The 121,896-nt window shown below is 40.6% G+C and overlaps 1 protein-coding gene, 1 long non-coding RNA gene and 4 other non-coding genes across 9 annotated transcripts; 3 read left to right on the top strand and 3 right to left on the bottom strand.

Annotated features, from left to right (window-relative positions):
- Window positions 1-1,768: 1,768 nt before the first annotated feature.
- Window positions 1,769-1,872, bottom strand: LOC115933891 (small nucleolar RNA U13). Its single transcript, XR_004069734.1, has one exon. It is a non-coding gene; the product is annotated as a small nucleolar RNA U13 (small nucleolar RNA).
- An 11,747-nt stretch (window positions 1,873-13,619) lies between these two features.
- LOC115933897 (small nucleolar RNA U13) lies at window positions 13,620-13,722 on the top strand. Its single transcript, XR_004069738.1, has one exon. It is a non-coding gene; the product is annotated as a small nucleolar RNA U13 (small nucleolar RNA).
- Window positions 13,723-22,642: 8,920 nt separating this feature from the next.
- TRNAG-GCC (transfer RNA glycine (anticodon GCC)) lies at window positions 22,643-22,713 on the top strand. Its single transcript has one exon. It is a non-coding gene; the product is annotated as a tRNA-Gly (tRNA).
- Window positions 22,714-23,019: 306 nt separating this feature from the next.
- TRNAA-CGC (transfer RNA alanine (anticodon CGC)) lies at window positions 23,020-23,091 on the bottom strand. The gene has a single exon. It is a non-coding gene; the product is annotated as a tRNA-Ala (tRNA).
- Window positions 23,092-33,177: 10,086 nt separating this feature from the next.
- Window positions 33,178-63,474, bottom strand: LOC129532081 (uncharacterized). Its single transcript, XR_008677709.2, has 3 exons — window positions 62,997-63,474; window positions 60,296-60,396; window positions 33,178-33,424 (listed from the first exon to the last, which is right to left on the bottom strand). It is a non-coding gene; the product is annotated as an uncharacterized lncRNA (long non-coding RNA).
- Window positions 63,475-87,519: 24,045 nt separating this feature from the next.
- On the top strand, window positions 87,520-98,686 carry NR4A2 (nuclear receptor subfamily 4 group A member 2). Of its 4 annotated transcripts, none has more exons than XM_055380192.2 (8): window positions 87,520-90,629; window positions 92,318-92,441; window positions 93,105-93,792; window positions 94,582-94,711; window positions 95,101-95,264; window positions 96,197-96,399; window positions 96,790-96,968; window positions 97,118-98,686. In XM_055380192.2, exons 3-8 carry the CDS (start codon window positions 93,118-93,120, stop codon window positions 97,372-97,374), a joined length of 1,608 nt encoding a protein of 535 aa, XP_055236167.1. In that variant the 5' UTR covers window positions 87,520-90,629; window positions 92,318-92,441; window positions 93,105-93,117; the 3' UTR covers window positions 97,375-98,686. The 4 variants fall into 4 exon arrangements, with proteins under 4 accessions (XP_055236167.1, XP_063550918.1, XP_018878284.1 ...); XM_063694848.1 differs by having other exon boundaries at window positions 92,927-93,792; window positions 95,101-95,189; XM_019022739.4 differs by having other exon boundaries at window positions 92,927-93,792.
- The last annotated feature ends 23,210 nt before the right edge of the window (window positions 98,687-121,896 follow it).

Below are 121,896 nucleotides of genomic sequence, written 5' to 3'. Positions count from 1 at the left end.
ATTTTAATGGAAAGGTATATGCTGATTTATTCTGCTTACTGCCTATTCAACAACCTACAAAGACAGTTTCCAATCTGTATTATAGATAACATTACTTTGAATATCTTTGTTTCCTTGTCCAGTTGATTCTTTTTTTTTTTTTTTTTTTAATTGATCATTCTTGGGTGTTTCTCGCAGAGGGGGATTTGGCAGGGTCATAGGACAATAGTGGAGGGAAGGTCAGCAGACAAACATGTGAACAAGGGTCTCTGGTTTTCCTAGGCAGAGGACCCTGCGGCCTTCCGCAGTGTTTGTGTCCCTGGGTGCTTGAGATTAGGGAGTGGTGATGACTCTTAACGAGCATGCTGCCTTCAAGCATCTGTTTAACAAAGCACATCTTGCACCGCCCTTAATCCATTTAACCCTGAGTGGACACAGCACGTGTTTCAGAGAGCACAGGGTTGGGGGTAAGGTCACAGATCAACAGGATCCCAAGGCAGAAGAATTTTTCTTAGTACAGAACAAAATGAAAAGTCTCCCATGTCTACCTCTTTCTACACAGACACGGCAACCATCCGATTTCTCAATCTTTTCCCCACCTTTCCCCCCTTTCTATTCCACAAAACCGCCATTGTCATCATGGCCCGTTCTCAATGAGCTGTTGGGTACACCTCCCAGACGGGGTGGTGGCCGGGCAGAGGGGCTCCTCACTTCCCAGTAGGGGCGGCCGGGCAGAGGTGCCCCTCACCTCCCGGACGGGGCGGCTGGCCGGGCGGGGGGCTGACCCCCCCACCTCCCTCCCGGAAGGGGCGGCTGGCCGGGCGAGGGGCTGACCCCCCCACCTCCTTCCCGGACGGGGCGGCTGGCCGGGGAGAGGGGCTCCTCACTTCCCAGTAGGGGCGGCAGGGCAGAGGCGCCCCTCACCTCCCGGATGGGGCGGCTGGCCGGGCCGGGGGCTGACCCTCCCACCTCCCTCCCGGAAGGGGCGGCTGGCCTGGCGGGGGCTGACCCCCACCACCCTCCCGGACGGGGTGGCTGCCGGGCGGAGGGGCTCCTCACTTCTCAGACGGGGCGGCTGCTGGGCGGAGGGGCTCCTCACTTCTCAGACGGGGCGGCCGGGCAGAGACGTTCCTCACCTCCCAGACGGGGTCGCGGCCGGGTAGAGGCGCTCCTCACTTCCTAGATGGGATGGCGGCCGGGCAGAGACGCTCCTCACTTTCCAGACTGGGCAGCCAGGCAGAGGGGCTCCTCACATCCCAGACGATGGGCGGCCAGGCAGAGACGCTCCTCACTTCCCAGACGGGGTGGCGGCCGGGCAGAGGCTGCAATCTCGGCACTTTGGGAGGCCAAGGCAGGCGGCTGAGAGGTGGAGGTTGTAGCGAGCCGAGATCACGCCACTGCACTCCAGCCTGGGCACCATTGAGCACGGAGTGAACCAGACTCCGTCTGCAATCCCGGCACCTCGGGAGGCCGAGGCTGGCGGATCACTCGTGGTTAGGAGCTGGAGACCAGCCCGGCCAACACAGCGAAACCCCGTCTCCACCAAAAAAATACGAAAACCAGTCAGGCGTGGCGGCGCGTGCCTGCAATCGCAGGCACTGGGCAGGCTGAGGCAGGAGAATCAGGGAGGGAGGCTGCAGTCAGCAGAGATGGCAGGAGTACAGTCCAGCTTCGGCTAGGCATCAGAGGGAGACCATGGAAAGAGAGGGAGAGGGAGACCCTGGGGAGAGGGAGCGGGAGAGGGAGGGAGAGGGGGAGGGGGAGGGAGAGCCAGTTGATTCTTTTTTAACATCAGATGGGTAATGTGCCAACATCATGACAAGGTTTGAGGGAGGGGCATCACATACAAGAGCATAAAAACCCAATCATCACACTTATGAACTATAAAAAGATAACTTGTCAAATTGATTCTTAAGGATATATCCTTTAAGTGAAATTAAGTCAAAGTTGACGAACATTTTAAATACTTTTCTCACTCTGTCATCCTGGTTAGAGTGCAGTGGCCCAATAATAGCTAACTATAAACTCAAACTCCTGTACTCAAGCAATCCTCCCACCTCCGCCTCCCAAGTAGCTGGGACCACAGGCATGCACCACCATGCCTAGCTAATTTTTTATTGCTGTTGTAGAGATGGGTTGCCCAGGCTGGTCTTGAACTCCTGGGCTTAAGCCTTCCTCCCTCTTCAGCCTACCAAAGTGCTGGGATTACAGGCATGAGCCCCTGCACCTGACTTAAATACTTTTTAACACTTTTTAGCATTCTTAAGGAAAATCAGGAGAAGGGGATACCAGAGCTGGGTATTGAAGGATAAGCAGAAGAGAAGCAGAAAGAAAAGTGAGGGGAAAACATCAACAGGAAGAAGTTCATTGCCTTCAAGTTGATCTTACATCATACTCTAAGGCAAGACATATTTTGGGTTAGTAGATTATAAAGATGAGTAGTTTCAAAAGAGAACTTTGGGGATAATCTAAGATAAAAGACTGAAGGATAAGAGTTGGGGATTTTTTTTTTTCATTCAACTCTTTAGCAGACTGTAAAGAGCTGGAGCACCTAAAATGTTAACACGCACATTTTCATGATCCACATACCAGACAGAATTTTCAAGTAAGCCAAACAACTATTACCTTTTATCCTACTCTTCCAATATCTACTCAACCTCTTTCTGCCCCCAGGAAAAGTACAGAACTGCAGGCTACTTAATGCAAAGTTGTCATTGTTTTTAATTTAGTGTATGGAAAAATAACCTGCAATGATTATATAAAAACTTATTCCTAGGAGTAAAGGGTACGTACACAGATTTCAACTCTGTAAAAACAGTTTGGGGACAGAGGATCTGCATTCTAATGAGCACCTCAGCTAATTCAGATGTAGGTAGTCTTCAGACTACACCATATTGAACAACCTATTCTAGATCTTTGCTACTCAAAGGGTGGTTCCTGTATTAGTGATAAAAGCTTCACCTGGGAACTTACTTGAAATGTAGAATCTCAGACCTTACCACAGACCTACTATATAGAATCTGCAGTTTAAGAAGTTTCCTGGTGATTTGCATGCACATTAATTGTGAATAAACTCTATTCTGTAGGCTGTCAATAAAGAATCTGTGAGTAGATTCAACAAGGTAAAAACATTCCATGAAAAATACAGGTCCCATCCATTTGTTTTTTGGAGCATTATTTGGGCTTCACTGCTTTTATAGTGAATATGCAGCAAGGAGCCTTGTATCTCAAATTCTTTCTAGCATCCTGTGACATATAAAACTCATTCACTAACATTCCAGGAGATGTAATGAGAAAAAAATGAGATCTAAATGATGTCTTAGAAGTTCTCTAGGTATCTCCTTCTTATATATCAATTTCTATTTTCAATGTGTAAATGACTTTATAGGAGGTTGCAGCAAAAAAGATTTAAACAGCTCAAAGTATGATCAATAGATGCTAAATGATATGAAATTAGTTTTGTTTTTATATCATGTTAGTTTCTATTGACCAACCTTTTAAATTGTAAAATTATGCAGCTGAAACTAAAATAGGAGAAATTATGGCACTTTATTTAACATTATCTAGTTGATATTTTAAGAGATGCAAAATAGGTAGAAATACAACTGATGGGCCATGAGCGGTGACTTATGCCTGTAATCCTGGCACTTTGGGAGGTCAAGGCGAGCTGATCATGAGGTCAGGAGATTGAGACCATCCTGGCTAACAGAGTGAAACCCTGTCTCTACTAAAAATACAAAAAATTAGCCAGGCCTGGTGGCACACACCTGTAGTCCCAGCCACTAGGGAGGCTGAGGCAGGAGAATCGCTTGAACCCGGGAGGCAGAGGTTGCAGTGAGTCGAGATCACGCCACTGCACTCCACAGAGTGAGACTCTGCCTCAAAAAGAAAAAAAAAAGGAAAGAAATAAATCTGATAGAGATATGTATTTCATTGTATTAGTCTCTTAAAAGAATCTGACTAGAGATAACCACCTTGCAATGAAATCTGAGCAATTGTTAGGATGCCAAATATTTCATTAAGTAGTTAAATAATTTTTTCAGATAGGTATAGTAGGATTTGGAATAAACCCAGAGGGAAAAATACATTTTGGACCAAGTGACATTCGTGTATTCTACAATTTTCTGTATTCCAAATATACTTAGAGAGCTAAGTTTCAAAGTTTGTTAGACCTTAAAAATGCTGTGTAACTTTAGTCAGCATCACCTTTCATGTTAAATAAGACAATGGTTTTGGTTAAGAAAAACAGTATTAGCCATAGAGCACTTACAAGTTTTTGATTGGTACCGAAAATTATATGTTTTGATAATCACTTCACTATAAAAACACTTAGGTGAAAATTTAAGGAGATGGTAGAAGACCAATCTCCTCTACTTGTAAATGCAAACTCAACCACATTCTGTCTCTTCAATCTTGTTCTTGTTGATGATAAGGAGGATGATGATTATGAAAGAAAACAAAAGAGGCTAAGAAAAGAAGAAAACCAGAAGAGAAAATATGGGAAGTGGAAGAGATCCCAATGAGACCTATCAGTAAGGAGGCTTTATGCCATTCAGACAGATAAATGTAAAGCCACCAGAAACAACATCAACAACAAAAGAAGAACTGGAATGTTGAAGCTTTTCTCCTTAAAACTAAAAATAAATGCCATTTCTTTATAAAACTAAGCTTCATTATTAGTGATCATACTTCACAGTTGTTGGAGCTTAGAAAACAGTACCCCGGGCTGGGCGTGGTGGCTCACGCCTGTAATCCCAGCACTTTGGGAGGCCCAGGTGGGCAGATCACCTGAGGCTGGGAGTTCAAGACCAGCCTGACCAACATGGAGAACCCTCGTCTCTACTAAAAATACAAAATTAGCCGGGCGTGGTGGCACATGCCTGTAATCTCAGCTACTTGGGAGGCTGAGGCAGGAGAATCTCTTGAACCCGGGAGGCAGAGGTTGCGATAAGCCAAGATTGCACCATTGCACTCCAGCCTGGGCAACAAGAGTGAAACTCCATCTCAAAAAATAAAAAAGAAGGAAAGAAAACAGTACCCCAAAATATGGCATGTTGACATGCTGAACTGAAGAAGCCGCCGGGCCTCCCTGACCTCCCCCTACTTCACACCCCACAGTCTCTCCCTAAGCCTTTATCCGCCTACAATCCAGATCCATCTAAAGGAATAATTGTTTTTTCTTTCTCTCTCTGTAAGGCCAAGAATGAACCCACACCTGAACAGAACCTTTCACAAGACAATGTACAAATTAATCTGTTCTCTGATCCACTCATTCTCCCTAATAATGCCCTCAACAGAATTCCCCTTCTTCCCCCTCCCATAACATACACCAGGATGGTATGAAAGCTTCGGAATCACGGTGCTTGGGTAATCACTGTGATTCTCCCCTTGTATACATGTTAAATAAATCTGAATGCCTTTTATCCTATTAATCTGCTTTATGTCAGTGATTTCCAGTGAACCTTCAGAGGGCCCAGGGGAAACTTTCACCTTGGCCCCACACAGTCCATTTGGCTGGTCAGGGAGAATGGGTAGAAGTCCCTTGGTTGCTATCGCATAATTCATGGTATATTATTTCTCAAACTTGCAACATTTATACATACCACTCACTATTTTTGGTCCTTTTTTTATTATTAATGTAACATTTTTCTTTTACTCTCTCTCTTTTTTTTTTTTTTTTTTTGAGACGTCGTCTATTTCTGTCGCCCAGGCCGGAGTGTAGTAACGCGATCTTGGCTCACTGCAACCTCCGCCTCCCAGGTTCAAGCAATTCTCCTGTCTCAGACAAGTAGCTGGGATTACAGGTGTCCACCACCATGTCCGGCTAATTTTTGTGGGTTTTTTTTTTTCTTCCTTTTGAGACGGAGTCTTGCTCTGTCACTTAGGCTAGAGTGCAGTGGCTCAATCTCCGCGCACTGCAACCTCTTCCTCCCGAGTTCAAGCAATTCTCCTGCCTCAGCCTCCCGAGTGGCTGGGACTACAGGCACGTGCCACCATGCCCAGCTATTTTTTGTATTTTTAGTAGAGATGGGGTTTCACCATATTGGCCAGGCTGGTCTCGAACTCCTGACCTCGTGATCCGCCCACCTCGGCCTCCCAAAGTATTCAGATTAGAGGCGTGAGCCATGGCACCCAGCCTAATGTAACATTTTTCTTCAAATCAATTTACTTGTTATTCTTTATTTTTATTTTTAGAGATGGGGTCTCTGTTGCCCAGGCTGAAGAGTAGTGATACAATCACAGCTCACTGCAACCTGGAACTCCTGGGCTCAAGCAATCCTCCTACCTCAGCCTCCCAAGTAGCTGAGACTACAGGCATGTGCCAATATGCCTGATTAGGAAATCAACTTACTTTTGATAAAATATAACTTTTTCCTAGGAAAAAGTTTCCATGAATTACCCATGGAATTATATTCCATGTAATAATATATTACATATATTTGAATATATGTAAAATAAAGAAAAATTGTAAAACGCCCATATGCCACCAAAAGCATCTCACGAACTAACAGTGTTTGGAAAATCCAAACATAATAGGTGCTCAATAAATATGTGGTAAATTAAGGAATAAATTGACTTATTTTTAGTAGCTTGTTCAGGAACTGGAACACACAAGATACAAATAAGAAATCATTGCCTATTAAGACTTTGCCTCTCCTGACATATGTTTAATTGTAATAATCAAAGTCTCAGGGTTTACCTAATGATTGCTATTAATCAAATAAAATTTGGTAACATTTCAGTGATCCTTTTTTATTGATCACTCACCTTGCAAAGAATGAGATCAAAGAAAAAGCAGAAAGTGGTCCCAAACAGATTCTTCTGAATAAAATTGATCAAATCACTCTTCAACAAATACCTATAATATGAGAGACACTGTGTTAGCTTCTGAAAATGCAAAGATAAATAATCCTTAATCCTGAACTAAACTGCTGTAGTTCAGTTTAGTTTAATTTAATAAGGAAACCAGACAGTTAAACAAATAAATGCAATGCAGAGTGGTAAGTATGACAGGTATGTTTCAGTGCCACAGGATTACAAAGGAATAAGTGACCAAAAGTGCCTGAGTAAAGCCAAGGTGAGGTTTTTAAATTTAAATTTAAATTTAAATGATTCTTGAGTGCTATTAAGGTTACAGGACCTGGATGTTAGCTGCTACCTGACTCTGCTGAAACCTTCACCACTCTTCCTCACCAATATTTTCTAACCTTTTATTTGTTTTGTTTTTTATCCACAGCACTTATCATGATTTAGCATACTATATATTTTGTCTTATTTATTGTGTCTATTGCCAATCACCCCATATTAGAATGTGAGTGTCACAAGGGCAGGGATATCTGTCTGTTTTGTTCACTGATGTATCATCAGTGTCTGAAAGAGTGACACATAAAAGTTCTAAATGAAATATTTAAAAGGTAGACAAAGCTCACACCTATAATCCTAGCACTTTGGGAGGCCAAGGTGGGAGCATTGCTTGAGCCCAGGAGTTTGAGGCCAGCCTGGGCAACATAGTGAAACCCTGTCTCCATTAAAAGAAAAGAAAAGAAAAAAAAAAACTAGCTGGGCATGATGACTCATGTCTGTAGTCCTAGCTTCTCAGGAGGCTGAGGCAAGGGGATACCTGGAGCCTGAGAAGTCAAGGTTACAATGATCTGTGATCCCACCACTGCACTCTGGCCTGAGCGACAAGGTGAGATGTGGTCTCAAAAAAGAAAAGAAATATTTAAAAATAACCTAAATAGTTAACGAAAAGTAAAGAGTTTGGATTAGACTTCCCTTCCTCTACTCTTCCACAGTTTAATAAAAACACATGCTGTCTGCAATTGCAAAATTGTGGAACCAACCCAAATGCCTGTCAACCAACGAGACTGTGGTATATACATATATATATATATATGTATATACAACCAAAGAACTGTGGTATATACATATATGATAGAATATTACTCAAGATAAAAAGAAATGAATTAAGTGTATTTGCAGAGACCTGGATGAGACTGGAGGCTATTTTTTATTTTATTTTATTTATTTTTTTGGAGACAGACTTTAGCTATTGTTGCCCAGGCTGGAATGCAATGGCACAATCTTGGCTCACCGCAACTTCCATCTCCTGAGTTCAAGTGATTCTCCTGCCTCAGCCTCCTGAGTAGCTGGGATTATAGGCATGTGCCACCACACCCGGCTAATTTTGTATTTTTATTAGAGACGGGGTTTTTCCACGTTGGTCAGGCTGGTCTCAAACTCCCGACCTCAGGTAATCCACCTGTCTCGGCCTCCCAAAGTGCTGGGATTATAGGCATGAGCCACAGTGCCTGGCCCTGGAGGCTATTATTCAAAGTGAAGTAACTCAGGAATGGAAAACCAAACATTGTATGTTCTCACTGATATGTGGGAGCTAAGCTATGAGGACACAAAGGCATAAGAATGATACAACGGCTGGGCGCGGTGGCTCATGCCTGTAATCCCAGCACTTTGGAAGGCCGAGGCGGGTGGATCACGAGGTCAAGAGATCGAGACCATCCTGGCCAACATGGTGAAACCCCGTCTCTACTAAAAATACGAAAAAATAGCCGGGCGTGGTGGCGGGCGCGTGTAATCCCAGCTACTCGGGAGGCTGAGGCAGGAGAATGGCGTGAACCCGGGAGGCGGAGCTTGCAGTGAGCAGTGATGGCGCCACTGCACTCTAGCCTGGGCCACTGAGCAAGACTTTGTCTCAAAAAAAAAAAAAAAAAAAAAGATACAATGGACTTGGGGGATTTGGGGGAAAAGGGTGGGAGGGAGTGAGGGATAAAAGACTACAAATATGGTGCAGTGTATACTGCTCAGGTGATGGGTGCACCAGAATCTCAGAAATCACCACTAAAGAACTTATGTAACCCCAATAACCTATGGAAAAAAAATGTTGTCATTATATTGTCTGAAAGAGGAAATAGGAGCCCATTAACTCATCATATAATTTCTGAATCTAGTTAGATATTATATGACATTTTATATCCTTATTTAACAATAGATATTAAAGGTCTATTTATCCCTTTTAGAGCTGTTATTGTTATTTAGAATATTTATGGAATAATTGATGACATCTCCATTTGAAAAATGTAAATGGGAATGATATAATAATCATTGAAAAACCAAGTTTTTGTTAAAGTAATGCTAGTCCCAATAACATTTGAAAATATATTTAGAACTCATCCACTTTGAATGTAAAAAGTTTATTTCTTTTTTAATAACATTCACTAATATTAATAATATGCTGGAAAAGCCGTTGAAGTGTCACAGAGTTACAGAGCTAGAAAGTAACTTAGATTATTTGGTTCGCATCTTTTCCATAAAGCATGTAAATATCTAAGCTACTCAGGATTCAAATATTTCTTAGTACAAAAACACATTTAGATATATCTATAAGAAGCATTATGAATCCTTTCAGATAACAGACCTAATCTTTAAATTTTAATGTGAACGTTTGACCTCACATTGATTCTCTCCCCTTGTGCTTCACATCAATTATCACAGAACTGTTGGGTTTAACCTGCAGTTTATATACAATTTAAAGAATGGAGAAACATAGGTTGATAGTCACTTATATGTTATTTATGTTCAACAACAATACTCTGCTTTAAAACATCAATTCTGAAAGCAATATTCTAATTTCACTTAGAATATTGAAATAAGAATACATTGATGACATTTGTTCTTTATTTATATTCCAATTTTTAAATGGAAGAGTGAGAATAACATCAAGACCCTATTCTTTAATAATAAGGAAAATCAAACTTTGTCCCCAAGTGATATGTGCATTTGCATCAACTCTTCTTAATTTAACCTTAAAGTTATTTAAGCAGAAGTGACTGAATTTTTGAAGCAAACTAAATTCAATTGAATATTTCTGCTTACTCATTAATTATATTGAGCATATAAATCACTTTATCCGTATTTTCCACACTCCCATGGAAAAAGATTCAGGAATTATTTATTTATTTATTTGAGACAGAGTTTTGCTCTTATTGCCCAGGCTGGAGGTCAATGGCACGATCTTGGCTCACCACAACCTCCGCCTCCTGGGTTCAAGCGATTCTCCTGCCTCAGCCTCCCAAGTAGCTGGGACTACAGGCATGCGCCACCACGCCTGGCTAATTTTGTATTTGTAGTAGAGACAGGGTCTCACCTTGTTGGCCAGGCTGGTCTTGGACTCCCGACCTTAGGTGATCTGCCCACCTCTGCCTCCCAAAGTGCTGGGATTACAGGTGTGAGCCACCAGGCCAGGCCTTATTTATTTTTATTTATATTTATTTATTTATTTTTTGTGGTGGAGTCTCACTCTGTCACACCCAGGCTGGAGTCCAGTGGCATGATCTCGGATCACTGCAACCTCTGCCTCCTGGGTTCAAGTGATTCTCCTGCCTCAGCCTCCCACGTAGCTGGGACTACAGGCACGAACCACCACACCTGGCTAATTTTTTTGTATTTTTAGTAGAGACGGGATTTCGCCATGTTTGCCAGGCTGGTCTCAAACTCCTGACCTCAGGTGATCCACCTGCCTCGGCCTCCCAAAGTGCTGGAATTGCAGGCATGAGCCACCTCACCTGGCTGATTATTACTTTCAATATCACCCCCACCAAGATAGCTCTAAAAAGAATAAGCAAAGGTTATGGAATATTGATGAAATAAAGAGTTGCCATTTTTACGAGCTCAGAGAAAATATATTTTGGCTCTATGCAGTTTCTTCTCTCAGTTTTATAATTACTTGTCCTCTTAACACGTTGCTCATCTTTCCCCCAACCCCACCCACCCTCAGACAGTGTCTTGCTCTGTCACCCAGGCTGGAGTGTAGTGGCATGATTACAGCTTACTGCAGCCTCAACCTCCAGGGCTCATGTGATCCTCCTGCCTCAGCCTCCCAAGTAGCTGGGACTACAGGCACACACCATCATGCCAGACTAATTTTTGTATTTTTTGTAGAGACGGGGTTTCACTATGTTGCCCAGGCTGGTCTCAAACTCCTGAGTTTAATTGATCCACCTGTCTCAGCCTCTCAGAGTGCTGAGATTACAAGCATGAGCCACTCACTGCTCCTGGCGTCATAGTTTTAAAAGGTATAATTTTCTGCTTACTGTTTTTTCTTTAGGATAATCCAAAGCCAAATGTTGCTCATCTTTATACTAGTTAGAAGAAGGTTTTACAATATTGGTTCTCATTTGTTACGTATAGCTAATATTTATTGAGCTAATTTTATTATGTGCCAGACATTGTGGAAGAGCTTTATGTGCATTAGCCCATTTAATTCTCACAGCAACCCTATGAGATACATACAGTTGTATGCCCTTTTTACCAAGAAGAAAACTGAGACAGAGGGGCTAAATGCCCCCACCAAAATTACAGAACTAATAAAAGATGGAGATGGAATTGAAACCTTGGCAGTCTGACCAAATCCTGTATTTTTTTTTTTTTACAGACGAAGTCTCACTCTGTGCCAGGCTGTTGTGCAGTGGCAAGATCTCGGCTCACTGCAACCTCCGCCTCCCGGGTTCAAGCAATTCTCCTGCCTCAACCTTCCAAGTAGCTGGGACTACAGGCATGCACCACCATGCCAGGCTAATTTTTTTGTATTCTTAGTAGAGATAGGGTTTCACCATGTTGGCCAGGCTAGTCTCGAACTCCTGACCTCAAATGATCCACCCACCTTAGCCTCCCAAAGTGCTGTGATTACAGGCGTGAGCCACCACTCCTGGCCAAATCCTATACTCCTAAGGATTGTACAATGCAGCAAGTTTTTCATACAGTTGTCTGCAGATATTTTTAAAGGCTGACTAATAAATCCTACGTCTTTGTGACTCAATACTACTAAGAGAAGCTTTGCATGGTTTCAGTGTTTTCAAATGACGTGGCCAAGCACTTTTGCTCCGGATGGTAAACTGAAACAAAGAAGCGACTTCATATCTGAATGAGGTTGGTTTTCCTGGCTAGGCATATATTCCTAAAGCCCATGAAAGATTATGTAGGAAGAATTCTTATCAATGATTCAAACATTTTAAATGCTATTTTTATAATTTGTATTGATTCTGTAATACAGGATCTTAAATTCAGATAATGACCATTATTTTTTGGAATTCCTTACCCTTCTGAAGAACAACTTTAGGTTTAATGACCCTTAAGGTCATAGCAGAAAGCATTTTATTAGTTCAATGTCTTTCAGCTACTTGGTGCTAACGGAAAAACTGCTAGAAATTCTCATTGCTGCTTTGTTTAATATACAGAATTTATATTCTGTATATTAGATTCTGTATATACAGATTACAATCCCAGCACTTTGGGAGGCTGAGGCAGGTGGATCATATGAGGTCAGGAGTTTAAGACAAGCCTGGCCAAGGTTTAGTAAAACCCTGTCTCTACTAAAAATACAAAAATTAGCTGGGCAGGGTGGTGGGTGCCTGTAATCCCAGCTACTTGGGAGGCTGAGGGAGGAGAATTTCTTGAATTCAGGAGGTGGAGGTTGCAGTGAGCCAAGATCACACCATCGCACTCCAGCCTGGGTGACAAGAGTGAAACTCCATCTCAAAAAAATTTAAAAATAAAAAAAGAGAGAGAGAGAACTTATGTGACTGGAAAGTTATACAAATGAAGTACACAGACAATTTGTTATGGAGCCTAGACAAGTTGTTAAGAACATAAGCTCTAGAGTCAGAATTCCAGCCTTCTACTTACTTTTTGAAGGATTTTTAAATAAGCTACTTCCCCCCTTGTTTTTTCATCTGTTAACTAGAAGTGTTCTAGTTTATGGTAATTATTTTGCTGTTCAAGTTAGACAACATCTAGTTTCTTATAAACACTATATGTAGTATTATTTATTTTCACCAACCCTATTATTTTTCTCCCACAACATAGAATTTGTCTTAGAAGTGGGGAAAATAATCACGTTAAAGTGGAAGTAATTTGTCTATGTTAGACATTCTGTTAATTGACCAAATGGAGTGTTCCTTTTACCAGTGCAATATCCTTTTGTGGCAAATGCTGTATATATATATAATTGAGGAAAGGGGAAAAGTGAAGAGGTCTCCAAGTAACTAATAGCAGTATTTACCTTTTAAGCACAAAATCTAGATAAGGTGGTCATTAATCCTAAGGAGCAAAACAGAGTCAAATGGTATATGACTTTGTAATGCAGCACTTTGCCATACATGAGTAAAACTAAAAAATAAAGACAAATGTGTTAATGGTTCAACCAAAGTTAAACCTGGAAGCTCCTATCAGGGTATCTTATTTAGGTGAGACGGGAGGGTTGTTTGAGTCTAGGAGTTCAAGATCAACCTAGGCAACACAGCAAGACCCCATCTCTAGAAAAAATAGGGTAATCTTTTTTAAATAGAGCAAATCAGAAAATTCACAAAGCTAAGATGACTAGTAAATATATTATGTGCCAAAACACATATATAGATTTTGCAATGATATTTATAGGATTGAATGTGAAAATAAAAGTATGTTATTGCCTCTCTGAGGTTTTGTGTCCTCCTTGCTTTGTGTTACGCCTGTGTCTGCAACTTTTCACAATCATTAAATACATTTAATGCTTCTAGCTCCTAAAATAGTCATGAAAATAGAACTACAAACCTTTAGACTAGGAATTATTCTAGAAACTCATTCAGATCCTTCTGTAGTTTATAAGCATGATGACTGAGTATTCTCCCGCATGTGTGAGACGTGCTGCCCTTAAACTTTGTTATGGTGTCGCACACTGCCAGTCTGAAATGGAAGAAAAATAAATAAAAGCAAAAAGCTAATTTTTAAAAAGTGGCTGTCAATTACTTTTATCATCCATAAGCCTTCCTTTTTTCTTCTTTTTGAGATGGGATATTGCTCTGTTGCCTAGGCTGGGGTGCAGTGGCACAATCATAGCACACTGTAGCCTCAAATTCCTGGGTTCAAGGGATCCTCTGCCTCAACACAACTGGCTAATTTTTTTATTAGCTGGTGTCTCACTGTGTTGACCCAGGCTGGTGTCAAACTCCTGGCCTCAAGGGATCCTCCTGCCTCAACCTCCCAAAATGTTGGGATTACAGGCATGAACCACCATACCTGGTCCAGGATGTTAACTTTGGAGAACAGTTTATTTATGGAATATAGGTCCTCTCTCCTAACTATGCTGAATTGTTCCTTGACTTTCTAGGTTTTTTTGTTTTTGTTTTTTAAAGATGGAATCTCCCTCTGTCATTCAGTTTGGAGTACAGTGGTGAAATCATAGCTCGCAGCAACCTCAAGCTCCCAGGCTCAAGTGATCTTCCCACCTCAGCCTCCTGAGTAGCTAGGACTACAGGCATGCACCACCATGCCTGGCTAATTTTTTTTATTTTTTGTGGAGTTGGGGGTCTGCCTATGTTGGCCAGGCTGGTCTTGAACACCTGGCCCTGAAAGATCCTCCCACCTCAGCTTCCCAAAGAACTGGGATTATGATGTCAGCCACCACACTCAGCAGACTTTCTACTATTATTGTTGTATTTAGCTTTGTGTTGCTTAAATTGTCAAGAACTAATATTAAGAATGAAGTTAATGGTATTAATGCACAAATATACTGATCTCTGCCAAGTCAAAAATGTAAGACTATAGTATCCTAACTGCTGAGTTACTTCTTGATAACCTAATGCATTAGTTTGCTAGAGCTGCCAATAACAAGTATCACCAATTGTGTGGCTTAGAAATTTATTGTCTCAGTTTTGGACGCCACAGATCCAAGATCAAGGTGTTGGCAGAAATGATTTTTCTGTGGGCAGAGAGGGAAAATCTGCTGCATATCTCTTTCCGGCTTCTGGTGGTTTTTGTCTTAGTTTATAGAAGCATTACCTGAACCACGGCCTTCATCTTCAGATGGTATGCGTGTCTCTCTGTCCAAACTTTCCCTTTCATAAGGACACCAGTCCTATTGGATTAGGGTCCACCATAATGACCTCATCTTTACTTGATCACCTGCAAAGACCTTGTTTCCAAATAAGCTCACATTTCGAGGGGTTAGGACTTCAACATGCAAATTTTTGACTTCAACATGCATATTTTTGGGCAACAAAATTTAACTCATAACACAATAGCCTACCTGGCCTCACCCAAACTTCACCCAGCAGCCAAGATCCTTCAGGAACTGGCTGCATTTGCCTTTCTTGCCTTTTTTTTTTTTTTTTTTTTTTTTTTTACCAGGTGCAGTGGGGCAATCACAGCTCACTGCAGCCTCAACCTTCCAGGCTCAAGAGATTCTCCCACCTCAGCCTCCCCTGTAGCTGGGACTACAGAGGTGCACACCACCATGCCTGGCTAGTTTTTTTATTTTTTGTAGAGATGATGGGCAGGGGGTGGTCTCCCTATGTTGCCTAGACTGGTATCAAACTCCTGGGCTCAAGCCATGCATCCAACTCGGCCTCCCAAAATGCTGGGATCACAGGCCAGAGCCACTGCACCTAGCCTGTAGTCAGCATTTCTAACCAGTTCCCAGGTGATGCTTTCAAGACCTCTTTTAGCACTACATGTTTTCAGCTTAATCAAACTTTTTTATTTTCTCCTAAACTGCAAACTTTCCATATTTCAAAACAACACAAAAAGTTCTCAGACTATTAATGCGGAGAAGAATCTTGGTAATTTAGAACACTACCTTTGGCCAGGCTCAGTGTCTAACGCCTGTAATCCTAGCAGTTTGGGAGGCCAAGGTGGGCAGATTACTGGAGCCCAGGAGTTCAAGACCCGCCTGGGCAACATAGCAAAACCCCATGTCTACAAAAAATACAAAAATTAGCCGGTGTGGTGGCGCATGCCTGTAGTCTCAGCTCCTCGGGAGGCTGAGGTGGGAGGATCATCTGAGCCTGGGGACCTCAAGGCAACAGTGAGCCGTGATTGCGCCACTACACTCTAGCCTGGATGACAGAGCAAGACCCTGTCTCAAAAAAAAAAAAAAAAAAAAAAATTACAGCATGGAGACAGCAGAGGATTAAATAAGTGCAAGGATTCACTAACGTTTGGGAGCAAAACAGTAATATAATAAATGCAATGATTAAGAAAACTAGACATTTTTGGAGAGTAATTTTGCAATATTTAAAATGTACTCACCCTTGGATTTAGCAATTTTTCTCCCAGGAATTTATCTTGCAGGTGTTCTCATACATGAACAAAATGGCATTCATTCAAGGCATTCACTGTAGCATTGTTCCTACTAGCAAAAGATTAGAAACAGTCTAAATGTCCTCTGGCTCAGGTAATTATGGTACCTCACTGTCTTCATGCATCTTACAATTACAGCTAGGTTCTTTATTTCCATGCTTTGATTCTAATCCTTAGGAAACTTGGCCTTGGGGTACTGCTTGTTATTGTGAGATAGAAAAAATAATGTTTTAATTCCTAGTCCATAAAAGACAGTTTAAAAAATGAACATAGAGCCACTAAAAAGATAAAGTTAGCTCTATGTGTTCTAAGAAGGATAATTTTCCAAGATACATATTTCTGGGGGGAGAAAAGGATATGAGCATAACAGTATGTATAGTATGTACCATTTGTGCTTAAAAATAAATTGCATGTCTCTCAAAAAAGAGATTTAAAAAAATTTTTTAATAAAAGTTGCAATGTTTATATCCACATAGAAATATTTGTGAAGAGAAATACAGGACACTGATAACAATGGTTTCCTCTAGGAAAGGAAACCTGGGATCTGTTGCTGAGGCTGGAGTGCAGTGGTGCAATCTCAGCTCACTGCAACCTCCGCCTCCCGGGTTCAAGAGATTCTCCTGCCTCAGCTTTCCGAGTAGCTGGGATTACAGGCATGAGCCACCATGCCCGGCTAATTTTTGTATTTTTTAGTAGAGACGGGGTTTCACCATGTTAGCAAGGCTGGTCTCAAACTCGTGACCTCAGGTGATCCGCCCGTTTTGGCCTCCCAAAGTGCTGGGATTACAGGCTGAGCCACTGTGCCAGGCCAGGCATACTTTTCAATGAATACTCTCTCATACCTTTTGAATTTTGCACCATACATGTGGGTTTCTTATGAAAAAACATATATTTTAAAAGACCCAAATAACTTGGGAAGAAGAAGAAGAAAGAGCTTTAGGAAGGGAAGTGAAAGCTATTTCTGCCAAGCGGCACAGCTCTGAAGTAGTTGAATAAATGCTTCACCCAGAGATGAGAGTCAAGAGAAAGGTAAAGAATTCCCACTCACATTTCCTCCACCATGAGGACTCTGTATGGATTTAAAATTAATTCAGTTTTGGAATAAAGAAATGACTGAATTTTCCAAAATTAAGGAAGGAAGAAAGAAAAGGAGGGAGAGAGAGAAGAAGTAGGGGAGGGAAAGGAAAAAATGCAATTGGTAGCAGCATGCAGGATGGCAGAGGAAATCTGAGGTTTCCTGGGTAGCCCAGGGAGTGAGCTGATAATTGTCTGCACTGTGTAGGAGAGATTGGCATGAGGCGGGAGAATAAGAGTCAATGCCATTTTAAAAGGAGAAATCAGACTTGTTGACTAATTGGACATGCTTGAGAACTAGGAATGAGCATATCGTGAGCAGGATGATTTTGCAGTGACAGCTTTCCAGGAAAAATTGCTGCATTCTCAACATCTGCATGCATCTGAGAATTACACCTGGATTCTTCACTTCCATGCCTTGATTTTAATCCTTAGGAAAGTAGGCCTTAGGGTACTACTTGTGATTCTAAAATGGAATAAGTAATGATTTAATTCCCAGCCAGTAAAGGGCAATCCAAATGACTGGCTCCACCATTTCCCTAGGGCTAGTTTGTAACCTGGGACAGAAATAAGCTGTGTGTATTAAATCAATACAATCACTCACAGGTGAAAAAAAAAAAAAAAAGAAAAAGAAAGGCATTGCTTTGGTGACTTTGTATTATATGAACTATTTCTGTTTCTGAACTGTTTACTTTCTTCAGATGATATAAGCCTGGCCACTTTTCTATGATGAGCTAACACCAGCTAGGAACTTGGTACCTTGAGCAAGTGCTCCAAGGTACTATGATGCAACTTACAACCCCTGCCTGTCGCACTGGGTGTCACAATGGCCAGGGTTGCCTAAAAGAGAAGATTGTGTAACACTTCACAGTGCTCAAGTGCTTTCCTTCTCTCTACCAGCTTCAATGGGAGCTTCTTATCTGAGCATGGGAACAGAGCAGACCAGGGGAAGTGTTAGTGTGTACCACCCAGAAGGCACTGTTGGTCATCCTCTGATCTCTTCAAGCTTGACCACGCGGATAATGAAATCACTGCCTACTACAGCATTCCCGATGTGAAACAGGATTACTACACAGTATATCTATGAAACACTGTGACATATGTGTTTGTCATGTTTTATTATTCAGAATTAGCAAAAGAAGTGGGGCTCTGCCTGCCTCCACAGATGCCACTGTCCTGCTTCTCCAACTTTGGCTCCTCAATTCTTGTCATTCCCTAAGGCTGCGTCCTCAGCACTCTTTTCTCTGTGTGATATTCTCCATTTCCACATTTTTGCATTTCACCCATCAGGTGATTGACTTCCAAATCCACTTCTGTAGCCTTGATTTCTCCTGGGGTTGATCTAACCACCTAGCAGGCACCTCTTCCTACTTACTTCAAAGTCAGAATTTCCAAAAATGAGTGCTTTACACCACCCCTTTCCTTCCAGTATTTTCTCTTCCTTACTTTTCTACACTACACCCCAAGTCTATCAAGCACGTAAGGTAGATTCCTAGAGTAATTTTTCTTCCTCCTTCTGTCTTGCCATGCACCTCATGCTAGAGCTGTGGCCTTGGTTCAGGACCTCGTCACCTCTCTACTCCTATTCTAACTACCTCTTGAATGGATTTCTCTATTTTTAGTTTCTCCTATTTCTATTTCTCTGTCACACTGTTGCCTGAATATTCCTTCAAATGCTCCGAACCTTCTGTGCAACAGAGTTTACCTTATTCCAACAAGCTGGGAATGTGTCCTAAAAATTTTCTCATGGTTTTTGTTGTCTCCTTGTAGCGTTATCATCATCGACAAATTTCTCTTAATGTAAATGTTTCTTTTTTTTTTTTTGGAGACGGAGTCTCACTCTGTTCCCTAGGCTGGAGTGCAATGGCACAATCTTGGCTCATCGCAATCTCTGCCTCCTGGGTTCAAGGGATTCTCCTGCCTCAGCCTCCTGAATAGTGGGATTACAGCCGCACCACCATGCCCAGCTTTTTTTTTTTTTTTTTTTTTTTGGTATTTTTAATAGAGACGGGGTTTCACACATTGGCCAGGCTGGTCTTGAACTTCTGACCCCAGGTGATCCACTCACCTCGGCCTCCCAAAGTGCTGGGATTATAGGGATGAGGCACCACGCTTGGCCTAAACTTTTCTTAAACTTTAATATTATTAGTCTATATCACATCCTGGGTAATGAGTTCTCTAAGTTTACCATGTTTGGGGTAAAAGTGTTTCTCAATTTGTGTTAAGATTCTAGCAAAATACTGCTCAAACTAAGTTTAAAGGCTAATTTTGTTGTTGTTGTATGTTTTTTTACAGACATGGTCTTGCTCTGTTGCAAAGGCTGGAGTGCAGTGGCACAGTATAGCTCACTGCAGCCAGCCTCAAACTCCCAGGCTCAAGCAACCCTCCAACCTTAGTCTCCCAAGTAGCTGGAACTACAGGTGTGTACCACCACACCTGGGTAATTTTTTTTTTAATTTTTAATTTTTATTTTTTGTAGAGACAAGGTCTCACTATGTTGCCCAGGCTGGTGTCAAACTCCTGGCCTCAGCTGATCCTTCTGTCTCGGCCTCTCAAAGTGCTAGGATTACTGGTGTGAGTTACTACACTTAGCCCACCACTTATTGTTTAAGGGCAATTTACTGACTCGTATAAACACAAAATCCAGAATTTTTTCTAGTCAGGCATGGCTGCTTCTAGTGGCTCAATATCATATTAGGAATATGTTTGTCTCTTTCTTCTGGACAACCCAAACTATACACTCAACCTGTTTGAACAACCCAGCAAAAAGACAGTTTTTACTTAAAACTTCTGCAAGAGAGTTTCGGCAAGGACTTTTCATTGTCCCAGATTTAGTCACATACCCATCTCTAAAAAAGTGCAGTGCCAAGAGAAAATATTTGACGAGACCTGTTTTACACACCTGCTATTGTGACAGAGAAATACAGAAAAAGAGGCAAGTTAACCTAACACAAATCTCAAAGTATTGATTATCTATAGAACAGAAGGTTTCTTGTACCAGAAGGAGTTGGGTGGACTGCTGGATGCACATGCGTGCAGGCACACACACACACACACACACACACACCCTTTGAATGCTTTTGGCTACATGTAACAAAATCCTCAACTCAAACGTACTTAAACAATAGAGTTCTTTAATTTACCTAACCAAAAGTCTACATAAAAAAATGTCAGGATGGTGTAGAGCCTTTTTCTATTTTCCTGCTGGATCACCCTCTGTCTTCCTTCAAGTCATAGGATGGTTGGGGCAGCTCCAAGCATTACACCCTCATACAAGGAGAAAGGGTAAGAGAGATCTTCCGTATCATCTTTCCCAGAAACTCGTAGCTGACTATTCTTGCCCTCATTGGCAGGGATTCAGTGAAAAGCACACCTCAGATCAATTTGGAAAGAAAAATGAGATAATTGGCTTAGGGCACCACATTTGTCCCTTGGGCTAGGTAAACTAGAATGGACTTTTAGCAAGAAAAAGTAAGTAAATAAAAAGGCCTTTAGGTAGGCCCCAAGTAATGTTTTACATAAGACTTTTTTCCTTGTGTTCTGAGATTTTTTTTTTTTTTTTTTGAGACAGGGGCTCACTTTGTCGCCCAGGCTGGAGTGCAGTGGCACGATCTTGGCTCTCTGCAGCTTCGACCTCAGGCCTTCCACTTGAGCATCACCATTGGCTGGTGAGGCCTCATTTTTATTGCCCTGCTCCCTCAGTTCCACCAGCTCATTTTTAAACTCCCTATTTATTTGCCTTTGTTTGTTAGGTTACACGTTCAAAATAAAAACTTTGAGAAGCCCTGAACTAAATAATCTAAGATTCTTTAGATTTCTGAAGTTAGGATTCAAAATTAAAAACAATATTTAAGAATCTCGGGGGCCAGGCACAGTGGCTCACCCCTGTAATCCCAACACTTTGGGAGACAGAGCAGGGAGGATTGCTTGAGCTCAAGACTTTGAAGCCAGCCTGGCTAACATAGTGAGACACCTCTCCCTTCTCTCCAATAAATAAATAAATAAATAAATAAATAAATAAATAAGCCATGCATGTTGGTGCACACATGTAGTCCCCGCCATGAAAGTGAGGCCTTACCAGCCAATGGCCCTGAAGCACCTCTGGAAAGGTACATCACTTCAGAATGGGATTTTAAAACCCCATTTCTCCCCCATTTCTTTCATTTTAAAGAATAAACTAAAGTTAGAAGAAGTAAAATGAGTTGACCTTGTTCTTCCACAGGTTATTTAGGATTATAGTCTGATTCTCTAATTCCCTAATCCCTTCATATCTTTTATGTCTTTATAATTCTGTATTTGTCTTCAGATTTTGCTCTTTACCCACACACTAAGAAGTCCTTAAAGATGAATCTTAATGGAGAAGTCATTACCTTATTTCAGTAGCCTTTTATGATCTTTCTCTAACACCATTCGATTATTCTTAATATATAATGTCCTAAACTACATGCAGCATTTGAGTTTCAATACACAGTGATCTATTCTGTTGTAGGCTGAACGGGCAGTGCTAAGCACTCCAACACTGAACATAATATTGTGTGTTCCAATCTTGCCTCTACGAGCCTCAGCTTCCTACCTCATGGGGTTGAAGTCCATGTGTAGTGTACTTAACATAGCCTGGTACACAGTTACTGCTATGTGTTAGCTGTTATTTTCTCATAACTTTTCCCCAAATTCTTCTTGACCAAAGATTCTGGAAATTGTTAGGTATTTCCCTCCCAGAGATAAAAGCCAATGTTGCCTATATCCACAGCCTTTTATCTCGTATTTAGAATCATTTCCATAAATTCATTTCCTTCACTTTATTTTTTTCCCCTCCTATATCTTTTGTTGTATCATTCACAATTTCACTTTCCTTGGAAACTAAGGGTGAAGGATCAGAACTCATACTATTAGAGTTAAAAGGGGTCTTAAATGAAGGAAGGGGCAGCTTAGAGAATTCAGGTCACTTGGCTTGAATCATCAATATTTCAAGTTCCCTATGCAAATCACATAGTTCCAATTTACCAATTTCCAAATCATAAATTTGGGTCAGTGTTCAAATTTCTGTTCCCTGTTTCTTTGCCTCTGTTCCCAATTTCTAACAAATCTCCATTATGTATTTGTCTGAATAGGTAAAATAATAAAAGAAAAAAATGGCAGGGGGTTGGAGGGAGAGTTGTTATAAATTATCTAAGTGTCTGAAGATAGGCTAGGTGATTGTGTAACCCTGTGCATACATAACAAAATCTTCATTTGCCTCCTTCACCAAAGAGTTTCAGAAGAATCTCATAAAGTTCTAAAGAAGTTAGTATAATGAAAATTTTTGTAAATGTTAATGTTTTTCTAATATTTTATGATAACTATGTGATTAAAAATTTAATTGCTTTCTCTGTTTTTGAATACGCAAATACATGATTGTTTAGAATTACCAGGGTGTAAATGTCTTCTAGTAAGAAGTAGAAAAGCATTTCTTCTATAAGCATTGGTGGTTCAGTGGTAGAATTCTCGCCTGCCACGCGGGAGGCCCGGGTTCGATTCCCGGCCAATGCAAGTTTTGACTTCTAGTTTTTTCTGTGGGTATCATACACAGGAGCCTCAAAGTTCAATAACAGGGCCTTTAAACACTGGACTCATGCAAATAAAGAAATATTAATGAAAGCCAATTCCCTTTTTCACTTTTACTTCGAGCAGTCAAGAAGGTGGTTTCCCTGAGCTTCGCTGATTTTTTTCAGCCCTCCTTTTATATTGTTTTTGGGCGGCCTAGATGTGAGCAAAATGTATGTACAAGTAATGGGGTAAGTGTTCTAAGATACAACAGGAAAGGAGAAAAAAAGAAAAAGCAAGCGTTGGCTGATTTGGAGATGCCGGGGATTGAACCCGGGACCTCACACATGCGAAGCGCGCGCTCTACCACTGAGCTACATCCCCCAGCCGAAAGCTCTTTTCTGGTGCCCATACTCATTCAGTCTGCTAGCTCTAGTCAAATTACTGTATTAAGATCTTTATTTTTAAGAATTTATATTGGTGAGTGCTTCTGAAATATGTTTCTTCTTTTCCCATACCCACCCTAAGTTGTTTCCACTGTGCATTCAGACCTCGCGCAACGAGCTGGCAACGAAACGCTCAGCTGGGACCAATGAAGCCTCACTCCAGAGCACTTCCGCTGGACGTCGGGAGCCTGGGATCCTGGAGGGATCCGGTGCCCTGCGCGGCCACAGCGGCGGGACTCCCCGGTGCCCAATGCCTGCCGGAGCTGGCACCTCCCCAGGCTTATTGCGCAGGCAGCGCAGATCCAGGAGGCCGTGGTGTGTCCGGCCTCTGGCTTTGCTGCCGGGTAGAACCCCAGTCCAAACCTCGAGCCCGGGCCCAGCGCTCGGGCCGCGCCGCGAGCGTCGCCTCTGGTGCTCATGGAGACTGGTTCATGGAGCAGAAAGGTGGAGACCTTCTCTTTGCACACGAAAATGTTATGGATTTACCTGAACACTCTTCACCCCCGAAAATAAATGCACATCTCAGGAAAACCACGTGTTCACGCCAAATCCCCATACCTTGCTTATGTAAGGGTTACAGCCAGATGACCCCTTGCAGATAAAAATGATTTGCAGCTTGCTCTTCATTTTCATGAGGCTCAAACTGAAAGAAAGAATATGGCACCACCACCCTCCCTGTAGTTTAGTCATATATAAGCTATGATAAGATCGGGGCAGGGGACTTGCTCCAGGTAGATTTTTTTTTTCTCCTTTTGATATTCACACACTGGGCCAGTCTTAACGCATTGGTAAGTGGTGATCGTAGTGTAAGTCATTGAACATCTCCTTTAATGTCCTCTGAACCCTCTCTAACCACTAATGGTACCCAAGCTCCAAATTAAAAGACCTACCCTGAGTCCTGTTCCCTCTGAAATTGCCTCTCCAGTTGGCTGAGTGCTAGGTAAATCGATGTGCTGACTTGCAGTATAGTCAGATGAGGTGTGTTTGACTTTTTCGGGTGTAGTTTAAGCTGATACCACCCCAGCCTGGTGAAAGCTGAGTGGTGGAAGCCTCAGACACTCCGATGGGAGCAGGGTAGAGATCTGGTGTCGAGGTAGCTGGGTCACCGTCACTTCCAGCTGACCTGTAAGGCTGGCCCCAACAGGTAGCACCGTGAAGGGTTAGAATTTCCACTCCTTCAGTTGCAGAGCACTCCCGATAAATGACCATTTGGTCAGCAAGCCGAGAGCCAGAGCAGAAAACAGAGATTTCAAAATCACTCTGAGCAAACCACAAGTTTCACAATCAACTTCTGAATTAAAAATAAATAAACCATTGTGTTTGCTTACAGTAATTTAAACAAATAATGGCTCATAATTGAATTTTGGTTTAAACTAGAACAGGACACAGGCTGATCTAATTCAAATATAATACGGAATGTCCAAGAGGACAGTCATTGAGGAGTTCTGCTCTACGAAGCCTGAACATTTCCACATCACCCTCTGCATTCCACCCTCAGGCACTAGAACATGAGCATCTTCAATTGATTCTGAATCAGGAAATGGGGACACAGTCATTTCTCCACCCAATGCAAATTTAAACTATACTATTCAGTTCATTATGAGGGAAATATGGCCTCTGGCGTCTTCAACTTTGTCATCTTTTTGGGGATCCTCTTCCTCATGTTATGGTTATTTCTCCATAACCTGAGGCCTTCCATTTTGGGGGCTTTTTTCTTTGTCAGGCATTTCGGAAATTTCAGAGCCCAGAGAAGATCCCTTTTAAATGTCCACTCCCATTTCAAGAGTTCAGGCTATGTAGGTGCATCTGATAAAGCAAATGAGGCTGATCTCTAAAACCAACAGAGGACGTAAAGTTGATTTAGAGCTCTAAAGCCAACAGGGGATGTGAAATTGTTTTACTGGCCTACCTTAATCAAAAAGGCTCTCACTTAGTGGGGTTTTTCAGCCACTATGGCTGATGGGAGAGGTGAAGCAGCAGGTGCACTTTTGGATTGGGGGCCTTTTCAGGAAAGCTTGTTGGATCCAGCTCTGCTCAAATATGTAAAGAGGATGACCAAATCATATGGTTTGGATCTGTGTCCTCACCCAAATCTCATGTCCAGTTGTAATCCCCAGTGTTGGAATGGGGTCTTGTGGGAGGTGATTGGGTCACAGGGTGCTTTCTCATGAATGGTTTAGTATCATCCTCTTGGTACTGTCTTCTGCGATAGTGAATGAGTTCTCGTGAGATCTGTTTAAAAGTGTGTGGCACCTTCCCCCCCACTCTCTTGTTGCTGCTCTGACCATGTGAAGTGCCTGCTCCTGCTTTGCCTTTCATCATGAACGTTGGTTTCCTGAGGCCCATTCCCAGAAGCTGAGCAGATGCCAGCATCATACTTCCTGTACAGCCTGCATAACCGTGAGCCAATCAAACCTCTTTTCTTTAAAAATTACCATCTCTGGCCAGGCGAGGTGGCTCATGCCTGTAATCCCAGAATTTTGGGAGGCTGAGGAGGGTGGATCACCTGAGATCAGGAGTTCGAGACCAGCCTGGCCAACATGGTGAAGCCCCATCTCTACTAAAAATACAAAAATTAGCAGTATGTGTTGGTGCGTGCCCGTAATCCCAGCTACTCAGGAGGCTGAGGCAAGAGAATCACTTGAGCCCAGGAGGCGGAGGTTGCAGTGAGCGGGGATGGCGCCACTGCACTCCAGCCTGGGCGACAGAGCAAGACTCCATCTCAAAAAAATAAAAATAAAAATAAAACAACAACAACAAAAAATACCATCTGTCAGGTATTTCTTTATAGCAATGCAAGAATGGCCTAATACACCAAATGTCGAAAATTATGGAATATTTAAAATCCAGTTCTATCATCTATGCTCCCCACATCTCTCTTGGTTAGAGACAGTCCCCTATTCTCAGTCTGTGTCACACACATATCATTCACAAGGTGTGATGATTAATATTAGGCATCAACTTGATTGGATTGAAGGATGCCTAGATAGCCGGTAAAGTATTGTTTCTGGGTGTGTCTGTGAGGGTGTTGCCAGAGGAGATTAACATTTGAGTCAGTGAACTGAGAGAGGGAGACCCACTCTCAATGTGGGTGGGCACCTTCCAATTGGTTGCCAGTGCAACTAGAACAAAGCAGATGGAAGAAGGTGGGATAAGCTGGCTTGCTGAGTCTTCTGGCTTTCATCTTTCTCCCATGCTGGATTGGACTTCAGACTCCAGGTTCTTCAGCCTTTGGACTCTTGGACTTATATCAGTGGTTTGCTGGTGGCTATCGGGTCTTCAGTCACAGACTGAAGGCTGCACTGTCGGCTTCCCTGCTTTTGAGGCTTTTGAACTTGGACTGAGCCACTGCTGGCTTCTTTCTTCCTCAGCTTGCACACAGCCTATTGTGGGACTTTGCTTTGTGATTGGTATGAGTCAATACTCCTTAATACACTCCTATATATATATCTTATTTGTTCTGTCCCTCTGGAAAACCCTGACTAATACACAAGGATTTACCTTAAACCCCCTTTTGAAGCAGGTGACATCTACCTCTGGCACTCTTTTCACATTTCTTGCTTCAGCTCCTGGCACTTTTTGTCCAGGAGGTGTTGAGCGTCCTTCCCTCAGAGCTGGGTAGAAGTCAAAATGTTTTTTCCCAGTCCAGGTAGTGGTTTTTACTCTGACTGTACATTAGACTCACTGAGGAAGGCTTTGAAAAATGCCGATGCTTGCTTGAGCCTAAACCAAGACCAATTAGATCAGGATCTCTAGGGGTGAGTCCAGGCATCAGCATCTTTTTAAATATATATATACATATATATATGTATATATAATTGACAAATATTTAATGCATTCAGGTGTTCAACATGATGATTTGATATATGTGTCCGCCGTGTAATGATTACCACAATCAAGTTAACACATCCATTGCCACCTATGCTATACATTAAGTCCCAGAACTTGTTCATCTTATAATTGAAAGTTTGTACCCTTTCAATTTCCCCATTTCCCCCATATCAATAGTTTTTAAACTCTCAGGTGATTCCAATGTGCAGCTAAGGATGAGAGCCACTGCTTGAGAGCTGTTAGCATGTCCACATAAGAAACTTATTAAGCCAGTGCTTCTCAGCCTTGGCTGCATGTTGGAGGTACCTGGCAAGCTTTAAAAAAATACTGATGCCTAGATCCCACCTGCAAATATACTTACTTAATTGGCAGCTGTTTTGAAAGGCTACCCAGGTGATTCTAATATGCAGACAAGGTACAGAACCACTGCATTTGAGCACATACTTTCTCAAATTCTTCATTGAATGCATGAGCACTTGAGGCTGCCATAATTCTGAAAGTGGAAGACTTCTGCCCAGAGCTCTTTGTACTCAGGAATTTGCATTGCTAGAAGGTGAAAGAAGCTTACTCACTCCAACTTCTCCTATTTTTTTTTTTTCACATAAAATGAAACTGGTGGAGGCAGGTGTTCAAGTGCTAAAAACAAGTATTTCTCAACCTCATGCATTCTGTCCCCCCCCATCCCATAATCATATTACATGAATGAGTTCCTCAAGTAGGCTGTCCCTGATGATTCGCTGGCCATTAAAAAGGCTCAAGAAGAGGCCAGGCATGGTGGCTCATGCCTGTAATCCCAGCACTTTGAGAGGCCAACGTGGGCTGATCACCTGAGGTCAGGAGTTCAAGACCAGCCTGGCCAATATAATGAAACCCCGTCTCTACTGAAAAACAAAACAAAACAAAACAAAACCCTGGTATGGTGCTGGGTGCTTGTAGTTTCAGCTACTTGGGAGGCTGAGGCAGGAGAATCACTTGAACCCAGGAAGCAGAGGTTACAGTGAGCCAAGATCGTACCACTGCACTCCAGCCTGGGTGACAGAGTGAGACTCTATCTCAAAAATAAAAAAATAAATAAAAAGGTGGGGGGCGGGGCTCAAGAAGAAACAAGGAGATGGGTGGGGAGGAGAGTCATCTACACCTGGTCTCAGGGAATTCCAGTAGTTGTGGCTTGCTGGATGAAAAAGGACTGGATTGCTTTACTCATTACCTATAGGAGCAAGTAGCTTTTTGAAATACATTATTTTGCTCCTCAGGGCCATAACTATTAATAATTCTTCATAATCACAGCTAATAATCATTAATACGAACCCGAGGGCCAAAAAGCTACTGGTTACATTTAATTCAGAGAAAGTTAATAAACATTACTCTTTTCAGAAAGTACCCCAACGTGAAAAATTATAGTGATCATAATTTGCATTTAGAATTAGAAGTATTTATTGAGTAGTAAGTTAGAGTCTACTTGGAAAGATGCAAATTCTATAATTTAGATGCTGTTTACAAATAGATGGAAACAGAAGGAGGTACATATTTGCTATAGTTTGAGTATGTCCCCCAAAAGTTCTTATGTTGGGAACTTAGTTGCCATTGTAACAGGATTAAGAGGCAAAGCCCCATCTCTACGAAAAATACAAAAATTACACAGGAGTGATGGCATGCACCTGTAGTCCCAGATGCTTGGGAGGCTGAGGTAGGAGGATTCACTAAACCTGGGAGGTCAAGGCTGCAGTGAGCCAAGATCACACCACTGCACTTCAACGTCAGTGAAGAATGAGACCTAGTCTCAAAAAAAAAAAAAAGTGTTTTAAAACTGGAAAGAGAAAAAAATAGCTACCTTTATGAGGTAGGAAAGATTTTTCCAGATTTAGGTGATCTGCTCAACTATAGGAGTTTCTGGAGTCTAATGGTACTAGCCTATTCACAAAAGCCAAGAATAGGATATGTATTTTCTTATGGTGATCGCTGACTGAGGTCTCGTTTTATCAACTAGCTATACTCCGCTGAGATTAGCTATTGTATTTTATTCTGTGAATTCCTCATAGCCCTAAGTATTCACTGGGTTCTCAATAATCATGCTGGCTCACGATTCCATGTGGGAGATTGGTTAAAAGGGTGTTTAAGGGTAAATGGGCAAAAGGAATTCTACTGTGGTAATGATGATATTCTAAAACTGGATTATGGTGATGTTTGTACAATTCAGTAAACTTAGTATCACTTAATTGTACAGTTAAAATGGGTACATTACCCCGTCTCTACTAAAAATACAAAAATTAGCATGGTGGCACACGCCTGTAATTCCAGCTACTCAAGAGGCTGAGGCCGGAGAATCGCCTGAACCCGGGAGGCGGAGCTTGCAGTGAGCCGAGATGGCGCCATTGCCCTCCAGTCTGGGCGACAGAGCGAGACTCGGTCTCAAAAAATAAAAAAAAAAAAAAAAGCGGGGGGTTCGGGGGTACATTTTATAATATGTAAATTATAACAAGTAAAAAAGGGGGGATATGGAATGGAATGTGTTAACAATGGGATGGGATTCATGTGACTGAGAGGTTACTTATCCAGATTTTGTAACTCAGGGGTCTCTGATCCCCAGGCCGCAGGAACCCGGCTGCACAACAGGAGGTGAGCGGCTGGCAAGCCAGCGTTACTGCCTGAGCCCCGCCCCCTGTCAGATTAGCGGTAGCATTAGATTCTCTAATAGGTTCTCTAATAGATACCTTATTGTCAACCGCCCACGCTAAGGATCTAGGATCTAGGTTGCCGGCTCCTTATAAGAATCTAATGCCTGATAATCTGAGGTGGAACAGTTTCATCCCGAAACCATACCAGCCCCTGCCCCTGCCCGCGTCCCCACCCCCTCGCGCCCCCACCCCCTTCCCGCCCCCGCCGGTGGAAACATTGTCTTCCACGAAACCAATCCCTGGGGCTGAAAGGTTTGGGACCACTGGTGTAACTGATGTGAAAAGGAAAAAGGATGAAAGACAATGGTTTCTTGTGAATGTATACGGAAAGGAGAAAGCTGTTATAGAGGTGGGGGAACAACTACTAAGTAAAAGCCCGTAACTGTTAACAGGCAGTGCTGTGTGTAGGGTGATGAACCAAGCAGAGGCGAACACAAAGATAAACCGCAGTACAACATGACGAACTCTATAGTGTGGAGCTTTGCATAGAGTATTAAAGGAAGAAACAAACACTCGAAAACATTGTGACTTGCCCAAGTTCACACAGGTAGAGACGTTCAAAGCAGAAATCAAAGCAAGGTTATCTCACCCTTAAATTTGTACCCCAGGGCTGTATCATTAGCGTTAAGTCTGAAGAAATGCTAAGGCTGTTAAAGACTGCTACTTGTCTCCAATATCTGTTCTACCTTTTATTGTAGTAACACATTTGCTCCAAATAATTTTTTTAAAAAAGACATTTTTTGTTTGTTTTTGTTTTGAGACGGAGTCTCGCTTTGTCACCCAGGCTGGAGTACAGTGGTGTGATCTCCGCTCATTGCAACCTCCACCTTCCGGGCTCAAGTGATTTTCCCACCTCAGCCACCCGAGTAGCTGGAACTGCAAGCATGGGCCACCAAGCCTGGCTAATTTTTTTTTTTTTTTTGAGACACGATCTCGCTCTGTCACCCAGGCTGAAGTGCAGTGGCCCTATCTCGGCTCACTGAAACCTCTGCCTCCCAGGTTCAAGCGATTCTCCTGCCTCAGCCTCCCGAATAGCTGGGATTACAAGCATGCGCCACCACGCCCAGCTAATTTTTGTATTTTTTCGGTAGAGACGGGGTTTCACCATGTTGTCTTGGCCGGTCTCCAACTACTGACCTGAAGTGATCCGCCTGCCTCAGCCTCAAAAAGTGCTGGGATTACAGGCATGAGCCACCACGCTGGCCACATTTTTGTATTCTTTGTAGAGACGGGGTTTTGCCATGTTGCCCAGGCTGGTCTCGAACTTCTGGGCTCGAGTGATCCACCCGTCTTTGCCTCCCAACGTGCTGAGGCTACAACCCAGGCGTGAACCATTGAGCCTAGCCCACATCTCCTTCCTTAGGGACACATCCCGGAAGTTGTGAGCCTTATTTCCCCTCAGATCCCGTTAGCCAGAACGGAGTCAAGTGATTCAATCTAGCTGCAAAGTGAGGGATGAAACTTAAAAAGGAAGGCCACATCTGGGCAGGTGGTGGCAACTTGGGTGATAGACAGCTGTGGAGCCACCATGCCAGCACTGAGCTGTCTGCATCTGGACTTTTATGAGAGAGAAAAAAACTTTATTCATGTTTAAGTCACTTGATTTGGGATCTCAATTTCCCACAACAGAACCTAAATTCTAATTATTAAAAAGAATAATTCTCTCTGGGACAAAAATAAGCATATAGATATATGTTGCCCTTGTGACCCAAACAGACATACTTTGATGAAAAGCAGTGTTGTCAGAGTTATCACACTAGTTGAGGGCTCTCTCGCTTTGAGTAACTCTCACCTTTAAAGGCTGAGAAAGAAGAGTGAACAGGTACAGCCAATGAGAAAAAAGAAAAAGCAGAAGAACAGTTTCAGGGATCTCAACGGGAAAAGTCTGGCATCTGAGAAGTCAGGTTAGATACCCAAGATTTAAAATTCCTATTAGACTGACTGACATGAAGCTCATCAGTTACCTTTAACAAGTTATTTTGCTACAAAATTGAATGTTAATTCTTCTAATGTATGCTGTGCAATTCAGTCATTCTCTTTGGCAAGGTTTCTTGTCTTTGTTTATCTTGTCTATTTCATGCTCTTTACCATTTCAAACCTACCTTAAGCTAGTTTTTTAAAGGAAATTTATTTGGAAATTTATGAGATCCAAGAAATCAAGAAATAACAAGAGACACAAATACTTTTAAATCAAAGAAAATTTGAAAATCGGAAAAGTTCCCTTTCTCTTTTCTGGTCCTGAAAAATAAGACATTTATTCATTTACTCAGTGAACATCTATTGAAAACCTACTGTGTGCTAGGCATTATGCTTGGGACTGGGGATAAAAAAGTTACAAAGTTAGAGCTGTCCCTACCCTCACTATACTTAGGGTCAAGCAGGGAGGCAACCAAATATAAAGAAAGTATCAATGGTGTGACAAGGCCTAGCATGGTAGCTCATGTGTGTAGGCCCAACATTTTGGGAGGATGAATAGGAAGATTGCCTGAGGCCAGGAGTTAGAGACCAGCCTGGCCAACATAGTGAGATCCCACCTCTAAAAAAAAAAGTGTTGATAAAGGATATGGTAGAAGGAGTTAAGAGTTCCATGTAAGCACACAGAAATTACACTTAATCCAGACCTAGGGAATCAGAGAAGGTTTCTGAGGAGAGTTTAAGTATGAGCAGCAGTTAGCCAATTGAGGATGAACAGGGATAAGAGGGATGACGAGGAGCATTCTAAATAGAAGCAACAGAATATGCAATGACCCAGAATACAAGAAGATCATAATGGCTTTAAAAAGCAAAAATAAATTGTGTGTGTGCATGTGCTGTGTTGTGGACTATGAAAAGGAAGAGATGAAGCTGGAAGGTAGACAAGGTTCAGTTTATGCAGATCCTTGTAAATATCATAAGAGCTCACAGAACTGTGAGAAACATGCTGAGTTCTATGGAGGAAAACAACATGAAATTTTATTTTTAGCAAAATCCTTCTGGCTGTAGTATGTAAAATATACAAGGGGCACCCTTATAAGGGTCTATGTTGTAGAACATCTAAGGGGGGGCCCCAACAAGAAGCAAGGAGACCACTGGAAGCTTCCTCCTGGCATCCCATAAAGTTATGATGGATATGGGTAAGAGATGATGATGTCCAATATGGTGTCCACTAGCAACAAATACCTATTAAAACGTGACTAATTCAAATCAAAGATGTAAAATATCTCACTAATATTTTTTAGACATGTTAAAATGACTACGTTAAAAATATATTTTATATGTTATATAAAATTATATACATGTTAAAATATAAATATACATAGTCTATATATATTTATATATACGTGTATATATATAACATATATACATGCTAAAATATACATGTATTTTATGACGTTAAAATGACTACAGTCATTTTAGTCATTTTAACATGTATATGTTATTATATATACATGCATATATACATACAATAATTTATATATATATATATATGTATTTTTTTTTTTTTGAGACAGAGTCTTGTTCTGTCGCCCAGTCTGGAGTACAATGGCTTTGTCTTGGCTCACTGCAACCTCTGTCTCCTGGGTTCAAGCGATTCTCCTGCCGCAGCCTCCCGAGTAATTGGGATTACAGGCGTGCACCACCATATCCAGCTCATTTTTCTATTTTTAGTAGAGACGGGGTTTCACCATGTTGGCCAGGCTAGTCTCAAACTCCTGACCTCAGGTGATCCGCCCACCTCAGCCTCTTGCAGTGCTGGGATTACAGGTATGTGCCACCGTGCCTGGCCTAAAATGACAATATTTTAAAAATATTTTTATTGTGGTAAAATATACATAATGGAAAATTTATCATTGTAAACATTTTTAAGTGTGCAGTTCAGTGATATTAAGTACATTCATATTGTTGTGCAACCATCACCACCATCCATCTCCAGAACTCAGAACTCCTTTCATCTTGTAAAACTGAAAATCTATATCCATTACACAATAATTCCCAATTTTCCCCTTCCTTCAGCCCCTGACAACTACCATTCTACTTTCTGTGTCTATGCATTTGATTACTCTAGGTACCTCATATAAGTGGAATCAACAGTATTTGTCTTTTCATGACTAGCTTATTTCGTTTAGCATAATGCCCTCAAATTTCATCCATACTGTAGCATGTAAAATGACAATATGTTTGACATATTGGATTAAATAAAATATATTGTTAAAATTAATCTTAGTGTCTCTTTTTACTTTCTGTGGCTCCTAAAAAATTAAAATATTTTACATAAATGTATTTCTGGTATTTTCCATTAAAAAAGAAAACAATTTACATATGTGATTCACTATATATATATATAATTTTTATTTTTTTGAGACAGAGTCTTGCTCCATCATCCAGGCTGGAGTGCAGTGATGTGATCTCAGCTCACTGGAACCTCTGCCGTCTGGGTTCGAGTGATTCTTCTGCCTCAGCCTCCTAAGTAGCTAGGATTACAGGCACACACCACCATGCCCAGATAATTTTTGTATTTTTAGTACAGATGGAGTTTCACCACGTTGGCCAGGCTGGTCTTGAACTCCTGACCTCAAGTGATCCACCCACCTCAGCCTCCCAAAGTGCTGGGATTACAGGCATGAGCCACTGTGCCTGGCCCTCACATTATATTTTTATTGGACAGTACAGATTTAGAGCCTTTGCATTAGAAAATAGAGAAAAATGCATGAATAAAGAGATACTGAGGCGATGGATTTGATAGAACTTGTTTATCAGTTGCATATAAAAGATAAAAAAGAGGGAAGAAGAAATAATGATTCCTAAGCCGCTAACTTGAGCAACTAAATAAAAGGATAATAGATTCTGGAAAGCTTGAAGAAAGAAAGGTTTTTTTTATTGTTTTCTTTTTATTTTAAGACAGAAGAGGATTCAGTATGTTTAAAAGAAAATATGAAAGAATCAGAGAGAGGAAGACAATAAAGATATGTGAAAAGTACTTTGTCTCCCTTAAGCAGGAGGGAGACACACCTATCTCAATGTAGAAGAAGAAAAGCAGGAGCAGATGGATTCTGGTATACAGTTAATTCTACAGATTTATAAATAGTAAATTGAAACTTTCCCCCCCAAAAAAGGCTTCTGGCTGGGCACAGTGGCTCACGCCTTTAATCCCAACACTCTGGGAGGCCGAGGCAGGTGGATCACCTGAGGTCAGGAGTTTGAAACCAGCCTGGCCAACATTGTGAAACCCCATCCCTACTAAAAACACAAAAGTTACTCAAGTGTGGTGGTGCATGTCCGTAGTCCCAGCTACTTGGGAGGCTGAGGCAGGAGAATTGCTTAAACCCAGGAGGCGGAGGTTGCTGGGAGCTGAGATTGTGCCACTGCACTCCAGCCTGGGCAACAGAGCAAGACTCCATTTCAAAAAAAAAAATGCTTACTGGCCTTAAGGTCAGCTTATTGTGTTGAAAGACCTCAAGAAAGTGGAAAAACTCTAAAGACTGTAAGGGTTTCCAGGCAGCATTGAGACTCCATGAGGCTCGAGGGAGGACTGTGGAGAACCACCAGCCCTGGAAGTAGGCACAGAGGAAGGAGATCACCAGGTTGCCTGGGCAGAGATTCTTTTAGGTGTTTGTGGAAAAAGGACAATGGTGACAGGAAGTTTGGGAATTGACAAGAGTATTAATTAAGAGAAGAACATAGAATCTAAGAGTTTCTTGAAAAATGGGTTGGCCAGATGCTTGGAGAATTCCTTGAAGTCATATTAGAGAGCTGTGGCCAGTGGAATATTTAGAATAAATATTTCAAAGATGGGGAAGCTCAGGGCGATGACGTGGTCCAGAGTGGATACCTAAAGTGGAATGGAGGTGAAGGTTAATAAAGATGAGATCAAGGAATTGAGAGGCCTGTGATATTGAGAAGGACCTTTAATTCACCTCATGAGAATGGAGAGATCTGAGTGGAGCAGGCAGTGAGCCAGATGCCTATATCTTCAAGAAATTGGGGAAAAGGTTGGTGACAGGCGGAAAGTAGATTTACAGCACAGTAGTTATCCAGTAAATGTTAGTTTTATTTAACAGTTCACATACACATACAGATACAATATGTCTCTCTCTGTCTCTCAGTATATACACACACACACCCACATATGCTCTTCCCTACTGACATACAAGAATCCAGTTTTTTACACAAGCATGTCACAGAGAATTTGGGGTAAATGTGTCAAATTGTGCCTTTTCTTTTTGTGTTGCAGATAGAAAAAAAAAGATGTGCAATTTGTTAGCACCATGAACAACAGAACTTTACAAAGTGCTCAAACAATAGCTTCTAAAGGTTAGGGGCAGGCCACGCTGGTACATGCTGAAAAAGCATTTTTAAAGGCAGATTTTTATAGCAAAGAGTGCTGAACTATGTATCGGAAGAACTGGTTTCCAAACCAATTGTTCAATTATCACTTGGGTGTTTTGAGGCAAAACAGTTAACCTTGGTGAATCCATCTTCCCATCTGTAGAAGATGGGTGGTTTTTACAGCTCTTACAACTCTACAAGGTCTTTGTGAAGATTCAGTAAGAAAATGTTCACAAAATTTATTTGCAGTCAGTTAAGTGCTCATATTAATTATTATCTGAGGAGACTCCTGACCTGGCGCTAGTGAAATTTTTTTCATCATGGTTCCTATTATCCTGGTAATATTCACATTCATAATGGAAAAAATGAGAATTAGAGCAAATTATGATTTCTGAAGGATTTTTAAAAAATTGATTATTCTACACTTTCATGGAGTTTCTTTAGTTGCTTTAGGGGACATACCAAAATAAATCATCTCTTTTTTATTTCCTTAAAAGTGTGGATAATCTCATTAGAATCACCAGAGATGTTTGTTTAAAATATAGTTGCCTGTACCCAGTGACTAGAGATTCTGTCCTTTGAACTGAGACTCAAGAACCTGTATTTTAAACAAGCATCCTAGTTGACTACATACACTAAAAAAAATTTTCTAACAACGTTGTTGAGATAGAATTCACATACTATGCAATTCACCCATTTAAAGTATAAAATTCGGTGGTTTTTAGTATACCCACAAAGTTCTGCAACCATCGCCATAACATTTGAAATCTACTGGTTTAGTAAAAGTTTTATGGAGGCTGAGGTTGCTCTCCGATCACTGCATAAAGAATTTCCTACCTCAACCCCAAGTATAAATGTAGATGGAAGACAAAACCTTGCAAGCCATGCAGCTCATCTGTTTCCTAAGCACTGGTGGCCTTTTCCTAACAAATTTTCTTCATTTTACAGAAGGGTTAGGAAGTACTGTAGAGAGAATATAAGTGCCACATGGCCAGAAGAGTGTGAGATTTTCTTCCTCCCTAAAAATCTGGCAAGCCTTACCCTTCTCTTGCCAGCCAATGGATCAGAAAGAGTTTGTAAAAGGAAAGAATCATGATTAGGCTAATGTTCCTTTGCTCCTCCTAAGGCCTATTTTTTAATCTAAAGGTCTTTTTCTCTTCTTAAGAATTCAGGATCAATGCAATTTCATAATAGCTTTGGACAGAGCATGTCTTTTGACAGCTTATCGACATTTTAGTTTGTCAGCTTCCGGAAATCCATTGTTGACTCAAGTCCCACCTCTGTTTAATTAGAGGGGGAACACTTTTAAACAAAAACACTTACTTTTTTCCCCATAAATGGTAAGATGTGAGCCAGAAACAGCCAAAGCTTTAGAAAGAGTCACAACTATTTAGGTTGATGTTTTAGATATTTTACAAAGTGCTTTTCTTACTTTCATGGGGAGAAAAATGTTTTGGAGAGAGCATGTTGGGAAAACTAGGCAAGTTTCTTTTCTAGTTTTTTATTTTATAGTGATGAGGTTTCACCATGCTGTCCAGGCTGGTCTTGAACTCCTGGGCTCAAGTGCTCCTCCCAAAGTGGTGGGATTACAGGAGTGAGCCACTACACCCAGCCCTTTTCTAGTTTTCAAAGAGAGGGTTTCTTATTTTGTTTACAGTGTGGTAAATTTCTCAAGCACTGTATTCATTTGTGAGTATAATTTCTATAAGTATGTATGTTAGTATTGTGGTTGTGTCTGATACACACACACACACACCTCCCTCTAGGCTCCTCTTTTTTTTTTTTTTTTTTGAGACGGAGTCTCGCTCTGTCGCCCAGGCTGGAGTGCAGTGGCGCGATCTCGGCTCACTGCAAGCTCCGCCTCCCGGGTTCACGCCATTCTCCTGCCTCAGCCTCCCGCGTAGCTGGGACTACAGGCGCCCGCCACCACGCCCGGCTAATTTTTTGTATTTCTTTTTAGTAGAGACGGGGTTTCACTGTGTTAGCCAGGATGGTCTCGATCTCCTGACCTCGTGATCCGCCCGCCTCGGCCTCCCAAAGTGCTAGGCTCCTCTTCTACTGGAACTAATAGCCAATCTAGAAAATATCACCATCTGAGTTTGGTTACAAGGGAGGGTTAAAAAAAAGCTCCATAAACTCTTATAGACAGTTTAGACCAATCCTTCCTTTCTACAGATGAGAAAACTAAGGCCCAGAGAGGTTTGGTTACCTTAAAATAGAACACACTTTCCTGCCTGACTTAAGAGTACGTGGTCACACCTTTAGACAAAGTTATCTTTGATTAAAATTAAGTACTGAATTAAATATGATTTTCAGGGAGAGACACTAAAGCTACAACAAAGTTACTCCTTTGTTAATGGATAGGGATTATATTTTCAAGACCATAACATTAAATGAAAGCAGAGTGCAACTTATATTTTAAAACTGGTTCTTTTCCATGATGCAAAAATAAAAGTACAGTATAAGTTATGTTTTAAAGTTGGTTATTTTTCCCTGCCGTACAAAAGGATTGTCAATTCAGTATACAGCTCAAACTATCTGTTATTGGTTTCCAAATTCCAGAGAGCTCTGTCTGACATTGTTCAAACTGCTGGTAATATAACCACATATAGATCCTATGTTGGTTTAAAGCACATGCCCCCACAACATTACCCTTGTTTATATGTCTTGAAGCAGCCCCTAGTTCCAGGAAATACTTTGTCATCATGCACTTGACAATTTTTGGTTGCCATCAACCACGTCACAAACTTAACACTCAGCTTTCCCAGTCAGTCTTTCCAGGGACCCAACTCACCTCTTTCTGTTTGGGTTTCCATGCTGACATTTAGAAAAACAACAGTCACTCGACTCATAAAGCCCTTTCTCTATGTTCCGTACTAATTTTAATATTGACTTTCTCCTAAAAGCTCCAAAATATTTTAAGGAATTTTTTTCCATTTTTGCAAGATTTAGCTTCCAAGCTTGTATTTTTTAAGTGCTTCCAATTTTTTTTCTTAACATATGTTGCACGAAGTCTGTCCTATTAACAGAACCTACTCCTTTTCCAAATAGTATGAAAATCCAAAGATTTAGCCTTTCAGAGAGCATTTCTAGGTTGTACAATTAATTTGAGCTTTGTGTTTAGCTCAAATGATTTTGTTTAGATTAGGTTCTCCCATGTCTCTTATCTATAATTATCAAAGATTTTGAATTCAAATCCATTTCTGGAACATCCAATTTAGTGTGTATCTGGGTGGTGACACATTTCTTTGTACTCATGAGGACAGTAAAAGATTTTAAAAAAAATGAACACAGCAGTATAACATTTGATTCTTGCATTTTTTTAGCAGTTCTCCTTTGCTTCCCCCTCCCAGTCAGGAAACTCTATTTAAAATCATGGGATTTGATAAATGCGTGTAGCAAATTAAGAATTTTAATTTGCTACATTACTGTATGTAATTAAGCACTTCGATGCTGGAATCAGACTGCCTGGGATTGGATCTTGGTTATGCTACTTCCTACCTGTGCAACCTTGAGAAAGTTATTTTTTTCTTTGTGCCTCAGTTTTTAAATAGAAATAACAAAAGGTAAACGGAGATTGAGTAGTAAATATATACAAATCACTTAGAATAATAGTACCTGATACATAGAAATAATAAATATTAGCTATTTCTAAACTGCATTAAACAGACTATATAGATCAGTTACCAGGAATATATAGATATCATAGAGCTTAGAAGCTTACATACATGAGATCCCCAGGATAAATAGGTAGGATAATTTTGAAGGAATTTGAGATAAGTGCCTTATTTTTTTTTACTTATTGCCTTGAATTTTTACTATATTTTATTGTTTTATTTATTTTATTTGTTGGCTTGAAGAATTTTACTTCTCGCCTTGAATTTCAATTTGCATCATAAAGAAATAATTCTACAGTAGGAGGTATTTAAAGGTTCTTCTGTGGCTGATATTTGTGATGATATATAGTTTTGATATCCATGTCATGATGGTTTTGGGATTTGAATGAAAACTTTTCTGAATGATTTTGACTAATCTGAGCCATCATGATCCTGGAATTCTATCAGAAAAAACTACCAGAAAATACTGGAATAGTTTGCCAGTGAACAATGTGAGAGAGAACAAGAGTATTGCTTCTACTCACCATTAAGACCATTCATCAGCTCTAACCAGATCTGTCACAGACAAGTGGCAAGGCCAGAAGCTGAAACATACATCCAGAGTTAAACTCAAGATAATGAATTCTTGATTTACCTTGTTGTGATGAGGTAAAGAAGTTCCATTCTACTGGCCACGACCCAGCAATAATAACAAGAGAAGCTTCTGCTTATGAGTGCACTTGACAGTTGTTGAAATATTTAACTTACTGACAGGACTTCACCTGTTCATTAAAGGAATGGTCAGGAGCATAATTTTAAAATTCTCCATTGCAGAATGAAGATTAAATAGATTTAATTTAAATGGGAGTAAACTATAGTGCAATTTACTATGCAGATATATATATGTGTATATATATATCTGAGGCTATGGAGATAATAGTGATGTCCCTAATAATTTCAGAGCCTATTTCAGTCAGTACTGCGACTCCCTTGGGCTATATATGAGACCAAATTCCTTATGTTCTGTGCAAAAATTTAGTAATGAATTGTTTGCTGTGTTATGTTATTATCTAGTCCTGCCATCTAGGTAAATCTCTTCCTGGGCAGGTTTCAGAACTTGCATTCCTTTCTCATCTCCTGCAACATTTTCACTGTGTTCACTGTTGGTTCAACTGCACTACAGCTTCACAACAGGGATCCTCTCCCTGACCTCAAACTCTCAAGATTTTGTCAAATAATGCTGCTGACAGTACCATTCCTCAATTAATCTGCATGGGTGCTGTGGCCAACAGGTCTCCCAAAGGCAAATATCCTGTGTATGTTCAATTCCAACCCATTGCCTCCAGCTGGGAAGTTCATAATTAGAGCCAGAGGTTAAACTGCCTGATACAGGAGGCCCAGAGGAGCGTAGAGTGATGGGGGTTGGGTTGTTGTGACTCCTTTCTTAAATACAGGTTTGTTATAAACACACACCACCCACATTTTGCCCCCACTCAGCTCCTTGCAAGTTTATTGTTGGGCTTGGCTTTTCAAATATAGAAATGAATAATATCTGGCCCTACAACAATGACACCCTGAGACAACAGGGTTAGAAATACACAAAACGATGCTTGTAATTTGAATAGAGACTTTCTCTAAAGTGAAAAAGTAAAGTGAAAAATTAAAATGGTAATTAAATCTACGAAAGTTTTTTTTTTTTGCCTCCAAAATGACCAAGTCAGACTATAACAATGTACACTCTGTAATAAAAGCTAAAGCTGTACATATATGTCAGCTCCTACAAAGAGGGTAAACACTAGCCTTTATGGCTCTGATATTCTGAAATAGGAAGGTGAAAGTAGTTATATAGATTTACATAGATTTTAAAGTAAGAAATTTCCAGACAATTAAGTTATCCTGCTTATTACAGACTTTTAATTTATAATCCCAGTTGTGGATCCACAGAAAATCTGATTTAAAACTTAAGACAGCTTTTAATTAGGATAGATTATTAAGCAGCACTATATTTGATTCCAAGAGCTCTTGATTGTAACATTATTCCTTATTTTACCCTAATCTCAGAAATGTGCCAATACATATATCTGTTAGAGCAATTTTGCTGTTATTTTTAGACTATTAATAGCATCGAGCTCAAATTGTCTACATTTATGATTTCAAGACCTACAAGATAAAAGAAAAAAAGTCTCAGAAACATACAAAACAGGCTGTTAGGAACAAAAATCAAACTGGCCTCACAGTTCTACACAATACCTTCCCAAGACAATGGAGAAACATCTAAAGACTTCGAGAAAAAACTTTAAAAATGTATAGTCGGACAAACAGTCTTTCTTTCAGGTAGAAGGGCAAAAAGAAAACACTCTTAGATAAGCATTGTCTGAGAAAATAGTACGTCCTGGAGTTATAATCTGGATAACTCAGAGGTGATTAAAAATTAGAATTCAAAAATGCAGAAGTAGTGATATGAAAGAACTTGCATAGCATTTCTCATTTAGTCTGAACCCCCTTGTTAATCCAGTTGAAAACGTGATAGATGAATTCTGCAGCTTTGAAAAATTCTTAATCTGCAATGCTTCCCTCATCTGTTCTTTCTTCTTCTTCTTTTTTTTTTTTTTTTTCTGAGATGGAGTCTTGCTCTGTCACCAGGCTGGAGTGCAGTGGCACGATCTCAGCTCACTGCAACCTCCACCTCCCGGGTTCAAGCAATTCTCCTGCCTCAGCCTCCCGAGTAACTGGGACTACAGGCGTGTGCCACTGCGCCCAGCTAATTTTTTGTATTTTTAGTACAGACGGGTTTCACCATGTTGGCCAGGATGGTTGATGGTCTTGATCTCCTGACCTTGTGATCCACCCTCAGCCTCCCAAAGTGCTGGGATTACAGGCATGAGCCACTGCGCCTAGCCTCTTCTTTTTTATTTTTTACTTTACTTGTTTACTTTTGCAATTAGCTAAACATATATGTTGGTGTTTGCAAATCTGTACCTCTCAATTTACATGGAAACTCTCTCTGGGTTTAGTGACAACCGAAAATAATGTCTGTTGTTCTCTGGTTTTATCACTGTTAAAAAATGATAAACAACTTCTGGTTAATGATCACATTAGTTCGTCTCTGATCCAGAAATACCAGTAAAATAAAAATAAAGGAATAAAATAAAGTATAAAACCACTAAGGGGAAAAATAATGTGAGAATAAATTATAGGAGGGGTCTAATTTGTGGAAAGATGGAAAACCGATGGATGAATCCTAGAAGGTTCAGGCTCACCAGGAATCTAAAAAGGTGGGAGTGTTGGCTGGAATTGAAAATGGAAGGATTATTCAAATGTCTAAATGTCTGAAAAGGGAGCCGTTAGCCTCCAGCATCCTCTTATCCCACACTACCCAGCCCAGCAACTACCCATACAGCATGAGTACCCCTCATGCCAACCCTTGGGAACTATCAGATCACCTTCTAAAGCAGATTTCAAGCTTCTGGTTGGATTTCTTTTTATCTCTAGAAAGAGCCAAATTCATTTTCTAGATAAATTAAACCATAGAGAATCCACACTTGGGGAAACAACACACATCAGAGAAATGGAAGTGAGCCCCCACAGAAAACAGGGAATGTGTGAAATTCCCACAAAATATTGAAACATCTCAGCTCTATACCCTGCTCTGCTCCTAGAAGACATCATCAGACAGGAGATTTTACTGTGTGTTAGGCAGGAGGGTAACCCCTTAAAGACGTCCACATCCTAATCCCCCAAACCTGTGAATGCGTTATGTTACATGGCAAGGGGGAGTCAGAGTTGTAGAAGAAATTAAGTTTGCTAATCAGCTGATGTAAAAATAAGATGATTATCCTGGATTATCTAAGTGACTCAATGTAGTCATAGAGACTCTTAAGTGTGGAAGAAGGAGGCAGAAATGTTAGTGTCAGAGGAATGAGATGTGAGAAAGACTCCACAGCCATTGCTGGCTTTGAAACTGGAGGGAGCCATGAGTGAAAGAATGTGGTCAGCCTCTGACCACTAGAAAAGCAAGAAAACAGATTCTCCTGTAGACTCTCTACAAAGGAAACAGAGTCATGCCCACACTTTCATTTTAGCCCAGTGAGACCCATTGTTGGACTTGAACTATGCAACTGTAAGATACATTTGTGTTGGTTTAAACCACTAACTTTGTGGTAATTTGTTATAGAAAACTAGTACAAAAAGACTGACTGAAATAAAAGGCCAGCAAATACTGAGACTGCACAACCAGGTGCCTTTCCTTTCACCCTACAGTAGTAAAGCCTCAAGTCAGCAAACCTCCCTCTCACTTCAAACTCCCTCCCCCGCCTCCCCTTTCCATGAGTGTGCTCATGCACACATAGCCTCTAATCAGCATCCAGAGCTTCTATCTTGAATGTGAACAGACTGCCAAATAGCCCAGGAATGTGAGTGAAACCTCCAAAATAGAAACTAGAAAAAAAAGATTTAAAAAGAGATAAGATTGAATGCAGAAGAAACAAAAATGGCAGGGTAGGGGGAGTTAATTTAAGTTAAATTTAGTTTAAAAGAAAATTGTGTTTTAAAAAACCTATAATTAATATAATCAGAAATCTGAGAGATATCTGTAAATCAAGAACAATATGCTATTGAAGAAAAAGAAGTGGAGAGGAAAAGGGAAAAAAATAAGTTTCTAGAAATTAAAAAATATGTCAGCAGAAATTTTAAAAATTAATAGAATGTTTGGAATATGAAGTTGGGGAAATCACCCAGAAAAAATACTAGCATAGGCAAAGAGGCCAGCCACAGGAGAGGAAAAATAAGATAATCAATTATGCTAACAAAAGAGGTTAAAAATCAGATCAATAAGACTTCCAGAGTACAGGAAGAAAAAATGGATAGGAAAAATGATGAAAGAAATAATATAAGAAAATATTGTTACCAAAGAACACATTCTCACGAGTTCTTGGTACAATGGATAAAAAGAGACCGACATCAAAGCATATGATAACATTTTAGAACACCTGTGATAAAGGTAACTGGAAGCAGACATCATATTCGAAGAATATATCCAAACTCAGGATGCCAGAAGAGTGAAAAAATGTTTTTAATTATCCAAGAGAAAATCATGTTTAGCCTTGAATTATTTACCCACCCACACTATCAATTGAGTGTAAGTAAAAATTGAAAAATTGATCAGACAAGGAACTTCTCAAGAAAAAAGAAAGCCCTCCAATGTATGATTTGTTTTACAAAAGTGAAGGAGTATACCACAAAAGGAGAAGTCTTAGGTCTAGAAAATAGTCAACACAGAGTGTTGCAAGGGGAATTCCCAAGACAATAGCTATGCAGAAGGTCTAGAAAGTAGTTGGTCTTTGATACTGCAATGATGGGGTTGAAGAGATATCACTAAAAAACAAAGAACAAAAAACAAAAAACAAATCAACCAAACCAAAAAGAAATAGGAACTTGATATATTTGACTCTATTGATACATTTATCCTGTCAGTGGGGTAGTTGATTTTAAACTATCAATGTAAAGATTTTTGGAGGAATTCTGAACATCAGCCTCGGGAACTAATTTATGACTAAGTCCTCAAAAGCAATTGCAATGAAACAAAAATTGACAAGTGGGACCTAACTAAATTAAAGAGCTTCTGCACAGCAAGAAAAAGGAAAAAACTATCAACAGAGTAAACAGACAATCTACAGAATGGAAGAAACTATTCAGAAACTATGCATCCAGTAAAGGTCTAATATCCAGAATCTATAGGCAACTTAATTGAACAAACAAAAAACAAATAACCCCACTAAAAAATGGGCAAAGAATATGAACAGACACTTATCAAAAGAAGACATACAAATGGACAACACACATTTGAAAAAATGCTCAACATGCCTAATCATTAGAGAAACGCAAATCAAACCCACAGTAAGATACCATCTCATACCAGTCAGAATGGCTGTTATTAAAATGTCAAAGAAACAGCAGATGCTGTTGAGGTTGTGAATAAAAGGGAATGCTTATACACTGTTGGTGGGAATGCGAATTAGTTCAGCCACTGTGGAAAGCAGTTTGGAGATTTCCCAAAGAACTGAGAACTACCATTTGACTTAGCAATCCCATTACTGTGTATATATCCAAAAGAAAATAAATTGTTCTACCAAAAAGACACATGCACTTGTACGGTCATGGAAGCACTATTCACAAACGCAAAGACATGGAATCAACTTAGCTGCTCATCGACAGTGGATTGAATAAAAAAAAGTGGGTACATATATACCATGGAATACTACACAGCCATAAACAAGAATGAAATCACGTCCTTTGCAGCAACATAAATGCCCCTGGAGGTGATTATCGTAGGTGAATTAACACAGGCACAAAAAACCAAATACTGCATGTTGTCACCTGTAAGTGGGAGCTAAACACTGGATACTCATGAACATAAAAATGGCTACGGGGGGGACTATTGGAGTAGGGAGAGAGGCAAGTGGGAAAGAGTTGAAAAACTATTGGGTACTATGCTCAGTACCTGGGTGATGGGATCATTCACACCCCAAACCTTAATGTCACACAATATACCCAGATAGCAAACTTGCACATGTACCCTGTGAATCTAAAATAAAAGTTGAAATTATTTTGAAAAAAGATTTTTGGAGGGTGAATAATATTAGATATAAAGAAAGTAAAGCAAACATAACTATAATAACAACAAGAATAAACAATAATTAGCTCAGGAAATCAAAGTCACAGAAGAAAGGAAATGTAAATCATAATAAATTACATACTCATTTATAAATAATATTTATGCGGTAAGTTGTAGCAATATAAACAAATTTGTATTCATTTAACCAAAAATTGGGGGTAGAAGAATGCTAGATCTTTATCTTTTAGATTTAGGATGCGAAAAGTAAAGTCTCAATCAGTACCTCTATAAATGGCATTAAAATGGTCAAGAGCTATGACAGTAGTCTTTTTCCTTTTTTGAGAGAGGGTCTCACTCTTTTGCCCAGGCTAAAGTACAGTGGCATGATTCATAGCTCACTGCAGCCTCCACCTCCCAGGCACAAGTGATCCTTCCACCTCAGCCTCCTGAGTAGTTGGGACTACAGGCATGGGCCATCATACCCACTTAAGACAGTAGAGTCTAGAAGAGATAGCTAAAAGAATGGAAAGTGTTTATCTTTGGGGAAATGAACTAAGAACTACTAGGAGAGGTAGAATGGAGGACTTCTGTGTTTGGATTTGTTTTTTAAAATTGTATCGTCTCTTAGTTTATTCGGGCTGCTATAATAGAGTACCATAAACTGGATGGCTTATAAATGACAGAAATGTATTTCTCATAGTTTTGGAGGCTAAGAAGTCCAAGATCAAGGCCGCAGCAGATTCAGTGTCTGGTGAGGGCCTGTTTTCTGGTTCACAGACCAGCACCACCAGTTGTATCCTCACAGGTGGAAGGGGCAATAAGCTCCCAAGGACCTCTTTTATAAGGAGACTAATATCACCCATGAGACCTCCACTCTCATGACCCAATCCCTTCCAAAGCCTCCACTCCCTAATATTATCACCTTGTAGGGTAGGATTTCACCATATAAATTTAGAGGACACAAACATTTAGGGCATAACATATGCATGTACTACTTTGATAAAATTCTAAAATAAAGGCTAAACTATTTACAAATTTGTGAGCCACACTCAAAGAATTATTATAGTCTCTTTCTTCCATTCTAGAAAATAGATCTACATACAGCAATATAGTGATCATTTTTACTGCTAAGAAACTTGAATTATAAGTTCCCACATCTTTAAAGTTCATACTGATTAACTGAGTCATTTTTTTAATTGGGAAAGACTAATAAACCGTCCAGTGGTAGATACTACCTGTCATCTAAGACAAATGAATGTTAGTTAATTATGCTTAAAACACAAGTATAAATAACTTTACCTCAACTACATAAAACAAATATTTGATGCATACTAAAAAACAGAGATGATATCTCAACAAGATTTCTATTTTCCTTCCCTCCCTCATTTCTTCTTTTCTTTCTCCCTCCCTCTTTCCCTTTCTCATTTCCTTTCTTTTTTGTTTCACATGTGTAAATTTTCCTATTTTTAAACTTGAATGGATATTTCCCTTATAATAAAGAAACATCTATTAGTTTAAAACACGATTTAAAATAAAATATAGGAGGGAGTGGTTCCAAGACGGCCGAATAGGAGCAGCTCCAGTCTACAGCTCCCAGCATGAGCGATGCAGAAGATGGGTGATTTCTGCATTTCCAACTGAGGTACCAGGTTCATCTCACTGGGGCTTGTCGGACAGTGGGTGCAGCCCATGGAGTGTGAGCCGAAGCAGGGCGGGGCACTGCCTCACCCGAGAAGCACAAGGGGTCAGGGAATTCCCTTTCCTAGCCAAGGGAAGCCATGACAGACAGTACCTGGCAAATTGGGACACCCCCACCCTAATACTGCACTTTTCCAATGGTCTTAGCAAACGGCACACCAAGATATTATATCCCGTGCCTAGCTCAGAGGGTCCCACGCCCACAGAACCTCACTCACTGCTAGCACAGCAGTCTGAGATTGAACTGCAAGGCAGCAGTGAGGCTGGGATAGGGGCGTCTGCCATTGCTGAGGCTTGAGTAGGTAAACAAAGCCGCCAGGAACCTCGAACTGGGTGGAGTCCACTGCACCTCAAGGAGGCCTGCCTGCCTCTGTAGACTCCACCTCTGCAGGCAGGGCATAGCTGAACAAAAGACAGCAGAAACTTCTGCAGACTTAAACGTCCCTGTCTGACAGCTTTGAAGAGAGTAGTGGTTCTCCCAGCATGGAGTTTGAGATCTGAGAATGGACAGACTGCCTCCTCAAGTGGGTCCCTGACCCCTGAGTAGCCTAACTGGGAGACATCTCCCAGTAGGGGCCGATTGACACCTCATACAGCTGGGTGCCCCTCTGAGATGAAGCTTCCAGAGGAAGGATCAGGCAGCAACATTTGCCATTCTGCAATATTTGCTGTTCTGCAGCCTCCGCTTGTGATAACCCAGGCAAACAGGGTCTGGAGTGGACCTCCAGCAAACTCCAACAGACATGCAGCTGATGGTCCTGACTGTTAGAAGGAAAACTAACAAACAGAAAGGACATCCACACCAAAACCCCATCTGTACATCACCATCATCAAAGACCAAAGGTAGATAAAACCACAAAGATGGGGAGAAACCAGAGCAGAGAAGCTGAAAATTCTAAAAATCAGACTGCCTGTTCTCCTCCAAAGGAATGCAGCTCCTTGCCAGCAATGGAACAAAGCTGGATGGAGAATGACTTTGATGAGTTGAGAGAAGAAGGCTTCAGACGATCGCTAACAACAAACTTCTCCAAGCTAAAGGAGGATGTTCGAACCCATCGCAAAGAAGCTAAAAACCTCGAAAAAAGATTAGACGAATGGCTAACTAGAATAAACGGTGTAGAGAAGACCTTAAATGACCTGATGGAGCTGAAAACCATGGCACAAGAACTATGTGACGCATGCACAAGCTTCCGTAGCTGATTCGATCAAGTGGAAGAAAGGGTATCAGTGATTGAAGATCAAATGAATGAAATGAAGCGAGAATACAAGTTTAGAGAAAAAAGAATAAAAAGAAATGAACAAAGCCTCCAAGAAATATGGGACCATGTGAAAAGACCAAATCTATGTCCGATCGGTGTACCTGAAAGTGACGGGGAGAATGGACCCAAGTTGGAAAACACTCTGCAGGATATTATCCAGGAGAACTTCCCCAACTTAGCAAGGCAGGCCAACATTCAAATTCAGGAAATACAGAGAACACCACAAAGATACTCCACAAGAAGAGCAACTCCAAGACACATAATTGTCAGATTCATCAAAGTTGAAATGCAACAAAAAATGTTAAGGGCAGCCAGAGAGAAAGGTGGGTTACCCAAAAAGGGAAGCCCATCAGACTAACAGCGGATCTCTCGGCAGAAACTCTACAAGCCAGAAGAGAGTGGGGGCCAATATTCAACATTCTTAAAGAAAAGAATTTTCAACCCAGAATTTCATATCCAGCCAAACTAGGCTTCATAAGTGAAGGAGAAATAAAATACTTTACAGACAAGCAAATGCTGAGAGATTTTGTCACCACAGGCCTATCTTACAAGAGTTCCTGAAGGAAGCACTAAACATGGAAAGGAACAACTGGTACCAGCCACTGCAAAAACATGCCAAATTGTAAAGACCATCGATACTAGGAAGAAGCTGCATCAACTAATGAGCAAAATAACCAGCTAACATCATAATGACAGAATCAAACTCACACATAACAATATTAACCTTAAATGTAAATCAGCTAAATGCTCCAATTAAAAGATACAGACTAGCAAATTGGATAAAGAGTCAAGACCCATCAGTGTGCTGTATTCGGGAGACCCATCTCACGTGCTGAAACACAGACAGGCTCAAAATAAAGGGATGGAGGAAGATCTACCAAGCAAATGGAAAACAAAAAAAAGTAGGAGTTGCAATCCTAGTCTCTGCTAAAACAAGCTTTAAACCAACAAAGATCAGAAGAGACAAAGAAGGTCATTACATAATGGTAAAGGGATCAATTCAACAAGAAGAGCTAACTATCCTAAATATATATACACCCAATACAGAAGCACCCAGATTCATAAAGCAAGTCCTTAGAGACATACAAAGAGACTTAGACTCCTACACAATAATAATGAGAGACGTTAACACCCCACTGTCAACATTAGACATATCAACGAGACAGAAAGTTAACAAGGATATCCAGGAATTGAACTCAGCTCTGCACCATGTGGACCTAATAGACATCTACAGAACTCTCCACCCCAAATCAACAGAATATACATTCTTCTCAGCACCACATCACACTTATTCCAAAATTGACCACATAGTTGGAAGTAAAGCACACCTCACCAAATGTAAAAGAACAGAAATTGTAACAAACTGTCTCTCAGACCACAGTGCAATCAAACTAGAATTCAGAATTAAGAAACTCACTCAAAACCACTCAATTACATGGAAACTGAACAACCTGCTCCTAAATGACTACTGGGTACATAATGAAATGAAGGCAGAAATAAAGATGTTCTTTGAAACCAATGAGAACAAAGACACAACATACCGGAATCTCTGGGACACATTTAAAGCAGTATGTAGAGGGAAATTTATAGCACTAAGTGCCCACAAGAGAAAGCAGGAAAGATCTAAAATTGACACCCTAACAACACAATTAAAAGAACTAGAGAAGCAAGAGCAAACACATTCAAAAACTAGCAGAAGGCAAAAAATAACTAAGATCAGAGCAGAACTGAAGGAGATAGAGACAGAAAAAAACCCTTCAAAAAATCAAGGAATCCGGGATCTGGTTTTTTGAAAAAATCAACAAAATTGATAGACCACTAGCAAGACTAATAAAGAAGAAAAGAGAGAAGAATCATACAGACGCAATAAAAAATGATAAAGGGGATATCACCACCGATCCCACAGAAATACAAACTACCATCAGAGAATACTATAAACATTTCTATGTAAATAAACCAGAAAATCTAGAAGAAATGGATAAATTCCTGGACACATACACCTTCCCAACACTAAACCAGGAAGAAGTTGAATCCCTGAATAGACCAATAACAGGCTCTGAAACTGAGGCAATACAAGTCCAGGATCAGACAGATTCACAGCTGAATTCTACCAGAGGTACAAGGAGGAGCTGGTACCATTCCTTCTGAAAGTATTCCAATCAATAGAAAAAGAGGGAATCCTTCCTAACCCATTTTATGAGGCCAGCATCATCCTGATACCAAAGCATGGCAGAGACACAACAAAAAAGGAGAATTTTAGACCAATATCCCTGATGAACATTGATGCAAAAATCCTCAATAAAATACTGGCAAACCAAATCCAGCAGCACATCCACATCAAAAAGCTTATCCACCACGATCAACTTGGCTTCATCCCTGGGATGCAAGGCTGGTTCAACATACGCAAATCAATAAACGTAATCCAACACATAAACAGAACCAAAGACAAAAGCCACATGATTATCTCAAAAGATGCCAGAAAGGCCTTCAACAAAATTCAACAGCCCTTTTTGCTAAAAACTCTCAATAAACTAGGTATTGATGTGACGTACCTCAAAATAATTAAGAGCTATTTATGACAAACCCACAGCCAATATCATACTGAATGGGCAAAAATTGGAAGCATTCTCTTTGAAAACTGCCACAAGACAGAGATGACCTCTCACCACTCCTATTCAACATAGTGTTGGAAGTTCTGGCCAGGGCAATCAGGCAGGAGAAACAAATAAAGGGTATTCAATTAGGAAAAGAGGAAGTCAAATTGTCCCTGTTTCCAGACGACATGATTTTATATTTAGAAAACTCCAGCGTCTCAGCCCAAAATCTCCTTAAGCTGATAAGCAACTTCAGCAAAGTCTCAGGATACAAAATCAATGTGCAAAAAACACAAGCATTCCTACACACCAAGAACAGACAAAGAGAGAGCCAAATCAGGAGTCAACTCCCATTCACAATTGCTTCAAAGAGAATAAAATACCTAGGAATCCAACTTACAAAGGATGTGAAGGACCTCTTCAAGGAGAACTACAAACCACGGATCAACGAAATAAAAGAGGACACAAAAAAATGGAAGAAGATTCCATGCTCATGGATAGGAAGAACCAATATCATGAAAATGGCCATACAGCCCAAGGTAATTTGTAGATTCAATGTTATCCCCGTCAAGCTACCAATGACTTTCTTCGCAGAATTGGAAAAAACTACTTTAAAGTTCATGTGGAACCAAAAAAGAGCCCGCATTGCCAAGACAATCCTAAGCCAAAAGAACAAAGCTGGAGGCATCACGCTACCTGACCTCAAACTATACTAAAAGGCTACAGTAACCAAAACAGCATGGTACTGGTACCAAAACAGAGAGATAGACCAATGGAACAGAACAGAGCCCTCAGAAATAATACCACACATCTACAACCATCTGATCTTTGACAAACCTGACAAAAACAAGAAATGGGGAAAGGATTCCCTATTTAATAAATGGTGCTGGGAAAACTGGCTAGCCATATGTAGAAAGCTGAAACTGGATCCCTTCCTTACATCTTATACAAAAATTAATTCAAGATGGATTAAAGACTTAAATGTTAGACCTAAAACCATAAAAACCCTAGAAGAAAACCTAGGAAATATCATTGAGGACATAGGCATGGGCAAGGACTTCATGACTAAAACACCAAAAGCAATGGCAACAAAAGACAAAATTGACAAATGGGATCTAATTAAACAGAAGAGCTTCTGCACAGCAAAAGAAACTACTATCAGAGTGAACAGGCAACCTACAGAATGGGAGAAAATTTTTACAATTTACCTATCTGACAAAGGGCTAATATCCAGAATCTATAAAGAACTTAAACAAATTTACAAGAAAAAATCAACCCCATCAAAAAGTGGGTGAAGGATATGAACAGATACTTCTCAAAAGAAGACATTTATGCAGCCAAAAGACACATGAAAAAATGCTCATCATCACTGGCCATCAGAGAAATGCAAATCAAAACCACATTGAGATACCATCTCACACCAGTTAGAATGGCGATCATTAAGAAGTCAGGAAACAACAGGTGCTGGAGAGGATGTGGAGAAATAGCAACACTTTTACACTGTTGGTGGGACTGTAAACTAGTTCAACCATTGTGGAAGACAGTGTGGTGATTCCTCAAGGATCTGGAACTAGAAATACCATTTGACCCAGCTATCCCATTATTGGGTATACACCCAAAGGATTATAAATCATGCTGCTGTAAAGACACATGCACACGTATGTTTACTGTGGCACTATTCACAGTAGCAAAGACTTGGAACCAACCCTAATGTCCATCAATGATAGACTGGATTAAGAAAATGTGGCACATATACACCATAGAATACTATGCAGCCATAAAAAAAAGGATGAGTTCATGTCCTTTGTAGGGACATGGATGAAGCTGGAAACCATCATTCTGAGCAAACTATCCCAAGGACAGAAAACCAAACACCACATGTTCTCACTCATTGGTGGGAAATGAACAATGAGAACACTTGGACACAGGGTGGGGAACATTACACTCCGGGGCCTGTCATGGGGTTGGGGGAGGGAGGAGGGATAGCATTAGGAGAAACACCTAATGTAAATGACGAGTTAATGGGTGCAGCACACTAACATGGCTCATGTATACATATGTAACAAACCTGCACGTTGTGCACATGTACCCTAGAACTTAAAGTATAATAAATAAGTTAATTAAATAAAATATAAACATATGCAATTTTATATGTAACACAATATACATGCACACAATGCAAAGACAAGAATACATTAAATTTTAATAATCATTTACACTCTCTGGTGGGATAAGAGGCTTCTTCCCCTTCTAATTTTCTTTATTCTTTCCTTTTCTTTTATTATTTATCCATTTATTCAATTTTTCGTAGAGACAAAGCCTTGCTATGCTGCCCAAGTCTCAAACTCCTGGCCTCAAGCAGTCTTCCTGCTTTGGCCTCCTAACATGTAGGGACTGCAGGTGTAAGCCACTACACTCAGCCATTCCGCTTCTAATTTTCTATATTTTTCAAACATCAGTAACAATTTTTTAGTACTTCTATGCATTAAGTGCTGGCAGCTTCTTTAAATGTAACCCAGACTACTTTATGACAGGCAGTAAAAATATGTGAAGGGGCTGCTGTATGCAGGTAGTCCATAGTAAGTATATTTGGGAATAAGTCTAGGAAGGGAATTGCGGCAATTCCTACTTTAATTCTTTTAAGCCTTACAGTTTTGATTGTGTTACAGCATCTCCAGCTTCAGGAATGAGTCCTGGTGTGTTAAATTGTTTAGGGTAATCCTATTTCCTTTAGCACCTTGATTGGTTGAGAAGTAGACTGATCCAGGGCTGAGCCAATCAGTGCATGACCTCCCTGGCCAAACTCATTGGTCGGGAGTGGTCCAATCTCCTTAGGGCTGGAATTTTGTTCCTGGTTTAGGGAAAAGCATCCTCTCGCACTCTGTGCATCCTGGAGGCTACCTTGAGAAGCTAGACCAGAGGCAAATACAAAACATAGTGGAGGGGACAACAGAAAGAATCATAGAAAAGCAGAGTCCTGTTTGAACGAGACTGGACGCCAATCACAATGTCAAGACGTTTCACTTACCTGAAACAATAAATCATCCTATCATTTGAGTAACAAGAGTCAAACCAAAGTATTTTACCTGATAACATAGAGAACATATTGGGTGTTTCTTATGTACCAGTTGTATTATACATGTTATTTCCTATAATCTACACAAAACAATGCTGTTATGTTTTACTACTCTTTTTTTTTTTTTTTTTTGAGACGGAGTTTCGCTCTTGTTACCCAGGCTGGAGTGCAATGGCGCGATCTCGGCTCACTGCAACCTCTGCCTCCCAGGTTCAAGTGATTCTCCTGCCTCAGCCTCCGGAGTAGCTGGGATTACAGGTGCTCGCCACCACGCCAGGCTACTTTTTATATTTTTAGTAGAGACAGGGTTTCACCATGTTAGGCCAGGCTAGTCTCCAACTCCTGACCTTAGGCGATCCACCTGCCTTGGCTTCCCAAAGTGCTTGGATTACAGGTGTGAGCCACCGCGCCCAGCCAGGTTTTACTACTCTGATTTTAAAATCAGGAACTAGTGATGATGATTTTGGTGAACCATCCAAGGTCATAGACCTAGCAATAGTTTTGCTAATTTTTATTTTGCTAAGTAAGAACATTAAAAAAAAACTCATCATGTTTTGTCATAACAATTTCATAAAAGGAAGAATATTATAATAAAAAATTAAGATGACCTTAGTCCGAGAATAAAAGACAGCTCTCAAGAAAGGACTTTTGCCATCATCGTGGATATTTTCCTCTGGACAGGAAAAAGTTCATCATGTGTAGGTGCCAGGCCAGCTGCATAAAAAGTCATATTTTGATTCAGCAGGAATTGAGCAAGTTCTGGAAATGTGTTTTTTGAAACGAACTGCAGGTAATTCTGACAGGAAGCCAGGATGGGGAACTACTATTCTGGGAGACATAAAGTGTGCTTCCACTGGAACAGGTCCCTTTGCCTGCTTTCTCCAGAAGTTTCTTTCCTGTTCTCCAATCTGCTTCTATTTGCATTTCAGGCTGTATTCCTCACCTTGGCAGATCCATGAATCCTGTCTCTTCCGGTCTGCAGTTCTGTTAACTAAACATTACTTTTCTTTCTCTTGTTGCCTCAGTGATTACATTCAAGTTTGACTATTGTTTTCTTACTCAGAACTACCCAGGGAAGAAAAGACTTCTCTCTGAGCCATTAACCATAAACTCAAAGAGGAAACAGTGGCATGACTATTTCCAAAGACCTCAACCTGAGACTTCCCTGGAAGGTGGGGAGTAATTCAACCTGATAAATAATTTACGATCATAACCTTTGTCAATAATTTTATTTGAATATATTATATTCCTTGGGAGAATATTAGATTGCATTTTGGGAATAGATTTAATGATTCCTATGAACTGAAGATAATCATGATAATATGGTCCATGTCACTAAAGAATTGTCTGAGAGTTGATTGACACTTTCTGTGTTCTTTTTTTCCTCCTCAGTTTCCAATAGCCAGAGACTTATTATGTTAATTTCCAGAGCCCAGCTGTTGTTCACTTTCCCCTTTTTCTTTTTCTCTCTAGCTCTTTCCCTCTGCCCTCTCTCCTTCCTCCTCTGCACGTTGCTTCTGCTACTGACATTTCTAGCATACATCTCTCATTCAGTTTCCCTTCTCAAGGTGAGGAGATCTAATTTTATTGGTTTGTCTTTACCCAATATGGTGAGTTCTTACTGGGACAAATTTGGGTTCAGGTACTGGTTTCTTGGCCTGATCAACAATGATTAGGGTAGCAGGACTAGTTTCACTGCAAGCATTCAGCCTCTTTTCTCCAAAGAAAGTGGGTGAAGTGTAGCTGAAAAATCTTCTGGGGCTCTATAACCCATTGAGTACAATCTAGCTTAGCAAAATGCAGAAAACTCCCCAGCCAAGGTTTAGCTAGGGGGAGAGAGAGAGAGAGAGCACGTGCGCGCAAGCACAAAAAGACATTCTAAGTAATGACTGCTCTCTCCTTTTTCTTTAATATAGAGAAATGTCTGGATATTCTCAGTCATGTATGGCGGGAAAGCCCAGACAGACATTTATTTGCTTCTTTAGCAATTTCAGAATGAATGCCCAAAGGTATGAGAACTTGACTCCCTGCTTCCATGTTGTCTTTATGGCACGAGGTCTGCTGACCTCTGCAGTCATCTCTCACTAATCTACATGTACAGAATGCCCAGCTGTAACAAATTATTTGCCTTTGATTGTTCAATACACTTGCAGAAGCAGCTCTTTCTCTGCCTTTTCAACCTTTCTCAACTGTATTACCTGTCAGCTTCTGTTGAATTCAACATAAGCAAGATCTCCTCCATGAAACCTCATGAGTGTGGTTGTTAGCCCGCTGTGGCAGGCTCTATTCCTTGCCATCACAAAAACCATTCCCCTATCCACTCTTTCAAGTGGAGCCCCCATTTGTTCAGAAATCAGGCAAGGATTTTAGTTCTCAGGAAAGGTAGCTTCGGCAGCTGGTCTAGGAACTGTCATGGGACAAATTAAGAGGCAATAAGATGTAAAGGGAAGTTTGTTGGAGGAGTTTGTTGGAGGGTAAGTGTTTTTATCTCCTTGATAAGAGAATATCAGCAAAAAGAGAAACTCACCTGTCCACACCACCTCCTGCTTCTAGCACACCTGACCTAGCAAAAGCACACTTGCTAGGACAGGTGTGCTAGGACACTTTTGCACTGCAGCCATCATTCGACTTTGACAGGAAGGTCAATGGAATTGCAAAGATGGCACTCTTTATGTCATTGAGCCACTGATCCCCAATTTGTTGAAGCACTGCTAATTATTGTGTTGCTTACCACTGAAAGCATTCCTGACTGTTAACCTCCTCTGTGCGCATAAATGCAATCACTGAAGTATCCCTGTCATGTCCTCAGAATCAGTTTTGCCTGAGAGTGAAAACGTCTTCACTCTTAAACAGTACCATATTACTGACAACAGGAAAACATCTATAATTGGTGTATATTTGGACACATAGTTACTATGCCAATAAAAATAAGACAGCTACACTGGCAAAAGGATCTCATCCTATCTTTGAGTTGTAGAGTTTAGTATAAACCCATATTGACCAAGCAAATTGTCTTTGCAGTATGCCTGCATACAGAAATACTAGAAGGAAAACTTCTTTCAGCTGAGTAGAAATAAAAATAATTTCTGATCTAATGATTTTCATAGTCTCCCAATAAGAAGACCAAACCTCACATTATGAGAGCCAAAAATCATCCATCATCAGCTATATATGTTTCTTGGTCTACATTATTTCTGTCCCAGACACTGGAAGTCTGGACTTCTCCCAGAGAAGAGAACTGTCATCCTGTCACATGATTGCAATTGGCAAGTCTTACCAAGAAAGTTTGGCAGATCCTTAGAACAGGACTAACATATGTTTTATATATGTGTGGGTAGGTGTATATATAGCCATCCATCTACATACATATATGTATACTTATTTATTTATAAGCTCTAGTTAAAGTTAGAAAAATTAATTTAGATGCATATGGATAAGTCACACAAATTAGCACTAGTTTAAAAGGAATTAGTATAATCCTAAAAGAAATCATTTTGATTTTGTTAAAGTAAAAATGCCAATGCAAATTTTAAAAGCGGAACATCATGTTAATAACTTTTATCTTTAGATTATTGCTCATTTAGAGCAATGATTCGCTCACTCATGCAACAAGTGTTTATTAAACACCAACTACAAAGACTTATAAGACACAAAGTCCTTGCCCTGGTGAATCCTATGGTCTAGTTGTAGACACACACACACACACACACACACACACACACACACACACACACAGAGTCATTCATTCATTCATTCGTTCACTCACTCAAAGATTATTATTGAGGACTTTCTTCGCCTATCATGTGTGCTGAGATTACAGACATGAAAAGACAGAAGACACTTGCACTCCCAGAGCTTATGTAATATGGGGGGAGGTGGAGAAAAACAGTAAACAAACATTAACATATACACACATAAGAGAGTGATAAATGCAATGAAGAGACTTCAAATTGAATAATATGATAAAAAATAACTGAGCTGCTACTTTTAAATGGGTGGACGAGGAAGACCCCCTGGGAAAACATTTAAGCTGAGACACAGGAGACCACTGGAAAAGGATGGAAGGTGAAGTGAGGGTCTTTTTGCTGCTCTTTTTGCTATTATTACTGTTTTAGTTGTCAGTGTGTTTGTGTGTGTGTAAGAAAGGAATTATTAGAACTGGTATACGACAATGGGAGTGATTGAGGAAAGAAGTGATGATTCAGGGAAGAATGAGCAGAGAAATGAGAAACAAAACCTTTAATAAGGTGAGGGGGGCATGAATTCCAGAGTAAAACCAGACAGTGTACCAGTGACAGCAGCAGAGACAGTTGCTCTACAATAAATTGAGCAGGCAGAAAATAGGTACAGAGTGAGGAGGATAGATAATATTTGATTGGAAAGGTGAGGGAATTCTTGTCAAACTACTTCTATTTTCTCAATGATTTATGAAGCAATGTTATAAGCTGAGAGTATGAACAGTAAAATGGGTCAGGAGATTTAAGGAGTTAAGACATGAGGTGAAATTATCATTTTGGAAAGTGGGAATGCAAAAGTCCTACAGGTTTAATAATACTGCTCTTGACTATCCACTTGAGATTTATAGCCAGAATTTAAAGTGATGCTAGCAAGCATAAGTTTTTGTCTTCACCAGTGTTCAGTTGTGTTGTTGCATGGGGACCATTGGGTATAAGAGGGTTGCAGCTCGGCTAAGGTGAAAGAGGGTGGCAGAGGCAAGGGAGTGAAGGGTGTTATCAAACAGTGGCTTAATAATGTATTATAGAGTCTAAGGTGAGTGAATAAGGAAGGGAGTACCTGAAGAGGACAGATTGATAGTGATTCAGTCATAAACTCACCAGATTAGAGAGTCTTAATAAAGGCAAGATATTGTTTGTATAGATATTCTTGGTTTAGTGAGCTGTTAGGATAGAAGACAATAGTCAAAGAATGGGATGCTTGTACTAGAGATACTGGAGATGATGGACTTATTGATGATTACAAGGTCAGAAGTATGACCTCAGACAGGAGTGGATAGCTGATGGTGGGTGAAGAATAATATTCTATTGTAAGGTGGGAGGATCTGGAAACTGGAGTCTAAGGTATTAGATGTAATATTTGAGTGGGCATTGAAGTCAGAAAGAAGGAAGTGAGTGAGAATAACATCAGAATAATAATGAAAAAAGCCTCAATGAGCCAGGTGCTAAATTTATCAAAGAATAAAGTTAACTGAATTCTCTAGATGACAGCAACAAGGAAGGGGATAGGTGCCAAAGTCTGATGGCACAGGGCCAGGTGTGATGGCTCATGTCTGTAATCTCAGCACTTTGGGAGTCCAAGGCAGGAGGACTGCTTGAGGCCAGGAGTTCAAGACCAGCCTGGACAACATAGTGAGATCTCATCTTTACAGAAACCCAAAAAACTCTGATGGCACAACTTTAACAGAGCCTGGGGTTTGGAAGGATGCAGGAAGACAATAGGTCTGAAAATGGCACTGGAGAACAAGAAAAGCACTCACCCCACAGCTTGGTCTGGTTACGTAGGATGCAAAAGAAGAACAGATTCCACCGCATATGACTGCAACAGAATTGATTTCAACAGGGCACAGCCAGGTTTTACCTAGAGTAAGAAAGGAAAGGGAACATTCAAGATGATGTTGAGGATGCAGTCACACTTGTTGATGATGGATTGGCAGCTGTAGATGGCTGAGAGGAAGGGGTTGGGATGGCAGAAGTGAAAGAGTAGGTCAGAGGAGTAGATATACATAGTAGTGCAAGAACGAATATCTAGGCTAGGGGTCAGCATATTGTTTAAATAAAGGGACAGATGGTAAATATTTTAAGCTTTGTGGGTCATATGGCCTCCGTTTCAAGTACTCAACTCTGCCTTTTACTTTACAAATTTTTATTTATTTATTAAGTTTTTAAAGAGTCAGTAAGCATCTGTAGGTCTTGGACCCCAGCGGGGAGATTGGACAGATGGAGAGTCTAGCATGAGGAGAGTCTAACTGCTTGAGATAAAGCCAACCCTCTGCGTTTTTAGAGTGAAAGCAGCTGTAGACGATATGTAAAGAAGTGGATATAGTTGTGTTCCAGTAAAACTTTATTTACAAAAATGGGCAGTGGATTCAATTTGGCTGATTTGACTCTGTAATAAACAGAGCTGGTAATGGAGTTTGGGCTTGTGATGATCAGTGAGGTAAAAAGCAGAAACATGGTTAAAATGGGAGTATTTGATACTCTCCTGGAGAAGGAGGATTGCCCATTTAAGAAAGAAGTTGTGAAGCTACCAAACATCTGCTGCTCCCAGATGTCGTAGCCAGGGATTAAAAAAAAAAGATCTTGACATGGAACTGCTGTGACTTCTTGACCAGGAGTAGAAATTTTGGTGAGAATATCTGCTTTTGAGAGGCCCCAGTGTAAAACAAGATGCGGCTCTCATCTAGAGGCTTAGGACCATCTCTTTCCCAGGATGCTCAGTATTGTTGACTCCAATCAGTTGACTACAACTAAGAGGGAAAGGGCAAGGTACAAACACTTGGAGTTTCTAAAGAAGGAACACACAAGCACTGGTAAATATGGAAACAGGAAAGATTTTCTTACTCAGTCCATGTCTATATCCTAAAATGCAGTCGCTAAGGAGGTTCATTTGGCTTTCTCTATTATCTAAAAATGATTATACAGCTTTCAATCAAGCAGACTTTTAGATTTTGTGAGACATCAAACTGTCTCTTTGAGAGACTGGTGTTTTGCACCAGACAAACTTAGAGTCACTAGTCAGTCATTATGACAGAGGCTTGAACTCAACCTGTATTAACAGTTTTAAAAGATCCCTGGATTGAATTTACCTCAAATGCTAAGTAAACTTTGCACTTGAAGATGGCTTCTTGGATGCCCATTTTTAATGATTCTTAAATAACAGGTATTCACGCCCATTTCTGAAAGATTTTTAACTCCGACATCATTAATTATCCCCTACCAAATTGGTCCACACTTCTGGTCCAATTTGATATTCTGTTGATATTATTAAAACTGCTTAATAGTAAGCTGTTGATATTATAAAAACTGCTGTTTAATGATACTGTTTTGTTGATATTATTAAAACAGCTTCTTCAAATGTTTAAATTATTTCCCGATAATAAGCAACGTTGTAATTTATAGGAAGACATGAAGTCTTTTAGAACCCTGGGGTACAATTTGGCACACTTTTCTAGTCATCTGAAGGTATCTAATATTCTTCTTGATAGTAAATTAGGCCCTAGGATACTGGTTTATTGCTTATAACTTGTGAGATTTCTGTTACAGTGATGACAAAAGAAATGGACCCATCTTTCAAGAGAATACTTCATTTGATTTTAACTGAAGAAAAACACAAGAATGGTTTAATACAACTGAAGTACATTAGTGTGCAAATCTTTTTTCTTTGTTGGAGCTATTTCTACTTTATGGGAAATATATATTCTATTAAACACATTTCATGGTGATTGAATAAAACTCTACATTGATTTAGCAATGATTACATGTCTGTGCTATACACTGTTGGGAAAACAAAGCTGAATAAGGCTTGATGCTTTACATATCCTTGGTTTACTTAGGTTTACATTTCCTTTGTATAGGGTGCAAGTATTCCTATATGTAAATATATGTGACCTATATTTGAGACCAATAAAAAGCAATGTTTCAATTTTACAAATGTTTGAATTACCTAATTTCAATTACATAAATAATAATAGCAGTTCGTAATTATTGGACCCTTCATATTACTTAACATTAATGAATTTATTTCTCACAACAACCCAACGAAGTGGGTACCACTGTCCCATCTTAGAGGTAAGTAAATCATCACTGACAGCCAGCAAGGGATAGAGTTTAGCTTCAAAACTAGGTCTGTCTGACTGCAAAGCCCTTGATCTTAATCTCTATCTCATTATGCTTCAGAAACACATTTTAAGCTGGGTAGAATCAATAAGTAACAGCCAGTTATTGTAAAATATGGATTTTTGCCATTCTTGACAGACAGAAAGATGTGACATTTTGACTGCTAACAATAGGTCTTCAAGAGTTCTTCTTAAAAATGCAAATCTATATTCCTAAAAGGAAAACATATTTTAAAAAGTAAATACTTCTTTGGTTCCATATGAATTTTAAAGTAGTTTTTTCCAATTCTGTGAAGAAAGTGATTGGTAGCTTGATGGGGATGGCATTGAATCTGTAAATTACCTTGGGCAGTATGGCCATTTTCACGATATTGATTCTTCCTACCCACGAGCATGGAATGTTCTTCCATTTGTTTGTATCCTCTTTTATTTCCTTGAGCAGTGGTTTGTAGTTCTCCTTGAAGAGGTCCTTCACATCCCTTGTAAGTTGGATTCCTAGGTATTTTATTCTCTTTGAAGCAGTTGTGAATGGGAGTTCACTCATCAACAAGTCAATCCTAAACCAAAAGAACAAAGCTGGAGGCATCACGCTACCTGACTTCAAACTATACTACAAGGCTACAGTAACCAAAACAGCATGGTACTGGTACCAAAACAGAGATATAGATCAATGGAACAGAACAGAGCCCTCAGAAATAACACCGCACATCTACAACTATCTCATCTTTGACAAACCTGACAAAAACAAGAAATGGGGAAAGGATTCCCTATTTAATAAATGGTGCTGGGAAAACTGGCTAGCCATATGTAGAAAGCTGAAACTGGATCCCTTCCTTACACCTTATACAAAAATCAATTCAAGATGGATTAAAGACTTAAACGTTAGACCTAAAACCATAAAAACCCTAGAAGAAAACCTAGGCATTACCATTCAGGACATAGGCATGGGCAAGGACTTCATGACTAAAACACCAAAAGCAATGGCAACAAAAGACAAAATTGACAAATGGGATCTAATTAAACTAAAGAGCTTCTGCACAGCAAAACAAACTACCATCAGAGTGAACAGGCAACTTACAACATGGGACAAAATTTTCACAACCTACTCATCTGACAAAGGGCTAATATCCAGAATCTACAATGAACTCAAACAAATTTACAAGAAAAAAACAAACAACCCCATCAAAAAGTGGGCAAAGGACATGAACAGACACTTCTCAAAAGAAGACATTTATGCAGCCAAAAAACACATGAAAAAATGCTCATCATCACTGGCCATCAGAGAAATGCAAATCAAAACCACAATGAGATATCATCTCACACCAGTTAGAATGGCAATCATTAAAAAGTCAGGAAACAACAGGTGCTGGAGAGCATGTGGAGAAATAGCAACACTTTTACACTGTTGGTGGGACTGTAAACTAGTTCAACCATTGTGGAAGTCAGTGTGGCGATTCCTCAGGGATCTAGAACTGGAAATACCGTTTGACCCAGCCATCCCATTACTGGGTATATACCCAAAGGACTATAAATCATGCTGCTATAAAGACACATGCACACGTATGTTTATTGTGGCATTATTTACAATAGCAAAGACTTGGAACCAACCCAAATGTCCAACAATGATAGACTGGATTAAGAAAATGTGGCCCATATACACCATGGAATACTATGCAGCCATAAAAAATGATGAGTTCATGTCCTTTGTAGGGACATGGATGAAATTGGAAATCATCATTCTCAGTAAACTATTGCAAGAACAAAAAACCAAACACCGCATATTCTCACTCATAGGTGGGAATTGAACAATGAGATCACATGGACACAGGAAGGGGAATATCACACTCTGGGGACTGTGGTGGGGTTGGGGGAGGGGGGAGGGATAGCATTGGGAGATATACCTAATGCTAGATGACGAGTTAGTGGGTGCAGTGCACCAGCATGGCACATGTATACATATGTAACTAACCTGCACAATGTGCACATGTACCCTAAAACTTAAAGTATAATAAAAAAAAAAAGTAAATACTTCTAGGCTCTTAACTTGTGTGCCCTTGCAAAATCTTAAAAGAATGGGATAAAGAACAGGGAAGTTTTGATAAGGTTAAGGAGTAACAGGTATGGAATAAGGGAGAGGCAAACTTGAGCAGGTGGTGGGTAGGGGGTAATACCTTCAAGAAACAAGCAGCACAAAAGAACTGAGTATCTGTGGTGGGAACTCCGAAATGGAGACAAGATGAAAAAAAGCTAAGACAAGATTTTATAGCTATATAATTTTGCATAAGGTCAATATTGCTGCCTCTAAAAAACATCCAATAGTATACCATTAGCAAGTATAATCAAATAAACTTGTATGAATTTAAAAGGGTAGTAGCTTCCCTAAGCAGGGACTGAGATGTAATATCTATTGTCAAAGAGTTTATAATCAAGGAAGCATTTTTTGTCTCCTTCACACCTATTTGTTCCACCACTCTTTACATAATGTTAGATTTTACCCATGATCACCTGTAACATGGCTCTGAATTAGCATTATACCCAGAACAGGGCTGCTAATATAATCAATTACTAATTAGTTCTGTTGCTCCTTTTCATTGCAATCACATTCTTAAGAGTATAATAGTTATCAATATATGACTCATTCATAAAACATAAATGCAATTTTAGTTAAATGCTTAGTTGCCATCATTGTAACGCTAATAATCGTAGGAATGATGAAGATATAATAATAAACCTAAATGGTTTTAGGGTTAGAGATGAGCTTAAAAATGGTATCTTCATGATCTGCGTTTATCCTACATCAATAATTTTGCATGAAATTTGTTCAATTTACATATCAAAAATAGATTTTTCTGTCAGCAAAGATCAGTCTTGTATCTGAAAATCAAGCACAGCTTGTACATCATCATTAACCATAAAGACTCTGAAATCAGAACTTAGCTGCCAATTTTGTTGATGATGCATAAGACGAAATCGAGTACAGCTGGCTCTTCTGTCCTGTGCTAGCTCTGCAGTACTGACATTAGTGAAAAATCTGTTTGTTTTTTGTTTCAGGAAATTAAATAGCTATGACTAAAATGAAGCAGAGAGAACAGATATATCTGGGTAATAACCAGGTGCCATTTTATTTTTATTTTTTTCTTGCAGGTTCATTTGATTATTGCAACACTAGTTGAGTTTGACCAACTGTAATGATCTCAAATAATACATTTTTCAAAACGACCTCCTAGAGGAGTCCTTTTTTAATAAATGGGGACCAAACAATCCAAATCATTTATTTTTTTAATTAATTTTTTGAGACAGAGTTTTGCTCTATTGCTCATATTGGAGTGCAGTGGTGCTCATTGCACCACTGTGGCTCACTGCAGCCTTGACCTCCTGGGCTCAAGCAATTCTCCCACCTCAATCTCCTGAGTAGCTGGGACTACAGGCAAAAACCACCACACTTGGCTAATTTTTAAATTTTTTTTGTAGAGACAGGGTTTCTGTAGGTTGCCCAAGCTAGTCTTGAACTCCTGACCTCAAGCCATCTTCCCACCTTGGCCTCCCAAAGTGTTGGGATTATAGGCGTGAATCACTTTGCATGGCCCTCCTTTATAATTTAAAGTCCATCATAAGTAACTACAATTTTCTCAGTGATTCCTTCTAGTAGAGTATCTATAAGCAAATTTTACATTAAAAAATAGATTTAACTTCTGACATGTCAACTGACTTTTCAGAATGGTACTTTATATGATTTAAGGCCGAACTTTAAAGTCTTCCTTGTAGAGAAACAAGCCAATTTCTAGATATTGCCTTCAGATGAGGAAATGAGAAAATTTTTCAATAAGGCAACATTAAGTTAATGGCATAAAACTAAATTCTAAATCCTTAAATCTATTGGAAGTTTGGTGAATCAAGAAGATCCTTACCTCTTTTCCCACCAAGCATGAACTATGCTATACCAGCTCAGTTAGAGTGAGGATTGCACAATATTAACCACCACCACTTCAGGAAATTCTGTTAAAGCAATCTTGAAATTTTTTGTGAAGACACAAAAAGATGAGAGCAAGAGGAGATAACAGCAACAGAGTTTTGAAAACTGAAAAGGAGATGAATGAAACCTGACTGCCCTTGCAGACCTCAGAGAGTGGAAACCAAGTTGGTAATGGCAAAAGCTGAGAAGCATCTCCATTAATACAAAAGAATCCTCAAAAGTTTCAAGAAATCCTAAGACAAGATAATTCTGGAACTGAAAATGAAGCAAGGATGACCACTGCTAAAACAGGAAGGAGTAGGTGAAAGCTGACTCAGATGTAGCCGTCTCCTTATTGTCTTTCCCAGCTCCATGCCAGTAGGAGATTAACTCTCCTAGCTTGGTCATAAGTCTGTGGTTTTATTTTCTGGAGAAGTGTACAGTACTGCTTCTGGACTAAGGAAGGATACAAATGTCTGAAGACCTGAATATTCTATTGAAAACATTCTCTTATTCCCCTTTCCACACTCGGAACCCAGGACACTCCGTCTCTAGCGTGGGATCTCTACCCTTGAGGGAGGAGATAGGTAGATTTTTCTTTGGTTAAACCGAACAGCCTGTGGAAAGACATCAACATACTGTTAACAAGGATACCCAACAGTCGTCCCAGTTCATCTTGCAGTAAAGCTCAAGGTTACTGAGCCTCATAGGCATGCAGAACTCCCAATCAGATTTTTAGTTTTCATTCTGAAGAGCAGAAAATCAAGAATTACAAGAAATCTGATGAAAAATTCTAACATGGAAAGGGAGACCAAAGTAAGCAATCAAATGCAACTTGAGGAAATGGCTACCATGCAAAGAAAAATAAATTTTAAAAATGTGTACATACATATTTTAATATACACATATATGTACATACATACCATTCATATCCTTAGAGAACTAAGAAAAGATATTACAGCTTTGATAAAAGAAAAAAGTATAAAAATGGAACACAGAACAAGAGAACTCTCAAAAAATAGAAATATATACAATAGCACAAATAAAACTATGATACATCAATGTTAATTGCAGCATTATTTACAATAGCCAAAACACAGAAGCAACCCAAGTGTCTATCAACAAATGAATTAATAAAAAACTTGATACAGTTGTCCCTTGGTATCCATGGGGGAATTGGTTACCAGGGATCTCTCAAGGATTCCAAAGTCCATGGATTCCCAAGTTCTTCATATAAAATGGTGTAAGTCAAATGCAGTGGTACACACCTGGAGCTACAGCTACTTGGACTGGAGGCTGAGGCTGGAGGATCTCTTGAGCCTAAGAGATAAGGCTATATTAAACTTTTTTTTTTTTTGAGACTGAGTCTCATTCTGTCTCCCAGGCTGGAGTGCAGTCGTACGATCTCGGCTCACTGCAACCTCCACTTCCCTGGTTCAAACAATTCCCCTGCCTCAGCCTCCCGAGTAGCTGGAATTACAGGCACATACCACCACACCCAGCTATTTCTTCTTTATTTTTTTATTTTTAGTAGAGACGGGGTTTCACCATGTTGGCCAGACTGGTCTCGAACTTCTGACCTCAGGCAATCCACCCGCCTCCCAAACTGCTGGGATTACAGGCTTGAGCCACTGCGCCTGGCCTATAGTAAACTATTAATATGACTGTTCCACTGTGCTCCAGCCTGGGCAACAGAGAGAGACCTCGTTTCTAAATAAATAAACAAATAAAAAATTAAAAAAAAAAATAAAATGGCATAGTATTTGCATATAAACTACACAATCTTCCAATAAACTTTAAACAATTTCTAGATTACTTATAATACCTAATACAATACAAATGCTATGTAATTCGTTGCTATACTGTATTGTTTAGGGAACAGAGACAAGAAAAAAAGTATTTACGTGTTCAGTACAGATGTCATTGTTCTTTGAATATTTTTTATGTGGGGTTGGTTGAATCTACATGTGGAACCCACAGATATGGAAGCCCAACTGTACACACAGTGGAATATTATTCAGCCTTTAAAAAGGCAGAAAATTCTGACACATGCTACAACATCGATGCATCTTAAAGACATTATGCTAAATGAAATGAGCCAGTCACAGGAGGGCAAAAAGTGTATGATTTCACTTACATGAGTTACATAGAGTAGTAATCAAATTCATAGAGGCAGAAAATGTTGGTTGCCAGGGGCTCAGGAAGAGGGGAATTTGAAGTTTTTGTTCAACTGGTGCAGAGTTTCAGTTTGGGAAGATTAAGAAGTTCTGGAGATGCATGGTAGTGATGGTTGCACAACAATGTGAGTGTACTTAATAAGCCACTGAATCAAAAATGATAAAAATGGTAAATTTTATGTGTATTTTGCCACATTAAAAATAAATAAAATTTTGAATATATAAGAATGTAAGTTGGAAAATAAAATTGAGAAAATTTCTCAGCAAAAACAAAATGAGATGAAAAAGAATAGGGAAGAAATAGAAAAACTGGAGGCCCAGTCCAGGAGGTCCATCATTTAAAAAAAAAAAAAAAAGGAATTTCAGAAAGGGAAAAAAATATATATACAGACACTGGGGACAAAGAGAAGATCATGAAATTTTCCAGAGAGAAAACAAATTGAGTCAGAAATCACAATGAGGGCCAGGCAGGGTGGCTCACATCTGTAATGCCAGCATGCTGGGAGGCTGAGGTGGACGGATCACTTGAGGTCAGGCGTTCAAGACCAGCCTGGGCAACATGGAGAAACCTTGTCTCTTACAAAAAATGCAAAAAATTGCCAAGCCTGGTGATGCAGGCCTGTAGTCCCAGCTACCCAGGAGGCTGATGTAGGAGCATTGCTTGATCCCAGGAGGTCAAGACTGCAGTGAGCCATGATCATGCCACTGCACTCCAGCCTCAGTGACAAACTGAAAAAAAAAAAAAAAAAAAAAGGAGATCACAGATCACGATGTCATTGGATTTTGGATTTAACAGTAAGACGGGAGCAATGCCTATAAATTTCCCACCTAGAACTCTTATTATTGGCCAAATTATTAATCAGATGGCAGTTGGGAAGAGGGAGTGGTGGGTTGGGAGAATAAAGAGATTTTCAGAATGCAAGATCTCAAAAAATGTACTTCCCAGACACTCTTGCTTACTTTGAGGTTATTGGAAGATATATTCTGAGAGTGAGAATGTATGTAAGGGGGTATAGGGAGACAGAGAGCCGGAAAGAACATTAAGAAAAAGAGGGTTACATGGGTTGGAGGAAACAAGATATCCCGCACAAGAGAAAGGGCAAGGGAATCCTTAGAGGAAGGTTAGGATTACAGGGCACCTGTTCCTCAACAGGCATACAGGAGAAAATCTAGATTGGATCTTGTCAGAAATTTTGGGGCTAAGTACAGTGCAGGGCTATTTTTCTACAGCTCCCTTTCCTCCACACAGAACAGATGTGTATAGAGAAAATTGGTGGAATTTATTTTATCACGTTAAATGATGACACATGAGGCAATAAGAGTATATTTCTGTCTTAAGTGGTTACAATGAAGCATTTCAGCCAGCAACTTGGGAATAACCTTCTGATTTTTGTAGACTACAATACAGAAGAAAACACAAATTTGCACAAACAAATTAAATTATCCTATATATACTTTCATGTGTGCACATGGGCATATGTGTAAGCTTGTGTGTGTGTGTGTGTCTATGTGTGTGTATAAAATCTCTGAAAGGATATATATGAAGTGGTAACATATTTGTTCCCGGGGAAAGGAAAAGTGTGGTTGGGCAAAGGGAGTATGAGGAAGACTGATTTTTCCAAATTTTATCCTTTTCTCTCTTTGCATTTTCAAAATCACAGTTAAAAAGGAATAAATTACATTCCTTAAAAATGACAATATATACCTTTAATAAAAATATTTTACTTCTAAGAAGGTATTCCAAAGAAATACCTACCCATAAGCAAAATGATATAGGTGCAAGGATACCTCTGTCCTAGCAAAAGATTGGAAACAACTTAAGTGTCCATCTACTTGGTACTGAAATAAATTATGTACATTCTTGCAATGGAATAGTATGTAACCAGAAAAAAATTTAAAAGCTCTTTATGTGCTTATGCTATTCCCAAGAGAAGTTGTTTAAAGGAAATAGACAAGATACATACTCAAACATATATGTGCTTCTATATACATAGACTATCTCTGTGAGAAAATACAAACATTTTATAACATTGGTTTAGACTGGAAAGAGCTGGATGGCAGGGGAACAAAGATACCATAGAAATTACACTCTGTATAAAATTTTGTATCATTTGAATTTTGAGCATTTGAATATGCTGCCTTTGAAAATCAAATTCAGTTACAATTTTGAAAATGTGGGGCATTTTTAAATAGCCTAGATTATTTTCATCTCAATTCTTTCTTTTTTCTCTATTGCAAAGCCAGTATGAGGATCTTTCATCTAATAATAACACTCTGGTCGTAGTTCTGCAACGCTTAAGAAATAAAATCTGTTACTCCTGCTGGGATCAGAACAGTTGTCAGCATATGTGGGCATCAGTGGGTGAAGAGCTCTTGAATGTAAGGCATGTAAACTAAATACCAAAGTTGAATGTATTAAAAGTCATTGTTGATATAGGAGAAATCTTATATCAATGATATTTATGAAGACATCTGTCATGTAGTTCTCTATGATACAGATGAGGACAAGACTCTATATACCAGCCTTATGCTATCCATTCGATCAACATAGACTAGAGATACGAAAAGAGAGGGGTAATAGGAATTCCAATTAGATTTCAAAGCTGTATCTGGGTCCCTTTACAATGGCATGGATACAGGAGATGTTGTTAGGTTCTTCATTTCTCTTCTATGTATTTATAACTCTGCCCATTATGTGTATTAGAAATTCAGGCATAAACTTAACTTCATAGAAGATTTTTGAAAATGCCATAAATAACTACTTTTCAGAAAATTAAGTGGGCTGTGTGTGCCATAAAGACCGTGATGTAACTATGGTGATATGGTGTAGAGACGAAGAGTCCTGCCTATGAATTCTACAACTAATGTGTCAGGACAAATCCATTTGTATCCAAAATTTGCATTCATGAACCTCACCATGTTCTCTATCAGATGCCATATTACCATCTCTCCTCACCCAGATTCATCTAGGACCAGAAATATCTGACAGAATTATAGAATTATTAAAGATGCATATCCCACAACCCTTATTGATCACTATATGAACATTTACTTTCCCAAACAAAATTGACAGCTTTTCAAGGACATCACTGCTTTTACTGTGGTACCATCTGTCTCAATACTGAAAACTTGGGTAATCTTTAAATGGGTAAATCTTTAAATGGAATCCTCTTAGCATGACAAATGACTTTAATGGCACTTCTTAATTGAACAAAATAACACATCTTTAATGGTTCTACAAAAGGCCTAATTCACTAGCTTTGAATACCTAAATCTTCAAATGAGAGGAGCAGCTTTCAATGGAAATCCTGAGGCCAATAAACAGGCAGAAAGGTTTTTACAGGTGGTATTAGCAGAATACTGGGAAGCGAAATGAGCCAGGGCTCTTTGTTTTTGTTTCGTTTTGTTTTGTTTTTGAGACAAGGTCTTGCTCTGTTGCTCAGGCTGGAGTGCAGTGGTGAGATCATGGCTGACTGCAGCCTCGACCTCCCCGGCTCAAGCAATCCTCCTACATCAGCATGTAGCTGGGACTACAGGCATATGCCATCACACCCAGCTAATTTTTGTATTTTTTGTAGCGATGGGGGTTTCTCCATGTTGCCCAGGCTGATCTAGAATTCCTTGCTCAAGCGATCTGCCCTCTTAAGCCCCTCAAACTGCTGGGATTTATAGGTGTGAGCCACTGCAACTGTCCTCAGGGCTCTTCAGAAAGACAACCATAAAGGAGGTGTTCAGCAGGAACAGGCCAGAGCAAGGAGGGAGAGACTGATGATAAGAGGCAACATAGGCATTGTTGCCAAAGTCCAGGTAAGAAACAATGAAAGTTAAAGGAAGAGGAAAGAAACGGCCACTTTTTTTCCCTTTGGTAGAAGTGGCAGTTGTGGGTGGTGTTTAAAGGTAGAATTGACAGGAAGCTCTGATACCCTTGAGAACAAACTTTTTTTTTTCTTGTTTTGTTTTCCCTGCCTGCTCCTGAGTTTTCTGAGCATCCACAGCTCAATTATAGTCCGCATTTTCCTCCATGCTCCTCTGCAGGCTGCTGCACACTTCCCTGCTACTTGCCAGAATTCTCCCCAGTAGGACATTGGGGTCACAACATTGTGCAGAAGATTACACTTCCCTATGTTGGTAAAAACTGTCCACTAAGTCAACAGTCCCCCACGTTTTTGGCACCAGGGACTGGTTTCATGGACAATTTTTCCACGGACCTGCAGTCGGGGGTATGATTTAAGCACATTGCATTTATCATGCACTTCATTTCTATTATTATTACATTGTAATATATAATGAAATAATTATACAATTCACCATAATGCAGAATCAGTGGGAGCCCTGAGCTTGTTTTTCTGCAACTAGGTAGTCTCATCTGGGGATGATGGGAGACAGTGACAGATCATCAGGCATTAGATTCTCATGAGGAGTGCAGAACCTAGCTTCTATGAGAGTCTAATGCTGCTGCTGATCTGACAGGAGGTGAAGCTCAGGGCTTACTACCAGCAATGGAGAGTGGCTGTAAATACAAATGAAGCTTTGCTGGCTCTCCCTGCTGCTCATTTCCTGCTGTGCAGCCTGGTTCTTAATAGGCCATGGACTGTTAGGCCTTGGTCTGTGGCCTGGGGGTTGGGGACCCTTGCACTAAATAAAACTTTCCCAGTAGTTAAAGAACAGCAAAAAACTGAAAATTTTCACAAAGATGCCCTTAAAAGTATACTCTGATTGCTAGTCAGGCTTCCTTGTCTCAAGGTCCACTATTGTGTATGTACTTTCCTCTTCAAAAGCATCTTTCCTCTTTTCTCTATGGTATGTACCTTTAAAACTTTATGGCAGTTTATCTCATGGAGGGTCCAGCCCCCTTTCTCAATCAGCGCAACCCACAGGACATTATGTTTAGCAATACCTTTCCCAAAGTCTTAGGTAGGCACAGAAAAATAAATAAATAAATAATAAATAAAAATAAATAAATAAAATAATAAAAATAAATAAATAAAAAATAAATAAAATAATGCCACAGAAAAACTCTCTCATAGCACAGTCTCTGTAGAGTTCTCATTCCAATTCTTGCCCATTGGTAGCAGTGAAGATTTGCCACCTAATTCTTCTTGATCATCTATGGGATTCTACTTACATATATATCTCAAGGGCAAATAATTATCACCAAAGACAATTCATATTAAAGAAGAAAAATATCTCCCCAAATATAACATAGTCTGTACTGAGTCAATCCTAAATGGAGATAACTGGATACATTTTCATGCAGATTATTGTCCATTTCCACAATATTCATTCTTCTGCTTCTAAGCATGCCCAGATTCCTTCAGGTCTATAAGAAATAGGATCCATCTGTAACCTTTTCATGTGACAGCAACTCCCTTCCTACACAAAGATGTTGAAATTGTGGGATTACTAAAGATCGTGGATATGAACGTCTGTGTATGTACGTGTGTGCGTTTGTATAAAATGGTTGGAGAGTCATTTTTTCAGTTATATTTAGCTTGGCTCTTTAAGGTATCTGAATTTATTTACTATTTGAACTAATGTTTGGGTTCTTGGCGATAATAAAATATTATGTAATCACAAATAGTGTGTAGATCTGAGGAGCACTCTGACATATATGAATAAAATGCTTAAAGAGAATAGAAAGAAGGTCTTTAACTTAGAAAAAGAAGATAGACAAATTTAAAGAATAAGGATTCTTAAAGTTTGTGATACATTACTATACTTATGCAAGTATAAAATACAGAATGCTATCATGTGATGAGTTCTGATGAAATTAAAAAATTTATTCTCGTAGAATCTATAATTTTGCTATTCCTGCGAAACATATTTTACCTCACAGGATTAGGTGAATTCTAAGTTCCCAGCTATAAAAATGTATGAATCTCTTTGCTTCCACAGCCATTCATTAAATGTATTTGATTATTTATTTCCACTAGGCATAATTATTTATAGCTTAATGGCCAGGACCCTAAAAAATTCCAAGATGAATTGGAGAGCATTCCTGCCCTTGTGGCGCTCAGTCTAGTAGTAGAAGAGCTAGATAAATAAACAGAAAAACGTTGGAAATAGAAGGATGTACAGAGTGTGACACAAGTAAATGATCCATTTTAGAGTATGTGCGTGGGAGGTATGAAGTGCAGGATTGTGTCATTGTTAGGTAAAACAAAAAATTTCACGGGAGAGGGGGCCAGACACAGTGGTTCATGCCTGTAATCCCAGCACTTTGCGAAGCCAAAGTGGGTGAATCACTTGAGCCTAGGAGCTCAAGACCAGCCTGGGCAACATGGTGAGACGCTCCCCCATCACTACAAAATATACGAAAATTAGCTGGGTGTGGTGGTGTGTGCTTGTAGTTCCAGTTACTCAGGAGGCTGAGGTGGGAGGATGGCTTCAGCTTGGGAGGCAGAAGTTGTGGTGAGCCTAGATTGCACTACTGCACTCCAACTTGGGTGACAGAGCCAGACCCTGCCTCAAAACAACAACAACAACAACAACAAACAAACAAAAAACAAAAGACATTTCAGAGGCTGGGGCACTTGAGCTGGGCCTAGAAGGGCAGACAGTACTGGGAAGTACATTCCAGCCTAAGAAAAGAGCTCGTGCAGAGGTACTAATGCATGAAGCAGCACGGACAACTATTAGCTAACTAGGAGTAAAAGCTGGAGGTGGGGGTGCAGCAATAAAAAGGTGGAAGATATACAGGGAACAAAGGCTATTATGCTGAATGCCTCCTGCTTTGACTGCTGAATTTTCTGTAGTGGTGGTAAGAGGGTTTAATATGTCTGTGGTAAGAAGAGTTCCATCCTCCCTGGAAGTTTAAACAAAAGCAGGTACTCCAATTTGATTCTGACATGCCACACGTGTGATAATATTACAACTCCCTTTCCTTGGCCCAGTAGCAGTAAGTTAATAAATTGGTATCATATGTGTATGCACTGATATTGGTCAACAGCTAAGTTCTGTACTTACTATGCCCCACTAAGGCTTTGAACAGGTATTGGAGATAAGTGTATCAATTAGGATTCTATTTCAAATGACAGAAAATTCAATCCAAGCTAACTCCACCTAAAAGAGAACAAATTTACTCATATGATTTGAAAGTCCAGTGATCAGTCTAGCTCCAAAAACACCTCAAAGGTCTTCAGCACCCAGTTTCTCCATCTTCATCTCCTGGATCCATTTTCTCTGTGTTGGCTCTGTTCTCCAGCAGGCTCGTGCCCTGTGGTGGCAATTTACATTTGTTCAAGTACAGAGAACAAAGAAATACAGAGATCCCTCCTGGTGGCTCCTGTACAAGTCTTGACCAGTCACTTTGGCTCCCTAGGGTGAAGACCGGTCAATGGAAAGAAGAACTAGTGCAATCTCTAGTACAGATGAGTGAGGTCTAGGTAGTATTTGTGTGATGAGTTGTCTCTCGTGACACACCTGGATGCTAAAACCACAACCTCTTGGGATTCCTTTGCCAAGTCTACCCCGGCCTCTTCTTACTTGGGCTACTTCCCCAGTATCAGCTTCTAGTTCCTTGTTTCTCCCTCAGGAAACCTAATCGTTCTGTCTCTCTCCCCTTGTATGTGCCCATGGGAATCCTTTTAACAGTTTCAGAAAAATATTTTCCCCTTTGAAGCTTCTTCCAGATACTTTGGATTCTTTTTCTTAAGAATTTAGGATTTTATAAAACAAAGCGAGAAATACTCATAGATCACTTTTGTTTGCATTTCCTTTTACCTCTTCTTGGGACAATGAAGGAGGAGATCTGCTTACAGGGGTGGAGAGGGAGGAGAGAAGCAATAGCAGAAAATACAGGGAAAAGAAAAATACAGACATGATGTAGATTTCAAAATATTATTCCAAGGAATCACATATATAATAAGGTTTCAAATTAGTAATGTAGGTGTCTTCTTCTTTCTCTCTCTCCTTCTCTCATTTAAGATCTGAGGAGGCAGAGACCATTGGCAAACAAGCTAGTGAATGAGTAGGCCTCACAAATGTGTGATGTAAATTAAGCCTTGACAGGTATTATATGCCACCCTTCTTATTGGCATGGAATTTATGTCTCAGCCTCAGCTATGTATTTGCCCTGTTCTGACTTACGTGAAGTTATGTAATATTTTGTGTTTATAATTTTTAATATTATGCCCACAGGAAATTGATTTTTTAAAGTGTATTAGGTTTTATCCTGCTTTTCTGAGGACTGAACCCTTTATTAGCACTTCTAAGTAGCACATTTTAAAAAAGAATTCCTAGCAAAAGAAATTCAAGGAATAATTGAATTTTCCGTGTATACGGTCCAGTAATGCCTGTCAAAGGAATATATGGATTCAGGCTCCAACCAGGAAAACAGAAACTGCTCTGAGTATTTAACATAGGGAGAATTTAATTCAATAAATTTGTAAAACAGGTGAGAACAGAGCTAAGAAACCAAAAAAGGGACAGTTATTTTTCAAAAGGATGAAGGCACTGTGACTCCAAAATGGAAGAATAAAGGAAAGAGGCTGTGATACCGGGGCACAGGGTCAGAGGTCATGGATCACTTGGCCGGAGCTGGAGTGTGGCGGTGTGGTGGGGAACACCCTAGCTTTTCCCACCCTCCAGCTCTCCACTGTCCTCCTCCAGCTTCCCATTCAAACCCAGCTGGCAACCAGCTCACAAGGAAGCTTGGAAATGCAGCTTGCAGGGATTAGTGTCCCTGTGATATGGACCAGAGGAGGGGAAAGAAGAACCAGGAATGAACCCGAGGGCAAACAAGTCTAGGACCCTAAACCCACACAGAGGATTTTAAAAAATTCATAGTTAACAAATCCTAGTTGGAGGTTGATAATTTATACTAGAACAACAAAGTTGTTTGCAGTGGCTCCCATCAATGGGAGGATACCAAAGTCTGGGCAGCTTGAGGCATTACCCATTAAAATCAGGACAGCCTCATCAGAAGGGCCGGTTATGTGCGTATATGTCCACATTTTTAACTAATGTTGGGAGCCCTGTAATTTTCCTGAATTTAGTCACCCTTATTTTTAAGACACTGTCTGCCTGAATTTCTTGGCCTTTTAAATGAAGAAGGCTCCTACCTCTAAATCTGAGTTGTCTCTTTTCTTTCATTTGGAATACTGAGAATCCCTCATCACTTTTCTTGTTAACCTTCTATTTATCCATTTGAAGGTTGCTGAGATTTGCTTATACTATAACTTCAGTGATATTTTCCAAGATGAATTTTCATTTCAATCACCAAAACTCTACTGCACAGGATATGGTAAATATTTGTGCTCATTCCTTTGAAGCCTCAACCTGGCTGGCACCACTCTCTAAATATAGATCAGGATTAACTGAGTAATAAGGCAAGAGTTCACTGTAGTTTCTCTAATAAATTCTTCAACACTGTTGCTGTAGAGGAGTCTTTCAAAGGATTTAACCTCAGGTAGACAGAAACTTCAGAAGATTGGGAAATGTTCACATTCTAAAACATTCACTATGTTTGAAAAATTGTAACAAGCTTTATGTTATCAATGAGATCCAGATAAAATATTTTCCGTATTTTCAGTCCCCTATTTCACGAATTTCGTTATGATTTTTTTGTTTTTGTTAGTTTTGAGGAAACTGGTTGTTTTACTGTATTTCTACTGGTTCTAAAGCTAATCTTGTTTCCTCCCTCCCCTCTAAAATCGGGCATGTTTCAAATTTCGCCAATATATGCTAGTTCTCATCCTATTAAATTTTTAAGGGCAGGGATAATGGAAAATGGAACTCATCACGTTAAAAAGGGATAAGAAGTAAGCAAAAGGGCTTTAATTTAAAATTATGAGAGAAGCTCAGTGTTTCAGGAAAATAGCAGTGAAAGAAAAATACCTCTTTATAAGGAGCAGAAGAAAGAACCTTAAGGCTAAGTTAAATTAGACATATCAAACATTTTATGGGAAAGAGAGACAGATGTGCTTTTGGAACTGGAAAAATATTGGTTAACTTTTAGTTGTGATCACACTTTGGCGGTGTCTATATGAAGCAAATGTTTTGGCTCTAAACTTGTTTTGCCACTTTTATGTTTTCTGATTCACCAACCTGAAGAAAGAAGAATAAAGCATATTCTGACTGTCTGATAAGGTAAATCAGAAAACTTTCCCTTGTCTCAATAACACCACTTAGTGATAAACAATTCAGTGTCTTTCAACGGAAACATTCCTTTTAAAAACCACACAAACCAGAAATGGGAGCAAAATTGGAGAAAGTGATCTCACTGCATTTTTCTACCCATAATCCATTTGCTCACATGAGAAAACTTGGTGTTGGAAAGGGCCTGTGACATCATTAGACTGTAAATATATCTGCTGTCCTGTAAATGAGGCAGACTGTGACAACTAGTTTTTCCTCTTAAAATAGTTTTAATGGTATATTTTAATTCATTATTTTCCTGAAGTGGCCCTAATACATTTTAAGATGTACAAAATTTTAAAATGTCAGAAGACCAAATTAATCTACATTTGTTACCTGTCTCCCATGAGACACTGGGTGCTTATGTTTATTTGATAAAACTTTATCCCTGGACACAACAATATCCTGTAACATCCTAGAATGTAAGGGTAGAAAAGGAACTATCAGTCCTTAATGTTAATGAAGAAAGTGCGGCAGAGAAAGGCCGTGGTTTCTGCAAGGTGGCACAGAAAAGTACAGTGAAGACATAATTAAAACTCAAATTTCTTTATCTTCTAAACCCCAGCTCAGAGCACCTTCTACTATACCACTTTGCCTCACTAGTGAACTAAGAACCATTTCCCCCAACACTAGTAACTCACTCTAACCATGCCAAGTCACTGCAACACCTTGCTTGCATCTGCAAATTTATATCTATGTCTATATCAGAACCTCAGAAAACATGTTCATAGCTGAGACATTTTGCTCAAGACGAAATACAGTTTTATAGTCTATTAATTGTTGGTCCAAGAAAGCAGACTACCTCCAGTTGTATGTGGGTACCTTAATGAGTAGGACAAGTGTCAGGGTGTGTGACAGAATTGCCTGAGTATGGAAGGTAGCAGTGAGAGTCTCCACAAAAATATTAATACTTTCCTATAGAGAAAGTCCGTTTTAAAGTGGGAGGCTTTATTAAAGTCCAGAGTTAAAAAGTAAGCTCTTTAACGTTGAGATTATAGACTTTTAGAAAGTTCATTTATGCCATGTTTCAGGCCTATGCTAAATTCTACGGCAAAAAGACCTATAAATGCACCGGAGCTGACAGCCTGGGTCCTGGAACCCTTGCCCACGCTGCTACTACGGGGCACCCTTTCTATAATACAACCCCCCGAATGAAAACACTAATGCAAGCCTGGCCCCATAAAAACCTAGATAGTGCCTACGTTGAAGACGACAGGTTTTTCGCTTTTGTTTTCGGTTGAGGACTTACTACCACAAAAACACATCCGACCTGTACTAGAATAGGTGTGTGAGGGAGGGGGAAAAGCTCGGGTCATTTTAACTGGACTAGAAAGGAACACAGCGATCCCCTCACTAAACTTGTCGCCAAGTTCCCTCCTCGCCATCCCAGGGTGCGGGAAAAACCCCCTCTCGCCCCGGGGCCCCGGCAGCACTCGGGGACGCCAGCACGCCGGGCTCCTTCCCACCCGCGAACCGCGCTCCCCGCAGGGCGGGCCGGGGCGGGGAAAAAGGAGTTCGACGCGAAGGGCCGCGGGCGGCCTGGGAAGGGAGGAGGGAGACTTGGGAGGCTGGCGGGCGGTTTTATTGTTTCCTTTCGCCCTCCTCCTCCCGCGCCTCGGCCCCAGCGTCACTGGAAAGCCGCCCGAGCCGCCCGGCGGCAGGTTATTTATAGCGCGGGCTGCGCGCGCGTCACGGAGCCCGGCCCGGCTGACGGGGCCGCTGACGCGCTTGGCCGCGGGGCCGAGTCCGCGGGGCTGCGCGCCGGACGCCGGCGACAATGGGCTTCTGTGTGCAGCTGCCGCCGCCGCCGGGGGCCGGGGGCCGGGGGCCAGGGAAGGGGGGCGGGCGACTCCCCGGCTCCCTTCTTGGTCGGCCACGACCCCCCGAAAGGTAACAGGCCTCTTTCGCCCCCGGCCAGGACCTGGGCCCTGTGGGCTTTTTTTTTTTTTTTTCTATTTTATCAGTAAGTTCCCCTTGTCCCAGCCTCTGCTTTCACTTCCCGCGTTCCCCCTACCCCAAAAACCGCCCCAACATGTCCAGAGAGGGGCATCTACCCAGCCGCCCAGCCAGGGGCGACCACTTTGTGAGCCCCGGGGAGCGGGACCCGTACCAGGTGCGCCCAGCGGGGGATGCGGTGACCGAGGGGCCGGGAGCGCCGGGCAGGTAACGTATCCTGGACCTAGAGTCGGGGGACTTTGTTTGGGGCGGTAGGAGCGGAACAGGGGTGGGTGTGAACGCCGGCCGGCCCTTCCGGGACTCCTGTCCCCCCTCCTTCGCCCCACTCGCCTGCGCGCTGGAAGCCAATCTGGGTGTGTAGCGCGAAGAGCGAAAGAGAAACTTCTCCTGCGTGACTGACTAGATGAGGCTCCTCCCGAGAAGCCGAGATAATAGAGGCCCCCTCTCCCGCCGCCCGCCTTTTTCTCCTCCCCCGGCCGCTCCCTCCTGTCGCCCCACCCCTCGAAGGCTGCGGACCAGCCCCCCACACTTCCCCCTACACCTCTGGCGGGTTCGCGCCGTGGACGCCCCCGCCCTGCGGGAGGAGGGGCTGGCGCGGATTTTAGGGACTTCCTGGGATGCGGAGATCGGCTCTGAACCATCCCCTTTCTGCTGCCCGGAGCTGGGGAAGCTCGCTGTGGAGCGTCTCGCACGTAGCAGGCAGGCAGAGAACTTGCTGCACCTTCTAGGAAATTGCAATCGATTTGTAATGCACTTTCGCTAATTGGGAGTTCAAAATTAAACTTTAATAAAGCATTCGTGTCGTCTCGTCTAATTGTGAAAGCTTCCATCCGTCCTGGTAGATAGACTCTAAGTCTCAAGTTAATGGCGCTAAGCTAGATTTTCCCCCCAAGTACAATTCCGTCAGCCGTCGTCGGCGCAGCTGGATTTCCGTAAGGTACAGATGTTGCTAATGACAGCTTAAGCACGGATGGGCAGATAGCATACGGAATGCAACATGTTGCCATATGGTTCCTTTAGCCTTTCACCTCCAGGGATATCAATCACATATATTCTGGGAGGAACTTAATGACTCTCTGAACAGCAAAATGAATTACCTGGTACAATTTATATCCCTTGACCTGATACGTTATAACAACAGGAAGATAGCATCTCGCAATTTCTGTGGTATAAATTGAGCTACAGAGCTACATTTAAAATTCTACATCTATTTGTAGTTTAAGGGGCCCTGTCATATTCTGGCTGTAAAATCTGTTTCTGTATTGCCCATCTCCTTCCCCCTCCTACCTCTGGAGGAAGCAAAATTTATAAAGTTTAGCAAAACTGGTGTCGGAAATTGCCAGTCAACTGATTAATAGATGAAGTATGGAGAAATGGAAAATATGACTTCCAGAGCTAGTTACTTCAACAAGAATTAGCCATCTTTAGGAACACCATACTTTTAAGCGTACAAAATTAAAGAACTCCAGAAAATGTATTTTCTGCTAGTTGTTTCAGTATAGCTCCTAAATCTATTCATTAACTATTTGAAATTCTCCATTTATTTTCAAACTTCAACCATTCCTACCCTTTGGAAATTACAGAAGACAGTTCTCAGAAATATGAAATACAGGAAATGTAAGTAGCACCTCCTCAGCGAACCAGTTTCTGTACCCACAACCCCATGCACTCACTATTTATGTAGCTTAATTTGAATCATGTACATGGTGGTACTGGTAGTTTGCTTTTTCCTCCCAACATGTCAGTGACAGCATACTTAAGTTGCTGCTTCTCTCCTAGTGGAGTGATTCTGCAATATTTCACAGGTCTCATTTTTAAATATCCTGGTGACTAATAAAATGTTTTAATTGATTGCCTTTAATTTCAGATTATAAACGTGGTTGTCTTACTGTATCCTTTATTTTCTATTCACTAATACAGATAGATCACACGGGAAGACAATACTTTAAGGGCAAAAAGTAAAATAACTTACTAGAATTTCTAAACTTTATGTTTACTTTTACCTACTAAGGGATATCTGAAAGGTAGAGACATACTTTTAAAACTTTTTGCTTCTGGCACTATGTAAACATTAATTCATGTAAACTAATGACTAGCAGAATGCCTAAGATAGACATGAACAGTCTGAAAAAGTATTTACTTTCGGTCATGTCAAGTTTCGGAAAGTGTTAACATTTTGAAAGTTCGTCTATATATATGTCCTTTCATAATTATTGTGAAATTATAAGACGATGCTTCTTTTTTTTTTCCTTTATAGTGGCTGTTTTGTTACCTAGTGCTTTAGTTCGATAATTTTGATAATTATTATCAAATAAGATCTTTTGTGTGTGTATATAGGAGAAAATCTTATACAGAACACATTAAGATATACATAAGTTATGGCAATCTTGTTTTCTGGGGCTGTTTTTTAAATCTTTTAATGGCTGAGGTTTTATTTCTCTTTGTAGCACCAGCACTCGATGTGTCTTAAATGTGATCAGTAGTGATGGTGAGCTTGTCAATAATGACTCCATCTCCATGACTTGTGAATAGGCGGTGAGTGTGTCCTTTAATCAGTCACACAGAACTTGCTTTATAAAGCTGTTATTGTCATGAACAGATATTGCAGTCTTTTGTCAGGCCCAGTGATTATTAAAGTGTTCCTTCTTCAAAAGCCAGGCCGAAAGTCCTGCTGTGCTTCATTTCACAATTGAAGTCCATTAGTAAATAAAATCCCAAGCCGCACGATTTGCTGTTCCTCAAGTTATAGGCTTACATATATTTCATTAATAATCTTGGGCCCTTTTGTAGACATAAGTAGGTATATTTTTGGTATGTATATGTGGCAACAAAAATAAAATATGTATCTTGCAGCATGACTTTTATTTTAAATGAAGATTTGATGGATGTCCATTGTTACTCTAAATGAGGTGGCTGGCTGCCAAGGGAAACCCTATAGTCAGAAAGTACTAGAATTGTTACTGTCTACAGGGAATCACTTTCTATTTTTTGAGTTCTCAACTTCACCTCCTCCTTTCAATAGTGCCCCTCCATATTGCTAATATGAGAATTAGTCTGAATATGAAAACTTTTGAAAATATGTTTGTGTTGTCCAAGAAAAATTTCACCAGTGTTTGTGGTTGCCTGCTGGTTTTCAGCCTTTATCTTGAGTGGGCATGTTTATTCTAACTGAATGAAGAATGACTATTGAATTAGGTATATTCCCCATGCCAAATAATTTTAACTGTGATGTAATCCTAGCCGCTTTCTTATTTTTACTCCCGAATAAATTTAAAATATTTAAGATTGGCCAGGTGTCTGTTTTTCTCAGGGTAACATGGGACAGCTATGGATAGGCATTAGGCCTCTCATAGAACTCTTCATTCAAGTGAGTGTGGCTGAGAGGAACAACCAGGAAAGAGTATAGTGCCCCATTGCACTTGCCCTGTTGGCTTTTCAAATGCAAAATCCACGTTGTTGCATTTGGAAACTTGTTTCTCTGTTTTATGGTATTTCATTTAAGAATTTTTTTTAACTGCCAGTCTGTAAATATTTAACCAGCCAAGCAGGAAACAGCCTTTTATTCTCGACTGTATACAGCTTTTGTTTTTATCTGGGTTAGCATGGGTGCCATGTAAATACCATATAAAATTTGACTTTGGTTGTCCTTACTTTGAAGATTGACAGGGGTTTCTTTAATCTTGTTTCCTTTCATGTTCTGTATTGAGATATTGAAATACAGTATTTTATACATTTATAGGATTGTGTTTGCATTTATTTAATTTATGTTTCTTTTTTTGAAGCATGTAGCCTTGAATGTTTGTTCTACCTTTTTTTTTTTTTCACATCATTACTCTGGTGCTGCTTGATGTAACTTGATTAGCTCCCTCCCCAGTCATGATTGGTAATTAAAATAGGCATTAAAATTAGTCACTTAGCAATTTTGCTGTTCAATTGGCAATTAAATTACTTAATTGCAATTAAAGTCCTAATTTTAATTGGCAAAATGATAGATGTAGATTTAAGATAATATGTATAAATACTTTAATAAGTGTCTATATAAGGATTACTTAATTACTCAACTTCAAGTTTATGCTGTTAAGTTTAGAACTTTTAAGTGAGCAATGAAATTTATATTACATCTATTCAAAGGATATGGTAATTAGATTTATTACTTATCACTATAAGGGTCCTTGCTTTAAGTTACTTTTGTAGTGTTAAAATTGTAGGCTTGATAATTGCAGAATTCTGATGAGAAAAAGGGCATATATGTCTCTGTTGCAATATTATCAATACCTTCATTTTTTAAATTAAATTGAGACATTCCACCCACCAATTAGTCTGAGGAAAAAATCAAAAGTGGTTATTTTATCATTAAAGATAGAACAAAAACTAGCCAGCTTGTGATTTACATATAAAAACTTGCAAAATGTATGTATTTTATCTAAATTTAAATAAATGCTATCTAATACTGGTAGTGTTATAATGCTATTAACTACTTTTAGAATTTGCAGATATTTGATGTTTTCTTAGCATGTAGCAACTTATTTTCATAATCTTTAAACTGTCTTTTAGGACTTTGTACATTTTAGTGATGCCTATGTTTACTAAAATTAGCAATGAAATCTAAAACCAAAGTTATTCTTCTTTGCCTAATAAAAAATAGTTCTTAAATAAGAAAATATTAAGTGGTTAATTTAAAAGCAAGTATTTAGGAGATGGTTACTGTGTGTCAAGTATTAACAAAAAATGAAGGATTTTTATTATGCAAAATACTTTTTGAGTGGCATGAGGTTTTACCATATGTTCAGTTTTATAATTTCAATTTACAAGAAGATGCTTCTAGAAAAAAGAATGCTGTTTTTTTTCTGCACATCTTTACACATTTCTAGTACTGAGTTCTGTATCAAAGAAAGAAATAATTTTAAAAGTATTTGTGTTAAGTGGTTTTTGGTAAAAATCAGCTGAGAAATACTGAATAAAAGCTACAACTATCCAAAATGTGAATATTAACAAAGCAATTGACTTGTTCTTTAACCATCCTATGAGAAAGGAACAAACAATTTGGTCAATTACTATCCTGTCAATGCAAATGAAATGGCAAAAGCAAAACAATAAAAACACTTTCAGAAGTAAAAACTAATTTTGTATTTTCAGAAACAGATTTTTTTCAAAGTGAAAATTTATTTCTTGTATCAGTAATGTGACTTACTGCCCAATGGCAACAAATGCTGTGAATGAGTTTGTCCAAATGTAATTTAAAATATATATCTTGTAATGCTAAAAATAGGTTCTACAAAGTAATTTTATTATGAAAAATCTTAAAGTTGCCTCAACTCTTACAGCATAACAGGTATGTCTGTTTCACTATATCTGCATTGTAAGGTCTACTCTGAATTCATTTGGGAAGAATGGTGAAATAAATCCTTAAAGGCCTCTTTCCCATGCATTAAAATAGAAAATCCTATGGGATTACATTCATGTTTGCTTTCTAAATTATGCCAAAAGCTCAATTTTATTAAGTATAATCTGCCTAGCCATGCATAAAATAAACTACTTTGGTTTAGATGTGAGTATATGTATTATTTATGTTGATTTTTAATGAAAATATGTTTACATGTACCAATATGTTCTGCTTAATATTGGTTAATGTCATAAAAGATAATATAGTAACATTACTTTCCTAAATGTTTTTATGTGGTCATCCAATAGTGTTTCTTAATAGTAATGCTTTTTAATTTATTTTAGTTGGTTTCAAAAAGGATAGGAGCAATTTTTACTCCCACTCATTTTAAAAATTGTTAAGAAAATAGACCTTCATTGTGGGGTAACTTTACACATTTATACATGGCAATAGTTTAAAGTTATATCAGCTGCGGGGGCCTGAAAAAGCCATTATTGTCATTTTAATTGAGTTATAAAATACTTTATTTGAACTATTTATGTTCAAGAATCTTGAAGGGTTGCAGTCATATAAATGCAGAATTTCAGTTTCTTTTAGCCTAAAGCATCGTTCTAACATTTTCTGAAAGGTTGTTCAATTCTACATTTTGATTCCATATGTGTAATTAAATCTCTATGCACAAAAGCATTCTCTTATGTACTAGCAAATATACCCACAGGAATCTCCTTCTAAACTATAATTTATTTAACATGTAATCATAGGATTTTAAAACATGCTTTCATTTTTCCAAACTGTATGCCAATTTGAACTTCTTGGTGATAAAATGAGAGATTTTATTACCAGTTTCATTTTTTCCTTCTGTGACCTAACAGTGAGTTAAGCATGAGCAGGAGGAAATAAAGAAAATCTTTTGTGAACCTAATCCCATGTGTTAAAACTGTTTCCCTTTTGGAGAAAATAGAAGAGAGTCAAAGATTTTTAGTTATTTATGAATTCCAGCACAATATGAATATTTGGGCCTGCAGCATTCTCTTTGGTTTAGCTTAGGTAGTAAATAGCTTGTGTGTGTGTGTGTGTGTGTGTGTGTGTGTGTGAGTGATTCTCTTGAACGTTGTGGAGTCAGGCCCCCTACTGACTGGATCAGTCAATTACACACACATTGGCGGTGCTACTGAGACGTCGTCCCATCAGAATCTGGTGAGGAAAACTAGTCTGGGGTTTTGAGCGTGGCCTTTTCTTTTTTTTTTTTTTTTTTAACACTTCTGATCTATATGCTGAATCCTTTCCAACCCATCTCATCCGGGCCCTACAGAAACCCCAGCCTAAGAAGTAGCTTATTCAAAATTGGTTTAAACGAGTTTAACAGTCTTACATCCGGCGTGTCTTCCTAAGAAACAGTAAAAGCTTCCCAGAAACCAGAATAGGACTTTGAAGAGGAGAGAACTCTTACACAGATGACGGAATAGATGAGAAAGGTCTCCCCTTTCTCTCATTTTAATTTATATTTAATTTTCTATTTAATTATATTCCCAGTTAATAATAATTGTTATAATAAGCTGCTGTGAAAACGACCCTTCATTCTTGGTTGCATTGACTTGGACAAAGGCTGTTATCAGGAAGCCGCACTCGACAGGTTGTTATTAAAGAATAAGGCATCATATTACAATGTTTGGCTTCCTTGGAGCTCACTTTAAGAACTCCAGGACACTTTTCAGCTCTCTGGGGAGGCATTTTCAAATTGTCCCAGGCTCAACCCAAGCTAAACTGAATGTGTTTTTAATGGCAATGAGGGAGGGGGAAGCGTGCAGAGTGAATGTATCTACTTAGACGGGAGTATGTGTATGGAGGCTGGTGGTTACAACCTTCAAGTTCTCCCGGCCCCCGTTTTCCTAGGACTATATTAAAAAATAATAACTGCCACCCCGGCGTGCCTGTGCTTGAGTTTCCGACTGCCTGAAAATAGCGGCCGGGAGCCTGGCCCACCGCGGGGATCAAGGAAAGCTTCCCGTGGCCGCGCCCTGCTCCCTCGCGGAAGGGGAAGGGAACCCGGGAGGGCGCCTCTGAGCTGGAGTTGCTGCTATTTTGGGCCCAGCCTGGCCGGTGCGTCAATGCCTGCGCCCCTGCGTCACCGCCACCCCCACCCCCTTCCTTCTCCCCAGCTCTCCAAACTCTCACTTTTTCCCTTTCGTTCGCATGGAATCGCTTCTGCCCACGGGGCGCTGACGCTACCGAGCTCATGCTAATATGCTATTCTTCGCCCTCCCCTCCTCATCCCCCTACTCACACACCCTCACCCGCCACCACAACCCGCCCCCCCCCACGCACTTCCTGGTTTTATTTTTTTTCTCGCGCCCGCTAGGGCATCGCCGAGCAGCGGCGGCGGCGGCGGCAGCAGCGGCAGCCGCAACATCTGGGGGAAACTTAAGGTGGTCACGTAGGTTTCCCCGAGGCTGCGGCGCAGAAGAGCCCGCGGCTTCCTGGGGCAGCCGCAGGGCATCTGATGGCAACGCCTCCCCAGCCGCCGGCGAGCTGGGGGCAGCAGGGAGTAGGCAAAGGCGGGGCTGCAGATTAGGGTTGAGCAGCCCGGGATCCCGAATAGTTCCACGGAGCCATCGGCCGGTACTGAGAACACGAGTAGGGGGGCAAATTGCAAAAGGGTCCCGGCTGCCTGGAAACGAGCCACACCGAGAAAGAAGGGGCGGCTGGGACGCTCTGCGCGAGTAGAAAAGCGGGGGCGGCTCCGAACTCTCCCTCCCAAGGCCCAGCCGCTGGAAGCCCCGCGGGAGAAGCCCTAGGAAGCCCTCCCAGCTCCGGCCGGGAGACGGGGAGGGGGCTTGCCCTCCAGAGCTGCGGCGTTGCCTTTGCTAGAAAGCTCCCTGCGCCCTCGGCGTGGCTAGGGGAAATGACTTGCAAAGCAGAAGCGGCGGCGACTTGGACGGCCGCGGGGGTGGGACACGCTCCCACAGCCAGCTCGGGCCCCTCTCCTGGCTGGGCTGTAGGCTCACACCTTACGCTTTGCGGAGACGCTGCCCCCAATCCCCACCCGCTTCGCTTTTCTTGTCCAGTCTTTCTGGGCTCTAAGATTGAGGCTGTGATAGACCTTGTGTTTCAAACGAAGGTCGATTTATTTCTTTAAAACTCGTGGAAGGGGTACGAGTTGGTGGGCACCGAGGAGTATCGAAAGTATTAGAGTTTGCAGAAGGTGGGAATCAGAGTACCTTTCTGCAGAAGGCGCACCTGTTGCCTGCTGCTCGGCTGCATTGTCTGCGAAAGGAAAAGGGGCGACGCTCCACTCTGACTTTTGGGGTTTCTAAAGAGCTGGGTCACGGTCACTGTCTACCCTCTCCCCTTCCTCTCCCCCCCCCCAAGCACCACGTCCTCCATCGAACGTGGGCACTGCATGGAAATAAGGAAACATAGAAAAATAAGCCCTACCCCCACTCCCATTCCCTTTCAGATGGGAGTGTAGGGGGTGGGGGTGGGGTAGAGAGAGTGAGAGAGAGAGATAATGAGAATGAATGTATGCCAGAAGAGGAGGAGGCCTGGGACAGGAAAAGGGAGTAAAAGGGGATGAACCGGGTAGGGAAATCCCACCCGAACTGCGTGAGCCCTCTGAGCGTCTCGTGTCATGGGACATGTACGCTCTTCCGCTAAGGGGGTGACGAAGGTGGGTGGGAGAGGTTAGGGCGCTGCAAGGCACATCCCATTCCGTGCGGCTCCAGGTGCGTGCTACCTGGCCCACGCCGGCCTTGCCTTCCGCCGGTGCTTTTGTTGCACCCTCCCCACATGTGAGCGGCCGAGCCGCTGCGAGGGCGCAGGGGCTTCGGGGAAAGTGAAGTGTCGCGGCGCTGCGGGCTGCGCAGACCTGGGAGAGGTCACACCTCTTTCGGAAAAAAAAAAAAGAAAAGAAAAAAAGAAAACACCAAAAACCACCCAAGCTGGCTACCAAGGTGAACGCAGAGCGGTTCCCACCTTAAAATCGGCCCTGCTCGTGACGTCAGGTCGGAAATATACCAAAGCGAGCGCGGGCCAGGAGTCCAGGGAGCGCGGCAGCGCGGCGATTGGGCGGCGGGCCGCTGACGCGCGCTGACGCGCGGAGACTTTAGGTGCATGTTGGCAGCGGCAGCGCGAGCCACATAAACAAAGGCACATTGGCGGCCAGGGCCAGTCCGCCCGGCGGCTCGCGCACGGCTCCGCGGTCCCTTTTGCCTGTCCAGCCGGCCGCCTGTCCCTGCTCCCTCCCTCCGTGAGGTGTCCGGGTTCCCTTCGCCCAGCTCGCCCACCCCTACCCGACCCCGGCGCCCGGGCTCCCAGAGGGAACTGCACTTCGGCAGAGTTGAATGAATGAAGAGAGACGCGGAGAACTCCTAAGTGAGTAGATGCAGCCCATGCAGTTCGCCTTCTTTTATGCTTTTTCCTTCTTTTGCACGTCTCTTCTTTCCACTTGTGTGGGACAGGTTCTCTGGAAGTGGGAGCCAGAGGCTTCTAGTGAGAGTGGGACCGAAGGATGGGGAGTGCGTGCGCGCAGTTACCGGGGGGCATTTGTTCGAACTCCGGCTTTGGCACTAGTGGGGAGTTGGCTCTCGACAGAGGCTTCCAGGCTCCTCATTGGTGGACGTGGAAGGGAGACTCCACAGTTTGGGAGCTGAGGACTAGCCCGCGGAAATGTGCGCAAAGTTTGCTGTTAGTGAGGAATTGATTGTGGCCTGTGAACACGGAGACTCCAAGTCCTAAGTATACGAGGGAAGCTGCCCACAAACTGACAGGGAGAGAAAGTTCTTCAGTTTATGCGTTGCTTGGGAACTGTGTCTCCGCGGCTGGCCAGCGCGCGATGTTTCCCGGGTATTGTTGAGTAAGGGTGGTGTTGGTAGCGTGTCCTGTTACTAAGTTGCCTGAAATTTCTGGTTTTGACATATGCTGTCCTTGGGTTTGCGAATGTATCAGAGAGAGAATATGAATATGTAAAGAGTAGAGTTATGAAACTGTGGAGCTACCAGGGGGTTAATATCCAACACAGGAATATCTCTAAGGGCTGTGGGGTTCGAGTCCCCTTTCTGCTTTTTCTGGGTAATCTCCCCCCCACCCCCACCACCACTATGAAGCAAGATTGTGGGGGAGGGGAAAGAATAAAAAGAGAGGATACTGGCTTTCTTTTTTCATTAGTAATAAGATTGTCTGTGCTCTAGAATGTCTTCCAAGTGGGAACATCTGAAAATTACTAAGACACAAGAATGCCTTGTTCCAGAAAGGCAGATCGTGGAAGGCATTATGGGGAAGGTGTTCATCTTGCTGTGCTGGGAAACACTTCTAATATTGGTGCCAATACCATATAAGCAGTATGTCCCCCCTCTGCAATTGACCTAAGAAGCTCCTGGAAAAGTAGATCCCCTCTTCCCACCTTGTGACCATTAAGCCTTGTGACCATTAAAGATGCTGAAAGACAAGTTTTCTGGAAAAGTGAACATCAATTTATCTGTAGCTCCAATCCCAGTGCTCTGTCAAAAGCACTTTAGAAGTGCAGATGCTTCCACTCAAATTGCCTTCTCAGTCAAGGCCTTTCTAACATTTTGTAAGGGGGAAGATTGTTTTCTCATTTTATATTATTGACTTCTACTTTCTTCCCCTCTACCAAAAGAAAAGGCAATTTCACCACAAGAAAAAAAAATGCAAGAGAAGGTTCCAATGCTGTATTTTCAGACTCTAGTCTTCATACTCAGGTCCTGAATTAACCTAAGATGGAAATGACCTCTCCACCTACACTATAGCAAAGGGGCCAGTTCATTACATCATAAATGTTAAATGAGTTCATGGACTAGCTTTCCTCTTGCAGGATCTTCTCTCTGCAAGGATTTACACAGTGCAATGGGTGGTATTTTCTGTTGTTTCAAGTCATTTCTTTTATACATTCATTTTAAGTGCTATGTTTGGTAAAGGCTTCCCACTCATTTCCAATGAGACAAACAGGGAAGGCATGGAAGGGCCTGCCTGGTGAGTCTACATATGCCCAGCTGAATCTCTGTCGGGAAGAAACCCTGAAGCTTCCTGTGTCTGTATTTCAGGGAGGAGATTGGACAGGCTGGACTCCCCATTGCTTTTCTAAAAATCTTGGAAACTTTGTCCTTCATTGAATTACGACACTGTCCACCTTTAATTTCCTCGAAAACGCCTGTAACTCGGCTGAAGGTTAGTGCAACTTCATTTCTTTCCTTTACTCTCCAGAGTTCCCCAAACATCAAGAAACAGGACAAGGCAAACCCTGTAACTTAAGGTTTGCCTGACCCATCGCCTTCGGGAACAACTTTCTCATTGTGAAATTCAACTTCATTTCTAGATGGTCATTTCTAGAAAGAGACTGCTGAATCTGAGCTTCAGAGAAGAGGCTCATCTGAGTGGGATGAGTGGGGGGCGGGGGGTATGGGGGAGATGTTTGGAAATACCCAGGAGTGTAGACCTTCAGTAGCTTTTTAGCTCTGGGTCTTTATTTGATTAGTCTTTCCACGCCCTAAACTGTTGTTCTGCAGCATTCTCTCTCTCCTGCCTTTCCTCTCGCGCCCCTACACGCTGTCTGACTGCCGCGGGCTGCCGGTGTAGCTCCAGGTGTACCCGAGCCCGGGAGAAAGTGTTCAGTTGACCAGGCTGAGTGTGTTATCACCCTGTTTCATTTCCAGCCATGCCTTGTGTTCAGGCGCAGTATGGGTCCTCGCCTCAAGGAGCCAGCCCCGCTTCTCAGAGCTACAGTTACCACTCTTCGGGAGAATACAGCTCCGATTTCTTAACTCCAGAGTTTGTCAAGTTTAGCATGGACCTCACCAACACTGAAATCACTGCCACCACTTCTCTCCCCAGCTTCAGTACCTTTATGGACAACTACAGCACAGGCTACGACGTCAAGCCACCTTGCTTGTACCAAATGCCCCTGTCCGGACAGCAGTCCTCCATTAAGGTAGAAGACATTCAGATGCACAACTACCAGCAACACAGCCACCTGCCCCCCCAGTCTGAGGAGATGATGCCGCACTCCGGGTCGGTTTACTACAAGCCCTCCTCGCCCCCGACGCCCACCACCCCGGGCTTCCAGGTGCAGCACAGCCCCATGTGGGACGACCCGGGGTCTCTCCACAACTTCCACCAGAACTACGTGGCCACTACGCACATGATCGAGCAGAGGAAAACGCCAGTCTCCCGCCTCTCCCTCTTCTCCTTTAAGCAATCGCCCCCTGGCACCCCGGTGTCTAGTTGCCAGATGCGCTTCGACGGGCCCCTGCACGTCCCCATGAACCCGGAGCCCGCCGGCAGCCACCACGTGGTGGACGGGCAGACCTTCGCTGTGCCCAACCCCATTCGCAAGCCCGCGTCCATGGGCTTCCCGGGCCTGCAGATCGGCCACGCGTCGCAGCTGCTCGACACGCAGGTGCCCTCACCGCCGTCGCGGGGCTCCCCCTCCAACGAGGGGCTGTGCGCTGTGTGTGGGGACAACGCGGCCTGCCAACACTACGGCGTGCGCACCTGTGAGGGCTGCAAAGGCTTCTTTAAGGTGAGCAATGGCGGGAGCGGAGTAGGCAGGTAGGGAGCCCCTAGTGCCCGGGACCTCGGAGTGTGCCCTCTGCCTTGGTGCCAGCAGCCCAGCCCCAGCTCTCCCGGGACTGTCCAGCTCTCCGGGGTCCGCCGAAGCTGCCCTGCAGGAGACCATGGGCTGCGGCGGGGACTTCCGGGTGTCTGAGAAAAGGAAGCAGAAAGACTGGGAGGCCAGGGTCGCATCCCCCTCGCATTCAGCCGACCCGGCTGGCCCCCGCCCGAAGTTGCTGGAGCCGGAGTTGGAAGAGGGTCATTTGCATGTGCTAGGAGCTGTCTTCCCTGTTCAGAATGAAATTGGTTAGGACAGAGAACCGTGTCTGAGCTAACCAAGTGGAACAGAATTCCCTATGGTCAAATTAAGTGATCTCTTTATTTCGCCATCCTGATTGAATAATCTTATCATTTTAAATAGAGAAGGTCTCCAAGGAATGTAAATAATATGAATGCCCACGGATTTGTATTTACTGAGCGTCTCCTTCTCCTTCTCTTGGCATATAAAACACAGCAAGGAGCGGCAAGGTTAGCTCAAATGTTAACGCTATCAATTTTCTTCTGTTAAATGCCCTGGGGGAGGAAAAAAGAAAAGAAAGAAAGAAAAGGAAGAGAAAAAAATAAAATGGAATTGTGTGTATGTGTTTGTTTGTGGGGAGGAATCGTAGACCCCAGTCACATAACAGAAATTTTCTCCGAGTTGCCTGATTTTCAAAAGAAGAAAAAAAATGTTGGTCTATATTGTCTCCTTTTGCAGCGCACAGTGCAAAAAAATGCAAAATACGTGTGTTTAGCAAATAAAAACTGCCCAGTGGACAAGCGTCGCCGGAATCGCTGTCAGTACTGCCGATTTCAGAAGTGCCTGGCTGTTGGGATGGTCAAAGAAGGTAGGCTGGGGGGAGCTGCCGACCCTCCAGTTTGCGCCTTTAGGAAACCACTGCTCATACTCCAGCATCACGTTCCACTTCCCGGTGCTGGGGATCTCCGACTCCCCCTCAGTCTGGCCTCCAGGACCCTGCAGCTGCCTGCTTGCCCGGCCTTCCCTAGAGAAAGCCGCCAGGCCCTTCTCTCCTTTAACTATACGACCCATTTGGAGGAAGACATAAAATAACCCCGCATTTTTTAATGCTTCTAGTCAGTGAAGGCTTTACAAGCACTGGGGCCCTCAGCCGCTCAGCCTGGTGCCCCGCGGCTGCGGCCTTCCCCGGGGAGGGACCGAGGCAGCAGCTGGGCCTGGGCTCGGAAAAGCGGCGCTAACAGGGCTCTTCCTTTGCAGTGGTTCGCACAGACAGTTTAAAAGGCCGGAGAGGTCGTTTGCCCTCGAAACCGAAGAGCCCACAGGAGCCCTCTCCCCCTTCGCCCCCGGTGAGTCTGATCAGTGCCCTCGTCAGGGCCCATGTCGACTCCAACCCGGCTATGACCAGCCTGGACTATTCCAGGGTAAGAAGCTGGCGGGGGGGGGATATCGTGTGGACAAACCGACAGATGGGCAGGACCCCTCCCCACATCCACCATTAACTCTCAGATTCAACGGGGGTAAAGAAGGCAAGCAAGGCTGTATATGCCTCCCAGCTCTGGCCAGGGCCTCAAGATTCAGACCTTCAGACAATCCATGTAGCTGGGGGCATAGACATGAGGACAGGATGGAGGAAGGAGGAAAGGGACAAGCCACAGGGTTTGAAGCTGTGTGAATTCCCACTACCCCACTACCCCATCGCCCCTCCTCTTACATATACACCAGTGCCTCTACCATGAAATCCAGGGGCTGTACGAACTCTCCCCCTTCCCAATCTACTTTATTCCCAGTCCTCCATAGAGATAGATGCTTTAATCCTCATCCTTCCTGGCACTGTGCTGGGGAAGGATGTGGGGGCCTGTCTGGGGGTCAGGGAAGGGAAGGAGAGGGTGTAAAGAATGCCAGTGGGGTGGGGGATCAAGTGGTCAGATCCTTTTTACTCCAGCTGTGAAAAATATGCGGGCTTTAATTGGAGGAAGTATGTTGAGCAAACCTGGTAGCGACTGCAATTTTATTAAGATTTGCAAAAGGGCGTCTCAGCTCGAGGCCCACTCTGGGACTAGCATGAATACTAACATGTCAATTGTTTTGTGGAGATAAGAGTGAACGTTTCCCAGGGCTGGATGGCACTGTATTTAGTCTGTATGGAAATGGTAATTTACATATTTAAAGCAGCGACCTCGTAGCACCATCCCTAATTGAATTAATTGCCCCGGAACATCTAATTTCCTTACTGGTCAGAGAGAGGTTTAATTGTTATAAAAACCTGGCTCCCCTACTAGAAACGGGGTTAGCAATTTCACGGGTTATATATTTTAGAGAACCTCATTAAGTGCTTTTTAAAATGAAATTCCAGTTCCAGGCGAACCCTGACTATCAAATGAGTGGAGATGACACCCAGCATATCCAGCAATTCTATGATCTCCTGACTGGCTCCATGGAGATCATCCGGGGCTGGGCAGAGAAGATCCCTGGCTTTGCAGACCTGCCCAAAGCCGACCAAGACCTGCTTTTTGAATCAGCTTTCTTAGAACTGTTTGTCCTTCGATTAGCATACAGGTAATAAGGGAGGGAGGAGACAATCCAGGGAGGCTGTGAGAGAAATCAAGAAAGGAAAAGAAAGGGAGGAAGGGAAACCAGAGGGTGGGGTAGAGAAAAAGACAGAATAGGAAATGGAAGTCGGAGAAAGGAAGAAAAAGAAAGAAAACAAAAAAAGACAGGAGAAGAAGCGAGCCCAGAAGCCTTGGATGAATGGAATGGAGGTGGGATAGGGGGCGTTCTTGATTGTTATGAAATTAAACCCTTTCAAGGTCCACTGGTCTACATTTTATTAACTCTTCAGTAATTAGGTGACTCTTAAATCCCTCATTTATTGCTCTTCAAGTAATTAGTTGTTTAGCTTTTCTCTCTCTCTTTTTCTCCCCTCTCTCTCTTTGGTATTAATTGCAGGTCCAACCCAGTGGAGGGTAAACTCATCTTTTGCAATGGGGTGGTCTTGCACAGGTTGCAATGCGTTCGTGGCTTTGGGGAATGGATTGATTCCATTGTTGAATTCTCCTCCAACTTGCAGAATATGAACATCGACATTTCTGCCTTCTCCTGCATTGCTGCCCTGGCTATGGTCACAGGTCAGTACTGCAGGCGCAGGGCGCTTCCCCTCCAGAACTGCCTAGCGGGATTTGTCCTGAGTTTCCTTTGTCACAGATTCTCCTTGGTTTTGCCAACTAGCTAACTGTCTTGTACATTCTTCTTTTGTTTCTGATTATGTTTTCTGCAGAGAGACACGGGCTCAAGGAACCCAAGAGAGTGGAAGAACTGCAAAACAAGATTGTAAATTGTCTCAAAGACCACGTGACTTTCAACAATGGGGGGTTGAATCGCCCCAATTATTTGTCCAAACTGTTGGGGAAGCTCCCAGAACTTCGTACCCTTTGCACACAGGGGCTACAGCGCATTTTCTACCTGAAATTGGAAGACTTGGTGCCACCGCCAGCAATAATTGACAAACTTTTCCTGGACACTTTACCTTTCTAAGACCTCCTCCCAAGCACTTCAAAGGAACTGGAATGATAATGGAAACTGTCCAGAGGGGGCAAGTCACATGGGCAGAGATAGCCGTGTGAGCAGTCTCAGCTCAAGCTGCCCCCCATTTCTGTAACCCTCCCAGCCCCCTTGATCCCTAAAGAAAACAAACAAACAAACAAAAACTGTTGCTATTTCCTAACCTGCAGGCAGAACCTGAAAGGGCATTTTGGCTCCGGGGCATCCTGGATTTAGAACATGGACTACACACAATACAGTGGTATAAACTTTTTATTCTCAGTTTAAAAATCAGTTTGTTGTTCAGAAGAAAGATTGCTATAATGTATAATGGGAAATGTTTGGCCATGCTTGGTTGTTGCAGTTCAGACAAATGTAACACACACACACACACACACACACACACACACACACACAGAGACACATCTTAAGGGGACCCACAAGTATTGCCCTTTAACAAGACTTCAAAGTTTTCTGCTGTAAAGAAAGCTGTAATATATAGTAAAACTAAATGTTGCGTGGGTGGCATGAGTTGAAGAAGGCAAAGGCTTGTAAATTTACCCAATGCAGTTTGGCTTTTTAAATTATTTTGTGCCTATTTATGAATAAATATTAAAAATTCTAAAAGATAAGTGTGTTTGCAAAAAAAAAAGAATAAATACATAAAAAAGGGACAAGCATGTTGATTCTAGGTTGAAAATGTTATAGGCACTTGCTACTTCAGTAATGTCTATATTATATAAATAGTATTTCAGACACTATGTAGTCTGTTAGATTTTATAAAGATTGGTAGTTATCTGAGCTTAAACATTTTCTCAATTGTAAAATAGGTGGGCACAAGTATTACACATCAGAAAATCCTGACAAAAGGGACACATAGTGTTTGTAACACCGTCCAACATTCCTTGTTTGTAAGTGTTGTATGTACCGTTGATGTTGATAAAAAGAAAGTTTATATCTTGATTATTTTGTTGTCTAAAGCTAAACAAAACTTGCATGCAGCAGCTTTTGACTGTTTCCAGAGTGCTTATAATATACATAACTCCCTGGAAATAACTGAGCACTTTGAATTTTTTTTATGTCTAAAATTGTCAGTTAATTTATTATTTTGTTTGAGTAAGAATTTTAATATTGCCATATTCTGTAGTATTTTTCTTTGTATATTTCTAGTATGGCACATGATATGAGTCACTGCCTTTTTTTCTATGGTGTATGACAGTTAGAGACGCTGATTTTTTTTCTGATAAATTCTTTCTTTGAGAAAGACAATTTTAATGTTTACAACAATAAACCATGTAAATGAACAGAATTTTGTCTTCTTTTTGGGTCAGAAAAAATAATGACTAAACAGCAACATAACATACACAGTTGGAGATTAATTTGGGATAGGTCACTTATTCAATATCTGAATTTTAAACAGCCTAAATCTATTCTGGCAAAAGAAATCAGGTGAACCAGAATAATTATCCAGATAATTCAGTAAAATATTTTTTCTTAACCAGAATTTTCCAGTCTGGTGACCAATATTTATTAGGATCAATTTAGAATATCTCAATTCTTCTGTTAACTTTGCAAGTAAGTGTAGCTTTCAGGAGAGAAGTTCTGGAGACCCAAAAGCTTTTGAACTTGAACAAGGTCAGAGTCTAGTCAAGTACTTGTCTTGCACAGTGATTAGGAAGTATCTTTTTAAGACTCAAGAAGTCAACATGGATTTGAGGAGTGTTGTATGTAATCTCCGGTTTTCCAATTTCTCAATTTACAACTGTTGGGTCATGGAGAAAGGGCAAAGCAGTTCAGGCCCTTTGGGCCTTGGGTCACTTTGGCACAGAGCAGAACTCAGTAGAGGTAGTTCTTACAACTCTTTATTTTCCTCATTCAGTGGATGGTGATGAGGTGCAATTTGTAGTTTTAGAATAGAATTTCTCCCGTGTAAGTTTCTCAGGTACGTGATAAAATATCTATGTGTTGGGTCTTGGGCCTAGTATAAGCAAGTTGTAGCCGGGCCTCTAGGATTCCACCCAGCACCAACTTTCAAAAAAGAAAGGAAACTGATGCTGTAGAAGCTGCTTCCGCTCAGAACCCTTGTCCTTGGGCAAATGAAGTCCAACGAGTTTCACCTTAGGGCAGCTGTGAATTCATAGAGAGCATAAGATGGGGACGGTCTCCTTCGCTGACCCTAGTGAATTACAGATGGCCTTTGGGTCACTGAAATTTACGAAGAGTGTTATTGTTTTTAAAATGCAGAGGTAGAACTGTAAATTGCCACGAGAGCGCTCAGGTTTTCTTTTGTTTGTTTCCCCTCTTTTTAAAAGACACGTTTTGCGGGTCAGCAAAAAGAGAGAATGCAGGTGTCGGTGGTAATCTAAGGTTATTTTTATGAGATGCGTTTTTCTCCGGGTAACTGAGGGACAAATAGGGTGGCCACATAAGAGATTAAATAATAACGAAATGTTCAATTTCTTGACTTTCTTGAAAGGACGAGACTAGCCATATCATTTTGTTTTCACATCTTATGCCCAAGTAAAGCCACAAAGCAGTAAGTAAAGCGAAAGAGAAAAGCTCTTTAGAAATGCTGGGAATCTGCAGAGCCTTCAGCACTCATCTCCCTCCCAGGTGTCTGCAGCCCTGAGACAATGACATTCCGTCACACAATCCCCGAGAGTTGAACCCAGAAACGAACTCTGTGACTGGTTCTCCCTTAAGGAAGCGGCTGCGCAACACCCAAGGCCAAGGGGGTGTCGGGTAGTTCGCCTCCCGGGAATTTGGGGTCAAAGGAGGCAGAGATGACCCTCCACCATGTCAGCGTGCCGACTGCACCGGCTCGCCGAACATTCAGTTGTGATTCCTAAGTTGCAAATTGGCTAGTGCCTTTTCTGTTTCACAGAGTCGCTGTCAAACTCCCGGCCGCGCACCCAGTTGCTCGGGTGAAGAGCGTCGCCTGCATTGCCCCTGCATCTTTCCAGATGCAGCTGAGGACTTTTCTTGTCCTAATGTTTCTAGGAGTAAAGTGAGGAAAAATAGCAGACACGCTGCATTGCCAAAAGCCAGACGTTGCATTACCTTCTTCAAAAGAGATTAAACTTTGTAATGAGGGCTTCATACCGCCCTCGTATTCCCACGTCCTCTTAAGCATTTCAGTTATTGTGTATCGTTCCAGCAATGGAAAATATATGATCATTGTTCCGAAGACATGACCATACAGTTCTCAGCTCTGAGGGAAGGTCTAATTTTAAGTCTTTGCTATCTAGCCCCATTTTGAGTTTATGGAAAGATGCCCTTAATTCAAAGCTCGAGTGAGCAGTGGGCAGCGCTGTCGCCTGCTCCTTCCTGAGGTCTGCCTTCTGCGGTCCAGGCGACCGCCACAATTTCTTTCGGTGCCCTGCTGGCCTTCCGCTGTGGATGGGTGGATGTGTGTGTGTGTGTGTGTGTGTGTGTGTGAGAGAGAGTATTTGGGGTACTGATTCTCACAAGAGAGATATGTAAGGCCCAGGGAGCCGATGGCGCCCTGCAGTGACAGCGGCACCCAACGACCTTATCTTGTGTATTTCTTTCTGGCGCTGGACTCCATTCCTAGATAGTTTAGGTGGCTCCTCCCCTAAAAAACACCGGTCATAAGTCTTACGGGCCACTGGTTCTCCGCATGCAAGGAGCACAAGGAGATATAGATATTCTTGCAAACTTAAGAATGTCATTTGAAGGTTCAATTTCACCTTGTTTGGAGAATCTCTTGGCTTTCTCGGTGTCAGTGCGTCACCGAGAATATCAAATTATCTAATTGCATTTTAAACCTAGGCGTCGGCATTGCAGAAATGTTTCCAAGATACAAACAGATCTGTGAGGGAAAAGTTTAATTTCATTGCAATATTTTGATCACAGAGTTTTCCAGTACAGGATACAATTCCATCTCGCCAGGTCCTATACAGGGGAGTGACACCAGAGCACTTCTAGGCATCGCCCGTGTTGCGCATCTTCGAGCCACCAGTTCCCCGCCTCGCGTCGCACGCTCGTCCGTTTCCTTTTGTATCCGCCGCGCGGCAGCGCCGAGGTGCCGAGAGTAAAGGCTGGGGGGCTCCCCGCCTGGGCCTCGCCTCTCTCTGTGGAAGCCGCGCTTGTCTCAAGCCCCCATGCTCTCAAATCCAGGTCAAAAATGGAGACCGTTTCCCTCAAGATGGAAGGGGAAAGGAGAGTATCTATTCTTGGAGATTTTAAAACTTTTTCTCAGTATTATTTTCACTGTTGAATAGAGGTCTGGAAGCGAGTTTCTCATATATTCTTCTCCAAAGGAGGTTGTAAGGTCCCCTCTCCATTTGTCCCCGCTGTCAGAATAGGAATGCTTGCATAGTGGCCGCACCCCGGAATTTCTCAGGATTCCAAGCTTCCCAGGCAACCATGGGCCGGGAATGACTCAATTTTGGAGTCTCATGGAGGAGGAAGAGGGTTTGGGGTCTCAGCCGACGCCCAGTTAACCCTTCTTCCCCATAGGGCTCAGCCACAACTTAAAAAAAAAAGCGCACCCAATTCCAAGTCTTCGGGAAAGGTTCTGCTTAGATCGGTGCATCCGACAGAACTCGAACCCGAGCAATCACGTTTCGCACCCCTGCATTTATTGTGTTCAGTCGATACTGGCTGACTTTGCTGGTAAAGCAAGATATGAATTCCAAACAGGTCATCACTTTTTAGTAATTCGTTTTTAATAATAAAATGAACATATGGAAACCCCCATTTTACTTTTAAATTTTGCTAGAAACCAAAATATTGCACATAACTATTTAGGATGGCAAGACTGTGATTTAAAGTCATTTTCCTTTAGTATGTTCCCCGAGACCATTAGGAGCGACAGCTGGGGCCGCAAGAAAGATCTTTCCTCCGACTTTGACTTTGCCTTTCCTTAGGAAAAGTCCAGCTTCCGTCGGAGGGCGCCTGGTGGGGCGGTCCTGACGCGGGAAAGCAGGGCCCCACCCCACGCTGGGGGCGCTCGAAGAGAGCGGCAATTTTGGTCCCTAGCCGCGAAGTGCGCTCTGGGCCCTGCAGACAGTGGCGGGAGAATTCCAGAAAGCAGGGTTCTTGCCGCGTACTCCCCACCCCCACCCCCACGCCTTCTTATTAGTCACCCCCCAACCCCTCCTCCCAGCATAGTCTTATTTCGAGGCTTCGGAATTACTGGAGAGGACTTGTGTCCGCGATCCGCCCTGCGGCGAAAATGGAGACACAAGCCCTCCTGCTCTGCCCACTGCGTTTTGGAGACGTAGTTTGACTTTGCGGCTTGCAGTCGTAGACTTTGCGGAGAGAGCCTTGGAGCAATTAGGACGCATTCACTTGGGTGAACTTTGTTTCCTCGGTGTCCCTCCCTTTCCTCCCCAGCTGCTCCCTGCGTCTTCCTCAGCTGTTCTACACCCCCCCGCCCCCCACCCTCAGGGCGAAGGCCGCAACAGGCTGCCGTCGCCTCTAGGTCGGGTCTGTTGCGCTAGGGCACGAGCACAGGAGGCGGAGCGCGTCTCCTGCTTCTCCCTGCACCCAACGATTTCCGGTCAGTCTCTGGTCTCTTCGAACGCTGAGCTGGGCTGGGGCGACCTCCCACGCGACACTGGGGAAAACTCTTTTTCTAGTGGTGAGGGCGCACAAAAGGGCGGGGCAGAGGCGCGTCCGCACCTCGTGGAGGTCTAGGAGAGGGGCCCAGACTCCCATGCCACAACCATGCTCCACACGTGTGCTCACGACCCAAAGCTCTGAAGATAGATTGTGCGTTCCCGCCCTGCTTTCAGGTCTCCTCGCAACGCATGTAATGAGCCCTAGGCCTGCGAGCGCTGGAGCGAGCGTCTAGTCAAGTGGCCAGATCAGGGCTGCGCCTGTAGGGGCCTTGGGGCCGCCTGTACGCTTATCTTCCCGCGGCTGGGAGCGCTCCTTCTTCTCTTCAAGATGCTGACTGCGGGCCGCTCGCTGCCCTCTTCTCGGCTTAGCTGAACCCTGTCGCGCCGAGTTTAACTAGACACAGCGCCGAGCCGGCACCTGGATCCTAGGAGAGCTCAACTTCAACGCTTTTCTCCTCATTTCTTCTTCCCACACTTAATCTTTCTCACTCCCATTTTTTCTTATTTCTATCTCAACCTGTGTTTAGATAAACTAGGATTTCCAGGACATGTGTCACCCGTTCTAGCAGATACAATGCCCAAGTTTCTGCTAGAGACGTCCCTGGTACAGTAGAGGGCGGCTGCTGCGAGTGTGAGAAGTCTTTCATCGGGTACTAGAGGGACTTCCGGAGGGATTGAGTCTACCACGATTTCTTGGCTCTGGAAGCTTGGACAAGAGGATTGTTTTGGCAAACTCAAATTAAATTGGGATTTCGAGAAGGGTAAGGACAGAGAGAGGACTCCTCATCAATAAGCTGCAAATAGGCCAGTGTTTTTCAAACTGAGGGTCCTGACCCATTAGTGTTTTTCAAAGATATTATATTGGGTTGCCATCAGAATTTTCTTCTAAAGAAATGAAAGAATAATAGAATAGAAATTATGAGGGCTTTGCAGGATAGCAAAAATATAAGACATCTAAGCATTATTTGCTGCAATTTTTCTTGGGTGACACTATGAAATATATTTATGGGGGGGTCTCAGTTAAAAAGGTTAATAGTGTCACTACTGAGGACCAATTGTACATGAAGTGAGAGAAAGGGCTGCCTTTATTGAGAGATACTGATAAGGGAATCTCAGCACTGTGGTTTTCTTTTCTTTTTCTTTTTCTTTCTTTCTTTTCTTTTCTTTTCTTTTTTTTTTTTTTTTTTGAGATAGAGATGGAGTCCTCGCTCTGTTGCCCAGGCTGAAGTGCAGTGGTGTGTTCTCAGCTCACTGCAGCCTCTGTCTCCCTGACAGGTGCGGGCACCCCACCCAGCTTTTTTTTTTTCTTTCTTTTTTTTGTGTTTCTAGTAGAGATGGGGTTTCACAATGTTGGCCAGGCTGGTCTCAAACCCCTGACCTCAGGTGATCCACCTGCCTTGGCCTCCCAAAGTGCTGGGGTTACAGGTGTGAGCCACCATGCCTGGCCTACTACTGTGGTTTTCTGGCCAGTCCTCTTTCTTCACTCTGGTTTGTTCGTTTTTGGTCACCACTCCAATGGACTTCTGTATCTCTTTATCCTCTGGCCTGTTATCTGCTTGAAGCCAGGTGGGTGTCATAAGGAAGGGCCAGGGGGACAAGCACATAAGCACATGTAGCCACCCCCTTTTCATCTTCCTCAGCAACCTGGTACCTGGGAAGAGAGTGAACAGCAAAAAAGGCATAGAGGAAAGCTAGAGAAAAGGGACGGTAGTGAATGTCCCATTGTCCATGTCACAGGCCTTCTCATTTATATGCTATTGCCAAACACAAAGGAGGAAGGAAAAGCTTTTGGGGGAAATGGGTAGAGATAGGGATGGATAAAGATAATGAACCATACTGTGAATGATCAGGTGAGCAGGGACTGATAAGTTGGAAGAGGAGGAGGCAATTTAGAGGATTTATTTAATCAGAGTCCTAGAGTTGAAGGCAGAGATGAGAAGGAGAGGACTAAAATGGCCAGGGTGCCAACAATAATGTGAATGAGTTTAAAGTAAGAAGAGATCTATGGAAGTGAATAAAAAGGGCACATGGAGGATGCTGGGTGTTGGGCAGGCAGGAAGGTATAAGGTGAAAGTTGGATATAGAGGCCATAGCAGGACTATGTTAGGAGAGTGTGGCTCTAAGTATGGGAAGCTCTGGGCTAATGAGGACCACACAGATGTTTCAAGGTATGTCATAAAGGAGTCAAAAGGAACAAAATCATTGGCATGGAAACTTGCATTTCCTATCATTCCATTCTAGTCAGAGAGCTTGTTTCCTAAGAGGTGCTGCAATCTTTAGGCAGAGGTGATGTGGACTCCTTCAAAGATTTGGGTCATTGTGAAGGGCAGAAGCAGGTGGCAGACAGAGGACACATTCCATGGTTTCTGACATTCCTCCATTACAATAACTCTGTCTACTACATGTTGCAAATCCAGATATCATATCATATAATCGTCTCAACTCCAAATATGATGTTGGCACTGTTATTTCCATTTTACAAATGAAGAGATGAGGTCCAGAGGTGTCGTTTAGTATCTTGGCCTATAACTACATGGAAGAGTTGGAATTCGAACTGAGAGCCAGGATATGAACTTACAAGTGGCTTGCTTTAGCACTGCCTGTCCCAGAAGGATTGTACCTTTCTGCTTCTCCAGAAACTAACTAAAGATTTTCTCATCTGCTGAGAGTTGAGGATGTTGCTTCAGGCATGTTCAGACTTCTGGAGGGGAGCATTGACCTGAAACCACAGTGGGGTAAGTGATAATAGCATAATCTTCTTCTTGCTGAAATTTTAAAGAAGGGATTATTTTCATTGCTTTTCGTAGTTTATGGGCGAAGGAGTTCTGAGTTGCTTGCTTTGCTGCCCAAGAAAAGAGTGGGAATGATTGCTGCATGTGTTTATGCCATTGAGAAAGTCATATTAAAAGTAGTAAAAAAGAAAACTGTTTTTCATCCTCAAGCTGTTTGAATTCCCTTATATTAATCATTTGAGTTTTCAGCAAGCTTCTAAGTTTCCTATCAGGAAAACCAAATTGCATATTAGTTAGTTCACAGTCCTGAGCAGTCCACTTTGTAAAAATGAAAAGCTGGCTATGCATGAACCTTTTATTCTTTCTTCTACTTCTTCTATATTTGCGGTAGACAGTGTTTAGCTGTTATTAACATTTTCTTAAGAGCTACTCTCACAATCTAACAAATGGTATAAATAGATTTTGCTTAGACAGTCAAGCAGAGAGTAATATTTATTCAGAAGACTGCATCTAACTTGGTGTGGTCAAAGGGTGGCAAAAATAGTCTTATTATATTATAAAATTTATTAGAATATACACACTTGACAAAATATAGTGGATTTAGATCAGCTGTTTGCTTATACAATAGATTTTGTTCGTCTTTTGACATTTAATTTAAGCTTCACTTATCTGAGGGCTGGAAGTAGGATAAGTATGCTCTGCATGTGTTATGCTTCTTGTTTTATAAGACTTACTTGTCTGCAGTTATCCGGAAATAATTCATAATCAGTGATTTAGGGACAAGGAAGCCTTGTGACATGTTCTCAAAGTGTCTTTCTGAAATGAAGTTCTGAAAAGTTGAATTATGGAGACCCTAACAGGGGTTTCTATTTTTGAGGAATGAAGATAGCTACATTTGCTTTCTTGGTCTTTTGACTAATTATCCTCCCTGCATACTGAATTGATACAGTTAAAAACAAGCTTCTAACAAATCCATAATGAATCTATTCGGTGCCAGGAGTCTGTGTTCTGTGTAATTGTCCTGCTCTCAGAAATGCTGGGCAGAATTCTCTACATGGGCCACATGTGTGGAAATGACATAGAAAACATTTGACACATCAGTGACTTATTTTTAATATATCTGAGAAAAATAAAGTCCGCTGCTGTAAAATCTGCACTTGTAGATGTGTGAGCCCTAAATAACCTTTAAAATTGGTCGTGGTGTGGTGGGAGATGTTGGTATTCATGAGTGTTTTGACATGTTTGACATTTTATGTATGGTGCACTGCTCTGTCTGTCTTGCATTTTTTCCCCAATAGTGCATATTTTCTTACTAAAATTCAGCTTTTGGTGTTTATATTTGGGGTTTCCAAGTCTGCTTATTGGATGAATGATTTGCTTGTTACTTATGCAAATAATGTTTTAATGAATTAGGTTACTATTGATTTTTACACTATAAGCATAAAAGAGGAATTCATAAAAAAGATAATTTTGATTTTAAAAGAAGCAATATATGATAAAATATATTCGATAAATGCCACATATCTCCAACTTGCAGTGGTCCTCGGTTAGTAAATAAGGAAAAGCAATTCTATGGAATGATTATGCTCTCTGGAGCCAAGGAATTTGTGCACCTGAATCTTGGGTAGTGAATATAGATTTTAAAAATCAGTCTGAGCAGCATTTAAATTTGTCCTCCATTTATATTTGGAAGAGATAAAAGGGTCCCTAGTAAAGACTTGTCAATTGAACTGAAAATCTGGGTGGACGGTAAATATAATGTAAAAAACACATACCTAAGTATATGTAGAATCAGATGTCAATAGTGTTCACTGAATGGGATATATGTTTGATACTGTGGTCATCTCCTTTCGTATCATCTTCTATATTAATTCTCTAGGTAGAATTCAATAAGTGAGTGTAAAACTAATCCTTGGTGAAGCATTTTTCAAATTTATGACTACGATGCTACTTTTTTTTGAGTATTAGAAAAGGCAAAAATTTTGATTGAAAAGCTTTTACTATCACGTTTTTACCTTTGTGATAAAAATGAATGCTATACAGTCTATTCTAATTTCTATTCTAACTTGACTAATGATAGATTTGGCTGAAAGTTTCACAATTCAGAATTAAGATGTTGCTAATTACCTTTTCCCTCTTTAAAGCCCATGTTACTAATAATGTGGCTTCCCTTTAAATGTTATTCTCTTTAAGACTGTAAGTGACTCTAAGGCTTTGACATTTTTTTGTCCCAGATATTTCTCCTGTTTTTAATCTCCACTTGTTGTCACATGCGAGGACAGCACTGTACCTTCAGGTGGGAGGACAGAGGGGCAACTTTCTTTGTCCAGGGTGTCAGGGCTCTTTTCCTCTGGAGCGGAAGTTTTATGTGCACTTTCCTTTGTACCCTCTCCCTGGAGACTAACACATCACCTCCATGACACATGTAGCAGTTGTGGCCTGGGGTTTGACCAGGATAGCATAAGTTTACTTTCAGTAAGCAGAAGTATTTAATTGCTTCTTACAATTCAAATGGTATCAAGAGACCAACTTGCATGCACTATCTAAGAGTACCTTCTCATGTTCTGTTCTTGACTATCAAAGCCTCAATGTCTCTCACATCCCTTTGAGGATCTTCTTGAGTAAGATTTCATTCATAAAACACAAAACAACATAAAACTTTAACATTGAAAGTGCAGTGCTGCTCTTTTAAAAATATTATTTTGATTTGTAGAGCAATGTGAATGATTATAGTCTGACACTAACAAGATTGTGAATCTCATTTTCAATGTTATGAGTTAGGAAAAATGCAAGGCTTTTCTTGAATGTGCAGTGTTTTGTATGCTCAACATTGCTTTCATCAAAATATGTACTGTTGATTCATTCATTACATTCCTTGTCTGTACTTAACTGAAAAGCAAGAAAAAGAAAATCAAGTGCTTGTCTTTCCTTGAGTTAATTTCCCTTAACATGTATTCAAAATAAGCATTCCAATGTAGCATCATGTAAAATAGTTATAGAATTTGATGATTATAGGAAAGTTGGTGTGGGTGAGAAATGCATCATTCATTAGATTGCAAGTAGCAATGTATGAGAGAAAGGCAGGTACTATAAACAAGAAGCTGTAAATAAGCACTTTTCCTCCTTTCTGTTACTTGAATACAAATACTTGCATTACGTGGACATATTCATAAATTTTGATGATAACTTAGTGAAACAGGACCATAAATATGGAAACTAGGCATATTATTAAATGTATATGATTTTACAATGAATGCTTATTATTTTTAAAAGTCTGTGTTCCTATGGCTTTTACTTAGAGAAATCAATCTTCTGGTACTATGAATAGCCTAATCATTTTTTTTCCTCTAGCTAATAACAGTAACTTCCAAAATTGAAGACTGAACCACAGCAGTCAAACTTAACAACCTTTTGATCAAAACCGGTGACTAAAAGGAATATGAAACTTGTGATACAGTTTCAGAAAACCTTATTTCAAATCTTATTCATATTAACATGGCCACTGTCACATGTGCTGAAAGTTGGTTGAGAGACCATAAATAAAATGAACTGTTATTCTGCAATAAGCTGATTTGTGTGGAGTGATTCAGTGGGGGTGCTGTTATAAGGTTTTTATTTAACGTTATTATTAATAACCCTTATAATGGGCAAAGATCATATTAATTACACTCATGAATGAAACTGAATCGAGATCTTGGTGGTGCTGGAGAAATACAGTGGCACAAAGAGAGGTCAGGCATACATGGAAAAAATAAAGCATTTCTCAGCTGAGAAAGACGAAAGCAAATATATCTAATACACATCTCAGTACAAATTTGAAATACAAAGTATGAGTTCAAGAGAAATATTTGTAAAATGATAATGCTTGAAATGAAGGCTAGAGAAAAAAATTACCTGGAAATATTTTGTATAAACTTATAGCAAAAAAAACTTATATGCTTTTGAAGCTGCATGCCCAGAGACTTCTCACCAAGAGAAAAAGAGAGGTGATCGTCTTTTTTCTGTATAAAGCATTGATGAGGCAGTACCAGAATCTTGCATGCATTTCTGAATGTCCCAGCACCAGAAGGATGTTGACAAATTGGACAGATTTCAGCGAAGCACAACAAAAATGATTAAGGGGCTGGTGCAATTGACTTATGAGAATAGATTTAAAGAACCAATTATGTATTGCTTACCCACACAAGACGGGCAGCAGAGTGGGGAGGAGAGACAAGAAAACCAGGTATGATCACTTGAAGAGTGTAAATACCAAGGTAGGAGATGAATTGTTTAGATTGGTCCAATGTGGCAATAACTTTGAGGTACAGGGAAAGAAATAAGTAAAGAATAATTTGGTAGATTATGAAAACATAATTTGCAGTGATGTTACTTATAAAAAATAATGGAAGCAATTTTGAGGAATTGGTAAACTGCATTGGCTTATTATTATTCTGTTTTTCAAAATGCAAAAAGAAACTGCTTATTCACTACTGGGAAAACTTTTAGATGAGAAGGAGGAAAAGAAAGGAAAACCCAATCGTTTACTTCAATTTAGAATGTGAGGAGCTTCCTATGTAGTTTAAATTAAATATGACACATTCCAGTAAAGGTCAGAGTGAATGTTAAATGAAGCTGTCCTAAAAATAGGACCATTCCTGCTTTCCCAGCTCTTCCTAGCATTACATGTACTCTCAACCATATATTCTATAGTAGGGTAATCTTAGCTTGGTCAGTGTAATAAGAGGATTCTAATGTTTTCTTTTAATAAAGTATTCCTCTCATGAAGCAATTGTCCTCATAATGATGTTGATGGGACAATCTTCACTATCAAATTGATAAAAGAAGTGAGAAGTGTTCTTATTTGTCCTTGATTACTATTTTTCCTGTCTTGCCCTTCTGAAACATGGCTCAACTAGGAAGGAAAAAGAATGAATGAAATGAAGTGGCCACTTTAAGTTATATAAGCATAGAAGTGAGGGAAAGGATATTACAAACCATCCTATCTTAGAAGCCAAGCAAAGGAAAAGATTTCTTCTAGTGTCAAGGAGGGACATAAATGCCTTAAAAAACATTAATGGTAGAAAAAGAAAAAATGTAGGTGAGCTGAAGGCCCATAAGGATCTCCTGCTTTCTCTGTCTTAGTAGGAGAGTGATTTTCCTGTGCTAGAAGATGCAGTATGTGAGGTAGAGAGATGCAGAAGGAGAATCTCATTAACATGAGCTCTCTCCACTTCTCCATGCAATTGGAAACTGCCTGCTGTCAGGCTGCTGAGAAGCCAACATATGCAGGCTTCCAGGGTGTGCATGCTGCAGAAGGCTGAGTGTAATTATTTCTGGATAGGATCCTGTGTATGATTCCATGATAGTACTGACTTATAGTCTGTCTTTATTTGAACTGATACTTCCTGTACTTATAATTTAAGCTTCTAACAGTGAGGTATCATTTTGGAGGTGCACATAGATATTTTCTCTTAAGTTAGGTAGTGAACGTTGAATTCTGTTGCATTTACTGTACTGATTGGAAGAAAAAAAGAAAAAAAATCCCAACGTTTGTTTTTATTTTTTTTAAAGGATTATTGTTGTTGTGTTAGCCAGTACATATGTGACGGTTTATGGTCAGTTATATCTAACTGGTTCTATTTGTACTATCTTTAAATTTCTATTAGGTGTATTTTATACCAAAACTTTCCACATAATTTTAGTTTCAAGATGACAAAATGTTACATGGTACCTTTTTACTCTGCTGAAGAGATCCCAAGTGTTTTTATTTATTATTATTATCTATTAAAAAATAATCAGTTTTAAAAACTGCATTGTCTTAATAAAAGTCAATGAATGATGTTTACTAGACAGTTTTATTAAGTGGAGAAGATGCTGTAAGATTTCAGTATGTATTTTCTTCATTTTGTAAATGGTTATAATTTCTGTTTTTATTTTAGCAAACTCTTCAGCCCAGAGATTTACTTTAATCATTTCTGTCTTAAAAAGTGATAGAGAAGAGATTACACAGGTAGACTATGCTGTAAGCAAACGTTTATATTTGTTAAACTGCTTTACTTGTGTTACTGTCTTAGTGATTCGATAGAAAAATGACCTTACTTTTGCACAAAAAATTAATTAAAGCTGCAATCATTGACTTTTTCTTATAAGACTAATTATAAACTTTTCTAACATGAAACGTTTCTGCTGTAACTATTTGCGAATTTAAAACTTCCAATGTGGAGAGAGGAGGGGGGTTGATTTTTGTTTCCAGTTTTATAATTGAGAACATTATTATTATTATCATTGCACAATATTTATAATGTCTATTTTGTGAATTTTATTCATTTTGAAGCAGTTAACATTTGTTATCTTCTTAGAAAGATAAGCACTTGTTTGTTTCTTGAATTGTAAAATGATAAAGCTTGAAGTGATCTCACCAGGTTGACTAAGGCTATCTTTTTTCTCTTGCCCAATATTGTCTTGCTTCCCTTGGATGCCACAGACAATGTTCCATTTTAACTCCAACTAAACAAAGGGTAACCTGTCAAGGGATAGGAATTTGAAAAAATTTTTATGAACACTTTAATATTTAGATGCTAACTACTTTGAATATCCCATTAAAAGGAAGGAAAGATTTATCTTTTGATAAATTTCTGGGGCTCAGTGGAAATTCTTAGGCACTCCAGTGTTTTACCCTGTAGTGCATTAACACATTTATATTCCAGATAAACGTCTCAGAAATGACTGTTTTTAGGCCCACTTTAGGAAGGGCATATTTTGCATATAAAATATTATGATACAGTGACAGAATATTATAGCATTTAGTGAATGATTTAGTGAATACTCTCCCAAGTGTTTTTAGGATGCCAAGTGTAGCTAAATTACATTATGTACATTTGGCTTACTTATACAAAATGTATTTATTTATAGAAAAAGTAGTTTTTTGAGATGATTCTTTAACATATGTGAATAACTTCCATTGATTTTTTTTCCAAGGAATAAGAAATATTTAAGTTGATATGAATGTGAGAGTTTTTGACAATGGTGAGCTTTGTTGCTTAACACTTTCTTGGTGGATTTTTAAATAATGACTTATGTTCTAAGGATGCACACAATGCAGAAAAAATGCTTGAGGCAGTCAACATATATTATTATATATACAGATACTAAATTGCTCTGACACTAATTAGGGCATAAATAATGGTATACCTAACCAAAGACAAGCAAAACATTTGTTTCATAATTAAACTAAAACTTTATTTGCAGGTTCAGGGTTCATCTGCTTAAAACAGGCCAGGTCAGAGAGATAAAACATAAGCAAGTAGACAGAGCCACAGTGCCCAGCTTTGCATCATTCTGAGGACTTTGAACTCCCATTGAGGGTCCAGGGTCTTGAGGCATGTGGAAATAGGAATTGGCATGTTCAGTAGGGCAAACTCTTGTCTTTGAGCTTTTTATTTTCCATAAGTGTATACCAGACTCTGTTTACATATCTTCCTCCCTTTTGTCTTGATCAGTTTGGAGTTTTCAAGGGAAGGGTCAGCCTAGTTTGTGTTTATATTAGGAGCACTTTGGGAATTTAATTAGTCACCTTGCTGAAAATTACATATTTTATTTTAATTACAAAGAATGAAAGAAGTAGCGTCCAGTGTAATGGTAGCTTTAGAATCTTTTAGGAGTACTAGGGGAACAGTTCCAAAGATTTGGATATGAATGTGAAAGTTGACCAAATGCAAAATAGTAGTTACTGTATAACTCAATAATGCAATGCATCGTATCACCTATAAGATAGGTTGGGATTTTTGGCACTTCGTATGAGCATTGAAGTAAAACTAGGCATCATTGGTGATATGGTTTGGCTCCGTGTCCCAACCCAAATATCATGTTGAACCCAGTGTTGGAGGAGGGCCCTGGTGGGAGGTGATTGAATCATGGGGGTGGACTTCTCCCTTGCTGTTCTTATGATAGAATTCTCATGAGATCTGGTTGTTTGAAAGTGTGTTGTAGCACTTCCCTCTTCTCTCCCCCTTCCCCACTCCTCCCTGGGAAGAAGGTGCTTGCTTTAACTTCTCCCTTCTGCTATGATTTTAAGTTTCCTGGGGCCTCCCCAACCATGCTTCCTGTACAGTCTGTGAAACTGTGAGTCATTTAAACCTATTTTCTTCATAAATTACCCAGTCTTAGATAGTGTGACAGTGGACTAATACAATTGGTAAATGACCAAACATTTATGTTTATTGGGCATTGCCACTTACTAGCTGTTACCATGGGCAATTTTCCTATCCTATCTATGCTTCAGTTTCTTCATCAGTAAATGAAATAAAAATATGATCTTCTCTTAGGGTAATTGCGAGGTTTAAATGTATAAAATGCTTAGAACAATGCCTGATTAGTGATTAATTCCTGGTAAGCTATTATTACTTTGATTACTGCAATCTTATTGAGCTCTGAGAATACAATTACTTTCTATTTCAATTCTGCTTTTCCCCCTTATTGATTCTCCCATTGTACTTCTTGGTTTGTACTGCTATTCTATGTAAAGATCCACTTTTGGATTCATTTATTTGATCAATTTTGATGGCAAATTCTCTGTGTGAGAGGGTAGGGATACTGGGAAGACAAATAAAATCCATGGTCACTTATCTGAGCCATCTTACAACCTTGTAAGGGAGACATACATGAAAACAAACACTTTCAACACAATATGTGAAGAACTCTAATGGGGGCCTATGAGCCATATGTTGGATGTAGTAAAGGTAGGAGTTTGCTTCTTAGATAAGAAGGAAATGAAAAATTGAAGGCATAAAGATATGAGATCTGGGATTTTTCTGGGAAATACTGGTGTATATAAAACTCAAGAGGTGTTCATGGAAAATGAAGTTGGACTGATATAAAGAATCTAGATTCTGCAAGCCATTTGTTGCAGATTAAATGTGTTCCCCAGAAGTCTATGTGTCAGAAACTGAATTCAATGCAGCAGTGTTGAGAGAAGGGACATTTAAGAGTTGATTAGACCATGATAATTCTGCCTTCATGAAGGGATTAATGCTGTTATCTGAGGAGTGAATTATTTAACTTGGAAGTGAGTTCCTGATAAAAAGGATGAGTTTGGCTCCATTTTCTCTCTCTGCCTCTCTTGACAGGTTACCATGTAATGCCTTCCATTACAGGATGACTCTTGCCAGTGCCATTCCCTTGGACTTCCTAACCTCCAGAACCATGAGCCAAAATAAACTTCTATTCTTCATAAATAACCCAGATTCTGGTATAGCAGCAGAAAATAAACTAAGACACCATATAAAGGAGTTTATTTTATATTTTGACAAATAGGCAATAGGAAGCAATTTATGAACCTTGAATTGGGAAATATAACTGATTATATTTTTATAAAAATCACTCTGGCTACACAGGTTTGAGCATTAGGATGGTGGCAATAGATGCTGTGGAGACAGACCAATTATTAGAAACTCTAAATACCTCATCTTGGTTTTTTTCATCTATGTGCTACACCAGGCAATGTAAGAACTTCAAGAACCTAAGAACCTTTCCTTACTCCTGTTACAATACATACAATATATACTTTTCTCCTAATATAGAAATTAATTTTTAATTAAAGCAGTATATTTATATGATTTAAATAAATTAAATCATTTGTAAACGCTTATAAGTACAGAAGTCTCTTGACATTACCTCTCCCCATTTCCTAGTCTCTCTTCCTAGAAGGAATCACTTTCAGTGTTTTTTCTAAACATATTGATTACATTTTTATTTCTTGATTTCTCAATTTTGGACATTATTTATTTACTTCTCATTATGACAGTTGAGAAATGGGCTGTCTTCCAAGCTATTTCTACTGTCCCCTGCTTCTTTTCATTTCAATTTCCTCCATCCTTTCAAGGTAGCTCACCTTCCCCTCCCCTCCCCTTCCTCCCCTCCCCTCCTCTCCTCTCTTCTCTCCTCTCCTCTCCTCTCCTCTTCTCTTCTCTTCTCTTCCCTTCCCTTCCCTTCCCTTCCCTTCTCCTCTTCCCTTCTCCCTCTCCCTCTCCTCTCCTTTTTTTCTTTTCTTTTCGGCATGATTTTGCTTTGCCACCCAGGCTAGAGTACAGTACTTCCATCATAGCTCACTGCAGCCTTGAACTTCTGGGCTCAAGTAATCCTTCTGCCCCAGCTTCCCAAGCAGCTGGGACTACAGTCGTGTGCCACTGTGCCAGGTACAGCTGCACCATTTTGATTTCTCACCTATAGTGTACAAGGTTTCAATTTCTCCACATCCTTGCCAACATTTCTCTTGTTTATCTTTGATAATAGCTATCCTAATAGGTGTGAGGCTGTTGGATTTCATTGTGGTTTTCATTTACATTTCTCTGATGATTAGTACCTTGAATATCTTTTCTGTAGGCCATTTGTATGTCTTTGGAATGTCTATTCAAGTCTTCAGCTCATTTTTAATTGGGTTGTCAGTCTTTTTTTTTTCTTTTGCTATTGCATTGTAAGAGTTCCTTATATATTTTGGAAATTAACCCTGTATCAGGTTTATGAGGTATATGTTTGCAAATATTTTCCCTTGTTCTGTGGGTTGCCTTTTCACTCTGTTGGTTTTTTACTTTGCTGTATAGAAGCTTTTTAGTTTGATTTAGTCCCATTTGTCTATCTTCCCTTTTGTTGCCTGTGGTTTTGGGGTCATATCCATGAAAAAATTGCCAAGATCAGTATCATGAAGCTTTTCCTCTAAATTTTTTCCTAGAAGTTTTATACTTTCAGGTCTTATGTTGAAATATTTAATCCATTTATAGTTGACTTTTGTGTACAGTGTAAGATAAGGGTTCAATTTTTGCATGTGGAGATCTAGTTTTCCTAACACCATTTGTTGAAGAGACTGTCCTTTTACTACTGAGTATTCTTGGTACCCTTGTGGAAGATGAGTTGTATATATGTATGTGTAGATTTATTTCTGGGATCCCTATTCTGTTCCATTGGTCTATATGTCTGTCTTTATGCCAGCACTATGCTACTTTTGTTTATTTTTTATTTTTGAGATGGAGTCTTACTCTGCTGCCCAGGTTGGAGTTCAGTGATGCAATCTCAGCTCACTGCAACCTCAGCCTCCCGGGTTCAAGCGATTCTCGTGCCTCAGCTTCCTGAGTAGGTGGGACTGCAGGCATGCATCACCACACCCAGCTAATTTTTGTATTTTTAGTAGAGATGGGGTTTCCCCATGTTGGCCAGGATGGTCTCAAACTTCTGACCTCCTCAGATGATTTGCTCGCTTCGGCCTCCCAAAGTGCTGGGATTACAGTTGTGATCCACTGTGCCTGGCCAAGCCACCATCCCTGGCCATATACTACTTTAATTACTATAGCTTCGCAATATATTTTTAAATCAGGAATTGTGATGTCTCCAGCTTTCTCTTCTCTTCTCTTCTCCTCTTTCTCTCCTTTCTCAAAAAAAATTTTTTTTGGCTATTCAAGGCCTTTTGTGGTTCCATGTGAATTTGAGAATGTGTTTTATTTTTTATTGTTTATTTATTTATTTTTTGAGATGGAGTCTGGCTCTGTCGCCCTGGCTGGAGTGAAATGGTGCAATCTCGGCTCACTGCAACCTCCACCTCCCGAGTTCAAGCAATTTCTCCTGCCTCAGCCTCCCAAGTAGCTGGGATTACAGGCGCCTGCCACCATGCCTGGCCTAGAATTATGTTTTGTATTTCTGTAAGAAATGGTATTGGGATTTTAATGGGGATTGCATTGAATCTATAGATAGCTTTGATACTCATCCCTTATTTTAATCCTGTGGCTTCTGAATATTTTCTACCACTGTAATCTATATTTTAAAAATTATGATCATCCTAAGAATTGGTTTTATAATCATGCAACAATCAGCATTTTATTTCTGAGTGTTTTATAATGTATTAATTGAAAACCTATTTGTCACTTACTATTTTCTAACATGTTTTGCCTTTCTTGAAGAATGCATCAAGTACAGAGTATAAAGAAAATCTATCAAGATTGGTTCAACAGCCTTTGGCTATGAAAGTCTCAAGGAATGACTAATAATCAGTTTTGATTAGTGAGAAGAGAGAAGCAGGAATAAATCAGCTCCACACATGTGACTCAACCTAGGATCAAGAGTTCCAGTTTTTCCCATGTGAATGACTTAGTTTTTTTTTAATGCCATTGTGGAAGAATAAATAGTGTATGAAGACTTTAAATTTTTAAATCCTTGAAAACTTTATAAAATGAGAAAAGTTTGCTCATATAATGAGGAATTATATTGAAACTAAAAATATGTACTGCTGTAAAGAATGCAAACTTGTTCAATAATGGTTCATGTAAAAAAAAACAAAAAACAAAAAAAACAAACAACCTGTGCATAACTGACCTGTGTTGAGAAGACAAGGGCTTTAAAGGATTTTGATATTCTTTTCTGTCATTACAAATTGGTAGCTGATAACATTAGGTTCTTTGAAAATATCCTTATGTTGCCTCGTTTCTTTCTTTCTTTCTTTCTTTTACTTTAAGTTCTGGGATACATGTGCAGAGCATGCAGGGTGCAGGTTTGTTACATAGGTATACATGTGCCATGGTGGTTTGCTGCACCTATCAACCTGTCATCTAGGTTTTAAGCCCTGCATGAATTAGGTATTTGCCCTAATGCTCTCCCTCCCCTAGTCCCCCACCCCCCGACAGGCCCCAGTATATGATGTTCCCCTCCCTGTGTCAATGTGTTGTCATTGTTTAACTTCCACTTGAGTGAGAACATGTGGTGTTTGCTTTTCTTTTCCTGTGTTAATTTGCTGAGAATGATGGCTTCCAGCTTCATCCATGTCCCTGCAAAGGACATGAACTCATCCTTTTTTATGGTTGCATAGTATTCCATGGTGTATTTGTGCCACATTTTCTTTTTTTTTTTTTTTTTATTATACTTTAAGTTTTAGGGTACATGTGCACATTGTGCAGGTTAGTTACATATGTATACATGTGCCATGCTGGTGGTATATCTCCCAATGCTATCCCTCCCCCCTCCCCCCACCCCACAACAGTCCCCAGAGTGTGATATTCCCCTTCCTGTGTCCATGTGATCTCATTGTTCAATTCCCACCTATGAGTGAGAATATGCGGTGTTTGGTTTTTTGTTCTTGTGATAGTTTACTGAGAATGATGGTTTCCAATTTCGTCCATGTCCCTACAAAGGACATGAACTCATCATTTTTTATGGCTGCATAGTATTCCATGGTATATATGTGCCACATTTTCTTTATCCAGTGTATCATTGATGGACATTTGGGTTGGTTACAAGTCTTTGCTATTGTAAATAGTGCTGCAATAAACGTATGTGTGCATGTGTCTTTATAGTAGAATGATTTATAATCCTTTGGGTATATACCCAGTAATGGGATTGCAGGGTTAAATGGTATTTCTGGCTCTGGAAACTTGAAGAATCGCCACACTGTCTTCCAAAATGTTGAACTAATTTATACTCCCACCAACAGTGTAAAAGCGTTCCTATTTCTCCACAGCCTCACCAGCATTTATTGTTTCCTGACTTTAATAATTGCCATTCTAACTGGTATGAGATAGTATCTCATTGTCATTTTGATTTGCATTTCTCTAATGACCAGTGATGATGAGCTTTTTTTCATATGTTTGTTGGCCACAGAAATGTCTTTTTTTGAGAAGTTTCTGTTCATATCCTTCATCTACTTTTTGATGTGGTTGTTTGTGTTTTTTTTTCTTGTAAATTTGTTTAAGTTCCTTGTAGATTCTAAGTATTAGATCTTTGTCAGATGGGTAGATTGCAAAAATTTTCTCCCTGGTTTCTTTATGAAGAGGTCCATTTGGGCTTCTCTGTATCACCTGTTAGTTTCAGATTCTTAAGTTCAGACTCAGATTCGTCATGTATTTTGCTGCTGGTAAATCTTTTGCAAAAGATAACCTGGAGCCAAAAAGTGTTACTGTGTTCCAATTTTATTTTATTTTATTTTATTTTATTTTATTTTATTTTATTTTATTTTTGAGACGGAGTCTTGCTCTGTCTCCCAGGCTGGAGTGCCTTGATGTGACCTGCAACTTCCGCCTCCCGAGTTCAAGCAATTCTCGTGCCTCAGACTCCCGAGTAGCTGGGACTATAGGCGCGTGCCACCACTCCCGGCCAATTTTTTGTATTTTTAGTAGAGACAGGGTTTCATCGTGTTAGCCAGGATGGTCTCGATCTCCTGACCTCGTGATCCGCCTGCCTCGGCCTCCCGAAGTGCTGGGATTACAGGCGTGAGCCACTGCGCCTGGTATGTGTTCTGTTTTAAAGGCAGCTTTTGTGTGTCTGGGTCACATTTCAGAGCATCCGATTGCATGGTCCACTTGAAGGCTATGAATTTTTCTGTAGGCAGATGTTTGTAGAATGTGACTTTATTATTATTATTATTTTTGCATGTCATAATTGTTCATTTGAAGTTTCTGTAAAGGTAAACCAAAAAATCAGGGGTAGGGGATTTTGAAAGAGAAACGTCAGTGTTATTCCAAAAACTATTTTATTTATACATAAAAAAGTGTCCATTTCATGCTATTTTTTTTCAAGCAGGGTAATGTAAATGCTCAATCTTTCTTAGAGAAAAGAAAAACACAAATGCTATATGAAAATATTCCTATATTTAAACTATGGTCTTTTATGTAAGAGGAAGAGCAAATGAATTGTTGGTACATATGAAAATATAGCTCATATTAAAAATAAGCATTTGTTTTTCAAAGAATTAGACAATGCAATAGATTGAACAAAAGTGAAGATTTCATCCTTTAAAACAAGGATAGGTAAATTGCTATTGCATGAAGATGTGTAAAGCACTCAACTATGGCTAGAAAAAAGCAAATATGTCCATGAAAATCATGCCATTTATATTTCATTGAAATTTTATGGTAAAAAACAAATGTAATGCCTATTGTTTAAAAATCATGTATTTGTAGCTGCCCATGTATCTATTTCAAGGTTATACATAATTTACTAAAGAAAGAATCAATCTGTAATCAAAATAAATTATAATTCAAGGACAAGATAATATCACGTTTAGAACAAACAAAAATCAGAGAAAGGAGCCATCACTGAAGCCCTTGTAGAGTAAGCTGCATTCTTTCTTCTTGATCCCTACCAGACAAAAAAATTATTACCTCAAATTCCTTTTTAAAATAATAGGCTAGCTAGAGACTTAAAGTTTTTCTTTTTGATCCAATTCAAGGAATTCCTAGTTAGCCAATTTATAAAACACATCACACTTGGAGTCTGAGAGACATTGTGAGGTAGAAAATGGCACAAAATGGGTATGGAGACAGAAGCAGGAGTCAAATCACACAAGATCCTGTAAATATTGTTAACGTTATCTGGAGGGCCATGGGTGGTCACTGACATTGAAAACTGAGTCATTTTCATTCTTATTTGAAGATGTTGATTTACATAAATATGATTTTTTCTGTGGTGAAATATGCCTAAAGGGGAAATTCATATAGAAAATAAGATATTAGTGAATTAATTAAACAAATAACATATAGATTTCTTCTGTATACCAGACACCGGGAGACACAAACATGAAAGACATAGACTCTTAGTCTAATGAAGCATTCAGAAAAAATCAACAGAGATACTATATCATGAGCAGTGCCTGCAAGGAAGTATGCACAGGGGAGAGGCATATTTATTTCACACTGTTGTAAAATGAAAAAATCTGGATATATAATTTTTTTCCAGACAAATGAAGCTTATAGAAGTTATTTAAAAATACTTCTAATCTTTGCATGTGTGTGTACGAAATCTTCACAAGGTGTACAGCCCTTTTCCAACTTGCAAACAACATTGCATACATGACCTTGTTACTTTCATTGTCTTGAGTTGGCCTAAAACATATGTCAGAACTTAATATAATTTGATGTGTAGAATAACTATATTGAAAAATCACCCCACAAAAGAAATTACTGAGACAAATATGAATTTATTATTTTGTACAATCAACTCTGCTACTCAAGACTTTAGTGTTATTTCATTTTACAATGTATTGAGCACCTAGTATGTGCCAGGCAATATGCTAGAGCAGGAATTAAAATGAAAAAGATAGACATAGTGCTTGCTCATCTAGTGGGAAATATAGACAACTAAACAGGGAATCCACACTGTTGTGTTTTTTTTTAGTTGTTGAATTTTTTTTTCTCACCAGTAGCTGTCACTTCTCAGTAGTGAGTCTTTAAAAAATTTGATTT

This window comes from Gorilla gorilla, chromosome 11 (assembly GCF_029281585.2).
Source record: "Gorilla gorilla gorilla isolate KB3781 chromosome 11, NHGRI_mGorGor1-v2.1_pri, whole genome shotgun sequence".
Classification (NCBI taxonomy): Eukaryota; Metazoa; Chordata; class Mammalia; order Primates; family Hominidae; genus Gorilla; species Gorilla gorilla.
This window is presented reverse-complemented; position numbering and strand designations above follow the sequence as displayed.

Coding starts and splice junctions, on each gene's coding strand:
- NR4A2 (XM_019022739.4), top strand. CDS start 92,929: ATGCCTTGTGTTCAGGCGCAGTATGGGTCCTCGCCTCAAGGAGCCAGC. Junction 94,712..95,100: donor TGTTGGGATGGTCAAAGAAG/GTAGGCTGGGGG, acceptor CTTCCTTTGCAG/TGGTTCGCACAGACAGTTTA. Junction 96,969..97,117: donor TGCCCTGGCTATGGTCACAG/GTCAGTACTGCA, acceptor TGTTTTCTGCAG/AGAGACACGGGCTCAAGGAA.